Source organism: Cryptomeria japonica, chromosome 1 (assembly GCF_030272615.1).
Source record: "Cryptomeria japonica chromosome 1, Sugi_1.0, whole genome shotgun sequence".
Taxonomy (NCBI): domain Eukaryota; kingdom Viridiplantae; phylum Streptophyta; class Pinopsida; order Cupressales; family Cupressaceae; genus Cryptomeria; species Cryptomeria japonica.
This window is the reverse complement of record NC_081405.1, coordinates 34,649,368-34,793,546: the sequence shown is the minus strand read 5'-3', so window position 1 is coordinate 34,793,546 and position 144,179 is coordinate 34,649,368. Positions and strand designations below refer to the sequence as shown.

The 144,179-nt window shown below is 37.0% G+C and overlaps 1 protein-coding gene across 3 annotated transcripts; it reads right to left on the bottom strand.

Annotated features, from left to right (window-relative positions):
* Positions 1-72,294: 72,294 nt before the first annotated feature.
* LOC131048650 (uncharacterized) lies at positions 72,295-138,652 on the bottom strand. Of its 3 annotated transcripts, XM_057982687.2 has the most exons (8): positions 137,560-138,649; positions 125,148-125,224; positions 121,510-121,678; positions 121,134-121,222; positions 102,045-102,209; positions 76,209-76,286; positions 73,548-73,651; positions 72,295-73,364 (listed from the first exon to the last, which is right to left on the bottom strand). In XM_057982687.2, the coding sequence occupies exons 1-8, from the start codon at positions 138,098-138,100 to the stop codon at positions 73,259-73,261; spliced, it is 1,329 nt and encodes a 442-aa protein (XP_057838670.1). In that variant the 5' UTR covers positions 138,101-138,649; the 3' UTR covers positions 72,295-73,258. The 3 variants fall into 3 exon arrangements, with proteins under 3 accessions (XP_057838670.1, XP_057838671.1, XP_057838672.1); XM_057982688.2 differs by lacking the exon at positions 76,209-76,286 and having other exon boundaries at positions 137,560-138,652; XM_057982689.2 differs by lacking the exon at positions 102,045-102,209 and having other exon boundaries at positions 137,560-138,652.
* Between the last annotated feature and the right edge of the window lie 5,527 nt (positions 138,653-144,179).

Sequence of the window (144,179 nt, the reverse complement as noted above, 5' to 3'; positions counted from 1 at the left end):
ATTGTCATGTCTAATTAAATAAATATTTTACTTATTTAATTATCTAAGCCTAATTCTTCTATTAATTAAATAAATAAAAATTTATTTAATTAATTCATTTATCCTCTTCTAGCCTTATTTCTCATTTAAATAAATACATTTATTTATTTAAATTATCCCTTTCCTAAATTAAATAAATATTTTATTTATTTAATTATCCCACTTCTTCTATTAATTAAATAAATCTTTATTTATTTAATTAATTCATTATCCTTTTCCACACATGACACATGTCATTCATCTCTTAATTCCTACACTACCTACCTCTTTCATTATTTTGGTATTTCTTTTACCTACCCTCTAATCCTAGCCGACCTCTCTTTTTACACCTCTCAATCTTAACCCTCCATTTCTTATTGTGTCTTCTATTTAAGGAGATGCTTTCTTCATTGTCAAACCCTAATGACAAACCCTAATGACTGATTTTGGAATACTTGGCTACACTACGATCCTACTTACAACCACATTCCGTTCTTTGTTGAGCTCTTGTGCATACAAAAATCTGAGAGCAAGTATATCAAGCAAGATCAATGGAGATAGGAAGAATGGAGATCAAAACCCTATTGGACATGTGATGGTATAATCTTTGTGATTTTTGAGTTATTTGCATTGTCTTAGGTTATCTTCATATGTTATGGTGGATCTTTCTTCATTGTTAGGCTAGGGTTTAGTGGTTGAATTCATTTAGCCTTTCAATTTTGTTATTATTGTTATCCATTTTCACCATATACATTTTGGCACGCCCGGTGGGACATGGATTTTTCTTAGATCTATGTTTTTTTCAGATTTTTCTAACCCTATATTGCTGTTTTGTAAAACAATTTGGAGAATAATCTTGTGCAGCTAGGGTTTTGGACACAAAATCAAGATCTTGGAGAGATTCGATCATATCTCATAAACGGCTTGGAAATTTTGCACCAAATTGTTTTTGCAGGTTGAAGAAAGTATCAAAAGCTTTCAATCCAAAATTCAGAATTTTTGGAGCAAATTTTCAATTTTTAGGAATTTTTTATTATTTTTCATAAAAAATTTATTTTGAGAGAAAATGAGAGAATTTTTCGGATTTTCTTACATTTTTGGAAATCTCTCATAATTATACATAGGATCTGTTCTTTGTGAATTTAATTTTGATGCAAAATATTTCCCTAAAAATCAGATCTTTAAAAATTAGGTTTTTTATTTATTTTGATCAGATCTCACAAACGGCTTTGAATTTTTCCATAAAATTTTTTTTGCAAGTCGTAAATAGTATCAGAAAGATTCAGTAAAAATTTTAGATTTTTTGGATCGATTTTGCATTTTATATGAATTTTTTATGATTTTTCATAAAAAATAAATTTTGAGAGAAAATTAGCAAATTTTTTGGATTTTCTTACATTTTTGGAAATCTCTCAAAATTATACACAGGATCTGTTCTTTTTTATTTTAAATTTGATGCAAAATCATTCTTAAAAAATCAGATCTTTGAAAATTAGGGTTTTGCATTATTTTACTCATATCTCACAAACTGCTTGGATTTGTTGCAGGAAATTTTTTGTGCAGGTTTGGAAGACCATAAAGACTCTCTAGTAAAAATTTTAGATTTTTTGGATCGATTTTGCATTTTATATGAATTTTTTATGATTTTTCATAAAAAATTAATTTTTGGAGCAAATTAACAAATTTTTTGGATTTTCTTACATTTATGGAAATATCTTGAAATTTTACAGGTGGTCTTTTTTTATGATGAATCAGGTCTTTGAATTGGTCAACAAAACGCATTGTTGGAGGCCCCTATTTCCCAAAGTCTTTTGGATCTAAAATTTACCTAACTTGTGTGCTTGCAGGAAGGGGTGATTATTTCAAACAATCCAAACTACTAATAAATCTTTGTTGCAAGTCCTTGGCAATTTTTTTTGGATTTTTATTGTGTGCCTTGTTTTCATAGACTAGCAAACACTTCAATTGGTGCACTAAAATTGAATCATTGTCTTTTGTGTCTTGAGCAATAGGCTCTTTTTGTTTAATCTTTAGAGGGCCTGTCTTCCCGTGTGGTCATTAGGACTACTAGTGAGAAGAGAACGACCCAAGTGGTAGTGAGGAAAACCCACCTCATCCAAACCACTATAATCAAATGTATTCATGGTGAAAACTATGGATAACGTGTGCTGATTAGTTCATACCGACACTATGTCTCCCCATAAACCCGTTTGATCAAATTTATTTGATCATTTGTAGGGCGTAACCCCTACCGGCTGGGAGCCTTCTGTATTTATAGAGCTGAAAGTGCCGCATGTATGGCCACACGAGCGGATGCCCTTACTAGCACCTTTTTGTTTTAGAAGCCCAAATCCTTCTAGTTGTTGGGGCAGGAGGTCGGACCTCTGGTAGCGGCCCACACACATACAGTTCTTAGTAGAGATACAAAGTTTGCCATGGGGAGTTTTCATGGGGACTGATGCTTGGCTGACCCGAGAAGTGAGTGCCGAGGGTGGAGCCAGTGAGGTCAAGCATCTAAGTATCCGCTCTGAATAGCGTAGCCTCGGGGGTAAAACCTCATGTGGGATCAACAACTATTGTCTTGGCCAGCCATAAAAATTGTGCTTGACTTATGTTAAACATTCAAACAATCAAGACCAAACAGCAAAACATTATGTCTTTTGTGTCTTCAAGTGTATGCAAAACAATTTTACATCAAACAACACACTTTTCTTGGAGTCATTTTGGAGTCTAAACACTTGCAAACACTGAGTCCTCATCAACATTGTGTCCTCTTGTCACGAAAAATAGTCAAACATTCAGATTTGGTCACCACCAAAAACTTCACAAATTGGAAAAATTTCACAGTCCAACAAACAAAAGAAATCAGTTTCGGCATACTTGAGCTTCCTAGGTTGTCTCTTCAGATTTCATCTAGCATTCAGCCTGTTCTAAGGTCTCACATAGTCCATCATTGCTTCACATCTCATTTTACATTCATACTTGTCTAAACTTGAGTCAAAAGGTCACTTGCTTGTCCTCATCATACTTTGTCAACACACTACATACTTCTACACTTTGCTAAGTGGTCCCTCATCAAGGTTTCTTACCTTTGGGTCTCATTTGGTCTTACTTAGAGTCAAGGTCAGCTTACCTCATCAAGAGAAACTATCCTCTCTTTGGAAGTCACACCTACTCTACTACTTACATACTTGGTCTTACACTTTGGACATTGCAAGTACACCTCAAGATTCATTTACACTCCATACAACTCTTGGTCTTCCATACTCTTTTCATATTTTTCATCTAGTCTCTCACATATTGGTCAAACACCTAGTTCATGGTTGAAACCCGCCTTCAAAAATCTAGGAGAATAGCTAAAGAAGCTCAAGAATCCGCAAACATGAGTTCTTATGAGTATGACAATGAACTATTCTACAATCCTGAGCACACTACATTACCAGACATGAATGTTTATAGAAATAATCCAAATGTGGAAAGCACAAACACTATAAACAACAATGCTACACACAATGACAATGTTTACAACTCTTCAATACTATCAGCAGACATACAAGAATCCATAATGGATCCTCAATTCAATAGATTGGTTGAAGAGATAATGAGGAGAGATCGTCAATACTTTTTAAACATGATGGCACAAAGTGGAGCTAAAATACCACATGATTTTGACTTATCTCAACTTATGGAAAGTTGACCCTCACAACAAACTCAATCCAACATGGATCAAAGGAGACCAAATAGTGGAGGAAATAGAGGACTGAATATGATGCCTAAGTCACCATCAGTTTTGCTTCAAAAACCAGCAATCCCACATACACAAGCTCAAACATATGATACTTACATTCAAAGACCATCATGGAGGCCTTATGCTCAAACACATGCTCAAGGTATGGATCAATCAAGACAAGTGGATACTCAAGGACATCCTCAAAATTTTGACACAAGGAGACCTCATGTCAAAATTGGGGGCAACACAATGGAAAATGAAAGACCTGTTGAATATGGTTTATACACACAAAATAGATATGGGGTCCCTCAACATGAAGTTATGCCAAGTGCTCCATATATATCGCATCAATATAGACCTCCATATGGACATGTCTACGATCAGTATCATCCATACATGCAACAAGTTCCTCCTCAAATGGGTGTTTCAAACATGGGGTATGCTACAAGAAATCAATCTCCTCCCAAAAATAATTTGGAGCAACAAATTAGAGATCTACAAAAGAAAGTGGAGGACATGAGTACATCCAAACCTACATACACTATGAGAGATATATTCCCTTATCCCTTCAATAAGAGCATTCCAATGCCTCCATTTCCTCCACACTTTGTAACACCAAAGTTCGACAAATATAGAGGGAGAGGAGACCCCAAGGCACACATAAGACAATTCTTCACAGCTTGCATTGAGGTAGCGGCAGAAGAAACATACTTGATGAGGTTGTTCCCACAGAGCGTAGGTGACCAAGCTATGGAATGGTTTTCTCAATTACCTCCCGGTATTAAGTCATGGGGCGACTTAGCAGAGGCATTCATTCAGCATTTCTCTTACAACATTAAAACAGATGTCTCAGTTACTACCTTGTGCAATACGAAACAAAAGGAAGGAGAATCTTTCACAACATTTTTACAAAGATGGAGAAACTTAGCTAGCAGATGCTCTTGTGAAATCCCACAAAAACAAATGGTGGAAATGTTCACACAAAACGTTAACAAGGCTATTGGCTATGATCTCAGAAAAGCTTGTTTGTCTACATTCAAGGATGTCATTGAAAAGGGCCTAGCAACAGAAAGAGTCTTAATTGAACAAGGAGTTATCAAACTATTCAAAGAAAACAAAGAGGACTTCAAAGGAAAGGACAAACCAAAATTTTGGAACAAGAACAAGAATACAGTTAATGATGGTGTTGTTGATGCCAACACAGTGAGACCAAAGTTCGTCTTTTCTGGATCAAATTCTACCAACAATCAAGTGAACAATCAAACAACTTCAAAACCACGAAGGAAGTACACTCCATTGGGAGAACCACTTGAATCAGTATTCAAAAAGCTTGTAGCAAACAAAGTGATCATAGTCCCAGATTTTCCTCCATATGAACCAAAGGTAAAACCGAATTGGTGGAATGATGATGAGTTTTGTGAGTTTCATAAGAGCAAGGGTCACAAGACAGGTAATTGCCATCGATTGAAAAACATTGTGCAAGATCTCATTGACAGAGGAGATATAGAGATTGAGGGACATTCATCTAACCAAGAGCATGAGGTGTTTAAGGAACCATTCCCAAAACATGACAAAGGAAAAGGCAAAGTCACAGATGATCAAGCCAATTACACCAGAGCACCTTACAATTATGATTCTACCATCAATCACATCTCAATGGACAATCATATCTCTACCATTACTATCAAAAATAAAAATCCTGAGAATCCTCCTCAGCGACATAAAATTGTCCTAAAAGGTGTGGGATCTTCATCCGAAGCTACCTCCGAATGTCATGTTACAACCCGTCGAGGTAAGATTACATTGCCAGGTGCCTCCACTAAGAATACCAATCCTTTATCTACCAAGCCTGAGTACGATCTTGTAGAACAACTAGGGAAGACACCTGCACTCATCTCTATTCTTGAGCTCTTATGTATATCTCCTGCACATAAAGCTATCCTTGACAAAATCTTGAGAGACACTGTCGTCCCTACTGATCTGAACGTGGACCAGTTTCAAGCCATGGTGGGATACCTATCCATTCCACACTCCCTCACATTCACAGAAGCCGATGACGCCTCCATAAGTCAGCCTCATAATGCACCCCTACATGTTGAAGCCTTCATACATAAACACCGAATAAAACGAGTCCTAATAGATGGAGGAGCAGGTCTTAATATTTGTACATTGAGCACCATCAGACAATTGGGATATTCTAACAAGGCTGTGAATGCTACAAACCAAATCACTATTAAGGCTTATGATGATGAAGAGCGCTCGTCCAAGGGCATAGTCACCTTACCACTAAGAATAGGGCCAGTCACAAAGGATGTGGTTTGTCAAGTCCTGGATCTAGATCTCACGTATAACATATTGCTAGGACGTCCGTGGATTCATGAAATGAGGGCAGTCCCATCAACATACCATCAATGTATTAAGTTCCCTCACAATGGAGTCGAGGTAACGGTCAATGGTGATCCAAATCCATTCATATATTGCAATAACTTGAGATCACATACTGAGACTATCATTCCCAGCAATCGTGAGGCTACTCCTTCTTCAGCGTATGTTGATCCTGAGTCATTAAAGCCCTCGACATCCAAACAAGGTGAACTTAGAGCCAAGTTTCAAGAAAAAGGCATGGGAGAATACACTTTGAATCAAACAATGTTCTTACGACAAGTCATGACCTCTCCCAAGGAATATGGGAGGCCACATCCTAACAAGCAAATCTCCATCATGATACTCAAATGGGATCCTACCATCTTTCAAAAATGGGGTGAAGTGGAGGAAGAAAATTTATATAAAATGCTCTATAAGGACGTTGAAGAGGATACACATGACCAGATTATTATACCCTGTGAGAACTATGGCAAAGGTTTCAAAATTTTGCAAAGATTTGGGTATGATGGAAAAAGCCCTCTCGGACTACGCAAAGAAGGTGTCATGGAACCCTTATAACCTGAGCTAACTACAAGAAGAGAACGCTCAAAAGGGCTTGGTTTTATAAATCCCAGACTACAAAATAAAGGAACAAAAGAGGTATGGCAAATCAAAATGGCCGAAGTTCAACAAGAGGATGACTATTCTACAGATTCCAACGAATGGGAATGGGGTTCAGACAAATCCTCCAGCGATTATGAGCTCAACGAGACATTTAGAGAGCCAGAGGAACCTACAGAGGAGGAGGAGTTTTACAAAAAATTCAGAGTTGGCCAAGAACCAACCCATAAGGATCCCGCACAAGCTTCGTTTCAAGGCCCTAGGTCAAGATCACATAGGATGAGGACACCTGTCCCTGAGGGTGCTACTAGTGATGATAATTTGGACTCGCTCACGATCGAAACTGATGAGGAGAGTGCCATTGACGACCTCGATGACTATCTTGACATACCTGAATATAACCACATCTTCACTATTAGCCTTGCGAACTCTGAAAACACTAAAGACCTTCCCCTTGTCCACCCCCAACTCATTGACTGGGATCATGACGGACCAGCACAGTTTGATACATTTCAAAATGACGAAGCTATTGTTGATTATCTTGGCATTCGCAATGATCTTCCTCCCGGAGACCACAAAGCAGGATACGCCATAGAGCTTAATAACATGGCATACTTTGGTGAGGGTGTCGGGCCTTCTAGTCACAAAAATGTGAAAATAAAAACAAAACAAGGGACTTATGGTGAAAACCACACTGTGGCGCTATCTGACTCTACAAAAGTAAAAAGAAAGGACGTATCTGAGGATGAAAACCTCTCTGAGGTGCCCGAAGATGGAAGGCTCGACATTCTCCCAGCATCATACGAGGAAAAATCATCCATGTTGGTAGAGGAGACTATAAAGACAAACATTGGTACAGCAGAAGTTCCACACAACATATTTTTGGCTCAATCATTGACAGAGGCCGAGAGGACAAAGTTCATAAGCTTCTTTAAGGAACGACAAATCAACTTCGCATGGTCTTATGCTGATATGCCTGGACTAGACCCGGATTTAGTAATGCATCATTTAACAGTTAAACCGGGGGCAAAACCAGTAAAGCAGAAATTAAGGAAAATGCATCCACAAGTGGCATTGCTAGTCAAGGCAGAGCTGGAGAAATTATTGGATGTCGGATTCATACGCCCAATTGATTATCCCGAATGGATCTCCAATCTAGTACCTGTCAGCAAACCGGATCGCAGCATCCAAATATGCACAGACTTCAGAGATATCAACAAGGCTTGTCCAAAGGACGATTTCCCATTACCAAACATTGACTTGATCGTTGATCTCATGGCAGGTCATGAAATGCTATCTTTAATGGACGGATTTTCTGGATATAATCAAATCAAGATTGCACCTGAAGATCAACATAAAACATCATTTACTTGTCCATGGGGAACATTTTGTTGGAATGTCATGCCCTTTGGGCTGAAAAATGCAGGTGCCACGTATCAACGAGCCATGACTACTATCTTTCATGATCTCATGCACATAACAGTGGAAGATTATGTTGATGATCTTTTGGGAAAATCAATAGACAGAGACACACACTTGAACATACTTTCAGTTGTCTTTGATAGGCTGGAAAAATACAAGGTAAGGTTAAATCCTAAGAAATGTGTCTTTGGAGTAACCTCCGGGAAGCTCCTAGGATTCATTGTGTCTAAAAGAGGAATAGAAGCTGATCCAGCAAAAGTCAAGGCTATCTTGGACATGCCGCCACCCAAGAATATCAGTCAACTTCGATCTTTACAAGGGAGACTCCAGTCCATACGAAGATTCATAGCACAACTTGCAGATAAGTGTAACCCTTTCCAGCATCTGCTACACAAAAACATCAAGTTCAAATGGGATGAGAACTGTCAACAGGCTTTTCAGGCACTTAAAGACTATCTTTTGAACCCACCAGTTTTGATGCCACCAATTCCAGATCAACCATTGCTACTTTACATATCGGCTACTCCGATAGCACTGGGGGCACTCCTAGCACAGCAAATACCTGACGGCAAGGAAAAAGCAGTCTACTATATCAGTCGCACATTGGTGGGATATGAGCTAAACTACACTCCAATCAAACGTGCGTGTCTCGCTGTGGTCTTTGCTTCACAAAAATTATGACATTATATGCTCACTCACAAGACTAAGTTGATTGCCAGAATTGATCCACTAAAATATCTTCTCAACAAAGCTACACTTACTGGGCGGCTGGCCAAGTGGGTAATGATCTTGAGTGAATTCGATATTGAATACGTGGACAGAAAAGCTATAAAAGGACAAGCAATTGCAGACCAACTGGCAGATGCTCCCATGATAGATGATGTTCCTCTACAGTCAGAATTTCCAGATGAGTCCATTCTAACAATATCACCTGAAAGCCATGGCAATTATACTTTGACGGCTCATACACACAGCATGGGGCAGGAGCGGGTATACTCTTTATAACTCCTCAAGGCGATTCTATACCAAAGTCATACCGCTTATCATTTCCTTGCACCAACAATATAGCGGAGTACGAGGCATTAACAACTGGGTTAAGAATTGCAGTTCAATGGAAGATCCAAGAACTTCGTGTTTTTGGGGATTCTCAACTTGTCATCCGTCAAGCAATTGATGATTATCAAACAAAAGATGAAAAGCTAATGCCTTACAAACAACTGGTAGATGAGCTGAAACAGCACTTTGCAAAGATAGAGTTTGAGCAGATACCAAGAGAACAGAATCGCGCTGCTGATGCCATGGCTACGATTGCTTCGCTCATTGATCTACCACAAAATGAGACCTGCTATGAATTCCTAGTAGACAACCTGCTGATTCCGTCATATGAGATCACTCCTACAGAAATGATATGTGTTGTTGGTCCTGAATCCCAGTTATATGGTTCCATATTCACATACCTTCGCGACAATATCTTACCTCCCGATCTATCGAACAATCAACGCCGCACTTTCATTCGCCAATCCTCTCGATACGTTATCCTAGCTGATATCCTATACCGATGAGGTCTAGATGGCACCCTTCTGAGATGTTTAGAGAGTGACGAAGCTCAGATTGCATTACGAGAAGTGCACGAAGGGATATGTGGTCCGCATACTAGTGGTCCTACCTTGGCCAAGAAACTCATCAGGACTGGATACTACTGGCCTACTATGGAAAAAGATGCATATCAGTTTGTCAAGAAGTGTAAGCAGTGTCAAATTCATGGAGACCTCATACATGCACCAGCACAGGAACTACAACCACTTGCATCTCCTTGGCCCTTTTGTCAGTGGGGACTCGATCTCATAGGCAAGATTCACCCTCCTTCTTCCAATGGACATAAATTCATTATTACAGCCACAGAGTATTTCACAAAGTGGATTGAAGCCGTACCTCTCACACAAGTTACTGGAAAACAAATTGCTACTTTCATCCTGAACTACATCATTTGCCGATACGGGATTCCTACTTCCATTATTACTGATAACGGACGTCCTTTCAAGAATCAGGATGTTCGTGAACTCTGTGAGCACTTCCATATCTCCCATCATTTCTCCACACCATATTACCCTCAAGGTAATGGCCAAGCTGAGGCGTCTAACAAAACAATTCTCAAAATCCTTAAAAAGACAGTCGACGACGCTGGCCGTAACTGGCATATCCAACTCAATCCTGCACTCTGGGCCTATCGTACAAGTGTCCGCACACCTACAGGAGCTACACCTTACTCACTTGTCTACGGCTCTGAAGCCATCTTGCCTATTGAGGTCGAGTTACCTTCTTTACGGGTCTCTTTAAGAAACATAATCAACGATGAAGACTACAGGGTCTCTCGCTTACAAGAACTAGAACTGCTGGAGGAACGAAGACACACTGCTTTTAATCATCTCAAGGCTTACCAACAAAGAATGAGTCGCAGTTACAATCACAAGGTCAAGCCTCGCACATTTGAGTTAGGTGACTTAGTCCTCAGAGAGAACCCCAAGAATCAACAAGACAGAGATAAGAAGGGCAAATTTGAACCCAACTGGCTTGGTCCTTACATCATCACAGCAGCATATGGATCTGGGGCATATCAGCTCTCAACTACAGAAGGTGAACCCTTAGAGGATCCTATCAACAGCATGCACCTTCGTAGGTTCTACACATAATTTTCAGAATATCCTAATTCAAAAATACAAAAAAAATCAAAAATACAAAAAAATACAAAAAAAATTATAAAACAAAAAAATCGTTACTTGGTGAAAACTTGGCAAACAGGCGCCTTGTGACAACAAAAAAATTGAAAAATTGAGAAAAGTAAAGAGAAATAATTTCGTCCAATGGTGAAAACCACTTCGGTGGTGCCCTGGGCAAGTACCATGGTGAAAACTGGGTCACCAGCGCCATGCGTAGAGACATTGCTCCTCTCTCCTTCAGGATTCTCTTTCATCCTTTCACTTTGCACACACTCATAACCTATTCACTCACAATAAACTTACCCATTCCCATCATGGCTTGTTATTGATCTACCTAAGATTGGTTAGCTATCCATAACCCTCCCTTTTCACTCCCTTTCCATCCATAATAAATCAGATCCTATCTGTGGCTAAGGCAAATCCTACGTCTAGTAATGGGTGTGGAACTGAGAACATCACATGTTTCGAGGAGTACAGTTTCTTCCAGCTTCCTTCAAGTCTATCCGCGCACAATCCGCAATAAAGCAACATCTGCATTGCCAGTCCACAATAAAGTTCCATCTTCTCCACAATAAAGTATCAGTTTCATGGATTCAATCAGTTTCAAATGAGACACAGCAGCAACAATGAGCTTCAACAAAATCAAATCTTTCAACAGACTCAGACAACATATGGTTCAGTGCTATCTATCCTTTTTGTGAAAGTGAACATTGTGACCACAATCGAATAAGACTTAAACAAGTGACAAGAGACACTAAACTTGAGGACTACAGTGGATGTTGGTGTCGAGTCTTGGTTTTCTTTTGATTTTATCTTTTTGGTGACATGTCTTTTAGCTTTTCCAGGATGTCTTTGACTAGAGATTCTATCTCCAGGACGTCTTTGACTAGAAAGGCGAGGATGGGGTATCGTCACCTATTTGCATTTGTTGTCTGTGGATTGTCTTTTAGTAATGCTATGACTTGTCCAAGGATATGAGGACACTGTGAGTCTAGTATGAACTGGGGCATTCCTTGTTTGTGACTGTCTTATCTCCATGCAAACAGGTACAATGACTTTCTGAGCCGAACAAATGCCTCGATTGTCATAACCTATTCTGCCATAATAAAGCTCAATGATGATAACGCACAAGAAGCTCTTTCACGTTCATATCTTCTATCTTCCATCCCCCTTTCTTGATTGACTTCCATTGTCCTTCTCGAGTCCGCGTAGCCCGCTATCACATGACTGAGTATAATGACACACCAAAAACATTTGCATTTCATATAGTTACACCTACATCACCACATATAAGCATTTCATACATACATATAGATATCACAATTGCATCACATCCTGCATACAACACATGTTAGCACATCTCACATTTTCATTATGTAAATAATCATTTGCATTATCATATTCATTTGCATTACATACATTCACATTTGCATCATGCATCACATATACAACATAAAAGAACAAAAATATATTGCATTGCATCATATAAGCATCCATATCATAAAACATGTATCACATAAGAACATTTCATCACATAGGTATGCATGCATATAGCTGCCGCAAAAATGGATCATCTCTCATATATAATCAAAAGTGTCATGATACAATGATGTCAAAAATCATATGGCTACAAAATCACCCGCAGGTGTCTACAATACAAAAATGGTACAATACTGATACATAGGGAGCCCTCTAAGGCTATGATGAACTCCCTCCCTCGAAGCCGCCTGGCCTCGACGGAGTTTGAGCCCTAGAAGGACCCACCCCAAGATCAACTCTCCTGGCCCCTGTGTCCCCTGCAGCCACCCCTCGTGTCGTCCTATCTAGACAGAGGAACCCACTGATAACTCCTGTCAACACTATTGGTAGTGCTAATCCTGTCCATGTCATGGTATCCCATGCCACATATCCCACCCTCATCCCTAGTCCTGGATCCTAGAACACTCATCTCAGTGCATCCCTATCTCCGTCTTGATCATAGGGTACTAACTCCCCATCGATCGGTATCCGTAGAATCCTATATACATCCTCCAAGGTGACTGTCATCTCACCCATTGGCAAATGCAAACTACAAGTCTCTGAGTGCCATCTCTCAGCCAGTGCAGTCAACAAACCCATGTTTGCCCGAAACTCAGGCACAAATAGCACATGTGTGAGACCCATCTCCTCAATGGAAATCCTATCCTGGATCGACAACTCTGGTCGCAACCTCTGAGTCGATGGGAATCTCTCCCGTGACTCCAACATCGGCAAGTACTCTTGCAGTCAACCAATCAATCATGTCAGTTATCGTGGCATTCACTGTTTATCACAAAATGCTACTTGCTCTCTAAATGCATACGCTTATCTATCCTAGTGACACTCACTGTTCATCACAAAGTGTTGCTATCTATCCTAGTAGTACTCCCTGTTCATCACAAAGTACTATGTGTGTGACATTCCCTGTTCATCACAAAGTGTTACTCACATTCGCACTCCCTGTTCATCACAAAGTGCTACCTATCTTGGTGCTCCCTGTTCATCACAAAGTGCCTTGATCTATCCTAGTCTTCCTAGAGGACCTGCTTGAGTGTATCCTCTCAGCAGCTTATCCAATCGACAGCGTATGTTCATCACAGAACTGCCGATTTGACCTAAAAGACTTAAACCATGCATTTTGACACACAAACGCGCTTTAATCTCCTAAACGCGCTTATAGACTGCACAAACGCGCTTCTGAACACAAACGTGCCCATGCCATGCACAAACATGACTAGGGAACACAGACGTCCCTACATGACATAAACACCCCTACAGGGCACAGACGCTTCTATAATTCGCAAACGCGCCCGCAATCAACGCAAATGCGGTCCTAGGCACAGACGCGCCTGGATCCGACACAAACGCGCCTGTCCGACACAGACGTGCCTGGCACTGACACAGACGCGGTTGCGCGTTTTTGCATTTTTCAACTACCCTATTCCTAGCGCATTTATTGCTACTAAACATGCATTTATGACAAAACTTGAAATGCGTGAAACTACGAGGAGGTTTTCGGGTACTTACCGGCTCTCCTGCATGTGCTGGTCGCTGGAATCGGCGAACACGGTCAAATCTATGAACCAAAGCCATCGCTGCTGACTGTTGCTGCTCTTTTCTCGCTCTGCACTGTGATCTCGTAAGGGTGTGGATGACAATGAGGATGTCTTTTGCCCGTGGTCTATCTTATAGCCTAGCCTAGCCCTCGTCTTCATTTCCCGAGTTAGTCTTTCTCGTCCCGTGACTTTGTCACTTTATCCAATCAATCCATTCTATCCCATCTTTCTTATCGAGAGATTGTCTGCAATCTTTTCAGACATTTTCATCCAATCTCTCGAGGGGGCATATCATTCCCATCCTGGGGCAACTTTGTATCAGTTCATCTTATCTTCTTTGAAACAACGCGACAAGCCGCATTGTCTCAAAGAGGGGCAAAATGTAGACACTCAAAATTGTCATGTCTAATTAAATAAATATTTTATTTATTTAATTATCTAAGCCTAATTCTTCTATTAATTAAATAAATAAAAATTTATTTAATTAATTCATTTATCCTCTTCTAGCCTTATTTCTCATTTAAATAAATACATTTATTTATTTAAATTATCCCTTTCCTAAATTAAATAAATATTTTATTTATTTAATTATCCCACTTCTTCTATTAATTAAATAAATCTTTATTTATTTAATTAATTCATTATCCTTTTCCACACATGACACATGTCATTCATCTCTTAATTCCTACACTACCTACCTCTTTCATTATTTTGGTATTTCTTTTACCTACCCTCTAATCCTAGCCGACCTCTCTTTTTACACCTCTCAATCTTAACCCTCCATTTCTTATTGTGTCTTCTATTTAAGGAGATGCTTTCTTCATTGTCAAACCCTAATGACTGATTTTGGAATACTTGGCTACACTACGATCCTACTTACAACCACATTCCGTTCTTTGTTGAGCTCTTGTGCATACAAAAATCTGAGAGCAAGTATATCAAGCAAGATCAATGGAGATAGGAAGAATGGAGATCAAAACCCTATTGGACATGTGATGGTATAATCTTTGTGATTTTTGAGTTATTTGCACTTTCTTAGGTTATCTTCATATGTTATGGTGAATCTTTCTTCATTGTTAGGCTAGGGTTTAGTGGTTGAATTCATTTAGCCTTTCAATTTTGTTATTATTGTTATCCATTTTCACCATATACACTATCAATCCCACTACATCCAGAACATGTTTGCCATATTTGGCAAACATGGCACCTCTTTCGGTCTGCACTTGTCAAACATCTATAAAGCGATCACGTAGATAGCTTCACCTATCCTAATCAACATGTGGACACTCGGCCTCAATCATGAAGCCACTCAATCAGATCTTTGTCCTCTAATCAGTCTCTAGCCACACCCTTCTGCACTCGACCCATGAAACACGCTATCGACCAGTCACCACCTACCTCACCAACAAAACATCACCGACCATAGCATGCATGACACCTGTCTCCTACTTATCAAATTTGTTTGCATCCATCCCTGCTAAGTCTTTTGTGTCAGTCCAGACAAGATCACCGACCAACCACACAATCGGGTTTATCTACCAATTCACAAACCCTGCTGGTTATACCCTAATCGATCTGCCTTCAAACTTTTACTTTGTTTCTCTTCCGGTGGGACACCCTTACCAGTCGCCATAATTGTCAAGCTACCTCATGCACATCTTCAAAAGATGGGAGCCTTTCAATTCTGCACCTTGTCATCTTTACCAGTGGACATACTTATCAGTAACCACCTTGATGACACCATGTCATCAACCTTCAACAATCTCCATCTATCTTCATCTGTGGCAACACCTTTCTCCATCTTCAATCCGGTTGCACTCTCTATCTACAACTGCTTCAACTTTTCCTTCTTCATCAATAGATTGGCTCTCCTATCAAATGGTTTGTCAAAGTGACAAGCCTATCCTTCTTTGTACCAACAACTCATCATGTCTACCCGGCTGATCTAGTGCATATCTCTGATCTCATGCACTTGAGGCATATTTGTGTTTCACCTTTTCATCTGGTGTGAGTCTTCAATCACCTGCCTTCTACTCTTTTGTCTTATCTCAGAGGACTATTATACATTCCTTGCATAATAGGAGATAAGCTCCACTTACTAGTGAGGGTGGATCCTTGTCATTTGCATCCGGCATTGCACCGATATGGCTTCCCTATCTGAGTAGGCATATCTTCAAATGGGCACACTCTCTATGAGTCTTCTCATCATCTAGTGACTGCATCTTTATCTGGTGGGAGTCTTGTTGTTTCACATCCAAACATCTACCAGCATACCAATTGGCACTTCTGCATTAGCTCACTTGTCGGTTGGCAACAATGAACTTCCAACATATCACTTACCAATTGTTATCCAACATCGATGTATAGTCCTTAATTATGTCATCAACACAAGTCAATAATAACCTATGTACCAGTGACTCCAATGATCATTATGTTGGATGACATTCTCTTCCTTATCGATGACCTGCTATGCTAGTTGACATCAATGACTCCATTACTGGTATGCATCAATGACAACACTTCCCATACATCTTCTATATTGGGTTACATCCTATACCGGTTGACATCAATGACAACACTATACCAACAATCTCCCCCTTTGGCATTGATGTCAACACATGTAGTATGTGGAATACTACAGATTTTTTTTCCCCCTTTCTATGTGCTATGGGTTCTTACACATGTAGCATCCGACATACTACAGATTCTCTCTCCCCCTTTGAAAACAATGGTAAAGGGAACTGATAGGGTTTCTCTCCTCCTTGTCTCTATCGTGTACTGACAAATTGTTTATCTCTCCCCTTTTCTCTACCGGATGTTTTTCCTCCTTTGACCATCATACATTGCATCCTCTTAATCCACAGCATTTGAGATGGAGGGCTTGACCACCAACTGACACCAATTGCTCAACAACCAAGTGTATATACAAATTGGATGCCAATTGCATATACAAGACTAAAACCAACTGAAGGAACATGTGTCAGTGAATAAAACTTACCTATCAGTGAGACTGCATCATCTCCCCTTGATATGCAGAAGTTATTCTGATCCCAATTTGTTGATACCAAGTGTTGAAGCTAACACTGATACCAATTGTATCTTTTTCGTTACCAACTATATGTTCTCCTCCTGTGCAAGTAACTCTCCCTCTCTACAGGCAACTCTCCTGGTGGTTCGATTGTGATTTCAATTAAGACACTGACATTGAAATACCTCACAAACACAGACCCATGAGCACATCCCAAAGTCTCAAACATACTAGTACAGCCATAAACACTTTCTCTCCCCCTATGTCTAGCAAGTCTAATACAAACCAGAACATATGGTTATGAACTCCCCCTAAGTCATAGATCTTAGGTCCTCATTGCCTGTCAAGTTCTTAACCGGAGCCAAACTACCCCTTATACCAGTTGAGTTTTAAATGTGTGATCAACTGATGATCTTTCAGCTCCATTATATCCACCATAGCTTATGACATGATCTTAGATGTACACAATTCCATACCACATCTCTATCATGCCAAAAATCAGACCTGTTAGCCCATAAAGATGCATGCATATAAGATCTACTACTGGGCCAACATATGTCTTTCAGGTCTTTTCCAATACCACCTGCGACATAATCACTTCAATCTATGCAACCAAAGTTATTGCAATGATCCCGGACCTCATTGACTTACATAACCTGCAATACCGGTTAGTATCCATATCGGTAACATACTGCACATGTTGGTTTCCTATCCCAGTCCATCATCTCTACCGAAGCATCTTTCTCTAACTCTTGTCTTCTTGTGTCAATTGCTTATGATCCCAATTGTAAATTAGCCATCCATTGACACATGCAGTAGTGATCCATCTCTCATCTGTAGGTGTGTAGCCAAGGTAGCAACTACACACACTTGTCATCTCATTTCCTTCCTTCTTACCGGCAACAGCTTGTCCTTCAACTTGTCCTCTTCCACTAAGGGGGTGAATGATATGGTCAATGTACTACTTTCCTTAAGGTCCTGCATTTCCTTTTAAGCCTTAGGAGATATCACTTGTGCATTGAATGCATAGTGCCAGTCCATGGTCCTACTCTCTTCCTTCTTCCTCCAAACCTGCTTGGTCTCATTCTTCTTCCCATTTGCAGTCTTGGGAGCAAGTCTTACCATCTTCTGTCGATTGGTCCTTGCTCTACCAGATTCTGCATCATGACCAGAAGCCTTGCTGTAGAAACAAACTGTGTTCATGCCAATCGCATGATTTGAGGACCTTTTGTTCAACTGGTTCTGCAGTGCTAGGCTCATTTCCATAGAGCTTCTTTAATCTATCCCATAAGCTTTTTGTCGATTCGCATTTGTCCACCTATAAGAAAACATCATCTGATAAACCACAAAGTATAGCATTCATTGCTACATCATTAAACCGATGTCTTCTTTCTGCATCTAAATTGGTGGGAGGATTGAATTTACTAGGATGGCCATTTACTACTGACATCCATACATCAAACCCAAGGGAGGACAGGTAGACTTCCATCCTACAACTCCAAATAGAATAGTTTGAACCATCAAATACAGGAGTAGGGATTGACACTAAATAGACCATTAAGTTCAAATACCATAATCTACCCAAGCTAGAGAAATCTTATCAATGGGGAACCTATGCTCATACCAATTGTTGAACACAAGATGCCACTAAAAGGGGGGGTGAATTAGTGATTTCCAATCTTTTCCCTAATCTATCCTATGTGTGTACACTGGTTAGGATATCTAACATAAAGCTAACATATCGGTTAGATAGGAGGATGATACAAATTCAACAACACACAAAAAGGACATCACATAATACTGAATGTACAAGGAAAACCCAACATGGGAAAAACCTTGATGAGAAATATTGTTGGAGTCTACTGCTCCAATCCAACCTCACAATTAAACATTCGGTTACAAAATTTAGGGCACCAACCCAAGGAGCACCAACCCCTGCACTGAGCTCCAACTCAATGATTACAAGATCATATAATAAATACAAAAGTAATCTCTCGGTTACAAATGAGTTTTGTAACATCTGCGACCTTTCTTCTTTGATGCAACCTTATCTGTTCAGCCTCTACCTCTTCTCTACCGATACTCTTCTCTATGTCAATTCTATGCTCTCTCTAACACACTACTGCTAGCCACTACCTGTCTTCTTCACTTTGCCAGTTCTCTGCTATCTAATCACTGTAGGTTCTCAGCTTACCGAATCTTCACAGATTTTCACTTTGCTCTTCTCTTCTCTGCAATCTTCTCTATTGGTTCAATCACCACTGATGCACTTCACTGTCAGACTCAATGATAGTCTACTGGTTACCTTACCCTCGTCGATTAGACTCTTCTAACTGGTTCTCTCTCATACACTCAGTCTCCTCTATGATTATTGATGAGCACTTGATTGGTTATATATCTGGTCTCACTCCCTTTACTGACCTCAGTCTCACTTGTGTAGCAGCAACAGATCTAGTCTTCGATCTGCATATTTATACTATGAATTCCTACCAAAACAACATTCAAACTTCTAGCGTGCTAGGTTTCCTTCATCGACCCTGAGGAAAATCAAATCCAATCAGACCTCCTTCCAGAGATCAACCGCCTACAATGAATCAATCAAATTTTGCCAATCCCACTACATCAAGAACATGTTTGCCATATTTGGAAAACACGACACCTCTTTCGGTCTGCACTTGTCAAGCATCTATGAAGCAATCATGTAGATAGCTTCACCTACCCTAATTAGCACTTGGACACTCAACCTTGATCATGAAGCCACTGAATTATATCTCTATCCTCTGATCAATCTCGATCTACACTCGACCCATGAAACCTGCTATCAACTTTAATGCTGACCAATCACCACCTACCTCACCGACAACACATCACTGACCACAACATGCATGACACATGTCTCTTGCATGTCAACTTTATCGGCATCCACCTCTGCTAAGTCTTCTATGTTGGTCCAAACAAGATCACCGACCAACCACACAACCGGGTTTATCTACCGATTATACCCTAACCAGTCTGCCTTCAAACTTGTACTTTGTTTCTCTTCCGGTAGGACACCCTTATCGGTCACCATACTTTCCAAGCTACCTCATGCACATCTTCAACAGATGGAAGCCTTTCACTTTTGCACCTTGTCAGCTTTACCAGTGGACATACTTACTGGTAACCACCTTGATGACACCATGTCATCAACCTTCAACAATCTCCATCTGTCTCCATCTGTGGCAACACCTTTCTCAGTCTTCAATCTGGTTGCACTCTCTATCTGCAACAACTTCAACGTTTCCTTCTTCATCAATAGACCGGTTCTCCTATCAACTGGTTTGTCAAAGTGACAAACCTATCCTTCCTTCTCTGTACCGGCAACTCATCATGCCTACCCGGTTGATCCAATGCATATATTTGATCTCATGGACGTGAGGCATCTTTGTGTTTCACCTTTTCATATGGTGTGAGTCTTAAATCACCTGCCTTCTACTCTTTTATCTTATCTTGGAGGACTATGATGCATTCCATGCATAATAGGAGATAAGCTCCACTAACCAGTGGGGGTGGATCCTTGTCATCTGCATCTGGCATTGCACCAATATGGCTTCCCTGTTTGAGTAGCCATATCTTCAAATAGGCACATATGATCCAGTTGGGCACACTCTTTCTGATTCTTATCATCATTTGGTGACTGCATCTTTATCTGGTGGGAGTCTTATCGTTTCACATCCAAACATCTAACAGAATACTGGTTGGCACTTCTGCATTGGCTCACTTTCCAGTTGGCAACAATGCACTGCCAACATATCACTTACCAATTGTTATCCAACATCAGTGTCCATTCCTTATATCTTCAACACAATTCAACACTAACCTATGTACCGGTGACTCCAATGATCATTTTTCTAGATGACATTCTCTTCCTTACCGGTGACTTGCTATGCTAGTTGACATCAATGACACCATTACTGGTATGCATCAATGACAATATTTCCCATACATCTTCCATATCGGTTGCCATCCTATACCGGTTGACATCAATGACAACACAATGCCAACACACTTAATTTTTGATCTATTAAAATTTAAACCTCAATTATCTTATCATTTCAATTATGAAACATGAAATCATAGAACACAACAAACAAATGAACACCAAATTTACATGGAAAGTCATCAACAAGGAAAAACCATGGTGAAGAATATACTCGCAATATAAATAAATGATTATGATGTTTAGGCACAAGGCCAAGGAGCTGATTGCTCCTGAAAGGACATGCAATACTAAGGTGCACAACCTTAGGTCAAGATACAAAGGGTTACACAAACTACCAAAAGGACCACACCTTCGAATAGGTGCAGGGGATCAATAAACTGAAATGAATAGGATCTCTTGATCATGAAACTATCCTTGACCCACTATATTAAGCAACCAATAACATGGCAAAGAAATCTAATCACAAACACTATCTCAACTCTCTTCTCAAGTGTATTTCACACTTCTATAATATCAAATTGTAGATTAGTCATATATAGTTCACATCAATTCACATCCATACCATACTCAAATCATACATCCACACTCCTATATATGCATCATAGTTCACTAAAACCCTAAACAAGGTCGACCATAGACAGAATATACATATTACATAAATTAGGCCACACGAACCTATAACATGGAGAGAAGTCCACTCTAGGAGATAGAGAGGACACAAAAATATCCCAACATGACCTTTCCAATTTATTCCAATGAACCACACATGCTAACATATCCTCCAAGGTTGGTACCAAATAAAATGTGTAGATAAATAATGTGGCATGCCAACTAGTCTGCCCAAACCCATTCTCCAATGCACAAATAATAATGTGGATCTACACACACCATGGTGACACCCATATCATCATTAAAACACAACCACTGAAATATTTCCACACCAAAAAGGCTTGGTCCAGATAGAACACATCACCTCACTTAGTTGGAACCCACTAAACTTAAAACATCATAACCTTACTTTTGGGATGAAACATCACTGGAAAATAGAACTAGAACACTGCACAAGTCAAATAAACATGTCCTCCAAGCTATAACACAAAAAACCACATTTTAGATAACCACCAAGCATTCTCTGGACTAGTTCTAATAGACATTCTACTGTCAAAAATAACAAATAACTCAACCATTTGAGCAACAAAGGACCTATAAACTTGATAGTATTGTTGGCTTGATGATGGTGATGATAGAGTTATAATAGGTTGATTGATGACTTGAATTGTGTTGTCATTGATGGAAACCATGTTTTGTCAGTCATCTAAGTCATTTAGTCCAACATTTAGGGGAAGCAGTTAAACAGTGAATCGGTAAATAGGACAGAAAATCGGTAAACAGGGACAGTGCTATGATCAAGCGACGAGTACGGAAGATCGGTGAAGAGTTAAGTGTTGCAGTTTGGAATTCATGTTCATGACATTGCTAGGATTTTATGACTGGAACCACATTAGCATATTCAAATTTTGGAGCAATTTATGATGTACTGAGCAGTCAGTCAGGAAGAACAGTTAACCGATAGAGAAGAGTTACTTAGATCGGTAAACTAATAGACTTAATATTTTATTTTAGAGCTATAATGTACGTGGCCAACATGAGTAAAGTGTAATGTGCAAGATTGTCCAGATACATTGCACCTAGGAAATTGTTCCAAGGGTATTAGCCGACTTAACAGAGTTGTTTATAAAAAGGTCAATATTGTATGATAATGTATGATATGAAGGATCTACAATGAGAATTTGATTGTGTGGTGTAAGGTGAAGCTTTGCATGAATGTTTAGTCGGTTCTAGAAGGGCTAGAAGCAGAACTGAAGTGGATCTATCAGGCACAGAGGTGCTATATGCATATCACTTGTTGTTTCCTAACAGTTGTAGCAATATTAAAATCGTTTAACCGGGTAGGTCCTAACAGGCCTAATCTTGTAAACCCCTTCATTGGGTGACTCATTAATTTGGGTTTAAATCCTTTAGCAAGGTTACTCCTAATAGGGTATAGCTCCTAACAGGGTTTAGGTTGAAATCCCTTCACCGGGTGACTCCTAACAAGCTTTTCTCTTAACCGGGCATTATTGTAAAGCTCCTAACTGGGCTAGGCCTTTAACAAAATGCATTCTGAAGGAGTGAAAATTTTGTGGGTACTGATTCCCATCATTTTTTTTTCCATTTGGGTTTCCACGTGAAAAAATATTGTGTTATGTGTTGCATGCTTTATTGGATATTTTCATATGTGGTGATATTTCTTGCATGCTTATTGTTTTTGAAGTTGATTAAAGTGGTGATCAGATTTATATTGTTTTTGCTTGCACTAATTCACCCCCCACCCCCCTCTTAGTGCCTTATAGGTTTATAAAGTACAACGTACACAAATGATAAACATTATATCCATAGCCACAATCCATAATCTTCACATACCGGGGGAATGAAAAAATTCTTTCATTACGACATTAAAAATTATTTCCTACATAAATATTGTTTCCTACATATTGAGTCTTCCACTACACCAAACTTTCGGAAACACCTCATACTTACTCAACATCGTTACCAAACCACTCAACAACATCAAACCATACTTCTTTAGACCATCTACAACACATAGTGACACTAATGACAACACAAAATAGGTTGACATCAATGATAATATTGTTGGCAAGAGACATTGCATACATATTGAAATGGTGTTATTGATGGCGACTCAGCTCAGAGATTTCATCCAGACTATAGGGATTCATCCTATCAGAAGTCTGAAGTCCAATTTTTCTTGTCTGGAAAGTGGAACACAATGCTTGACAGAGTGAACAGTTTGGTGGTCAGCGGATTATTTTGGTTGAGTATTATGCTTTGCAGATTTTGGTGAAAGTTTGTAGATATGTAATATGTCTTATTCTAGGATTGTAGCCTCTGGTGATGAGTTTTGTGCAAGTTATGAGATCTGATAATCATGTTTTTTGCAAGAATAGTGCATATCTATGGTAGCGTGTGATAACTCATTTTGTGGATCTTGCAGATTGATTTTGGTGATTGATTGTGTTAGAGGTTGATAAGATATCATGTGGGAAGCATGTGGACATTTTTTTTGGTTCGCATATGCATTAGAGATGGAATTGAGCTGACTTGTGAGCACGTTTCATATTTTGTGTCGTGTTCTTGAAGCCGATATAGTGATGATCTAAATCGGTGATGTAGATATATAAGACAGGTTTATACGATCATTTTTTAGATCAACATATGTGTGTATGAGCAATTTTGTGCATATTCTCATGCGAATAATGAATATTAGAGCTCCCATAAAATGAAGATTATCATAGAGTTGCAGAACAGTGTAAGAATATGTGTTTTGTTCTTAACCGGAACTATACTCAAGCATTTGTTGATGTTATTTTGAATAGTTCAAAGTACATTGCAATCTCTTACAAACATTTTGTAAGGAAGTGAGCCTTCTGAGGTTGTAGCCCTTATTTGTAAACTAAGCAGTGAGCTCTAGGTAGTGTGCTTGAATGCATGTGCATTCCTCTTATGTAATATTTCTATACTTTTAACAAAGTATATTAATAATGTGGGTTTGAATCCCACCATGGTTTTTCCCTTAACCGAGTTTCCACATAAAAATATTGGTTTTATGGTGTTACTGGTCTTTGTTTTGTATTTCTACACTTCACTTCTTTTCATATGCATTAAGTGGTTTAAAGATCAGATTGTCAAAATCAGAAATTGCAAAACACTGATTCACCTCCCCTCTCAGTTTTCATTGATTTAAAAAATTGGTATACAAGCCTAGTTCCTCAGAAAAATCCTAACAACTTAAGGTTGATCCGAGAAGGTGAATCAATGGACTCTAGTAATCTTAGACAACAGCTAATTATTGCTCTTGAGGATCTTGATCATGAACAGGATGAAAACCTGCAAGCAAAAGAAAACCTTAAAGATGTTGAAGAATACATTGAAACATTGAAAGATTAGTTGAACAAGTCAAGAGAAAAGAGAAAAGAACTTGTTGATAAGATGAAAGAGAAAGAAAGTCAAAGCATTGATGAAGAAGCCTTGAAACAAAAGACAAAAGAATGTGAGAGACTTGCCAGAACTAATATACTCCAGAAAAATGAGATAGAAGCTATTCTGATGAAATTGACAAAGGAGATTGAAGAAAGGAAGAAAAATGAAGAAAAGCTTGCTCTGTCCCTAAAAGACAAATCTGAAGAATATTGCAGACTTGAAGATGAAATTGGACAGTTGAAGAATGATCTACAAGATGCTAGAGAACATGAGGAAGATCTTGGTAAGAAGGTCCTACTTCTGAAATTTGATCTTGATGTTGCAAATTAAAACAAGGAGAAGTTCCAGATCAATTCATCTAGACTGGATGAAATTCTTGCAATTCAGAAGAATCCAAATGACACACAAGGTCTAGATTTTGAGAAAGGAGAAAGCTCCAAATTAGCTCACTAGAAGAACAATTCAAGAAGGCCTCCAATAAGGCAACCTAATGCTCACAAATTCAATGGTAACTGCTTTATTTACAATAAATTTGGTCATATGGCTAGTCATGCACAAATAGGATGATCAATAATTCTTCATATTTTACTGGTCAATGTTTCAAATGTAATAAATATGATCATAAGGAAAATGTATGCATAACTATGATGAATAACTTTCAGAACAAGGTAAATGACAGATGTTATGCATGTGGAATGTTTGGACATGTTTTTAGCCAATGTAGAATGAGAATAAATCAGATGAACTTCAGGTCTATGCAAGGAAACATTGTTTTCTATACATGCAATAAATCCAGTCACATTGCTAAGTATTGCAGAAGCAAAAATATGAATACGGGAGGTCCGAAAGATAAGAACAAGAATGTGAAGCCAGCTGAGAAGGTAAAAGAAAAAGTTGAAGAGATCAGAGATCAAATGAAGAAGACATGGGTTAAGAAGACTGATTTAGAAGTGAGAAGTGGGTCTGCACCTGATTATTGTGCTGGAACTACATCTGGTAATTGAACCTAGGCATCTGGTCTTGGGAGAGTAACAATACAAATCTTTTAAACCACTTGTTTAAGATATGTGCCTATTTCTAGTAGGTTGCAGAAGTGCATATGATGGTTTTGATGATCTTCGAAATATTTGAGCCGATTTGAAGATCCGAAGAAGAATTCCTATCAATTAGAGAATATCCAGAAGAGTTAGGGCAAAGCGCATTTATTGCAGTGGAAAATTAGGTTTAAAAAAAATAAAAGGTGACTCTTTCACTTCATTTCTCACTTTGTGAATTGAAGAGAAGAATCTTAGAGAGTTCTACAAAGAAGGCGATCAAGCAAAACCCAGTGCTACCAATTTCTGAAGAGATTTAGCGAGTAAGCCTAATCCGGCATCAAACAAATTTATCAGTAAAAACATCTTCTTTAGTTGAAATTTGGAATTTAAATCTGCAAATGGTTGCATCTAGTACTACAACCCCTCTGGTTGTCAATATCATCAAGTGTGCTCGTCCCAACTTCAAAGATCACCCATTCATTTCAATGGAGGACGATCCGAAGATTGCTTTTTCATCTGTACCCCACAGAGTGTTACACAATGAAGACATAAGGATCTACACTCATTGCCCAATTTAAGAACTGGGAAGCTCCCAAATGCTGAATATTTACAACAACCGGTTATCTGATCAAAGTTCCATGCTAAAGCCTAAATTCAAGGATCCTCACAACAAGGGTGTTGCTCAATTTGTGAAATTTTGAATGGCGTATGAATAGGAATGGATTTGATACATCCTAAGTCATATTCACGATGAATTCATATGGTTCAACAAGTTGCATAAGATTACTAAGGGTATGATTCAGGTCATCACAGGGTTATGTGCATCCGGTCAGCTACTCTCTCTGAAAAATTACTAAAAATGATGTTGTAACAAATGCAATCGGGTCAAAATTTGATAGGAGAGCGATGACTATCAATAACATCTTGGAGAATGACATTTGTTTTTCTTCTATGGTGATTGGTTACAAAATCTACTATTCCAGTAGAATCAACTTTGTTTCCGGTACTGCTATTTATGTCGCATATGAGATGCTGAGAGAAGACAAAAGGTATGATCTGTGTGAATTTCATTGGAGTGAACTCATCAAGAACTTGAAGAAGATCGAATAAAACAAGAAGGATTCCTTCAAGTATGGGTCTCTACTCCTATACATTTTCTTTTACTTCAAGAATGAGATTCTAGGAGTTGGTCTGGTACAATGGGCGTTTGATAGGTCAATTGGAGTATAGATTCAGGAGTATCTTTATAGCTTCAATGATTCCAAATCCCATAACGAAAACCTATGGGGATATTTCCAGAATTTTCAGAAGGATATGCATGACAAAGAAAGAATCCCTAAATCTATTGTTGAGAAATATGCAGACACAATTTGTTTCATGTTTGGCACTGACCAATGTTTAATGGAAGCAGTAGAACCATGAACTTTATAGATTCTACCGATGGATTATGAGGTTGATGGGAAGGTTTTAGAAATATATGCTCAACATTTGTTGTCAACTAGTGGATCCCAATGAAGAAAGGTTTGAAACCTATAAGGAGAAGAGCCTTGCATTACATTAGTAGTTTAAGAGACTGATCATTCAGAAGAAGGTCCAAAAAGAAGTTGAAGCTCTCGTTGAGGGCATGGGGATATCAAAATAGGTTGTCCAGAGAGCTAGAGAGAAAAGGATTACCTCTAAAGAGAAATCAATAAGAGTGAAGAAGGAATCGGCAGCAGTCCCTAAGCCTAAAGCTAGAACCAGAAGTATTGCTCCCAATTTTGAACCTATGAAGCCCAAATCATCAGCTAAGCCATATGGTGATGTCCAGAACCAGAAATCAATCTGATTTGTAGTTTTTGATGACATTCCATTATATCCTTCCAATAAGAGTAACTTGTGTCATTAAACCTTGGTGCTTTGAAATAAACTTCTTATGTCATTCCATATCTTCCTCAAGTGGTTAAGATTATCCAAGAGGAACCAAGCTCTGATACCAATTGTTGAACACACCATAGGATTGGGAGTGGGGGGTGAATCAAACCGGATCTCAAAACATTTCACTTCTAATTTATTAAACTTTAAACCTCAATTAGCCTATCACTACAATTATGAAACATGAAAGTACAGAACACAACAAACACATGAACATGAGATCTACATGGAAAACCCTAAACAAGTAAAAACCATGGTAAGGATTACACTCACAACATGAATAAATGATTATATTTTTTAGGAACAAGACCAAGGAGCTCACTACTCCTGAAAGGAATTGCAAGACTAAGGTGCACAACCTTAGGGAAAGATACAAAGGGTTGCACAAACTGCCAAAAGGAACACAACTTCTATCGGCATGTGCAGAGGATCAATGAATTGAAATTAATAAGATCTCCTCATCATGAAATTGTCCTCGAACCACTATGTGAGGCAATCAATATCATGGCAAACACATCTAATCACAAACACTATCTCAACTCTCTTTTCAATAGTCTTTTGCACTTCTGCAATATCAAATCTACTTGTACATCATTCATATACACTTCACATCTATTCATATACATACCATACTCAACGCATACATCTGAACTCCTATATATACAAGATAGTTCACCAAAACCCTAAACTAGATCGTCCATAGATAGAATATACACTATTACAAAAATTGGGCCACCCTAACCTATAACATCAAGTGAAGTCTACTCTAGGAGATAGAGAGGACCCGAACATATCACAACACAAACTTTCCAATTGATCCCAATGAACCTCACATGCTAACATATCCTCCAAGATTGACACCAAATGAAATATGTAGATAAGCAATGTAGCACACCAACCAGTCAGCCCAAAACCATTCTCCAATGCACAAAACATAATGTGGATCTACACATGTCATGGTGAGACCCATATCATATTAAAACTCAACCAAAAAAATATGTACAAACCAAAAAGGCATGATCCAGATAGAACACATCACTTCAGTTAGTCTAAACCTAGATCAATTGACAGCACTAAACTTAGAACATCATAACTTTACTTTCGGGTTGAAACATCACTAAAAAATAGAACTAAAACATTGCACAAATCAAATAAACATGTCCTCCAAGATGCAACACTAAAAACCATACCTTTCAAGCATTCTTCGGACTAGTTCTTGTTGGAATCCAATAATACTGAGAGGGGGGTGAATCAGTGTTATACCGGAATGATCAATTTTAGCCTTATTAAAACATGCATACACCAACCGGTATACCGGTACATACAGAATTGAAAGAAACAAAGCAATCAATAAGCCAATCACATAAATGAGAATCATAACACATAGAATTATACGTGGAAAACCTCAAAGAGAAAAAACCACAGTGGGATTTGTGACCCACAATATCAATCCACTAGCCATATGAAGAGATATTAAAAAATATAAGGATCCTGCACTTGCAAGAAGGCTTACAGCCTAGAGCACACTACTCAATCATAAATGGAGCCTCACTAACTACATATAAATTTAGACTACAATACGGAGAAGTGTTGAACTTATAAGATAGCATCTTCTATGCCAGAATACAATTCTGGTTTAAGCTCTGTCTGTTCCGGTCTCAAACCCTAAACCCTTTACCGAAATAACCCTTACATAAATATCCTCACATACATAATCTCTCTTATATATTTCTCATTATATCACATTCACATATCCATCACCATGTCGATTACCATGTCTATTGTCTATTATAAAAATGATTTAATCCAACTGACCTATATACCCTATACAACTTATCATGCCTTATATCATCTTACAAAGATAATTACAATATCAAATTACATGTCGGCTAGATAACATGAATGCATAAATATTAAAAACAATTGTCAATGTCGGATCCAAGAGATGTCAACCTCCAATACTGATAACCTTATTCTAAACCATGTCAGCCTGCATTGTCGGTAACCAAAGAAATCCTTTTGTCCTGTCAGTGCCAGTGTAGTGTTTGTGAAGTGCTTGTTAGTACACAACTGAACCAAAACATGAAGCCGGAACAAAATATTGTGTTGCCATCAATGACAACATAGTGAAACCAACCAATTGAGTGTCAATTTCCAACAATCTCCCCCTTTGGCATTGATGGCAACACTCATGTGAAAAATGGTCAAGGTTTCATCTGTCTGTTCCATCCTGCCTGCTCCCCCTGAGTTGAATATTCATTAATGCAAAATAATCCATACTCCCATATCTCCATATCTCCCCCTAATACAACTCCTTCTATTCTTTTTCACATCTATATCACTCCCCCCTTGACATCAATGCCATCAAAAATTCTAAAAAGAATGTCACAGATCCAAAAACCTGTACAACGAATATCACAAAAATATCTTACTAAAGCTTAAAAAATTTTAAAATTTCCGGATAAGCCTTCTCCAATAGCTCAAGATAAGTATCCCAACTAGTTTTGAAAGTGTCAGAAATGGACACAAGTCCACTTAATATATGTGCAAATGACTCTTTCTCATTTACCTCTGCTGGTGTGGGCTTTCCCATCATATCCATACATTCTTTTTTATGTACACTGAGTGAATCCAATCGGGGACTCACCAAGCCTCTCAGACTTTTGGCTCTTCTTATAATTTTGTCTCTTTCCTTCTTAAGAATAGAAATTTGGGCTTCCAAAATTAAAATTTGACCATCAATGGATTTAGTCAATGAAGTCAATCCATCAAAAGAATTAGCTATATTTGCAATTTTCTCCTGAAATTATTTTATATTCTTATCCACATTAACTGTAAATATATCAGTGTTACAACATACCCTATAAATATTTGTACATTGCTTCAAAGAATTATCTATCAGTTTTAGCTTTTCATCAATCTTCTTCTTCTCAGATTCAATCACCTGATCAAATGCAGGTCTCTTAGCCTGAGTGAACCACTCCAATGCTTGACGGTTTGAAATTTGTTGTAAGGATTGAACATCCTTTGAAATATGCTCGGTAATTGTCTTAAGCTTGCCAGATGGGCTCGTTTTATTGTCAATCTTGCACTTTGGGACTAGTCTGTGTAAAACAGTGATTGACTGATCAATAGTCCCTTTATCTGTAGATCCCTACTTCATTAGTTTTTGTGTTGCCATCATCATGAGTTCAGTAGGACTCATCTTTGTCATGTTTTTCTTTACAACCTGCGAGGTGTAAATTGAAAACAGTGATGGGCCAACTATCGGTTCTCTATCAGTTTCCCCTTTCTTCTCCTTTGATGATTTGTCTTGTATGGCTTCCTCACTTGCACCAGTAGCTTCGCCACTTGGTGTAGTCTCTATAATTATCAGTTTCTCTATAGGAATTGCAACCTCAACTTGTATATTTATATCTGGAGGATTGTTATCCTCAATATTAGCAACCTGTACATCATCAGCCTTTTCACTCTTTGTTTTAGTCAATATCACAACATCTGTCTTTACATTTGTATCTACCGGGGGCTTGATTTCCCCTATCTTAATATTTTTCAAAATTGAGGGTGAAGTACCCATAATCCTCTTTCCTTTTCCTTCAACTGGGGTGTCTATAGTGTCTGTCTTTGATTCTGGTGAAGTAAAGAATCCTATGTTCTCTTCAAAGAACTTAACCCATGTCTTTTGAGTCTCCTTTATTATCTCATTTACCCTTCCTAGCATCAGGCTGGTTATTCTATGTTTGTTATTAAAGACCTTTCTATCTGCCACCTCAAGTTTCCTTTCCATTTCCTCTAGAGCAATAGTAACACAAACAAGTAATAACTATTGAATTTTAATATGCTTGTCTTCTTGCATAGCTGACAGTCTTCTAGCATCTAACATATTATACAATTCTGTCGGTATTTGGTTTTCAATTTCTATTAAGGCTTTCTTATAAATATCCAAGTATAATAATATTGCTTCCTCTACCTCTCTTTGTTCATCATCCTCTAAGTGTTCATAATAAAATTGTACATTCTTTAACATGCCATCCTAAGTGATTTCATCTACTAACTTTGCACAAATTTTAGGTGGAATGATAGTCACGTTACCAGATTGAATTGCTAGGTCGATGTCACTCTTTTTCTTCCTCTTTGCAGTACCGGATGCAGCTGAAGGTGTTGCCTTTGGTGCTTGCTTTTGTATCGATATTTTGAATGTAACCTTCCTAACCAGTTGCTTTTTAGCTTGTACCTTTGTTTCCTCTATTTTATTCCTTACAACCCTCTTTAATGCAAAGGGTGCCTTATCCTCAGGTTCAGAATCTGTTGTAACAGGCTCAATGTGTACTTATGGATTCTTCCTCTTCTTTCCTTTCTCTGGCACAGCATAAATTAATTCTTTGATGTCCTGTGAGACCTTCTCAACAAATTTGCTTTCTTTTCCTTTGTGCTTCTCTCTCTTCTTCCAGTTGAACTCTATTTCAACCTCTTGTGATTTTTGTTTGGTAGTACCACTGGGCTTCTCTACCTCATTAATAGGTGCATCAATCAACATTTTTGCATAAGCCTCAAGAATTTGTGCATCCACTTCATAGCCCATTTCCTCAATCCAAATCTTCTGGGGCTTAACCGCTTCCATAAGTGTTTCATCCTTCTTCACCATGAAGCATATGTTAGTTAGATATTTTTATACAATATGCTTAGGAACCCTTTCCCTAGACTTCATAGATTTATGAAACCCCTTAAATATCCCCATACTTTATCATCTCTCTGACTACCTAAGCTAGCAATTGACTATTTCAGTTGTCTCCCTACCAGGATATCAAATGTCCATTGCCTCTTCCCAAAATCGGGTTTGTCATTCATGAAAAATAACATTAGGTAGACAATTAAGTTGCCATGTTGGAAGGTTCATTTCTTTTCACCCTTAATCTTTCCTAGGTTTATTAATAACTCATCTAACATCCAACCGCATAGATCCAATTTCACTTTCTCTCTCATCATTTTGTATGCAGCGAAAAATGCAGGAACTGGAAATAGAATTCGGTCGATTTGACTGAGTTACCTTATACTCGATGATCATGCTATCAAATATGATGTTCATGTCGGTAATAGTGCTTATTCTCATAGATCTCCTGTCAGATGTCACGTCAGTGATTTTGTTGACATAATCATTCAAAACCTTCTTGTCTGGATGTTTCTGTGAGGCCCTACCCCGACTCAGTTTGACATTTTCAGTTATTTGCATATTGAGACTATTATAGATGCTTTATTTTATGCTTTATGGATTTAGAACTTATATGATTCCATGATTTGGATCACATTGACATATGTTGATGCTTTATTTTATGCATGATGATTATGAAACTATAGATATGTTGCTAGAATAGAATTACATTGTTATGGTGAATGTCATTATTGGAATTGCAGGACTTCATTTTTGATGATAGAAAGATAATGCTTATTTTATGAATGGTTCAATTTTGAGAATTATGTTAATTGCTTATGTGGAATCGAATTTAATTGAATGAGATATTGAATTATTGTTGCCAATGTATGAAGTGTTTGATGTGCAATGAAATCCATGTATTTGATTATGTATAATTGTGATTATTTGGAATTACTAATGTGTTAATTGAGATGCGCAAGAAAATTATCCATGTGACCATGGAATTTATATGGAGAACCAAACCTAGACCAATGTACGTTTGTTAAGCCGGGAGTTGTCTATTTGGAGAGACAACACCCCATTTGTAACGTATTTTATTTGTGAAGTGTATGATGCTTGAGTGTTAAAATTAATTTTTATGTATATGTGTAATCCTACAAGAGACAAATTCCATGTGTGATTTTTATATTGTATTTTTATTGTGTCACTTGACACATGTGCTGATTAGTGTCATTGATTTTGACTTGTCTCTTGGAGGGAGTTTTGTTTCTACCAAAGCCATTCAAAAACATGAGTGGTCCCAAATTTGCCTTGGGTAGGGAGTCTTGGGAGTGGTCAACTCAGGTTTGACCCGTAGGTAAACTTCAGTTGGGTTTCTAAAGGGTTAAATGGACTCCTAGGGTCAGTTTTAAGGCTTTTCCAAAGGTCCAAAGGGTATACCTATGGGTTAGGGGTATTTTGAAGCATGTGACTTCTCCCATGTGACTGTTTAGTCACCTCAAAAAGTGGTGTTTCCAAGGTGAACGAAAATTCAACTTAGAAAGTTCCTCCTAGGATAGACAACCTTCCCTTTTGATGTCAAACTCTCTTCCCCATCTCCTCTCACCTTTTCCCTTTCTAGTTTTAGTAATGTGTAAGAGTTTGGGAAGAGCAACCAATGTGAAATCTCACTTCACCCAAGGGGTTGGGAAGTGTGAGAGAGGCCTTCTTAGGCAAGAATTGGAGACTTAGTGAGTAATCACCCACTCTCCATTTTTGGAGATTATGCTTTTGCTTTGAAAATTAGTAGTAGAATAGAAATTTTGGAAAAAGTTTGGAGGAAAGTTTGTGTGGAATTGGGCAGCTCATCCCCAACTAAATCTAGCATACCTATTGGCAGAATAAGGTTGGTTTTTATCTTCTCTTATTTATGTTGTTTATGTAGTGCATGTTGTTTTGTTGAAAGAAAGAAAATCTTGTAAAGAAAGTGTTTATGTAAATTGTTGTTGGAAAAAAAAAATGTGTAGTTTCATTTCTATGTGTTTTGTTTGTGTTCTTGTTGTTTTTGGGAGTATCCAAGATCTCCTACTCTTGGGAGAGTAGGATGGTCTTGGGGTGGAAGGAGTATGACAGCCTTGGGTGAGAGGCTCTCCTTATGGAGAGTGATCTCAAGGGTGTCCTTTGTGACCCTTGTTGCATAGCCTTGTGTATGCATTTGGGGGTCATAAGGGGAGTAAATATGGCCTTAAGCCTTTTGGGGGGCATAAGGTATGTGGATGTATTTTTGTTGCATTTGTATTGCCATGAGGTGGCTTGAGTTGTATTTGGCTTGCAATCTCCCCATTGGTACTTGGTCCACTTCCACCCGTGGAATGAACATCACAAAGTGTGGTGAAGTGTAGCTTGGGATGGGAAGATGTTTGTTGAGTGTATGTCATATATGTTGTGTTGTTTGTTTGCTTGCTTGTAACCCGTCTAGTGCTTGGTTCTCCAAGCTCAGGGGTGGCTTCTAGTAAGCCTAGGCTGGGAGGTGAGCTCTCCATGGTCAAAGTTGTATTTTATTGCAGGTTGCTCAGGTTGGGAAAAGGAAGAAGAAAAAGCTTGCTGCTGTTTTATGTTGCAGAAAAAAGTTTAAAAGACAAATGTATTCACTATTGAAGTTTGTAAAGAAAAATGTGAGCTAGGTTGTGTTTATTTACAAGGAAAGAAGAATATGTATTAAATATTAGCTTGTAAAAGAAAGAGAGAGTCATTGTTGTATTTATTTTTCAAGAGAAAAGCAATGTATTCCTATTACCATGGAAAGGAAAATGTTGTTGTTTTATTTTCAAAACCTTTGTATTCATATTTACTTGTATCTAAATTGCTAAAGAAATACGTATATTTTTCTCACTTTAGTTGGTGTTGCAAAAGAAAGAAGGAATGTACTAGATTGTATATAAATCTTCATGATTTACAAAAGAAAAAGTAAATGCAATTTTTATGATTTCTGCAAATAGATGTAACTTATTACCACATGTTCTTTATGATATTATACTGCTGCAAATAATAAATCAGTCATGTAGTGCAGAAAATAAATCCTATTATAGTAATCTATTCTTTTCAAAAAAAAAAACATTTAGCATTTAGTTTTAGTATTTGTGTTATAAAGAACAAAGAAAAAGGATATATATTAGGAAATCCTTTAAATGCATTTTGATGTTATACAAAATAATATTAAACTCACCAAAAAGTCTATATGGGTTATAGGTTTAAAAAAGAAAAAAAAAGAAAAAAAAAAACAAATAGCAAATATATATATATATATATATATATATATATATATATATATATATATATATATATATATATATATATATATATATATATATTTAAACATTTTATTTCTCTAACTATTATTCTGATATTCTGTTATAAAACAAATAAAGAAACAGGGATGTATTTTACTAAATCTATTTACACATATATTTATATATATATAAAAAAGAAAAAAAAAAAAGAAAAAAAAAAAACAAATAGCAAATATATATATATATATATATATATATATATATATGTAAATACTTATTTAAACATTTTATTTCTCTAACTATTATTCTGATATTCTGTTATAAAACAAATAAAGAAACAGGGATGTATTTTACTAAATCTATTTACACACACACACACACACACACACACACACACATATATATAAAGCTGGATCGTGCCTTATAGAAAATCATTGCATGTTAATCCTTAAAAAAAAAATATGGATTTATTAATATATATATATATATATTTTTTTTTTATTTTTTTTTATGTTGAATGATTTATTTTTTTTAGTATTTGTAAACACCATTTTAAAAAAAAATAATAAATAAAATAAATAAAAAAACAGTTTACATTGCAAAGAGCTAAACCCCCGTGGAACAGGGGACGGCACGGTCGAAACCCCACTGTGATTACTCACAGTGGACGGCTCGGCGCCGCCACTGTGGGTAACCAGAGTGGATCGGCCTGGGATCCCCACTGTGGGTAACCACAGTGGTGGGGGGGCTCCCGGTCTGCCACTGTGACTACCCGTAGTGGACGGTGCTCGGCCGCACTGCGGGTAACCACAGTGGCGCCCGGGGGAAACCCCCGCCCACTGTTACTCGCCGCCCACTCAAACCTCTGCTCCGCCTTCTCCCCTCCTCCGCTCGGCCCTCCTTCGTCCCTCCGCCCATTAACAAAGTTAAAACATACAAAAAAAAGAAGTTCGGTTTCGGGTTCGGCCCTGCGCGCGCCGCCTCCCATGGCCGCCGCCCAAACCCCACCTGCACACACACACTCACAAAATTTAGGAGATACACACACAACACACACACACAAAAAGATAAGTATGTTGTTACACACATGCCCTAACCCTATTTTCGGGTTAGGGCAAACACATTTAGGTTTTAAACTAAGATGTGTGTGTGGGAGGTATAAAAGGGGATTGTTAATAAAATAAAATATAAACCCCTCCCTCCATTTAAATATATTCATAAACATATAGTATATATATATATATATATATATATATATATATATATATATATATACACAAGTGATTTCATTCCTTTATTTATTTGGAACACAAGTAGTTAAATGTTAAAATAAGGAATATTCTTATAAAGAAATATATATAAGTAATTTAAATTTGTCATAGTTGTTTGAAAACTCAATTGGTTAGTTGAAACATTATCTAATACTCTTTTAAATTAGAAATTAAATGTAGGAGCATTGTAAGGGGAAAATTTTAAATTCTTGGGTAGAGCATGCCCTTTTTAAAAAAAAAGGGGGAAAAATAATAATAATAATATCACAACGATAATTGTAGGGTCAGGAGGCTCATTTAAGTCTAAAATTATAAAGTATTTTAATTCATGGGGATTTTATCTTAATAAGGTGGTTTAATAACTAGAACAATTAAATTTAGAACCTAGGAGGTTAAGAATGATAAGATAAATTTTGGATCATTTAAATTTGACATTTATCATTATGCTTGAGATTTTAATAATTTAATAATGGGGATTAGTGATAACCTTTTTGGAGAAATATTAGCTCGTTGAGGACTTAGCTAGCTTCATCACCCAATTAGATTAATTATCTGATTTACACAAAATATAGTTAGACCAACTAAGTTGCATTATTTTATTTAAGTTAATCGTACTTAGTAGAGTATTTTAAGAAAAAAAATTATTCCGTTTGTGCCCAAAAGTTTGGGCATGACAGTTTCCCAACCGATGGTAAACCAGTGATTTCCTTGATGACTTCCTTGGTGATCTTGTAAGGTCTATCTAACCAGATAAACTCCCCATGTACTTTTCTCAAAACATACCTAATTATCTCATCTATGAATTCTGAGATGTCCAAAATTTCGGTAAACCCTAAGTCTTCAATGTGCTTGTATGTCAGTTTGATCTTTCCAGATTCCCCCATCAACTCGCTCATGTACATGCCCTTTATTTTAGATGTTCCCAAGTCCTCAATGTGACAGTGTATGTATGCCCTAACATCTTCAACATAGACGACTCCCTCCGGAACATGGGAAAATGCTCCAACCGAATCTTCCAAGGTAGCCACATGTGGATGCCGCTTGAAAATTGGCCTAGGGTGGTCCTTGACCTCTACTAGAGTTGGATTTGCAACAAATATAGGAATAGATTATGATCTTGCTTCCATGTTTAAAGATAAATACTTGTTGATCGCTTTCGGTGAAAACCCAACAAATTCTTCTAGTCATTGGTGAAATCACTCAAGAATAAATCTAATTGCTCAGAAATGCCTTTGATCGCTCTTAGTCACTCTTAATCACTTTGAAATCACTCTGAATGCAAGGTGATCAATAATGAAGTGAATTTGACATTTTATCCTCCAAGAAAAACCCTAATCTTCCATTGACATAAATGATGGCCAGTGAAAGATACCGGATAAACATCTACAATGTCTGCAACATCTTCCAGAACCTCTTCCCGAGGCATATGTAGCATCTTCATGAATTTAGCCTACCCCTAAGGCATCTGCCTCAGTTACCGAATGAGCTACTTGTTGGTGCAAGATCAACCTCCTCTACCGAATAGGTAACCGGTGCATTTTCATCTAATGATTGTTCTTCAATCTTCCTGTAAAGCGGAAAAATCGAACCCTAGTCGTTCTCCCCTCCCCAACTCCAAGGAGAGAGAAGGGAGAGTCACTAGGGTTGATGGTTTTCACTTAGGAGAGACTTTACATTCAAAAGAGGGGTTGAAACCCACAAGATCCAATCCCACGTAGTGCAAGATTGGATTCTAAATGAGTTTCAAGGGTTAAGACATCAAGGATACCCTCTTTTGTAAAGAAATGTAGATAGAATGATTGAACTAGGAATGCATGTGAAGTAGGAAAGATTCGCTTATAGACAGAGATAGGGATATGGGATGAAGCTGCGGACTTGGAATTAGTAGTAAAATGTCGAGACGGTGTTGTTCTGTAAATTTGAGCGAAAGTTGACGGGACGATGGCGCCCGACGTCCACACAGTCCTCCGAAAAATCCGTGAAACGAAGGGGATCTGTTCGTCTCTGCACAAGGATTCCTGATCTTCAATTACAGCCGCGTACCTGCAACCTACACACAGAAAAGAGAGGACGATTGGGGGGTTAGGGATGAGGGGTTTTCCTTTAGGTCAAACCCCGGTTTTGGAATTAACCAAGAAATGAGAATGCTGTAAATGTAAATGTTTGTAATGTAAACAAGTACTGATACCTTGTTGTAAGAATGTTTGTATTCTTACATGCGAAGGTGTAATGTATGTAGTATGTAATGTGTTGTAAGTGATCTCCTCTTCAATGGTTGAATCCTTGTCTTGAATGCAACACTTAGCCTTGAATGGAGACTTAGAATGATCAATTGCTTGAAGGAATGCTTGAATGCTTGAATGTTTGAATATCGTTTCTGCCTTTTTTTTTCATCTACCAAAATGGGAGAGGAAATGTAGTTTATATACTTGTCAATTAGGGCTGATATACTGATTTTCCCGACCTTAGGCCGACCAGGAAACATTATTTTCCAATTTGCAAACTTAAAGACCCGAAGCCCCAAAAGAGACCGGGCCCAAAATAGGGCCAGGGACCAGGGCGCTGGGCGCCATGGTCCCACCTCCAGGGGCAGCAGGGTGCAAGGAGGATCAGGCCAGGGTGCTGAGAAATGCAGTTTTTGGTGTTATGAACAAGTTTCGGGGTCTCCATTCAGGTTCCGTGTTGCATCACCATCGTGAAGACCCAAATGCAGTCAAAATTGCAAGTGTCACAATTTTAGGACGCTACATTTAGCCCCCACTTTAGCGGGAGTATAAGCGTACGCCAATACTTCCGGTAAAGTACAAGGAAACAACATTGAAAAACTTTCACCACGTCAAGGAGGCAAGATAAACCAAGCCCCCAGTGGACTAAGGATCTTACGACTTTGATTGACAAAGTAAAAGGGAAGATCACGAGGGAGAACCATGACTGTCAGTAGTAAGGTCCCTCACTATGAGTCATGCAAGAAAGATATCAAAAATTTTCAAGGCAAAGCTAAATTTGTCAAGAAATTTTCAAGAATCTTGAAAAGATATAGACGGGATGTATGCCCCCCTACGTTAAAGCAATCGCACACGCCTCACCGGGGGTGATTGCTTTAAGGTAGTGATACATATAGGAAATGAGAAGGGAAAGGAGCACGTTATCACAAGGATTTAGCCCCCAAGTGTGAGATAAGCCCAAGGATAATAGACACAAAACACAAAGCACAAGGTGACTTCGCTTTCCTCGGGGTCAGTATGCTGTATGATAATTCATGTATATCATATGTATGTATGCATAATTGTTCTTCATTCCCCAATCAAGGAAGGTCACCTAGAAGAAGGGAACACATGTGTCTTTTGAGTCAACATGAGAGAGACCAAAAGAGATCTCAATGCTTTGCATCGTCCTCAAGTAGACAACACTAAGGACAACAAATAGAAGAATGAGAATAACACATAGAAGAAGTAACAAAAGATCAAGAGAGGAGGAGAGAATCTGCTATGCTAATGAACTAGTCTAGCACGTCATCTACCCCCCGATCTTGCTGATCAATATTTCGGGAAGGTAGGAAACACGCTAGAGGAGGAACATCCAACACAGCAGATGGAGCTATCACAAGATCCAAACAAGGGCTATGTTCATGTTCCGAGCCACGTTGTTCTTGTCTAGGAGCTAGGATAAGTGCTTTAGAAAATTCGTTAGATAAACTGTTATCAACATCAACATATTCATATTCACTATCAGAATGAACAGGAGTAACATTTTCATCTATATCATCATTAAGATTTATAAAAATAGGATCTTTAACTCGCACAGGATCAAGGCCATCATGCACCTTATGTTTAGGAGATTTCGGCTCAATCGTCGGCTGAGGAGAAAATGGAATAATACTGGCTGAAGGTGTTTTGGGGGATTGCAAAGTTTGAGAAGCAGCTGCCTGAGCTCTAAGACGACGCTTTCGTCGGTGTTCACGTGCAGAACGATTTCGTCTAGTCTTAGTAGGGAGTTGAGGAGAGTGAGGAGGAGGAATGTTCTCATCCTTATCACTTGGGTGTTTAGGTTGTGGTCTCTTAGGTTGAATAATAGGAGAAGAGGAAGCTCTCTTCTCTCCATAAGAGGAAGGAGAAGGAACTGCTCCATATAAAGGAGGAATATTTGGTTTAGGAAGGAGACCAAGTCCATCATGACGAGGAGGTATAGGTCTACTTTTAGAAAGTTTATTAGATATAGGCATAGTCACATCCATAGGAATGGGTTGGGAATCTTCTTGAGGAAAGACATTAGTTTTATCTTTCAAAGGAAGAACTTCCTTCTCAAGAATGATAGGAATGTCAAGTTTGGGTGTTCTAGGTTCACTTAGAGATAGGATCATATCTTTTTTCCACTTTTGATAAGATTTGAAAAGATGATCACTTCGCAGAGGAAGAGATTGGAATTGTTTAGGCCAAAAGTAATCAATAGGAACACTAGAAGTTCTTTCAGTTGGTTTAAAGAGACTATGATTGACAGTAACAACTTCACCATTATGGGGAAATTTCAAGCACTTGTGAATAGGAGAAGCAATAGCTTTCATGGAAGATAGCCAAGGATAGCCTAGCTTCACACGAAATTGTTCGGATGATGGAATAATAGCAAAGTCCACATCAAGGGATTTGTTATGGACCTCAATAGGTAATGTAATAGAACCAATTGCAGGAGAAGAAAATGCATCAAATAGTTTCACAACCAGATTTGTTTTATCATAGATCACTTGATTCAATTGCAAAGTAAAAAGAAATTCTTCAGTAATGATATTAACCATACAAGAAGGATCAATAAGCACTCCACGGCAAGGTGTATTCTTGACTTTTGCAACTATATATAAAGGACCATCAAGTGCCCTGATAGTTTCACTGGAATCAAATGTGATGGAAGGTTCTTTAGGGATTTTTTGCTACTCTACAAAGTTAATCACATTAGGAGCCATAGACACAAGATCATCAGGTGAGATAGATGAATCAGTAGTATCAATCGCATTAGAGGTATGAGAAGGCAATGGATCAGTAAAAATCTGAAGATTTTGGTTAGGAGGAGCTACAGATGTGTTGCCTTTATCATTCACACCAGAAACAGAGATAGTATTATTATCAATCAAATCTTGAATTTTACCCTTCAAAGCAAAATATTTTTCAGTATCGTGCCCAGGATGACGATGAAATTGACAAAAAGATTTGTTATCAAAATAGGGCGAATTAATTTTTGTAGGATCTATTTGCCTTATAGGAGGAAGAGTAAGCACATTTTGTTCCAATAACTTATTCATAATACTATGCAATGATTCATTCAAAGGAGTAAACTTTCTTTCTTTCTTGAAAAACTTAGAAATAGGAAGCACACCTGATGCTGCATTCACATTGTTGTTGATAATGTTTTCATTGAATTTAATGGACTCTCTGTTCGGTTTAAACTTCCCAAATGGTTGTTGACTACTATCACCCTTATCACTCGGAGCCATAGGATTTACTTGTTCCATTTGACTCACAGTCAATTGATAATTGTGAGGAGTTGCGCACAACTGTTGGAAAGAAGTAAACTCAGAAAACAGGAGTTTTTCTCTAATATCTTTTTGTAAATTAGAAATAAAGATTCTTTGAATATCATTATCAGGCACTGGAAAGGAAATTTGAGCATACAAATGCTTATATCTACCAATGAAATCAGTCACTTTTTCTTTAACACCTTGTTTACAATGCATTAAATCAATCAAAGTAACTTTAGGACTTATATTGTTTTGAAATTGTTGAATAAAAGCATTTGCAAGTTGTTCGAAAGAAGTAATAGAATAAGAAGACAATGAGCAATACCATTGTAGGGCTTTATCTCTTAATGTTCTAGTAAACAGTTTTGCAAGCAACCTTTGGTCATAAGCAAAATCGGTACATATTGTTTGAAAGGTCTTAACATGTCTTAGAGGATCACCCTTACCATTATAAAGCTCCAAATGCGGAATTTCAACATGTTTAGGGGGGATAGCTCGAACAATGTCAAGAGAAAGTGGGCTCGCAACATCAAATGTGGACACACTAAACTTAGATTGATTCATAGAGGCAATTTGTTGCTGTAAAGAAGAGATAGTTTGTGCAAGATTGTTAATGGTCGCTTCAGTCGAAGAGTTCATATTGGACGTGTTAGATTGTGATGGAGGTATTATGTTATTGAAAGAAGGTAGAGAGTAAGGTGGTGGGACACTATGATAGTTAGTCATAGGAGATGATTGGAAAGGAGGAACACTACAAGGAGGAATGGAATGATTAAACAAATTGCCCCCTTGCGTCATGTTCATTTGTGGTGATATAATAGGAACACTTATTGAAGGAATGAATGAAGAAGTTGGATTGAATGAAGGAAGAGGGTTGATTGAAGAAGAGGGATTTCCCCCATGACTGGTGATCATAGGAGGAATGTCTTGTATTGAAGTAGTCATTATGTTTGATGTAAAAGTAGGTATACTAGCAATAGGAGTTGTCAAAGGAATAGAATGATTAACTTGAGTAGGAGGTTGTGTATAACCTAAAGTTTCGGCACAACTCTTCATAGGCATCACATTCGAATCCACAATGTGTGCAATACCACGCAAAATATCAATTCCATTCTTATCACTTTGAACCATACGTTTTAGACCCTCAATTAATGAAAGAGCTTCGCTATCAGGGTATTCTTGAGACATCCATTGTCGAAAATCATCAAATTGGTTATCCAATTTTGAAAGTTGTTCTACAGAAACCTCATGGAGAGCTTCTTCATCATTAAGAGGATTAGAGGAATTACCCATGTCCTCGTTAAAAAGGCCATTCAAATTAGGTTCCATCTCTTCGGTAATTACACCTTGGAAAGACTTAATTCTAAGGCTTTGTCTAACGGGAATAGTGTAAGTAGGACTTATTGTTGTAAAACTCATGCACTAAAGAAAGAGAGAAGATTTTGAATTTTAGAGGTAGCAAATGTCAATAAAACCAGCCAATCTCCTAGATTTAAGCTGTTAAATGCAATCAGGACAATCTCCCAAAATTTCGGAAAAAATGTCCAGGACCGTGGCGAACGGAGTGCACACGGTCCTCGCAACTTTTTTCAAAATTTTCAGGGATGAAAGTTATGATGATTTTAAAGCTAATCTGAAAAAATTGAGTGATTTTACGATCTGTAGATAGGCCAAATTAAAGTTGTAATCTCAAAATTGAACCCTACCAAGATTGTTGAAAAATGCAAATTTTGAATTTTGAAAAAGAGAGGGAAACTGAAATTTTGAATTTTATGATTTTAGAGGGAATACTAAAAGCAATGCAAGTTTTGAAATTTGAAAGTTGACTCGATTTCATGCAAAATTCAAATTTGAAAGTGGAAATCAAAGATGTTGCAATAAAACACTTAATTTCAAAAGTCACAAATTATAAAAATTTGAATAAAGCACTGAAATTTTGAATGAATGCCAACGCACTTTTCAGATTTAGGACTGTGAGAAACACAATTTTGATATGAATTTTAATTTCAATGATTTTTGAATGATTAGAAGCCTCAATCCAAGCAATCACTAGACCAACTTTGACTTTAATTTTGAAAGTGTTAAAATTGATAAAATCAGCCAAAATTCTGGATTTTAGCAGAAAAATACAGTAAGATCTAGCTCCCGAAATTTCAGAAAAAATGTCGGGGATGATGGCGCTCAGGGTGCACACGGTCCTCGCAACTTTTTTCCAAATTTTCAGGGATGAAAGATATTATGATTTTGTTGCGGAATCCAAAGTTACAGTTGATTTGGAGATGTTTTGATCAGTGAAATGGTCGGTCAAAGGTTGAATCAAGAGGGTTTTAAAAATTAGGGTTTTGACACTTAACCACTTAATTTTCAGAATTAAAGCACAAATATGAATTGATAATTTGCAATAGAAGGGTAGATCTGAAACAGGCATTAACAATTAAACATTTCACAAGTTTAATTACTAAAAAGAAAATTTTAGGGTTTTTATGCAATTAGCCTCTAAAATTTGCAAAAGATCAAACATGGAAATGTAATTAAGGAAACAAAAATTTTCAGATCTAACCATGAATAATCAGAATGAGGATGTTCACGTCGGGTTCACCAAAATGTAAAGCAGAAAAATCGAACCCTAGTCGTTCTCCCCTCCCCAACTCGAAGGAGAGAGAAGGGAGAGTCACTAGGGTTGATGGTTTTCACTTAGGAGAGACTTTACATTCAAAAGAGGGGTTGAAACCCACAAGATCCAATCCCACGCAGTGCAAGATTGGATTCTAAATGAGTTTCAAGGGTTAAGACATCAAGGATACCCTCTTTTGTAAAGAAATGTAGATAGAATGATTGAACTAGGAATGCATGTGAAGTAGGAAAGATTCGCTTATAGACAGAGATAGGGATATGGGATGAAGCTGCGGACCTGGAATTAGTAGTAAAATGTCGAGACGGTGTTGTTCTGTAAATTTGAGTGAAAGTTGACGGGACGATGGCGCTCGGCGTGCACACGGTCCTCCAAAAAATCTGCGAAATGAAAGGGGATCTGTTCGTCTCTGCACAAGGATTCCAGATCTTCAATTATAGCTGCGTACCTGCAACCTACACACAGAAAAGAGAGGACGATTGGGGGGTTAGGGATGAGGGGTTTGCCTTTAGGTCAAACCCCGGTTTTGGAATTAACCAAGAAATGAGAATGTTGTAAATGTAAATGTTTGTAATGTAAACAAGTACTGATACCTTGTTGTAAGAATGTTTGTATTCTTACATGCGAAGGTGTAATGTATATAGTATGTAATGTGTTGTAAGTGATCTCCTCTTCAATGGTTGAATCCTTGTCTTGAATGCAACACTTAGCCTTGAATGGAGACTTAGAATGATCAATTGCTTGAAGGAATGCTTGAATGCTTAAATGCTTGAATGTTTGAATATCGTTTCTGCCTTCTTTTTTTCATCTACCAAAATGGGAGAGGAAATGTAGTTTATATACTTGTCAATTAGAGCTGACAGACTGATTTTCCCGACCTTAGGCCGACCAGGAAACATTATTTTCCAATTTGCAAACTTAAAGACCTGAAGCCCCAAAAGAGACTGGGCCCAAAATAGGGCCAGGGACCAGGGCGCTGGGCACCATGGTCCTGGGGGACCAGGGTGCTGGGCGCCATGGTCCTGGGGGACCAGGGCGCTGGGCGCCATGGTCCCACCTCTAGGGGCAGCATGGTGCAAGGAGGATCAGGCCAGGGTGCTGAGAAATGTAGTTTTTGGTGTTATGAACAAGTTTCGGGGTCTCCATTCAGGTTCCGTGTTGCATCACCATCGTGAAGACCCGAATGCAATCGAAATTGCATGTGTCACAATTTTAGGACGCTACACTTCCTAACCCATCTCTAAGTATGATCTTGTCGGATTTCACTAACCTTCTCTTTACCTTTCTCATTTGATCCTCCATTACCAACCGGTGGATTTCTGCTTCTACAGAATTTAGCAATATGTCCAACCTCATTACATGCATAACATGTAACATTGTTCCTTTGAATTGCTTTGCTAAAACTAGTGAAATTGCTTGACCTACACTAATTAGCCATATGTCCAAACTTTCCACATGCATAGCATTTAACATTCATTCTGCAATATTTTGTCTTATACCATACTTATTTCATTTAGAACATTTACCGGGAGCAGAATCAAAGTTTTGATTTGCTATATTTCTACATTGTCTAGCCATGTGACCAAATCTATTGCAAACAAAACATCTACCATTAAATTTATAAGCATTAAATTGCCTTATCGGTGCCTTATGGTTTTGATCTTCATTAGCAGTACTGGAACTTTGTCCTTGCTCAAATCCAAGTCCACTGGAATATCCAATTTGCCTTTGTCTCTTCAATAACTCATCTAGTTGTGTTGAGCTAATGTTGAATTTTTCTTTATACTCACTTGCAATAGTTATATCTTCTCTCAGAATTATCATTTGTTTCTCAAGCTCTTGTTCATTACTCTGGGATTGTATTAAATCTGTTCTCAACATATCATTCTCATGAATAAACCAACCACATTCTTCAAATTTGTTCTTCAGGGATACAACAAGATTTTCTTCCTTTTTCTTTCGGTCCTCAATCTCCTTATACATCCTCATAGTTATAAATTTCATTTCATTTTTCATAACCATGTTCTCCTGACTCAATTTCTGACGTTGTTCCTTAAGTGCATCTTTCTCTTCGTCATCCTGACTTTGCAAAAGTTCCTTCCTCCTAGCCTAAATAGATGATAACCTCTCTTGTAGGACAAGAATGAATTCCTTAGCAGAATTCAATTCATCTTGTAGCTTTAAGATCTTCAACCTTTCACCATCATAATCTTCAACTGCCATCTCAAGTTGCTTCTCCAAAGCCATGTCCATGGGTTCCGGATTCAGGATCTTCCTCAAGCTGTTAAACTTCCTCTGAGGCACAAGGCTCTAATACCAATTGTTGGAATCGAATAACACTAAGAGGGGGGGTGAATCAATGTTATATCGGAATGATCAATTTTAGCCTTATTAAAACATGCATACGTCAACCGGTATACCGGTACATATATAATTGAAAGAAGAAAAGCAACCAATAAGCCAATCACATAAATGAGAATCATAAAACATAGAATTATATGTGGAAAACCTCAAAGAGAAAAAACCACGGTGGGATTTGTGACCCACAATATCAATCCATTGGCCATATGAAGAGATATTACAAAATATAAGGGCCATGCACTTGCAGGAAGGCTTACAGCCTAGAGCACACTGCTCAATCATAAATGGAGCCTCACTGACTACATATAAATCCAGACTACAATCTAGAGAAGTGTTGAACTGCTAAGATAGCATCTTCTATGCCAGATTACAGTTCTGGTTTAAGCTCTGTCTATTCCAGTCTGAAACCCTAAACCCTTTACTGGAATAACCCTTACATAAATATCCTCACATACATAATCTCTATGATATATTTTGTATTATATCACACTCACATATCCATCACCATGTATATTACCATGTCTATTATCTATTATAAAAATGATTTAATCCAACTGACCTACATATCCTATACAACTTAGCATGCCTTATGTCATCTTACAAAGATAATTACAATATCAAATTACATGTCGGCTAGATAACATGAATGCATAAATATTAAAAATAATTGTCGATGCCGGATCCAAGAGATTTCGGCCTCCAATACTAATAACCTTATTCTAAACCATGTCGGCATGCATTGTCGGTAACCAAAGAAATCCTTTTGTCCTGTCGGTGTCAGTGTAGTGTCTGTGAAGTGCCTATCGGTACACAACTGAACCAAAACATGAAGTCAGAACAAAATACCATGTTGCCATCAATGACAACATAGTGAAACCAACCAATTGAGTGTCGATTGCCAATAGTTCTGACAAAAAATCCACTATCAGTAACAACAACAAGAACTAACTCAATCATATGAGTGGGAGAGGAATTGTAAACTTGATAGTACAACATACACAAATAATAAACATTATATCCATAATCTTCACGTATTGGAGGAATACAAAATATTTTTCCACAAAGACATTAAAAACACTTTCCTGCTTAAATATTGTTTCCTGCATATTGAGCCTTCTACTAAACTTATCGAAACACCTCATACTTAATGTCATTACTAGACCACTCAAAAACATCAAACCATACTTTTCTGGACCATCTGCAACACATACTGACATTAATGACAACACAAGACAGGTTGACATCAATGACAATATAACAAAATTCATTTGCAACACATGGTGATATCCAACATAACACAATAACTCATCTACAACACATGGTGACATTAATAACAACACATGATAGGTTGACATCAATGACAACATAACATGACAACTCAAGTTTCAAATAAATGATTGAGGTAGAATGAAGGACAACAATTTCAGTTTACTCAAAAGTTTTGTAAACGTCCCCTAAAAAATAGGATGTCAAATCCACATTCTTCATTGATTGGTTGGTTAGATATAGAATAACTAGTCTATAAATACATTGTAATCAATTGATCAAATGGGGTATTAGAAAGGCTTGTTTTAGCCTAAGAAAATAGGATAATTTTTTGTTTCATTTCTAGCAATGTATTTCTAGATTTCTAGAGTAAATTTAATTCAAGTAAGCATTTCATTTCTATCAAGTGTGAATTGGATTATCCTTTTTCAATTCCCACAAGTGTGAGATAGAATAGTCATTTCTTTTTATGCAAGTGTGCTCTAGAATATTTTTCATTTGTGCAAGTGTATTGTAGAAGAGAATGTCATTTAAGTTTTCTCATTCTCTTTTGCATACAACCATAGACACCACCCTAGATTGATAAATTAAAGGATGAGTATTACAATAACTATATTATTTACCAAGGATTTCCCCCAATAAATATCACCAAACTTCTTCCAACCTCAACTACAGTTTTCTCTTAATGAAAATTTAGAAGCACAGATCAGCCAAACACAATCTTATCAAACCCTTGGTTTTTTTTATCCAATGTATCTAATACATCCTAAGCTCTATTTTAAATTTTTGAATAAATTATAGCCTATGGATCTCTATCTACAAGCATATCCTCCAATTTGAGCTTCCACAACTCAAAATTGATGTCATTAAACTTCTTCATCTTGATTTTACCAAATGTGCTTGCCATATATATCCATTATAGAAAAAAAATTCTACAAAGCTCCCACTAAAAGTAAGACTAGTACAAAAAATCCTTCAACCCAACAATAAATACAAATTTGGACAGGATGTGATACCAACTAAAAGAAATCTAGGTAGTGGAAATAGCCTCCAAACAATAATCTAAGCAAGAGAGCGTTGTAAATCATTCTTACAATTTGTAAAAGGTTGGAATTAGGGTTCACTACATTATGCATTCAAACTATGGATCAAACCTATTTCACCATGATCACATTTGGAAGGAGAATGAACTCAATAGGCTAAACCTCAAACTTATTATGAAAGGGCTAAACACAAGGTGAATTCAATACTCCTTGGTTGAGTTGAGGGTGCTTATTGAAATGATATGAATTGAATGCAAGAATTAGGGTTGATAATATAAATCTGAAAATGCATAAACAGTTTGAGAAAAGATATGTAGACACAAAGTATAGATTTGGAAATGGGAAGAAGAGAGGAATCTGTATCTAAAATCTAGGCATAGAAATGCAAGTCAAGAATGCTAGGCGACCTTGACCTAAAAGTGTTGAATGTAGAAAACATAAATAGTTTCAGAATCAGGATGTTCCTCTGAACATCTCTCTGAAAATTCATCAAAAATTTGTCAGACACCGATGCTAGGCGACCTTGACCTAGTCTTTTAACTTATGTAAAATTTGGTTCTATGCGTCTATGTCTATTCTTTTCAGATCTATAATTTTTGTCCTCGGATCCTATCACCTACAAACACAAGAGAGAAAACAAATTATAGGGGCTTGTGTAAGTCAAACCCTGGATTTGGAATTAACCCTATGGTGAATTGAAATAAAATTGAAAGTGTGCCTTGAAAGAGAAAAGGCCATATCTAAAATTGAAATGTTATAACTTCATGAAATTGAAATGTTATACCTTCATGAAGTCTTCATACAAATTTTGATGTTGTCGTGTAGGAATTCATAAATGTCTTCATAAGAACTTGATCATGGATGCCATTTTGAATTCTTGAAACCTAAATACTTAACCTCTCCTTCACTGCTTTGATGATGCTTGGTTACTTACTTGAATTTGAAAAGGCGTAATTGGAATCTTGTGAAGAGATTTTTCAAATGAGGGGGTGAGAATTTCTTGTATAACTCACCCCATGAAAGATGTTTGAAATTATGAAGAAGGTCGACATGGGAAATATATTCCCACTCAAAATTTTCTAACTATTAGAGGGTTAGAAAATGGACCCTTTTGGTCTGCACAAGGCGCTAGGCATCCCTAACCAAGAGGTGCTAGGCACCCTTAACCAATCCATATGGGCAGACTCGAGGACTAGAGAGTGGAGCAGAAAATGAGCATTGAAGATATGATGTTGGTGAGCAAAATCAACCATAACCAAGGCATGAAAGACATAAATACCAAAGTGAGGCCCAAGTGAGTATGAAATTATATAAGGATATAATTTATGATGCTACACAAATATTTTAACTAATATAGTTTAGATGCACTTTCATTTAAAATAATAAAACAATGAACATTGGAACACACATATTTACATGGGAAAACCCTTTCAAAAGAAACCCACGCACTGAAGCATAGATCAATTATATTATCAACAAAATTATCAATTACAATACAATAAAAGTGTCCTTTTTTTTTTAGGTGTCTTCACAATGTAATATAAATATGAAGTAATTCCAACAGCATAGCATCATCTTCAAAAATGTCATACAAAAATCTATATAATAACATGTATTTATAAACCTCTAAGATAGGCGCCAAAGATTGTCATGTCTCATCTCCACAATCCCTACATGCATGCAAATTGAAACCGACAACATGCACAAGTCAAAATTGACCCATAAAGCAACTTGACAATCATGCAAGGCTCTAACTCTATACAAATAATAAGTCACCTTGACATCCATGGTGTCCCACTAGAGAAAATAATGCAAACTAACAATTAAGAACTCCCTTTGTCTCCTAGTCACTTTAAGTGGTTGTCGTAGTCTCGTTTTAGCAACATTCCTAAATATTTCCAAGTGATAACTCCAAAATCAATGTTCTGTGATACTATTGCACACCTTTGAGATGTTTTCACAAACTCGCCTCTCCAAATTAGTACCCAAGTGATATTGGCTCATTCTTGTTCTCTTCACCTCACATGTAGGAAGACAACTCACAATCGGGTCCCACAAAGTGTTAAAGCAAAGGGATTTAAATTAATTAAATAATCTTGGGACTCTTAAAGGTTGAGACATCTTAATCCCAACACTATCCACCAAACAGATTATGAAATTACCACATACTTCACTCATACACTCCTCCAAAGGTATCAATATATGCTTCTTCCTATTTGAGATCATAATATAGGTGCTATTTCTTCCATTATTTATTTCTTTCCTATCATGCTTTCATGGACTTCCCAATTGTTAGGATTAATGATAGACCCAAAGATACTGAGAGGGGGGGGGGGGGGGGGGGGGGTGAATCAGTATCTAACCAATTAGCAAAATTTTTAAACTTATTAAGAACTTTGCATCCCAAAACAGTGTGTCGGTAAATAAGAATTAATGCAGTAAACAGGAACAATAAAGATAGCACAGAAAATACACCATAACACAAGATGTTTAACGAGGAAACCCGATGTGGGAAAAACCTCTGTGGGATTTGTGACCCACAATATTCACTCATTGGCCAATGAATAAATATTACTTACAATGAGGGGCTTGCACATGCAGGAACGCCAACTGCCTAGAGCTCAGTGCTCAATAAGAGTCACACTGACTACAAAAGTGGATTATGAAATCCAATACAATGTACTACTTCAAATCAGCATCAACTATGCCAGGTTCAGTACCGGTTTAAGCTCAATCTATTACCAAAACCTTCTTTGTCACTTATATCTCCTTATACAAAAATATTATCCATATATTCTCTCTATGCATCCATGCTAAATGACCTATAAGATCTCATACATATATATGAGTCTTTTACAATATGCCATGTCGGCTTTACACAAGATAATTACATTTAAATACAATAAACAAAAGTTTATTCCCTGTCGGTTGGGGTGTCGGTATGCATTGTTGTTGTTGTCGGTGAAGTTCCTGCCGGTGTATGTAGATGTCTATGTCGATGTCGATAATTATCGGTGGCTTACCAGATGAGTGCCAGAAGGTTGCCAGATGGTTGCCATCAATGACAACACCAACTATTCTCATAAGAGTGTAGAATTCCAACAATCTCCCCCTTTGGCATTGATGGCAACACTCATGAGAAAAAACCAAAAACTGTTCCAAAACTGAAGTCCAAAAAGTTACCAAGAAGATGTGCTCCCCCTGAGCAGATGATCTCCTCTGAATAATCATTTTTCTCTCCACTAGTCCCCCTTTGACATCAATGACAAAGGTTGTCAAAATTTGTCAAATGAGTGCCAAAATTCACCTCAAAGTTTGTAACCAGTTGGTTACAATCTGAAATATATCTGCTAAAACCAAATTTAGACTTTGCATAAATTTGGTGTTGTCGTTCAAGGTTGCCTCAATCTGTTGGATCCTGTCGGTGAGATGATGCATGTTCTCTTATGCTAATCTTTCACTTTGAAATAATGCCTTAGAGATTTCATTTCTCAGAGAGATAAGATTGTCCAATTTAGGACCAAGTTTATACTTAAGTTTTCTGGCATTAGCCTTAATCCTTGCCTTTTCTTTCTCAAATTTCTCCAATTTCTCCTCAAAACCTGCTATTTCCTGCTCAGTAACTGATATAGGTTCGGATAAACCAATTATGTTATTAGCTATGTCATCTATTTCTTTATGTACTCTATTGATCTCCTTTTCTATGTCCTGTGTCAAAAGATGTGGTTTGCATGTTTCTCTGTACAGCTCTTTGTATTCCAAAATTGTAGTGTTCAGTGCCAGTAATAGTGTATTCATGTGTTCTATGCACTTCTTTATTGTGTCCTCAAAGAATTTATCCTTCTCATTTTCAACTTTCTCTTTGAAGGTGTCCTTGATGAATACTAAGAGGGAGGGTGAATTAGTATACCAAAAAACACTAAACTCAAACACTTAAACAGTTTAGCAGATAACCGGTATGACAAATTTACAAATAAATCGGTTAAGATAAATGAAAACCAAATAGCAAACAAAGCATTCACCCATAAAAGAACAATAACCATAACACAAGATATTTGACGTGGAAACCCAAATCGGAAAAACTATGGTGAGAAAAAACTCACAAATAACTATCTGCAGAACAGAAACCAGACCGATTAAGGTCATACAATATTCTTCACCAGAACAGATCCTGTTACGAATCTAGATCTTTGTTAGGAGATAAGTCCTCTTAAATACTACCTTGTGAGAGGATTTCAAATTCATAGTTGTGAACCACCTTGTTAGAGGATTTACAAAGGCTTTGCTAGGCCTACCCAGTTAAGGGTTTTAGACTTGTTGAAGATGTGAGTAATCAACAAGTGAGTGATCTAGATACTAGCACATTATGCTTGGTTAGATCCTTAATAGCTCACTATTAATGCATTTCAGCATTACTTCAGTCTTCAATATCTCCACATTCCTACTCTTCACACAAACCTAATCTTCTCTTCTATGACCGCACATACAAAAACCCTCATCTTCTAAAACCCTAGACATGATGTCCTTATAAAGGAGTCTAATTTCATGTCGGTCAAATAGGATTAAATTACAAGTTCCTAGGTTCAGTGCATCTAGACACATTTGGTAACACGGCACAAAATCACTGCCAAAGTGTCGGTGGATGATAACTCATCATAGAAATACTGGTTGGTAACTCATCACAGAGTATTACCGATTCATACAATTTACCGATTACCAGTTGTCAAAATTGAAGACGGGAAAAATGTTAACTACCATTTTGTTCCTTCGTACCGCTTGAGATCCTCAAACCACTTGAGGTCTTCATACCGCTTTGGGTCTTCAGTCAGTTTGTGACCAGTAAACATCTTCTGCAAAACACCGATAGTCTAAAGACTATAATACATAATACCGGTTGAGCATAACTCATACATCAAGAAAGTGTAAACAAAGCAAGTGTGTGTCCATCAATGACAATCACAACATCATCAAAATGCCAACAATCTCCCCCTTTGGCATTGATGGCAACACTTAGGAAAATTTTGACATCTAACTGTTTTTACAACAAAAATATGCCATATGCAAAATTATTCCCCCTAAGCATATACACTATCCCTTTTGCAGAAATTACAATGTATACTACTCCCTTAAAGTGGTAACAAGAAAGTATACATAACATTCACCAAAATTTTAAATACTACTCCCCCTTTGCCAACAATGACAAAGTACTGCAAAATAACCCTTTTTTCTCATTATCATTAGAATTGAGTAAATGTTTATGACAATAAAGAATGAAACTTGTCAAAAACCGATTTAAAATCCTGCCAAAAAGTCTTCATGTCTAATGACCATGACTCAAGTAATGAGGTAGCAACCTCACTTTCGGTCTACATCTGAGATACCTGTTCTTCAATGGCATCAATGGTACTCATCTCTTGAGTTACCATTAGGGCTTCCAGATTGAGAAAGCACTTCTGAAGAATTTGCAGTCTGAGAAATAAGACTAGTTGAAACTCCTACAAATCTCTTGATCTGTTGTTGATCTCTAACTCTATCCTAGCAGAATGAAGCTGAAAACAATGAGTTGTTTTCCCATATGTAGTGAAGGAATCATATGACGTCTTGAAGTTGCTTATGTATGCCTGCAAATCGGATTGGAGTTTATCTTTTTGTGTGAGCACATCATCGCAAAATAGATGGGCTTGGCTGATTTTGCTCAACAGGAGTTTGCCCTCATCCATAGCAACACTTATGTCCTTCTGTTGTTTCTAAAGTTGAGACCGGAGCTCATTCAGTTTCTTAACTAAGGTAGTGTTGAGTACCTTTTCATGCTTCTTCTTGGCATTTGCTTCAGCAACATCTTCCAGGCATTGGACCTGGTCCTCTACAATGGTACATAGAAGTTTCAGCTTTGACAGAGACGAATCGGTACTGGGAAGGTTAGTACCGGGAATCAAACTGGTGAGAGTGTCAACCGCAGTTTGAATAACATCTTGCTCCTTCTTCCTCCTCAATGCTTCCAGTCGTTCCTATGCAAGCTTTATGCTTTGGAGGAGCTTTGATTCATCTGCAGATTGGAGATCAAGACTGGAGATGTCAACCGGTTTGGTTTGACCATCGGTTGCCTTGGGAGTCTCTGCTTGTTTGGCTTGTTCTGCTTCCTTCTCCTCTGCTGCTCTTTTCTTCTCTTCTTCTTTCTTATTTTGTTCCTCTTCTTGTTTCTTCTTCAGTTCTTCCTTCTTCTTATCTTCTTCCTCCTTTTTCTCCTCTTCTTTTCTCTTCTCCTCTTCTTTTCTCTTCTCCTCTTCTTTCCTCTTCTCCTATTCTTGTTTCATCTTCTCTTCTTCTTGTTTCCTCTTGTATTTCGCTTTCTTTTTCTCCTCCTCTTTCTTTTTCTCTTCCTCTTTCTTTTTCTCTTCTTCTTTCTCCGCTTTCTTCTTATCAGCCTTTTCTTTGTCCAGTTTTTCCTTTTCTTCTTTTTCCTTGTCCTATTTCTCTTTCTCTACTTTTTCCTTATCAGCCTTTTCCTTCTTTGTGTCTAGAGTGACATCTTCAACATCCAATGCATCAACATCAATAGTGTCCACCTGTTCTGGAACTCTTTCTCCTTCACCATCAAATACCTCATCTAGTTTGGCTGAGGATAGGTCAAGTTCTTGTTCGGCCTTCTTGTTGGCCTCAGACACTTGATGTAACCGGATAGCAGCTTTGGCATGTAGATGAGTGTCCTTCTCCGCTTCAGAGGTTCTACCTTCTAGCAGCCTAAGTCTTCTTCTTCTCATGAAGAAGAGACCTTATTCTTGTCCATTATCTCAAACAATTCAAAATTGGAGGCATCGGGAAAGTACTGAGAAAAGACTTTCTCCCTTATTTCCTATTCTTTCTCAATGGCAATGCACCATCTATTGTCCAAAGAATTGTATAAAGAATCAAGTGTCATCGATCTAATTTCAAATGGCGACCAGTCATTAACACATAGATATTTTATCATTTCCTGCTCTACTTCTTCCTTCTTATTATCAGAAAAATCATCAAAATATTATTTTAAGTCATCAAGCACCTTTCTCTTAATATTCTTTAAAGTCCTTTGACAATGTGTCAGAGGCTTATAAGAAGACATGTCTATATTTACCAATGCTGATGATGCAGGTGCATTACTGGTAGATTTAGCCTTCTTGCTTGATTGTCTGGTTTTCTTAGGCTGCACTTCCGGTTCGGTATCCTCTGACTCCGGTGAGTTGTTTTGGTCTTCCGCTTCCTCTCAAATACTTTAGCGGGTGCAAATTCTAGTTTCTTCTTGGCAGGTGACTGCTTGGTCACTTTTGGGTTGGCTGAGGTAACTGGTGTTGATACCGATGGCACTACCATTCCCTTTTTCACTCTAAGATCTTCAACCAGTGTTACCCTTTCCAAGTAGATGTCGGTTCGCTTTTTATTTGCATCTAAAGGAGAGGCGATCAGGGTAGAGGCATACCCATCCAACATGTCATACATTACTTCATACCCCATAGGTTCTACTACTTCCTTTCTTGGCTCTACCGCTTCCATTATGCATTCATCTACCTTTATGACAAAGCAGATGTCATCTTCATATTTCTTTACAATATCTCCATAAATCCTCATCCTTTGGCTCATTTTCCACCTGAATTCATCAAAATATTTATTCAGAACCTCAGGATGTCTGGTTCCTACCTCTTGGAGACTTTCCCTAATTTGCTTAGTAACCGGTTGGTTAGCAGACCATTGAATATCACCTACTCCAAGAAAATAGCCTTGAAAGTAGAAAAATAGACCGACCAAAAGTTGTCCAAACCTAAACCTTAAAGCATTATCTTGTTTAATGGACTTCAGGTTTAATAGCAGTTGCTTCTACAAACAGGTACACAAATCAAATGAGGCGTCTTCCTGAATCATTCTATAGGTAGCATTCACTACAACAGTGGGGACAGAGTTTATTCTGCTGGCATAAAACACCCGATAGCCGATCACCATGCAAGCATACTTAACCAAGTCATCTTTGATGGGGTTGACAGTCATTCCCTATTGGTCACTCAGAGAACCGGTGAGCTTAGTCATTTCAGTCTTGATGACCTTTCTCAAAGCTGGCACCTCACAAATGTTATAGAAACCGGTGACGGAATGAATTGCTTCTGGTGTGATATCATGTGTCCACTCCAGGTACATTTTATCACCGTGTACTCTGCTCAGGATAATGTGGATGTGATCTTCCATGAACTCTTCAAGAAAATAAACTGCATTGTGTAGTTTCTTCCTCTCTAGGATGCTATATTACGGTTTGATTTTCTTGTCATCCCCACATAATAGACCTAGCTAGGAATGAATCACTAGGGATCCTAGGTCTTCCAATTTGCAATCAATATAAGCTGAAATGGTTTCCTCAACTATGACTCCAGTAGGTGTCTGGGATAGGGCATTGTATTTCATCTTCTTTTGAATAAAATTCGTTGAGTCTACAGGTGCACTAGGACTGGAGTGCAGTGCAGAAGCCATGATAAAATGATAGACAAAAATTTCAAGAAATACCTTCACAATTTGAAATTTAGGGTTTTTGCAATGTCGCTCACAACACACCACTTTGGTTGCTGGATTACCTCTTTGGTGTTCTTCACCTGATTGATTGAAAATGATCTCTGAATTCTTCTACAAGATTTTGAATTCACTTTGAATCGCTTGACGAATTGCTCTTTATCGCTCTACACTTGAAAATTCTTCGCTTGAAAATAGATAAGTGAAAATGGCGTCAAAAATCCCTTTTAAACAATCTTTCACCTACCATAATAAATGCTCCACCGCTAGGGTACAAACCCTAATTTTTCCTTTTACCACTTCAAAATCTTTTGTCGATTGACAAGTAACATATACCAGTTAAGATCTTTACCGATATAAATCGGGGGTTCAAATATTTCACCGATATGCTCCCCCTAAGCTTTTCTAAAGCTCAGTTTACCAGTTCAAAGACTTCCACACTAGCTACAGAAACCGGTTCATCTTGTGACACTTCTTTAGGTTTCTTTTTCCATGTTTTATTCATTCCTGCTTGAACAGTTTCAACATCAATCTTCCCTTCTAGAGTGATCGGTATATCATCTGATAGGTTCTTTCTCATTCTGCAGGTTCTAGCAGTGTGTCCCGGTTTGTTGCAATGATAGCATACCATTCCAAGTGTTCTCCATGATCCATTGTTAATACTACCATTCTTCCTTCTGTATGTTGCAGCAGTGTGACCACTACCATGACAGATCAAACAAGTTGCTCTCCAATCGGTTGCCGCTTGATAGCCACCACTACTTGACTGATGGTCATAGGCATTATACCGATTTGAATTCTGGTTCACTGTGGGTTTCAGGATAACTCCTTGAGTCCTTGGAGGGTATCTCCCAGTGTTTTGCATAACAGACCTGCATTCAAATGCTCTATGCCCAAACTTGTTGCATGCATAACAGTTTCCATTGAATCTATTGGATCTAGGCTTATTGTTTAGAAAATAGGGAAAATTATTGTAGGCCTTATTTCTACACACATTAGCAGTATGTCCTTCCTTGAGACAATTAAAGCAAACAGGTTTAAACTTTTTCTTACCTTTATCCTTTGATGTTGGTTGCTTCTTTTATGCTACATCTTTTGTTCCAAAGGTCTCACCTTCCTCATAACCGGAGAAACCAAGTCTAGTGGTATTCTTTATCGGTTTTGTTGATTCAAGATTTTTCTCTAGCTTAGTAGTACTCTGATTGAATTTGGCAAGTATCTCCTTTGTCTCAATAAGTTCTTTGGTAATAGAAGCATTGGATCCCTTCAAGGTTGCATTCTCAGAAATAGCCATGTTTAGTTCACCTTGCATTTCTTCTTTTTCCACTTTACTCTCTTGGAGATGAGCGGTAAGGGCACTGAATTCTTGCTTTAGCTTAGAGATCTCATGATCTTTGTCTTTTACCACATCTTCAGCTTTCCTACGGTTCTCAAGCTATTGACACATTTTGATAGTCAGTCCTTCCAATTCCCTTCTCAGGTTGGCATTGGATTCATTCAGTTTTTCAACTTCTTCAACTAGGGCATCCATGTCTGCTTCATCAGAAGAACTATTTTCAGTAAGCTCCATTAGTTTCTCAGCTTGCTCTCTTCTTTTTGCCAGAGAGGCTTTATACTTGACTTTGAGTTCATTATAGGCTTTCTCAGTCTTAGTGAGACGATGAGTAAGTTCCCTCACAGTGTATTCCCCAATATCTCCTTCCAAGTGGTTAGACTTATAGAAAGGTCGGCTCTGATACCAATTGATGAATACTAAGAGAGGGGGTGAATTAGTATACCAAAAAACATTAAACTCAAACACTTAAACAGTTTAGCAGATAATCGGTATGACAAATTTACAAATAAACTGGTTAAGATAAATGCAAACCAAATAGAAAACAAAGCATTCACCCACAAAAGCACAATAACCATAACACAATATATTTGACATGGAAACCCAAATGGGAAAAACCACGGTGAGCAGAAACTCACAAGTAACTATTTACAGAATAGAAACCAGACCGGTTAAGGTCATACAATGTTCTTCACCAGAACAGATCTTGTTAGGAATCTAGATCTCTGTTAGGAGATAAGTCCTGTTAAAGACTACCTTGTGAGAGGATTTCAAATTCACAGTTGTGAACCACCTTATTAGAGGATTTACAAAGGCTTTGCTAGGCCTACCTGGTTAAGGGTTTTAGACTTGTCAAAGATGTGAGTAATCAACAAGTGAGTGATCTAGATACTAGCACAGTATGCTTGGTTATATCCTTGATAGCTCACTGTTAATGCATTTCAGCATTACTTCAGTCTTCAGTATCTCCACATTCTTACACTTCACATAGACCTAATCTTCTCTTCTATGATCGCACATACAAAAACCTTCATCTTCTAAAACCCTAGACATGATATCCTTATAAAGGAGTCTAATTTCATGTTGGTCCAATAGAATTAAATTACAAGTTCCTAGGTTTAGTGCATCTAGACATGTTTAGTAACACGGCACAAAATCACCGCCAAAGTGTCGGTGGATGATAACTCATCACAGAAATACTAGTTGGTAACTCATCACAGAGTAATACAAGTTCATACAATTTACCGATTACCGATTGTCAAAAATGAAGACTGGAAAAATGTTAACTACCGCTTTGCTCCTTCGTACCGCTTGAGATCCTCGAACCGCTTGAGGTCTTCATACCGCTTTGGGTCTTCAGTCAGTTTGTGACCAATAAACATCTTCTGCAAAACACCGATAGTCTAAAGACTATAATACATAATACTGGTTGGAATAAATATCAGTTGAGCATAACTCATACATCAAGAAAGTATACACAAATCAAGTGTGTGTCCATCAATGACAATCACAACATCATCAAAATGCCAATAGTCCTCATTCACCTTATCAACCGTTATTACATTGTCAGCAATGAATTTGGACAGTGTCCAATTTACCTAAAGAATCCTTTACATGATCTATGTTACATTTCGGTGCAATCAATTTAAGAATTGGTATGGTGTCATCTATTTCCTTGTAGGCCAATGCATTACAGTCAGTTATCTTCTTGATTGAGTCCAGGAGTACCTTTGTTACATTAGTAGGTCTGAATTCACTTGATGAAGTGTCGGATGTCTGACCAACTACCTTAATTACCTTTGTGCTTCCAACATTTGTAACCATTTTGCTTGTGTTAACCTTTGGTGGATCAGTCTAAGTTTGCATTTCAACCAGTAAAGGTTTGTCTGATTGTTTAGGTGTCTCAGTGATTGTCGGTTTCTCTGCCTCAGTATGTACCTCTACCTCTGTAGGTTTCTTTTTATGCTCAATTGTTGGTATCTCATTCTTTGGTGGCCATGTGCTAGCATCTATACCTTCAATATTCTTCCCAATGTCCAATGATTGCTCTGTTTGTAATGATTGCTCTGTTGGGATCTCAACCTCAATAGTCTCTACCGGTTTGTCAGCAATGTTGCCACTGTCAACATTATCATCCTTAACCTTTGTATTGTCCTTGTCCACAACAATATTCACTTCCTGAGTGTCTACATTCATGGTGAATAGTAAGTATTTCAAATTCAAGATTAGTTTTATCATGTGTGACACCTTCAGTGTTAGTAACCAGTGGATCATCAATATGTATCGGTGTTGTATCCAAAGGTGGTGGCAAATTGTCAGTTATCTTGATGTTCGGTATTCCACCAACTTTACCTTTCCCTTTATCCTTATCCTTTTGATAAACTTTGAATGTTTTCTTTGGCCTGTTCATTTCTTCTTGTTTTTCTTTTTCCACAAAAAAGATATCCCATTTATCAGCAGTCTCCTCTACAATCTCATTTACTCTACCTATTCATCAAACTTACTTGTCGGTGACCACTAGCAAAAACGGATCTATTAGCCTCACAAATCAGGTCATCAATTTCCTCTTTTGAGTTAACCCGATGTACAGCTAGAAGTTTTTCAACTTTTAGTTTCTTATCCAATTCCATCACTACAATCCTCTTTGCATCTAATCTTCTATATAGTTCATTAGGCAAGTCATCCACAACCTCAATTAAGACTTTCTTGTATATATCCAGATGTAAAATTATACTATTTTCAATGCTTTCCTTGTCTAAATCTTTGAAAGAATTATACAATTTACTCACATTAGCCAAATTACCATCATCAGTTATTTCATTTAACAAATCATCCAATGAAGGTATAACCAGTTTCTGTTTCTTCTTGAGAGTTAGTTTCTTAGCCGGTTGCCTTACTGCCTGTTGTTTCTTCCTTAAAGTCCTTGTTCTTTTGGGTGGAGGAGAGGGTACCGGTGAAGGTTTTCTCTTCCTTTCAACTCTTTTGAATTCAGCTAGTATCTCACTGTCAGAAGATGTGCCAACCGGTGAAATGTGTGCCTCCGGTTGCAGTCCTTCCAGCTCACTAGCCGATATACTAGTAATGTTCATAACATTTTTTTTTATTTCCTTTACCTTCTTTGATGCATCCCTAATATATTTTTCTCTTCTCTTCATTTGCTTCATTGTTTTCACATCACTTTCAATTGTTTCAGCACTACCAAAAACTTTTTCCTGTTGGTTCTCTTGGTGCATCTAACAAAGATTTTGCATAAGTCTCAATTATGTTGAGATCTACCTCATAGCCCATTTTAGCTACCCATACAGTCCTAGGGAGTACAGCTTCCATCCATGTCTCATCCTTCTTGATGACAAAATAGATTTCTTTGTCATATTTGTCCACTACACTCTGCGGTAGTCTTTCTCTGGTTTTCATTTTAGCTTGAAAAGCTTTAAAGTATTCAGTTATATTGTTGTCCTTTGCAGTTCCCATGTCGGTAAAAGCTTCTTATAATTGTTTTCCTACCGGTATGTCATATCCAAAGTCTTTATGTCCTATACTGGGGATTTCCTTTGTGAAATACAACATTAAGCATACTAAAAGATTACCAAAGTGAAATGTCCCTTTCTTGTCTCCTTTAATCTTTTTCAAATTATCTATGAGTTCATCTTTCATCCATTCACACACATCAATCATTGCATTGTTGTTCACCATCTCATAAGCACTATTAATGCAAAGACTAGAAACTGAATTGAGTCTATTTGCATGTGTAGTCTTGTAACCAAGTATCATACTTATCAATCTCACATTGATGTCTTTGATATCATTCACTCTTAGTGATCTACTGTCTGATGTTGCTCCAGTTAGGGTCATTACTTTGTTGTAAGGAACTTTCTTTGTTTTGTCAAGTTTTTTGTCGGTTGAGGGTAAACCAGTTACTGCCCTAATTACTTGTTGGGTAAATTTGCAGACAGAATCCAACCATAGAAATTCCCCATGTGCCCCACTTAGGACAATTCTCACTACTTCTTCCAGCAATTCAGGGATATTCAATATCTCAACAAAACCTAAAGTCTCCACAATCTTGTGTTCAGGTTTAACAATGCCATTTTCATCACAAATTACCATTCTAAACATTTTTAATAATTCCTCAGAACCTAATTCTTCAATGTTTCAATGAATATAAATCCTAGGGTCTTCAACATAAGCTACACATTTAGGAATTTTTGAAAATGCCCGTATGGAATCTTCTTGCTTAGCTACTTCGGGAATTATTTTAAACACAGGCCTAGGGCGTTTTACGTTTTCCACGATAGTAGGGTTTGCAATAAATTTGGGAGCAGAAGAAGAAGCCATTGAAAAATACCTTTAGTTGCCTGACAATATCTGAATGCCTGAAAGAAATCGCTTCACACCTTCGCCTTGAATGCCTTTTCTCTTTTTCACGCTCTCTGCTAATTTGAATGCTTGGTGAATCAAAAATGAGGGAAATTCGATGATTTATAATGACTTTTCTTTCAACAACCGCATTAAATGCTCGCCAGTTAAGTGAAAACTTAACACATCTATCGATAAAGAAGAAATCTATCTTCTCACCATCGACCGAGGGCAATCTGCATGATATTCAATTTGTTGCAATACCCCCAAAGGATTACTTCTCAGTTGGATGAAGAATCTCTTGCCGGTGGAGGGTTACTCTATTCTACCAGTGAAGAAATAGTCTCATCAACATTCTGATCTGTCTTCCTAATCCATTGTTTTGAAAATTCTTGCTTTACCTCATCTACCTTTTCTTTGCCTTTAAAACTGGATCCTTTATTATTTGTCGGTGAAGTCTTGCTTCTACAAAATTTTGCAATATGTCCAATTTCGTTACAAGCATAACAAGTCACATTATTCCTCTGAATAGCTTTTCCATATCCTATGCCGGTTTGTGTTCTGCATTGATTAGATAAGTGTCCATATCTTCCACAAACATAACATTTCACATTCATTCTGCAGTTTTCTGAATTATGACCAACTTTGTTGCATTTGGAACATTGACCAGTGGGTACATTAATGTTCTGATTGTTTCTAGATCTGCACTGATTTGCTTTATGACCATATTTGTTACAGTTAAAGCATTTCCCATTAAATTTATAAGCACTAGGTTGTCTTACCGGTTTACTATGATCATGATTGTTTGCAGTACCAGAACTTTCTCCAACTTCAAATCCAAGTCCATTAGTATCTCCATTAGGTTTCTGACTTTTCAGCATATCATCAAGTTCCTCTAAACTTTTCTTGAATTTCTCTTTGTGTGGATTTGCAGTAGCCAATTCATTTTCCAGAATTCCTTTTTGTCTCATAAGCTCATTTTTATTATGTTGTATGTGAATCAAATCTGTCTTCAACATATCATTTTCATGACTGAGTCTTATATTTTCATTTCCAGCATCATTGAGTCTCCTAGTCAAGTCATCTTCATTCGTCTTCTTGTCTTCAATGTCTTTACAAAACATCATAGTCATATCTTGCATTTCATTCTTCATATTACTGTTTTCTTGTCTCAACTTGTTCACAAGTTCATTAAGAGTTTCATTTTCATCATTATTATTTTGCATCTTCTCATGAAGTTATTTTCTTTTATTTTGAGCTATAGTAAGATTCTCCTGAAGTCCTTGAAAGAATTCTTGTGCAGTCCTCAGATCATCTTCAAGTTTGATATTCTTCAACTTCTCTACATCATAGTCTACAAGAGCTCCTTCCAATTGTTTTCTTAAGTTCTCCATCTGTACTGGTGTCAGAATCTTCCTCAAGTTGTTAGGCTTTTGAAAATAGAGGACTAGGCTCTGATACCAATTGTTAGGATTAATGACAGTCCCAAAGATATTGAGAGGGGGGGGTGAATCAGTATCTAACCGATTAGCAGAATATTTAAACTTATTAAGAACTTTGCATCCCAAAATAGTGTACCGGTAAATAAGAATTAATGCAGTAAACAGGAACAATAAAGACAACATAGAAAATACACCATAACACAAGATGTTTAACGAAGAAACCCGGTGTGGGAAAAAACTAGATGGGATTTGTGACCCACAATATTCACTCACTGGCCAATGAATAAATATTACTTACAATGAGGGGCATGCACATGCAGGAAGGCCAACTTCCTAGAGCTCACTGCTCAATAAGAGTCACACTGACTACAAAAGTGGATTATGAAATCCAATACAATGTACTGCTTCAAATCAGCATCAATTATGCCAGGTTCAGTACCGGTCTAAGCTCAGTCTATTACCAAAACCTTCGCTGTCACTTATATCTCCTTATACAAAAATATTATCCATATATTCTCTCTATGCATCCATGCTAAATGACCTATAAGATCTCATACATATATATGAGTCTTTTACAATATGTCATGTCGGCTTTACAAAAGATAATTGAATTTAAATACAATAAACAAAAGTTTATTCCTTGTCGACTGGGGTGTCGGTATGCATTGTTGCCATTGTCAGTGAAGTGTCTGTCGGTGTATGTAGATGTTTATGTTTATGTTGGTGTTGGTAACTATCGAGGGCTTACCAGATGAGTGCCAGAAGGTTGCCAGATGGTTGCCATCGATGATAACACCAACTATTCTCATATGAGTGTATAATGCCAACACCAACAACATATGGCATGCAATTATTGGCATAATATCACACAACACTTCATGATTCTATAATTCTATATGAAATATCACCAAACATTGCTCACTTACTATTATCTTGTGATCATATTGAATCCATGTGCACATATATGGGTTGGGATGTTTAATCCTCTTTAAATTCAATTTATTTACCATCTCCTCAAAAAACAAATTTCATGTACTACCACGATTAATTATAACTTTACAACACTTACATATCATTATTAACAAACTTATTATTTGTGCCAGCTCTTTAATTGTCCAAGTTTACAATAGAGCTCTCCTCTTGACTAGTGTTTCAACCTTCTTAGGTTTTCCTACAAATATCGGAGATCCAACAAGATCCTTCTTCACATATGTTGCTCTTGCATTGTTCCCCCATTTGTTGGCACTCCCTTGGTGACATTTAAATGTTCAATGTCCTTCTCTAGGTTTGAAATAGGTTCCTTTGAATGGCTTCTTATTGAATCCCTATCATTCCTTTGATATTCATCATTGTGGTAGGTATTGTTTCTTCTTTTATTATTGCAATAGGAATTCCTCTCCCTCCTCCCTCAAAATTTATCATTGTTTTCATCATTGTGATATGGGATCCAACCCTTATTTTCCTCCACATGTTGTCTCCTTTCACTACATTGTGGTGTACCTCTCTAGTATCTAACTTTTTTTCCTTTTTTCAACATTTTCTAAGCATTTTAGTGTAAATTTATAAGCTTCTTCAATTGTTGTCATCCTTACCAAGAACAATTCTTCTTGTGTGTTCATTTGAGGCCATTGATGCATTGTGCAACTTTCTCCTTATTGGCTTCGCTATGTCTGGTTCTAATTATCATCTTATGGAATTCTTTAGTGTACTCCTTCACTATCTTCTCCTTTTGCCTTAGGTTTTGCAATCTCCTCAACAATTCTAGTTCATAATCAACAAGGATGAATTATCTCAACTTTATCACCATTCATCTTGTGATTCTATCTTTTTCTCTCCTATTTCTAACTAAAATTATTTCCACCAAATAGCAGCATGTCTCTTCAAATTTCCTTTTATAAATTTGACCCTTTCCAGTTCTTCAATTTCTTCATACTCAAAATATTCTTCCATATCAATTATTCCACGAGATTTAAATTATTAGTACAATTAGAGATTTTAATTATAGGTTTCTTACCAATATTGGAAATGGCTTTCAACATCTTGATTTTATCCCATTCTTATTCTTCTAGAGTTTCTTCATCTCTATCTGTTGTTTGAGTTATCAATTCATCATCATCACTTTCATCTTTATGTCTAGGGTATAGAACTCTTTTCCTATCTTCTTCTATAACATCTAATCAGATCTTCATTATTATAATCATGTCTAGCATTCTTCTTGGTGGCATCTTTCATCAAAAATAGTGCAACTACCTCAAGCTAGTGATCTAGCTACAAGGTTGCAACTACCTCACAATTGGTATGTTGTTAAAAACACTTACCAATTGCCTCAAGTTGGTGATGTATCCACCCTTGGATCTTTTGGAATGAATTTAATTTCAAAGGAATTGAGAACTTTCTTTGATACAAGTTGATCCATTCATAGATGGAGGGTCCAAAGAAAGGATTGTTCAACTGTGTAGTTGAAATTTAACACAACAGAAATATTATAAAACAAAAAAGAACTTCTCATTGATTCAATATCTCAAATTAATTACAAAATTCTTATTGATTTGCTACATGCAAATTAGAAATATAAATTGACCCACAAGCTACCATAGGCTTATTACAAACTTACATGTTAGATATGACAATGAAATTCAACTCCAGAATTCAAAACTCTTAAGAACTAAAAAAATCTAAAGACTCCACTGACTTTAAAAGCACTCTAATTTCCTTTCCATCAATGCTAGAGATGTTTATATATCAACTCCAAGCTTTAGGAATGATTTGTGTTAGCTGCAAGGTGTCCCAAAACTTGATGTCTTGTGAAATATGTAGGCCGACCTAAATTGATAATGAAGGTCCACGACTTAATAAAATTAGATTACATAGTTTCAACTAAAAGTTCCCCTAGTCACATACTACCTTGTGGTCTATCATGTTTGGTGCCTCCAGGTACAAAAATGTTTTGCAATTTCACCTAAGAACTAAGTGTTGACTATTCTGAACTGTGAACTTTTGGTGATGATAACTTCCTAGACTAATCCATAGTTGATAGAATATGGATATGTTATTGTAAAGTGTTATTGAACTCTAGTTCTTTGTTGTGAGACAAATTGAGGTTATTTGATGAAGTGTGGTAAAGTTCTCTGAGATGTTCCTCCATCAAATACACGTACTAAATATATATCTACAAAACATCATCCTCATGCCATTACACTTTTGTTTTACCTACACAATCTTTCACTAGAATATTATAAAAAATAATTGTTTCAAAGAGTATGGAAAGAATGAAAATAATTAAGGTACTATTTTGTGGTAAAATCAAAGAATTTATCATAATGAAGATAATTTTTTAACTATCCAACTTACCTCCAATACCTAGTGTAGATTGGGAAGCTATAAAAGAAGTTATGCAACCATACAATCAATTATACAATATAAATACTTAAAACAAAATGTAAAAACAATGTGTCTACCTTGTGACATTGTGTGAGAAGCAATTTTCCCTAAGAATCAATGAGAATAAAGTGATTAGAAATGAGGACATATGTGTCCACTTTGAAGAGAAGATTTCCATTGGAATCAAAGATAGTAAAAGCCAACTAGAATTTATAGATATTTTTCATAATCAAAATAAATTCAAGATGTCAACTACTATGAGGTGAAACATAAAATCACATTTTATTTTCTACAGATTAAAATCATACAAAGTGTCCTCAAAAACTATATAACTCCATTAATGGCATTTCTCAAAAATAAGAAAATATTTCAATAATTATTTTGAGTGCACCGAGTCTTTTAAAAATAAAATAATCAACAAAAGAAAATCCATATGTTTTCTCTTTGTGATTTCTCTAATTTATAATGATTGAATGAATTGCCTCTCTCTATTTATAATGGTTGAATGATTTATACCGATAGATAGAGAGGCTATTAATTCAATCGTTGTAGTGTAGAGAAATCATAAAAAGATAGCATATGGTTTTCCTTGTGTTAATTATTTCTCTTTTATAGGATTTGAAAATTACCATCATGAAAAGGGAAAGTGTCTTAGTGGTGGAAAATACCAATAGCCATGACTAGATACTAAGTTTGATTATCAACATATACAATATTCTCATTGATGTAACTATAATTCCTTATAAAAACAAATACAATTCTTATTGTGAAGTATCAAAAACATAATTAAAATTAAAATATGTGTAAGAATGTCTAAATGGCTCAAATAACTCTTGTATGTGACAATGCAACAAAACCTCTACATAGTCTACTATGTTTGTGTCATGATTGGCTCAATGACATAAAATGACTTAATGAAATTAAGTTTCCAAAATCCATAATGAATTGATGTAGATGCTTCTAGATTAGATTGTGTAGAGATTTTTTTGCATCAATGTTTCGGATCACACTCCATGATCCATCATTAGGATGAAAAAGAGAGCATTAGGAGAAAAATTTCATAAAATGACTTTTTGAAAATGATATAGTAATCATGATGTCATATATTGACAATAAAAATTAGAATAATTTCATTCATGCTTTTTAAAGAATATTGAAGTTGAGAATAGAATTAACACAACAATGAATATTAAAGTTGAGAATGAAATTAATATAACACTACTCAAAATTATTAATAAATATTTGCACAATCAAGGAATTGTTAGGCTAGGCACAAATAGAAAAATTAAAGTGTTTTGATCCTTTAATCTTACACAACAAAGGAGGCTAGTGCAATTATCTTGTCCTTTGTTTGATCCTCTCACACGAGGAAGGTCAATGTCAGTAAGGAGACTTGTTCAAGCAGAATAATCAATCCCATTATAGAACTCTAAGTGAAGCTAGGCTCAAACACAAACTTAAAACATATCTACCCACCATCCAACTTATCGCCAATATAGTCTTCTAATCTCCAATGTAGACTAGGAAGCTACAATAGAAGGTATGCAACCATACAATCAAATAAATAATAAAAATATATAAAACAAAATATAAAAATAACGTGTCTACCTTGCAACACAGTGTGAGAAACAATTTGTCCTAAACATCAATGAGAATAAAATGATTGAAAGCAACATTGTATGTGTCTTCTAAAGAGGAAATTTCCATTGGAATAAACAATGATGAAAGGCAATTTATAGATATATTTCATAATCAAAACAAATCAAAAATGCCAATTGCTACTAAGTCAAACATTAAATTACATTTTATTTTCTACAAACTAAAATCATACAAGATATCCTCAAAAAATTATAAGACTCCATTAATAGCTTCCATCAAACTTTTCTTAAGAAAATAAAACTATGCATAATATCCATTTTGAGCACACAAAACCCTTAGAAAATAAAATAATACAAAAAAAATCATCCTACCTCATGTGATTTGACTGAATGAATAGCCCCCACATTTTTCTTTATATAATTAATGAATGGATAACGTATTCCCCCTCTTTCTCTCTCATTTAGTAGAAAAATTGTATGTTATTTTCTTGTCATTTTCACATTATTAACGATCACATGAGTAAGTTATATAATTAAAAGGATTTAATCACCCACTTATACTTCAAAAGAAATGATAGTTGTATGATGCTTCCATTATATACTCCTATACATGCTTAACATGATGAAATTATTATATTACATGTTTATAACTAGCGATATGTTTTCTTGAGACAACATAAGCTTAAAACATTATTAATTTGTCTTTTCATCCAAACACATTTAATAAATTGCACAAGAAATCAACATAATATTGAATCCACAAACATAAATAAAATATAAATATAAGAAATACGAAAATTACATAAAAAGCATATACATTTAAATGGTTTTATCTCATTCATTATACAATTTTTCTAATATGATAACCATTAATAAGTTTTAAAATTATCATAACATTCCATAAAGTACAAACACTAATATGTATTGACATTATCTCCTAACCCAAAAGTAACAATTACACTTAATTTACATATTTGCAAAAATAATAACAAAATGCAACAAATTTGCTAAATGAAAGGTGTTTATTTGAAGAAAAGAGATCGTCTCCATTTAGAAAATTTTAAATTAAATAAAAAACAAAGATACAATCAAGATCATGTTTCTCCATCATTTATGGCTATTTAAATAAAGACTATTTTACAAAATGTAATATATGGTCAAGATCTTCTCCATATATCAGAAATATAGATTTATTACAAATGATAAGGTTCCATATCACATTCATGTATTTATTGCAAATTGTAATGTACGGCCGAGATCTTCTCCATATATCAGAAATATAGATTTATTACAACATGATAAGGTTCCATATCACATTCATGTATTTACTGCAAATTGTAATGTACGGTCGAAATCTTCTCCATATATCACAAACATAGATTTATTGTGGCATGAACTTTTCTTCATATATCAGAAATATAGATTTATTACAACATGATAAGGTTCCATATCACATTCATGTATTTATTGCAAATTGTAATGTACGGTCGAAATCTTCTCCATATATCACAAACATAGATTTATTGCAACATGATAAAGTTCCATGTCACGTTCATGTATTTATTGCAAATTGTATGGTCAAGATTTTTTGTGTTGATAATCCTTTTCATCTCTACAATAGATGTATGAATTTCATCTAGTGTTCCTCACTTAGGCAACACTTATCGGCATAAATATACCACATATAAAGAGACAACTGTGAAATTTATGCTCTTAACAAATAAAAGCAGATTAATATCATTACTTTGCACAGAAACATTCTGAAAGAACAATGGATTTTGTAAAACAATTGTCATCAAACATAACATATTGTGGCTTCACCCGGAGGCCTTGGAAAAAATGCGACCTCGAAATTCAACAATCAAAAAGCACTATTATAATAAGCCCTTGAGCCTTCACGAGTGATTAAAGTAGAGTATTGGCTCGAGTAAAACCACAGTTTAAATCGTCCATGGTGCGTTGTGGAGTTTGGACTGAGGACAAAAAAGTTGGCAACCATACAGCACCCAAGGCCCATGTTGCCAATGACAATTCCATATACAGCCAGACACATGTAGAACTTTTCCAAGTAAAAAATAATACAAATAACCCATATGTTGGGCGTCTCTATGCCAAGCACATAGATGCATTAACAAATTACAATCAGCCAATTTTACAGCTTCGAGTCTTGTCCACAGTACCGTCCACAACTTAGCATTTGCTCAAAGCATCTATAGGTTTGTATGAACATTCAGGCAATTTTGCATTGCCAAAATCAACGAGAAATTTTGAACATAGCAGTTGACTGCATCAAAACTAGACGAACTTATCAGCTGCTACCACCTTGAAGCATTCTTTCAAGTTCAACAACTATTTACATATTGGAGATCCTTCTGTAAATGACAGACTGTAATATGATGTGTACGCTAAGGTACTCTAAATTTATTTTATCTCCTACATGAGATATCATACAGTAAATGTATGTCTACTGAACCCGAAAAATTCAATGCTTTGCTGACCCTTGATGCCTTGCAAAATGCAGGTAAATTTTCAGGTGCAACTTAAGTATAATCTGGTGTATTGAATTTATAGTTCTAGTTGTTGAAGCCCTAACAAAAACTGTTGGTCCTGACATTTCAGATCATGTGTACATTTTCTTTGGTGAGCAGCTTGTCAACTTCTATTTCATTAGTAAGTTAAAACAGCTGGAAAAGCAGAGAGGTAGAGCCATCACCGAAGGATCTCAACTCAGCTGGCTTCACAATGGCTCTACACAGTGGACAAGTTCTCTCCCTCTCAAACCTGTCCAGAAAAGTTATCAGAGAGTTCAGAAAAAACAGAAAACAAAATGATTGGCTTGATTGCACAAATGTCTATGATATGTATGCACTTTTACAATTATATATATCAAGAGTAACCCAATGTTTAATGAAATAAAAACTGACCCAAAGATTTCAAACAAATTATAAAAGTAAAGAAAGTTACCATTCAGATACACAGTCATCACAAAACATATGCTTACAACGTAGCAAGATCGGCGCATGCATTTTCTCCTGACAAATGGCACAAAGATCTCCAGCTGCAACAACCTGACACAAGTAATCCTGTTAACGACACGCAAGCTGTCGCAAGCAGACCAGCAAAATAACTCAAGGACAGCAAAATAACTCAAGGATTACATTAAAAATTTGATAACATTACGACAGAGACTTTTTTCCATTTGCTATACTCAAACATTAAGAATTTCCAGTACACGTCATCCTTTTCAAATTGAGGGTAATTTAAATTTAAGTATCTGAAATATAACATATCCTTCAAATAACATATCAAACAAAATCTATGCTGTTAAAACTTATCCGAAGTAATATTTTAGTTTCTGAAACACTTAAAAAATAGCATGTGCGATTGGAGCTAAATACATAGATTAAAATTATGACGTTTATTCGTCTAGCTCCCAAATCTCTATTACTAAATCCTCATTCTCCATTAGAAATACAACATAATATGACTTTTAGAACCTGAGGTTTCAAGAATTTGTGTTTCCTTAAATGCCATCTCAATTCTCAAATGAAGTTACGATTTATGAAGGTTATAACTGCAAACAGTCCAAATAGGGATTAAATCGTTCAAGGGCTTGAAAACAGTCTAGCCATAGAAAAGGATTTGTATATATGAATATATCTCATTAGAAATTCCTGCATATATCTGTTTAAAATATGCATACTGAATTGATTACTGGTCCCAATTGTTGCTCCATTTTAGTTAGGAAAACAGATGTTACCACTTACATTCCATTCTCCCCAGATTCAAATAAGCTCGTAGTCTTAAACAACCGAATTAGATATTTATGTTGCAAACCAAAGTACCAGAAAGCAATAGTCTTGCAACGGGAAAACGCAAGATATATAGACTGACGAGGTTAGATATATTTCTATTTTAAAATGGAAGAAGCCAAAACAATTGTTCAGATTGTATATACTACAATTTTAAAATGAAAATATGTGACTAGATTACAGGATTTGTATGCAAATAAAAGCATTGTAGTATCTTATAAATTTCAGAGCTAATTCTATGTCTTCTGTGTTTCAATTAGCTTTAAATTCATCTGCTTTCTTTCTAAGTTTTTGTGTACTGCACCAACCGTAATACAGAAGATAAATACAAACATATCAGATGAAGTTGTTTATTTATTTTTTTCTGATATTCAATCCTGCCTGGTAATCTCATGAAGCTGTAGAAAAACTCATTTGTGTGAGGAAAAAAAAATCAATAAATAAATAAAAGAAACCACCACTTTTTAAGCTCATGTTTAATTAGTTAGGACGATCAAACAATTTTACAAAAACTTGCATCTTTGGTGAAAATAGAACTTTCAATATAAATGACTGAGTTGAGAATAAAAATGAAAAGGCCAACTCAAGAATCGTACAACTCAGAATAAAACAGTTGCAGCTGTCCCAATGACATAAAATAGATCTTCAGTGTTGGGTTGATATGTATCTGTTGTAATCTGTAACTTGTTCCACAGATTATTTCGTTACTGACATCAATGTGTCCTAATAGCCTTTGGATTACAGACAAAAACAGCAGAAAAGGCATGCTTTCTCTATGTTCGGTGAAATCTAGGAATGATAAATTGCTTGACTTAGTCTCAATTTTTTCTTTATTCTCTCAAATGTCAGCAATTGACACTGATAGCTTAATAGTTGCCATCTTGCCATCTCCCTCTATAATTTTCTGATTTTCATTCTTACTTCTGGATCTAGAGAGCATTCAAACTTTGATCATCTTTTAATTTCTTTTTGTATCCTTTAATGTTCTTTTTGTATTCTTTTTGTAGCAGCGGGAGTCTCCTTAGCCGACTATGATCAAATATGCAATTAGCCTCTCGGCTTTGCATATTTATATTTGCCAATTTAAATAAACCGTTGGTTAATAAAATATAACTATTCGTTACAGTCCACCACCCTTGGTGAAAGTCGTGTTGATTGTAATAAAACCGATCCTTGGTGAAAGACGTGTTGGATGGTATTGAGCCGACCCTTGGTGAAGAGTCACCCACGTATGGGGTATATACATAGATCGGTTCAACCTCTCCATCATCATCAAATATCTACAGCAGTCAATATATACCTTCAGCAGATTGAATAAATATCTACAGCAGTTTGAAGAGCATATACAGCACATTGAATAGACACAAATTGGATCGCTCTCCTCCTCTCTGCATTCAGACTTAGGCAAGTTCAATACCTTCATCAACGCAGTCAATACATAGTATAAATCAGCACTATTCCTATAGTTGCAGATCGGCCTTGTTAGTGGCCTTATAACTGGCTGTGTGTTGGCCATATTGTATTCAATCACTTCAACATATATAAGAGATCTTATAGCTGGGTTTTTCTCCCTCATGTTGGAGGTTTTCTCAGGGTATATGCTGTGCAAATTTGATTGAATTATCTTCTATCTGCTTTCTCCTAATCTGATCATAAAAATAACACCCTTGCCTTCACTAAGCTTCATCAACTAACTACAATCCCATTTACCATTCACTGGTTATTAGTGATGTTATTGTATATTTCATTTCTCTTAGTTAATTTTGGGCAAACTTTAAAAACAAATTTCAAAATTGTACATGAATCACCATACCTCTTCTGCAGTTGCATATGATCCATACTGCACTTCTTTATGCGATAAGGCTTTCAGTGCTGCAAAAGATGCCTGCACCTAAATCAATGGTTGATGCAAATTTATTAAAAATTATGTTTCAAGCAATTTAATGGAACAATATACAACAATAGTAATAACAAAATGTAGAAAGGAAAGCAAGATTAAAAAAACATGGCATGGGTTGTACTTAAATTAAATCCACATTGTCTAGAATCATTATTGGAAAACTCACCAAGACTTGAGCAGAAGGACGCAGACTCGTGACAAACAATCCCTGCACACAACTCATGGATGGCTCATGTGCTGTGTCAGACCCTGAAACTCGGGAGTCTTGTGCAATTTCCACCAGGAAACTCAGCAAGCCTTGGGCTTGGATTCACAAGTCCCAAGTAGAGACTCGGGTGAGTGGAAAAAAGACAACTATGAGCTTTCAAATATCATATTTTTTCATTTTTTTCACTCCAGTTTGTTTTCCATCATTTTTGTCTTCAGCATGTACTTTCTCTGTGGATTAAATTGGTTGTTGGATGATTGGGAATTTGAAAGGATCCAATTATTGATAGTTGATTAAATGCTATAAAATCATAAAATAACAAAAACAGCATATTTTCCCTATTTGTTCTTTTGGTTTGCCATTCAATCTCAATCTCAATCCCAAGTAATGCTACTATGATCATCAACAGACTAAGTGTTTAAAACTGTAAAACAAGGGTGAGGCATAAGGCATCACATGCTCTGAAAGCTTTGCCAATGGGAAGAGAAGCTAGAAGCAGAACAGCAAAAAGGGACAATTACATTTACCATTTGTCCCCATCTTAACAAATGCTTAAAGGTTTTTATGCTCTAAGTGAGTCTTCATGCCTTGTAATTATTACCAATATACAAGAAATAAAACCTACGTTTCCCATAGGCACATCCCCTGGATTTTTCCAGGTGCACCCATCCTGAGGATGGCTAGGGGATATCCCCTAGTTATCCACATTTTTTTTTTAAATGATCTAAATATCCTTGGGTTGTGGGATGGACAGGTGACTGGTAGGGTACAAATTACTGTCCCCTTCACTGTAGACACATTTTTAATTAAAGAGGGCCAAAATTTTAAAAATATTGATATATTAAAAATTTTAAAAATATTGATATATTAATATTTTTGTGGGCCCCCACATCCCTCTCAGCCCTAAAATTATAAAAAAAGACCTCACTAGCTCATTTTTACTCATTTCTACATACCAAAAAACTTTGCAGCCAAGTTAGAGCCAAAAAAATATATTTTGAGCAGGGTTCGAAAGTGTAGTTGGAAAAACCAGCATTGATGAGCAATGAGGAGTGACGTATTAGGAAAAATGAAGAAGATAAGTGAATCTTCCATTTGTTTTTTTTTTCAATTTGTTTTCTAAGTTCAAAGGAATAAATGTATAATTTTTTTTTTCTATTTTCAGTTTCCGCTTGCATATTGTTTCACAAAACAAAACAACATCAAGCAGCAGCAATGAAAGTAGCGAACATGATGAGATGGAAGAAAGAAATTAAAATTAAAATGTGAGAGTTTCAAGCTCACTTGGGGGTTCATCAAGGTTTGGGAGTGCTATGAATGAAATGGGGCAGCCACAAAATCCATTTGAGTGTCCTTATAAAGTTTCAAAACCTTATACAAAGGGCCCCTTTAATCCCAAAAAACCTCTTATCCAATTTATGACAGCCCTAGACAAAGATCAAAAAAGAATTGAGGGGGTATGGAGTGTGGTTGGCACATTTGTAAAGCAGATTTAGAGGGAGCTATACAACAATATATTGTCATCTATTGGACTTTACAAGAGAAGGGGTGAAGGTTTGTCAAAAGATGAATGAAGATGAAAACGTAGAAATTCATAGATTACAATGGAGGCGCAATTAATGAACTTCTACAAGAGGAAAGAGGAAGACTATTGCGCAGTGCAGACTAGTTCAATGTGCAATCACAAGATGTGGTAGAGTCTTCCACAACCAAACTTTTCTCTGCCCATGCCCTCCCATTCCATTTAGCACATTCTCCTTATTTCAAACAAATGTTCAAAAATGTAACTTTTATTGGTTTGTATTTTCTTGGTCCTTGACAGAGAATATTCCAAGGTGAGTTTGGTGATGGAAAACAAGAGATAGAGATGAATTAGGATGGGCTGCTCTATTATCATAGGTAGGCGAACCAATATTAGACTTCAGCCACTCATGTAATGTCCCCTTCTTGCACCTAGTCAGTTTGGCTTTCCATTAGCCTATTCTCAGTTTCCTGTAGGCTAAGTGGAGTTAGTTAGGGACTCAGTGTTCTGTAAAGAGCTCAAGCATGTGATTGCAGTGTGTTCCAGCAGAGTTTCTACTTTTAGTGAGTGTCATTTTGGGCACTTGGTCTCAACCTCTATTTCTTCTCAACTTCAAAGTGAAGTGTTTTTGATTTCAGTGCCTTGGTGAGTATTCTAAAGTTGGATGAATAATATTTTATGATTTCATTTAAGTGTTTTAAAAAGTAACTTTATAACTTAAGTGACATAAAGTGTTCCCAAATGCTACACCTAGGGAAGGGGGACAAAACTGTTATTTTTTTATGGTATACACATTGTTATATGTATTCTGTATATTTGTTTTTTCTATCATCTATTGTCTTAGAGAGGAAGATTTATTCTTCCTTTATACCTATTGGTGGTGCACCTTTACCAAGGGTCACCACTCTTCCAAGTTGACCCTCAACAATTATATTATTAATAATAATATAATTATTATATTATAATATAATTTATATTATCACAATAATATAATTATCAATATAATTAAATTATTACAACCTTTATGTCAGTCTGAAGGAATCCGACCATAGCTACAATAACATTAACACTCCCTCTTAGCTAGGGAGGAATCCTTCTCAATCTCTACAAGTCACGTCACCTCATCGTGATGACTAACACAATGACTACACTCATGTGTATGAAAGAAGCTTATCACCTCATCGTGATGTTTGACCACAATGGTTACTCCCATATGTGGAAATGCAAATGAACATAACTACCACAGTTACTCCCATGGATGGTGAATGAATAGGTATCACCTCACCGTGATAATAAACATCATGGCTTATCCATAGACATCACCTCATGTGATATCCACCATTATGGCTTATCCACAGATATCACCTCACGTGACATCCACCATAGATATTTCCTCAAGTAATATCCACCATTATGGCTTATCCATAGATATCACTTCACATGATATCCACCATTATGGTATATCTAAAGATATTACTACATGGCATGTCCACGGATTTCACGTCACATGAAATCCGCCATGAATATCTCTTTGCGTAATATCCACCATTATGGCTTATCCATGGATATCATGTCTCATGATATCCACCATTATGGCATATCCATGGATATTACTACTAGAGATATAAACCATTATGACATATCCATAGATATCACGTCCCATGATATCCATCATAATGGTATGATCAATCAATATATCGTAAGATCGTCACCTTACAATAATGATCGGATGTACAAGTGTTCACTATTGAGAGATCATCACCTCACAATAATGTTCACAGGGGCTCATCAAGCACTGAACCAAAATTGTCATGGAGTCACACACATGACATCCACCATGAACCATATCAAAGGGTGTAGATAAGGGCTTTCTCCTCAAGTCTCTCTCAAAGAGAAATGCAATCACAAGAGTTTACACTTTAAAAACATCTTCTTCTTTTTTTTTAATACATTAGTGAATAGCATACCTTTCCACCATGTCTCTAACATAGTGATACTTGATCTCCACATGCTTTGACCTTTCATTAAATACAAGGTTGGAATCTGCATCACTCTTGGTGTATTCCAAGCTCGCCAAGTATTCATCTATCCAAGAATATCAAGACCTAGAAGTCAGCATAAAGGCCTTCCAGTCTACATAAATGGGACTCCATCTCATGAATCATAGTCCTTCGACTGATCACTAGAGAAACCATCTTGGCATGGTCCACTCCCTCTGAACCAAGATCCTTGGAAATCAAATAAAGCAGATCCTTTAGCTGCTCCCTTTGAAGCTGAAATGTCGGGCTCCCTCTGAATGTTAATTCTTTCTCTTCGAGGGATGCCTCCAGTTATGTATCACCAATCTCAGCAAGTTGTGTCTCTAATCTCTAGTCTGCGATGATGCCTCAAGCTCTTCTTTTCTTGAATTCTTCAAATTCATCATTCATTTGTTTCTCGATCCAACACATAATATCAATCCTTAATATTCTAGTGAGAAAGCTCCCCTATAACAAGCATCTTATGTCAATAAAGGCATTCAGCACCTCATGTACACTCACCACAAACATAGAACTACAAACATGACCTCTGTTTCTTTTGTAATATGGTGTTGTTCTTTGAGGCTTCAATATGTATCATTTGGACAGGCCTTTCCATATGATGACTCATAATCTATGCCTGCTCTAGCCTTTAGATTAGAATCATAATATATTTTCAACAACACATGCTGTAATTCTCCCTTTTCAACTTGAGCTGCAGATTGGCTATGAGTCTGCCACATCTCTATGGAATGACGGTCTTTATATCACTTTCTAAAACTTCCATAAATCAAGACACTAGTTGATGCAAGCGATCACAACCTCTTCCTTATAATCTGTTTATCACATTCATATATACTTCTGAAATAATATTTTAATTAGTTCCCAATCTACTTTCCTTAATCCGCTTTTCATATCTGCACATGATCTCAGCCAGTGTTCTTGGAACACTTCTGAAACTTATTATCGCACTTCATTAGATAGTCGCCGTATTTAATTATTAGTGTATTTGAATCGAGTAGCTGGAAAGTTTACGGCAGCTTCTGCATTTAATAATTTTATTTCTGTTCACTATCGCTATTGGCAAGTTGTGGTTGCAGCGCCCAATCATTTGGATGTCACAAATGCCTCGTGATCACAACCTCCCATTCATTGTTGCTATACAGAAGTTTGAGATGAAATCTGAGTTCTTCCATATACCTATACTTCACGCTAATGAGTTTTCCCTTGTCTGTGATATTCTCGTGATTCTTCTTTTATCCATGAACAGAACACTTGTTTCAAGAGAACAAATTGCATATGAATTAAGTGCTATCTTTAATCTTCATCGTCGTTGCCAAATCATTGTTGCTGTAACTGGTGCATCGTATTTCCTTTTGCTAGCATCTGTTCTACTTCAAATTACGTACATTGCCAAATATATATATTGCAGATTATGAAGTCGCTGTTTGAAGACTCCCGTACTTCTTCATGAAATCACCGATATTCTCCATCAATTAATATCATTCATCCATATAATAGAAACTGCACCAATTGCTATGAGAATATGTCTTCAGAGAATATTGGAGAAGAGTACGAACTACAAGTAGAGTTCCACGCTGGTCATCTGAAAGGCTTGATTCTGTGTACAAGAATCGCTGCATTCATTGTATAATCACTGCTCTTTTTATTATCTACAACATAATTAATTTATATGCTGCTTTAAACATAGTTGGCCTGTATTTTTTCTTTTATCATTTCTGTAGCATAATCTTTGCTGTCATTGGAAGTGTCACTATAATGTGTAATCCGACTGAGATAGACTGAGACAATGTATGATCATTATCAACCAGCATAATAATTCAAACTTGTGCAAGTTCAACAATCATCCAAGCATCATCCATATTCTTGCTCGCCATCAGAGTCTGATGTTTCTTCATTCTCTGAGGTATGAATACCAACATTCTCTTGACAGCAGCATCTCGAGCTGATTGAGAATCGGAAATTTGACCAGATAGGACACGAGCACTCCACAACTGTGATGGAGGAGGACCGAAGCCTCGGCTTCTACTTCGGCCATTGTAAACTGGATCCATATTATGAGTAGGATATTGTGCTTGTGTCAGATGTTTAATCTTCACACCCAGCAAAAAAGTTAACTTCCTCCAAATTCAAACTCCGGATCTCAGTCAAATTCAAACAGACGCTTCAGCATACTCTATCGTATAGTTATCTGCCATAGTGCTCTTTAGGATCTTCCTTTAAGCTGTAAGGCTATCTCCAAAGGAACCCGCTCTGATACCATGTTATTTTTTGATGGTATACACATTGTTATATGTATTCTGTATATTTTCTTTTTCTATCATGTATTGTCTTAGAGAGGGAAATTTATTCTTCCTTTATACCTATCGGTGGTGCCCCTTTACCAAGGGTCACCACTCTTCCAAGTTGGCCCTCATTAATTATATTATTAATAATAATATAATTATTATATTATAATATAATTTATATTATCACAATAATATAATTATCTAAATATAATTATATTATTACAACCTTTATGTCAGCCTGAAGGAATCCAACCATAGCTACAATAACATTAACAAAACTTGAGTGTTAAAAGCTTATTTTATAATCCAAAAAAGGGGATGCCAATGTGTGAGGAATATTATAATGTTTTAAAAGATAAAAGTGAGGGAAAATAATTCAAATTTCATTGTGTGTCACCCTGATTCTTCCCTCCACATTATAAATATGAGTTGTGGCTCTTATTTGGAGTATCCTGAATTGACGACTCAAGAAGATGCTGCTGGAATGAACTCAAAGAGTTCTCTTGTTGCCGGTTAAAGATGAAAACCCTCTTTAGTGGTGCCCGTTTCGGTGGTGAAATATAAACCCTAGCTGGTTGGAGTATTCAGATTTAGTTTTCAATGATTTTGGCTTGCACTTGATGATATGGGTTTGAAAATGATGAAGGTTTTTGGAGTATTTTCATGTGGGTTTCCAGTTTTTGGTGTGCTGAGTTCTTTTTGAGAGTATTGTTCGAGTTTTGGTGTGTGCGGATGCTTGTTCTCGGTGCTGGTCTTCATTTTCAGAGTTTCAGAGAAACCATATTTTGCTCATAACTCTTGAAAGAGAATTATTTGGTTCTGGGTATTTTACCAAAGCATTGGTCTCACCTAGGTGACCCATTTTGATATGTTATTTGCAGCATTTGGTGAGGATTTGAATTTTAAAGTCAAGTCGCAGCCTTGCAGCCTTTGGGCACATTGTTGTACTACTATTTTTTAATTTTATATGATATGCACATTGACAATGAAATATGTAAGCAATTAAATTTTAAGTTTTGACATTTAATATTTACAAATATTAATTTGTTTGAATCTCCTGTGAACCATATTGTCGTGTATTAAGGATTTTTTTATGAATATGTCAATATGATGAATGCCTTATCAATGTTATAATATAAAAATTTGAAATTTCAATATATTTTTAAAAAATTCTCTATTTTTTATATAGCCGTCCTTTGGCATCCCCAAAAATGGCCTCAAAAAAATCCATTTTAGATAACACATCCCCTGCCATCCTGTTGACGTGTATTTTGTACACAATCATACACAGAATAAAATACCGACAGGCATCTTATCCTCTCTTGAGAAAATAGTCTCTAACTGCTGAAGATCTGCAAAAAGGATCAGTTAGATGGACTCCAAGGTTCTTTTAGTGGGGTCTCCACGTGTGGACAAGCTTTTAGTGGTATGATGTGATTTGCTGTTTCCTTCAAGGCTTCTTACGGATTCAATAGTTCGAAGGTTTCACTAATCTAAAAAAGAACTTTCAAAAAATGGAAAAAGATAGGGTTTAAGAGGTCTAATCTAGCCTAACCCTATGAACGACTTAGCATGAATGAGATTTGGCAAGACTCAACCAACTTCAATTTTGCCATAAGATAACAACTTAATTGAAATTAGTGCGATCTTCTAAGGTAATAATGGTATTCAATGCATCAAAGACCAAGGACACTACTACGAAGGTACATATCCTAGATGCGAAAATGCTTGAAGGTTAAGGACTCAAAATGTTTTCCAGTCGACCACGCAAGGCGTTCCTACAATCAGCAAGAAGCTAGTGGTTTGGATTGCGAATCCTACCAAATATCAAATCTCACACTTAGCCTTTCAAATTAACAAACTACTTTGATTGAGCGAGATTCAAGTACATCCAACAACCATGAAGATAACTTAAGAAATTTGCAACAAAACACCATAACTTCAATATTTTATTGATTTCCAAGTCATCATATACAACAATTGCTTGAACTTCTCTCTTCAAGACTCAATCTTGCTACAAAATAAAAATTGCTTACAACTCTAATTTCTCAACTCTATTCTCTATTCTCTATTAACTGACTCTTACAAATGAAATGAAAATGGGGGTATAAATAGCATCCCCAATTACAATGAAAGGTCCAGATTGAAAGTAAATCAACGGACAAGATCATGACACCTAAACCCTAATTAGGGTTTGTTACAAATGACCTCCTTTTTACTGAACAATATTAAATACATAGCCAAATATTAAATTTGGCACAAAAATCTAGGAGGTATCAACCAATGAGAAATAAGATGTCATGTCATATGTAACAACCTTTCATCTAGAATCTTATTCCCTTTCCAATTTTCTTTCTTAGCATATGCAATGAATTTTGTCACAATTCCTTCGATTTCTGTGATTGGAATCTCGGGAAGATTCTTGATACTCTCTTCTAAGTGGATAACCTGATCAAATGCATCTAGAAGAGCTGTGTCCCAAGTAGGTTCAAGTTCCTTTGTTCTATCAATCAGGAGCATGGTGGCATACATTTGATCATACTGCTCATCTGTAACATCTGCGTCCTTGCGAAAGATGATAGTGATTCTATCCTCAAACTCTTGTAAATCCACATCTGTCTCGACCTCGATCCTCCTGCCAAGAATGGTACGAAGTACCTCAAATACTCTGTCCTGGATCGGATTGATCACCTCCTCAACTTGACCACATCTAACACTGATGTCCTCAAAGAGAACACTCTTTATATGGAGTAAGGTTGACCACTGAAACAAACTGTGAGAATCACCTTCTAAGATCCTCTCTTGTGCTAAAATTCTTCTAGATGTATGTCTTATAACTTTCAAGACAGGGATGACAACGTCCTTGGTATGGGCAAATGCAGCTACTGTTGCCATCAATCTGTGGATTATCTCAAGAACTTGGATAGCCTGATGGGTGATCTTCGACATCCTTGTAATAAACTCAATGGCCACCGTGTGAGATCTATCCATCCAATTACATGTACGCTGAACCATATTCCTGAATCTTTCTGCTTCATTGATTGATTGAAGGGGCAATGCCTGCAATGGTGATCTAACTGGATCCTGACGTCCCAAAGGTTCATTGATGTGACTGAAATATGTCCTCCATGCACCGACCTCTCTCTCAAGCTTTCTAGTCTTTTCTACTTCTTCTCTAAATTTATCCTTCAATGCCTCAAATGTGTCGGTGGCATCATCTAAAGTCTGCTCTGCTGTGGATGGTCCTAACTCAATAGTCTGTATATGATAGTCTTCTGCTAGGACCTCACCCTCATATTTGTCTGCTGCCGGTGTAGCTATCTGCAGTTTTCTAGATCCAGTCTCATCTCGAATCATCTTGGACATCTTTGTAGCCTTCTTCTTCTCTGTTGTCATATGTGAGCGTCCAACAAGGCTCTCTAGATCGATTGCACTGTCCTCGTCCTCAATTACGATCACCTTAGTCAATCTTTCCTTCAACCAATCTGGGATATTTGATCTTGTCTCTTGAACTTGAATTTCTTTGTGTACTACTTCTTCTTGTCTGGGAGGAGATGTTACTTCATTGTCATTATCTAAATCATAGTCTTGGAGAGATCCATCGGATGAAACATGCTGTGCCTGTTCTTCCTCCTGTCTGTCATTCTGTACCATCGATTCCATGGATTCTTCCACTCGAACTGTTCTATCTTCTGGCCTGGAAGAAGTACCTGGTGTTTGGTCTTTGTTAGCACCTTGCTTTTTCTTGGAAGGCTCTTTCTTTTCTGATCTTTCCTTTCTCTTTGAACCTCTCGGATGGAGATTGCCCTCACTGGCACATCGAAGGTTACCTTCACCTGAATTCCTAGGATTAGGATTGCCTTCACTAACACTGGCTCCACCTTCGGCTGGCTTTTCTTCCAAAGTAAAAGACATGGCTATGCCTTGTTCTCTCAACTTCTGATGTTGAATGTCTACCCATCTGCGAGTACAAGACAAGACTGGTGCCATCAAATCATCTAAATCCACGGCTTCGGGCTCATTCCAATTCAAACTTATTGCTTTGCTCTCTCTATCATATGAAGATTGGATGTGCCTGCCGTTGTCCTGAGCTTGGTCGGCTACTCTGTAAATCTTACATTTCCTGATGAAATCCAAAGGCAATCTAGAATGTATCTTGCGTTTTACTTCAAGATCATCTAGGAGATTCATCATAAAATCTTCAATTTGGTACTCATGTCTAAATCTTCTACCGACTGTCTCCTCTAAATGTCCATGAGGATCAAAACTATTCCTCCAAGCAAAAGATGAAAAAGGATACAAGGCTAACTCCCTCTCTGCGTCATCCATGGCTGAGACATTGGGACATACCTCAACTGAATTACCCAAAATAATAGGTACCTGAACTCCATTCTGATGTCTGTGTCTGAATGCCTTCACATATGCTGCCAACTGCCTTGTTACTTCAAGTAACACAATTCTATCTGTCGGGTACCTCGGCAACATGTATGGAGGTAAAGGACATCCATACACTCTAATGTAAGTGAACTTGGGAAACTGAATGAACCAAGCACCGTACCTCTTGATTAACTCCTGGGCATCCTGAGATAATCTGTTGTGAATCCCTCCTTGCAACGTCCTGGTGATGTTCATCGTGAAAGTATCATTGATTAACTTGTAGTTCTTCCCTGGTGGATGATGCAAGTAGGTATAGGATTCACAAACTCTGACCTCGCCGGGTCCTCTTCCAATCACTCCTCTGTGAGGTAGTCCTGCGTACTCGACGCTCCTGATTAAGGCATAGATGACGTATGAACTCATGTGGAAGGACTTAGTAGCCCTGAGTCTTCTCAACTGTACGTCTAAGCAATGGCTAATTATCCTAGCCCAATGTATTGTACCCTTTCCTTGAACAATCACCTGGATGAAATAAAACATCCACTTCTCAAAATAGAAGGCATGAGGTGCTCCTGTAACTCTGTTGAGCATAGTAATCAAATCTCTGTACTCCTCTTGGAAATCGATCCGGTGTGGTGTGTTCGGTACTTTGCTCAGACGGGGACGACTCTTGAGTAGCCAGTTCTTGTTGATTATGCTTAGGCAAGCATCTGGATCATCATCGTACACCGATCTGGCTCCTTCAATGCTCTTGTATATCATGTCCCTGTGCTCTGGAAGATGGAAGGCTTCACTTATGGCTTCCTCTGAAAGGTACGCCAAAGTGTTTCCCTCATTGGACACAATTGTCCTAGACTGTGGATTGTAATGACGGGCACACTCGATCATCAACTCGTGACACTGAATAGCTGGAGGAAAACCGGCCGCCTTGATGATGCCACTCTCTATTATTCTCCGGGCGACAGGTGATGGCTTGCCGATGTAAGGGACCTCTCGGAACTTCTTCGTGCTAAAGTTCCCCAAGTTTGTATCTCCAACGTTGCTCCACTTGGACACGATCTTGGTCTCCACCTCTTCAGTCTTCTGATCTTCTTTCATGAGAGCCGAGCGACTGGTGGATGCTCCCGCCTTTGGGGTCGCCATACCTACACAACATTTCATTATAAGAAATAGATTTTGCAATAAATAACGTGGATAAGAGAGATAGATTTTAGGAAACCTCATGATAAGTCCTAAAGTTATCATTTCCTAAAATACAACGATTGAGCTAAGAGATTTAAAATTCAAAATTTGAAATATGACGATGAATGAATAAAACAATAATAATTAAATCGCCATACCTCGATAGAGAGCTAACTCTAGAATGCAAAAACAAAATTTGCCTAAGCAAAATTGAGGTATAAAGATAATCTTCAATATGATCCCCTCAAATTTGATTTCGCCACCTCTGGAGAGAATGTGATCTTCAATTTCGCACAAATAAATCACCAAGTCCTTAGCAAATTCGCCTTAGGCGTGGTCTTGGATGGATCTTCAAATTCGCTCTACCTTTGATCTTCAATGCAATTCGCACCTCTTCAAACACACCTCGGACGCCTCACACCACCTTGGGAATGTCTAAGCGCCACCTTAGTTTGAAGTCGCACCACCTTTGGAATGTCTAAGCGCGCCACCCTTGGTCTTCAATTGAAATCGCACCACCTTTGGAATGTCTTCGCCACCTTGGATAAATGAAACTTGCACTATATTCGCCTCTCGTCAACTCGCATGAAGGAAGGTAAAATAATGATGTAGAAAATGACAATTCTACCCCCCTTATATAGCGCTTGCATCCTTTACCCCTTAGGCCGACTTAATAAAAATAAAACCATTTTTTAAATGATTTGCAATGAAATAACAAGGCCGACCTCCATATATGAGCGCTTAAAATCGATTTTTTATTAATTAAATAATTAATTACTAATGCCTTGCGTTTTTTAATTGCAAATTTCGATTTTTAAATAAGGCAAAAATAATTAATAAATGTTAACGCCACATTAAATGCCAATAAAAATGGATTTTTTAAATTTTAAATTGATTTAGCATTTAAAGTAAATTCGAATTGTTTAATTTGGCGCCAAAAAATATGTAAATAGAGGGACGTACCTCATCGCTCTGGTCCCTTGATGAGGGACAGGAGCGATTCACCATCTTTGGCATGATTCTTGCGTTTTCGACGTTTAATTCCTTCATTTCCACGTCCCAAATCGATCATCTGGTGGTCTTTCGAACTTGAATTTCTTCCTTGTGCGAGCAAGTGCATCCTATGACCATTATCGCCCTGGTCCCTTGGAGAGGGACAGGAGCGATCTCCATGTTTTTATGTTCATCTTGTATCTTTGACCTTCGAAAAATCATTGCTTGTGTCCTTTGCGCTTATTCCCATTCGCTTCATTATGTGTTTAGACGTATTTAAAGGGACCATCGCCCTTGTCCCTTGGAGAGGGACAGGAGCGATCCATGTTTTCTCCTTGACCTTGGCAACTTTACACTTCGATCTCCTTTGCAATGTCCTCCAAATGTCGTCCTTCGCATTTCCTATCCTCATGTCGCCTTGATCTTTGAAGGAACGTGAGTGTTTTTAATGATATCGCCCTAGTCCTTGTCCAAAGGACAGGAGCGATGGGAGACTTTTACCTCGATTAGCAATGTTTGGACGTTAAAAACTCTTGCAAATTGTCTTCAAACGATGCCTTGGACCATATGCTATCTTAAGACGTCTTGACTTAGCTTGATCTTGAAGCAAAACAAGGAATCCAAAGCAAATCGCTCTGGTCCCTTGGAGAGGGACAGGAGCGATCTAGTCTCCATGCTCAAAATGATGATCATTTTACGTTCAAAACTCTTGTTTATCATCTTTTTACCATACCATGGACCTTCCAAAACATTGCAATGTCTTGTCCTTACGTAAATTTTGCATGGATTAATCTAATATATCAATATCGCTCTAGTCCCTTCCTGAGGGACAGGAGCGAAGTTCATCATAACATGCTTGTTCTTGTTTGTACCAACTTGCAATTATCTTCATTGCGTGGAATGATGTCCTTTCGACCCTCTTGGTAACTTGAAACTTGTTTGGCTTTTGAAATTTACGCCATTATGTAGATATCGCTCTGGTCCCTTGGAGAGGGACAGGAGCGATCTAGGTCTTTAGAGTGCGAATCCTTCCATGTGATGACCTTTGCAACGTTTCGCTTGATGGAAATGCCCTGAAATGTCCTCGCCACCCTTCGTCCTGGCTTGGATCGGCCTTGAACCTTGGAGGGACGACCTTGAACCCTGGAGGGACGCATCATCACCATTGTATCGCCCTGGTCCCTTGGAGAGGGACAGGAGCGATCCTTCCTTCGTGGCCTTCATCTTACTTTGCCAGGTTCCAAGTTTATATTCAACGGAGTCGTCCTTCTTCACTCTATCCGCCCATGCCTTGACATTGTTTGTAATTTTGCAACAAAGGCAATTATATCAAAAATCGCTCTGGTCCCTGGGAGAGGGACAGGAGCGAACTAGGCATTTAGCACTGGTATGGACGTCCAAAAAATCTTCAAATTATATTCAATGTGCTCATCTCATGTTCTCCTTTGTTTTTGAACGTAAACTTGCCTCGACCCTTGTCTGGATTTTGCAAAATGAAGGAAATCGCTCTGGTCCCTGGGAGAGGGACGAGAGCTACAAGGTACCTCGCCCTGGTCCCTTGGAGAGGGACAGGAGCGATTTAGTCAATATAGGTCATTTTCCTTCGTTTTTTGCATCTCAAATTATATTCATTTGGCAAAGTATCTTCCTTCGGACGTCCTCAAATCATTAAGTTTTCAAAATCTTGCAAGGACAAGGCGAAATTTGAATCGTAGCTCCGGTCCTTCACTGAGGGACAGGAGCGATTTTCCTCCTGGAGGCCTTTCCGCGCTCATGAAAATCTTCAATTTATATTCAAATGAAAGATCTTGTCGTTCTCTATCATTTCAAACGTAAAATTTGTCTGGACTCTGTAGGGACGATGAGATATTTGAAATTGAGCTCCCGTCCTTCACTGAGGGACAGGAGCGATTTTGCTCCTACAGGCCAAAATAACAAGATTTTTCACATTTTAACACTTCACGAGGCAAAAACAAATCAATTCCGATGCCCAGGATCAAACTTCAAAAAAGTCAAAATTTGGTCAAAATATTCAGTCAGACAAAAATTCATATTGACGGTCAACACTTAGACAAGTTTAAGCTCTGCATGAATATTCCAATTGAAAAATTAGACCATTTTGGCGAAATCATTGCATTCAAAATTTGCATTCTAGAAAAGAAAGCTCAAAAGCTCTCAAAAATGACTGGATTTTGGCTTGAAAAGGCAAGATTTAAAACCCTAAGGCTTAGCCCTAAATCCAGACAACTAACTGACTAACAAAACCCTAAAAACGAAAGCGAAAACAAGCGAAAAACAAGCAAAAAAGAGGGGGTCCCCATTTGCGATGGGGCGATGTGTGAAATGGTCACAACACATCCCCATCCTGAAAACTTGATAGAATAAAACATCATTAGTGTAAGTGACTGCTTATAGAAGTCATCTTGAAAGAACTTAAAATATAACTGAGTCGAATTCTATAAAAATTAAATTCTTTTAACTGTTCCCTGATCTCAATCTTTACAGATTTTTAAATCATGGTAGCAAAAATTGTTTGGGGAAACAATCAGCAAACCAAAAGTATAAGATTTTTTGAAAAAATCGGAAAAAAATTGGATTTAAAAAAAACATTAAAAATTGTAGAAAAAGAGAAACTATTTTTTTTAAAAGCTTAAGGGCATTTCCATAGCATAGAGATATAAAGAGCAAATAAATTAGAGTTTAACCCATGAATTGTAGAAAATAATTTTTTGTTGTTTATGTTCATATTGCTGATTACATAAGCAAATATTCAGTTAACTTTTTAAGAGGGCATCACCAAATACACCAAATCGTTGTCTAAGTCTGAGATCAAATATTAGCCAAGTCTATGAAGTAACTGAGATCTAAAGTTAACAGACAAATAGTAAAAGTGGAAGCCATTTTGAAGTGATCCAAGAATTTCATTGTGATTGAGGCAAGGAGTTTTGTAGGGTTAATTCAATATTTTAGAAAGCTTATCAAATCATATTCCATAATTGCAATGCTTTATATCATAGCAACAAAAATCGTTCGGGGAAAAAATCGGCAAACCAAAAGTACAAGATTTTTTGAAAAAGTGGGTAAAAATTGGATTTTAAAATATCGTAAAAAATTGTAGAAAAATAGACACAAAATACTTTTTCTAAAAAGGGCATTTCCATAGCATAGAGATATATAGAGTAAATAAAATAGAGTTTAACCCATGATTATAGAAAATAGATTTTTGTTGTTTAAATTCATATTGCTGATTACATAGGCAAATATTCATTTAACTTTTTAAGAGGGCAGTCACCAAATAGTTGTCTAAATCTGAGATCAAAGATTAGCTAAGTCTATGAAGTAGCTGAGATCAAAATTTATCAGACAGAGATCCAGCTATTGTTAGGAATTTAATAAAAGTGGAAGCCATTTTGAAGTGATCCAAGACTTTCATTATGATTGAGGCAAGGAGTTTTCTAGGGGTAGTTCAAAATTTAAGAAAGCTTATCAAATCATATTTGACAGTTGCAATGCTTTATATTCCCTGATGGCAATTGGTAAGTCTTTTATATGGGATAGAAATCAACAAAAGACATTTGTTTAGCTACAGTAAAAGATTAGCAGTCCACTAGTTTTGGCAATACCTAGCTATTACGAACAAGTAATTGGTTAAAACTTAATGAATTATTTACAAAGATCGAAAAGATCTTATAGAATTACAACGACAATGTTTCTAAATAAGAAACAATCATAAATAGAAAGAATCTAAGTATTTACAATATAATACATGATTGACCATTAATTAATAATAACCAGTATTATTCTAATACCCTCCCTTAATGGTCAATCTGTCAACAACACCAAGCTTACCCCTGAATTTAGCAAACTTATCTAGGCTGAGAGACTTCGTGAGAATGTCTGCAGTTTGATCCGCAGTTTGAACATACTACAACTGAACTGAGTCGTCTTCAACAAGCTTCGGAATAAAATGGCAATGAGTTTCCACATGCTTGGTTCTTTCATGGAAGACGGGATTCTTGGCAAGTTTGAGAACTCCCTGATTATCACAGAACAAGGGAGTCGGTCCTGCTTGAGATATTTGCATATCCGCAAGCATCCGGCGAAGCCAGCCTGCCTCACAAGCTGCCTTAACTGCTCCTCAATACTTTGCTTATGTCGAGGAGAGAGCCACTGCCTGCTGCTTTTTACTAGTCCATGTGACTACACCAGATCCCAAATTGAACACATACCCAGATGTTGATTTCCTGTCATCAACCGAACCTGCCCAATCTGAATCTGTGTAACCACTGAGCCTAGGATCGTGACTCCTTCTGTAAAGAAGTCCATAATCAAAAGTGCCTTTCACATAACGTAGCACACGCTTCACTGCTACCCAATGATCAACCTTGGGGGCTGTCATGAAGCGTGAAATGTAGCTCATTGCAAAACTGAGATCAAGTCTAGTGGTAGTGAGATAGATGAGACTGCCCACTAGTTGCCTGAATGTTGTTTCATCTACAGGAGGAGAATCAGACTTGGTCGACAACTTCAATCCTGTCTCCATAGGCGTGAAAGCAGGTTTACAATCCTGCATTCGAAACCTGTCAAACAAGTTGTTGGCATACTTATACTAAGAAATAAAAATGCTACCATTAGTCTACCAAACCTCAACACCTAAACAATAATGGAGAAGCCCCAAATTTGTCATGTCAAAAGCCTTGCACGGGTCTTGTTTGATTTCTGCAAACAAATGTGTTGAACTGCTAGTAACGATCAAGTCATCCACATAGACAACAAGAAAGAGAACATCATCACCAGAGTGTTTGATATACAGATTTGGGTTAGAAGGGCTACGCTAAAAACCATGAGCAACCAAGCACTGATCAATCTTGATCTACCACACTCGAGGAGCCTGTTTAAGTCCATAGAGTGCTCTCATGAGTCTACATACTTGATGTTCTTTGTCGGCAACCTTGAAACTAGGAGGCTACGTCATGTAGACTTCTTCCTGCAACTCACCGTTGAGGAAGGCACTCTTAACATCCATCTGATGGACTTTCCATCTAACTGAGCCGCAATAGCGAGAAGAAGACGAATTGTACTCATCTTGGCAGTAGAAGCAAAAGTCTCCTCATAATCAATGCCCTCCCGCTGTGTGAATCCCTGAGCAACCAATCTGGCCTTGTATTTATCCAAGGTACCATCTGCATGATACTTGACCTTATACACCCATTTGCAACTAATGGGCTTCTTCTCTAGAGGAAGTTCAGAGAGAACCCAAGTCTTGTTCTTCAGAAGGCTTTGGTATTCTGCATCCATTGCCTGTTTCCACTCTAGAATCCCTTTTGCCTCTGCATAAATCTAAGGCTCATAAATACTATGAATGTTGGCCATGAGAGCAAAATTGACAGTAGACTGTTGTTTGCTCTTGTTTCTGGACGATCTACCCTCAATGAGCTCATCAGGACGAAGATCACTGATGGTCCTAGCCCACCATTTAGGCCGAAGAGTAGAAGAACCAACATCAGAAGCAGGAGGAATAACTGGAACTGGAGGTGAAATAGGATCTAGAACAAGTGGAAGATTAGCATCATCCGGAGGAAATTCAGGTAGTCCATCATCAAATTCAGAATCTCCATCATCCCTCCCATGAGGTGAACCAAATGGAAGACGGACACCCAAATCAAAAGCCTTCAAAGGCTGATCCTCGAAATGCTACTCAGACAAGGAAAGCTAAAAAGGTCCTCATTCTTCATTAAAGACAACATCACGACTGAAGATAAGACGATCAATGTCTACATCAATCAGCCAATAAGCCTTGTGGTTGTCACTGTACCTTGTAAACATAAGTTTCTGACTCTTGGAATCCAACTTGGAGCGCTTGGCATCTGGAACCCATACATATGCTAAAGAGCCAATAACTTTCAAATGACTGATCCTGGGTTTGCGACCAGTCCAGGCTTGCTCGGGAGTCTTCCCTTTAACAGCATGTGTGGGAGACCGATTAAGGAGATAGATTGCAGTGTATACTGCTTCTACCCAATACTTCTTAGGAACATTCTTGTGTACCTAGCCATTTCTGTAATGGTGCGGTTGCGACGTTCTACAACGCCGTTTTGTTGAGGGGTGTATGGTGTGGTTAACTGACGTTTTATGCCATGTGTATCACAGAAAGTGGAGAAAGCAGTAGAACAAAACTCTCCCCCCCCCATTATCAGACCTAAGAGTAATAATAGAACAACCAAACTCTTTTTCTACTAAGGCCTTAAATTTTTGAAATACAGGAAACACATCTAATTTTTTGTCTAAGAAAGTACACCCACATTTTACAACTGAAATCATCAACAAAAAGCAAGAAATACGTGCACCCAGTAACAGAAGGTGTATTCATTGGACCACATACATCAGCGTGGACCATAGTTTTAAAACTCGTGGACTCGCCACGGACTCGCGAGGCGAGTCCTGGCGAGTCCATCTAAAAGACTCGCGAGTTTTTTGCAAGGACTCGCGCGAGTCTTTTGCTTGGACTCGCGAGTCTTTCAAATGGACTCGCGCAACCCAAAAAAAAAGTCATGAAAGCTTTAAAATTGAGTTTTTTTAAATTTTTTTTGCCTTCATTTGGCATAACTGAGGGAGTGAAAAATAAAATAAAAATAACACCCGACACCTTTATAAAATAATAAAAGTATTTTTGGCCTCGCGAGGTGCTGCCCCTCGACCCCTCCCTGTATCACGACAGGGAGCGTGTAAGGGGCGCTGCCCCTTGACCCAAACTTGGGGGCGCTGCCCCCAAACCCCCGTCAAAAAATATAGGGGGAAACTGCGCCGATGGAAGTAGGGAAAATTTAACCTCTGAGTCTGATTAGGCTCCATATAACAGCATAATTAGCATTGAAGAAATCTTGGTATTTTACATTTTAGAGTTGCAAGTTTGAAACTATGAGTATGTGACATGTGTAATGTTTCAATTATGGCTCTTATGCTCTCTAAATGCATTAATTTCTTTGCTTTTTTGTAAAACTATGGTTTTTCTTTTTGCCGAGTCCTTGCCGAGTCTTTCACAAGTCTTTCACGAGTCCGAGTCCGAGTCCAAATTTTTGGTTTGCCGAGTCCAAGGCGAGTCCGAGATTTTCAACTATGGCGTGGACCAACTGTAGTACCTTAGAGGCTCACCATGAGTCACCATCCTTGAACGGTGTCCTGTGCTGCTTCTCAGCCTGACAAGCTTCACAAACTCGCCGATTCTGAGTTTGAATTCTAGGTAGGCCATGTACTAAATCTTCCCGAACAAGCTGAGCAAGGTAGTGAATGTTCAGGTGACCATATCGCTAATGCCAGAGACTAGTGATAGAGGAGGATTTAGCTGCAAAGCATGCTCAAGAGAATCACCTGTATCCACAAGTCTGTATAGACCATGATCCTCGATGCCAACAGCTACAGTAGTGCGAGATGCACGATCAACAATCGAACACTTGTGTGAACTAAAGATCATATCAAGCTGAGGAGAATGCCGCATAATCTGACTTACTCAGAGTAGGTTTAGTTCCATGCCAGGAATGTAGTATACATTGAGGAATAAAAGATTCCTTCCACCAGACTGTATCTGATGGTTGCCCTTGCCGACAACAGTATACTCTTCACCTCCTCCAAATATGACTGAATTAGTATAGGGAGAGAATTTTGAAAACCAATCACGCTTGTGAATGAAATGCCGAGAAGTACCAAAATCTATAACTGTTGGCTTGATGATGATTGTAATGTATTCATCACTTGTTGTCATTGATGAAACACTCTCACACACACATGATTACATTGACTACCGGTGTAACTTCATTGGTTTACACTGTTAACCGGTATATTTAAGGTCTATCTCTAACCGGTACTCTGTGTCAACCCGTATGTGCTTAAGAGATAACATGTGGTTAAATTAAGTTGGCATCAAAATGAAGATGAAAATGAAGATGGAGATCAAACGGAAGATTCCAGGACAACGGTTCACATGTTTTGTTCCAACCGGTATTGACTGTTCTAACCGGTATCTGATTTTGTGATGAGTTACCAGCACCGTTTTCTTGACAATCATTTTTGTGATGAGTTATGTTTACTTGTCTAGATACACTGCACCTAGGAAATTGTGTTCCTATGGCCGACATAAGATTTGTATGTCTATTTAAAGACATCTTAGTAAGAGAGAGAACACATATAGTAGAGGTCTTTATGCGAATACTGATATGCATAAAGTGTGAAAGCTTTTGTTGAAGAGCGATAAGTGTTAAGATGAAGAGCAGTGTTGAATGTACTTAGAATGATCTGATCAAGCAAGTCTTGTGCTACTCAGAACAGATCAAACCTTTCTTGTTGTTTTCTAATCATTACAACAAAATCAAATCCCCTAACCGGGTAAGCTCTAACAAGCTTCATTGTACAAAATCCTCTAACAAGGTGATCCATTAGTTTGGATTCCCAAATCCTCCAACGAGGTTACTCCTAACAGGGTAGTACTCTTAACAGGGTATAAGCTTCTAATCAAGCTTGGGATCTCTAACAAGATTCGCTCCTAGCAGAGCACTTTGTAAGACCATAACCGGTCAATTATCTATTACTGCAGATAGTTAACTTGTGAGTTCCATCTCACCGTGGTTTTTACCTATTTGGGTTTTCCACGTATAAACACTTGTGTTATGGTGGATGTTCTACTTTATGTGGATGTTGTTATTTCATTTTGGTTAGCATGTATTTTGTTTAAATGCTTGGTTAAGTTCGTCTACCGGTTAGTGTTTGAAGTTGTGTTATTTTTGGTATCACTAATTCACACCCCCCCCCCTCTCAGTGCTTTTCAAGTCCATCAATAACCAAGCAGAAGATTTCACATGGTCTGCAAATGTTTTAGCCACGAAGGCGTAAAAGGCAAACTCTTTCTGCTCTGTGTGCTCAGCGACATTGGCTTTAGGCTGAGACCCTCCCTCAAAGAAACGAGACTCGGACTCGACTCAAACTCAACTCAGACTCAGCGAGGCTGACTCGACTCAGGACTAGGACTTAGGAGTCAAAACTCGGCTCAGACTCAGCTGACTTGGCAAAGTGAAAAACTGAAGAAATTTAGAGTTTTTTAAAGATTTAAAACTTGTTTCATGCACCTTTTATTAAATACACCTTAAAGACACAATAACATCATCAAATAGAAGCTAATTTGATTACATACACAAGTATACATCAATCACATAAGCATAAACACAAATTGTAGCTGAAGGAAATAACAAACATAGATATATAAATATTGTCAAATGTATACAATATTACAAAACTCATGGAATAAAAAATCCATGTCATCATATGATCAAATGAGATGCAAACTCTTCCTTTCCAACTCTTGATGCACCAAATGAAAGTATATGTTGTTATATGGAATTGGAGCCTAATCAGACTCGGAGGTTAAAATTCCCCTACTTTTATAGACGCAATTTCCCCCCTAATTTTACGACAAGGGTTTGGGGGCAACGCCCCAAGTTGGGGTCAAGGGGCAACGCCCCCGACACACTCCTTGTCACGATACAAGGCGGGGTTGACAGGCAACACCCCGCGAGACCAAAACACTTTTATTATTTTATACAGGTGTCGGGTGTTAATTTTCTATTGTTTCTCCTCATAACTCACCTTTCTCCTCCTATTTTGCCAAATGAATGAAATGAAGTTCACTTTTAGGCTCAAAGCATAATATAAACCAAAAAAATCAATTCAAAACATATTAGAAGTTGTGTTTTTTTTTTAACTTAAAGTTACATGCCGTCACCCGAGTTTGGGAGTCGGGACTCGCCAAACTTGGCGATTTTGGTTAATTCCTGTTTCTCTACCCTCCCTGCTTTCGTTGTTCGGAAGCTATCCGATTGCGACAATCCTTGATCATGTGGCCATATTTGTGGCAATAGTTGCATTGAACCTTCTTCTTCGAACCATCCTGAGACTGACTGGAGCCCTTCTGCTAAGATAATTGAGATGATTGAAATTTGCCTTTATCCTTGTGAAAGGATTTGGCTGCAAAGGCTTGCTCTGAGGAGGACGAAGTGGAATTGCTACCAAATTGTTATTTCCAATGATCCTATTGCAGAAGTTTGGTGCACAACTCTGGAAATTTCAGATCAACATTCGTTGAGGTAATGTTGAGAGTTTCGATGAAGTGCTCATAGGATTTTGGTAGACTCTTCAAGGTGATGACTACCATATCCTCTTCCTCCATTTTCTGACCAATAGCTTCGAGCTGATCTCGAATATCCTTAATCTTCGTGACATGTTCGTGTAAGGAAATACGTTCATCCATCATAATGGAGAACAACTAGTTCTTCAAAAAGAACGCTCGGCTTTTGTCGGATGTCTCATGCAATTCCTTAAGATGCTTCCAAATTTCTGATGTTGGCTTGCCAGAGGGAATCTGAGGCAACTGGTCATCTGTGACAGAAAGCTTAAGGAGCATGACGGCTTCTCGATTTCGATCATCAAACTTGTCCTAATCTAATCCAGCTGTGGTGCGACGAGACTCTTTTCCCAAAACAAGATAATCAATGCAATGATATTCAAAGATTGTCAGCATGTGCTGCTTCCAGGTGTTATAATTCTTCTTGTTGAATCTCTGACTGCCTTCCAACATTAAGTTTGTTAATGATGCCATCTTGCACGCTTCCCAATGCACAGAAAATGAGAAATCTGAAAAGGCATGAAACTGAAACAAAGGCAGAATTAGGTACAGACTTCGAAAAAATGAAGTATGGTTGGCACGGAACCCAAGGTAAAATTTCTAGCAGACCCAAAAAACTTCTTGAAAAACCCACAAAGAATATGTAGGTTAAATCTGGATCCGACCAAACAATCAGAGGATTTCGAAGAAACCCTAGTTGGCAAAAAGAAAACCTAGATCATGGAAAATTCTGCAGACCCAAAAAAAAATGAATACTAGCCACCGAAAATACGGAGAGTCTGAAAAATCCCTAGAGCATGGAAGCAAAAGAAATCGCCCAAAAAAGAAGCCGCCGTCGGAAGACAATACCAGAAGTCGCATGGAAATTCGCATGCAAAAAATGACATTGCGCGGGACAAAACCGACTTCGCATGCATGCATAAAACAAATCGCGGTCAAAGAATTGCGATACTTGCAAGAGACAGACGCAGAATACGAAGAACCGACGGACTCAGGTGTCGAATTGAAAGAAGGATCACAGGCCGCCAAAAAAATCTCAGAAATCCCGTCGCGAAAACAAGGCGTCGCGGGTTTATAAGTTTGCAAATGGCGGATCGCGCAGATAAAATCGTAGAAGACAACCTCCGTGAACAGAAAGAGAACAAGACATGATTTTTAAAATCGCGAGTAGAAAGACACAACCCAGCAAAAATTCAACTCGGCAAAAAACGATTTTCAAAAAATATCCACCTAGAAGCAAGACGGGAAAAAATTTCAGAGAAAAAATTGTTTTCAAATTTCTTTAAAAAATTTCATTCGAAAAACAATTTTTCGTATCTATCCCGCTCTGATACCATATTACGAACAAGTAATTGTTAAAAAACTTAATGAATTATTTACAAAGATAGAAAAGATCTTATAGAATTACAAAGACGATGTTTCTAAATAAGAAACAATCGTAAATAGAAAGAATCTAATTATTTACAATATGATACATAATTGACCATTAATTAATAATAAACAATATTATTCTAATACTAGCTTGTAACAACTATTTTAGGTAGAGACAAATTTTAATGATTGTGTGTTGGAGGCTCTTTTATTACAACTATGTAAGCTTGTTTGGTGTGATTCAGATTTATTTCGTGGAGCACTTTGGATATATTGCTCACATAATGAATTGTATGTCTTTGTTTGAGAAAAAATTAACTACATCAATTATAAATTAAATATCATATATATATAATGTCTTCAAATATTAGTGTTGTGGTAGAAACACTCCACTGGTGAGGCAGCCACCAAGGTTCAAACCCCTGCTGGGCCATTGAGCTTGCAGGCTTTTTGCCTTTGTTGGGTCGTTGAGCTCTTGGGTTTGGACAAGTGAAGTGAGGGGAATGATGAACCCCCCAAAAATGGACAAAATAACAAACTTTTTCAACATTGATTCCACATTGACTTTGACTCCATCTCGGATCAACCCTATTTCTAAGCAATTCAATAATTTCACATTGACTTTGATTCCATCTCGGATCAACCCTATTTCTAAGCAATTCAATAATTTCACAAGTTTTTCTACAGTTTTGCAAGTTTTTACAATATTTTTTTCACTTTTTTGTCATTTTTGAGGGTTTTTAACATGATTTAAATGCAAAAAACCATTGAAATTTGGGTCAACGATTTTTTCGTGAATCAGGATTTTTTCAGGGAAATTGGCTGGCTCCAAGATTCAAGATTCAAGATTAATCGGGTAAAATCATGATTTTTTGCAGACTATTGCTCTATGTTTTAATTAATTTTTATATTTATTCTTTTGTATTTTTAATTTTAAATGAGTAAAATAACCAGCAAGGAAAAAGTTCTCTAATCACCCTATCCAGGATCTAGAAAAAGCGATCCAAGTTCATAGTCATATACCTTCTTTTGCAGAAGATGACATGGATAGTAATGGTCAATGGAGTGAACCTTTTTTTTTTATTATTGGTATAAGTTTGTTGAGTTAAAATCAACCTACCACAGTAGGACAGGACAAAGAATAGACTAGAAACATAGCCACAGTTATCTTGGTTCAAGGACAGAGCAGGTCATAATTCCAGAATCCAAACAAATGGAAGACCCTCAAGTGGAAGGATCGTGGAACAGAAGCCATAAGGTAAAGGTACAATTGATTGAGATGCAAGGGCAGAAAACCGCCAGATAGTAGAACAGAGAGCATCTATATAGCCCCAAAACTAGAAAAAGATTCATGACGCTATGCAGAAATCCAGTAAACAGATGGAGGAATGGATTAAAATGGGAGGAATGGCAGACAATCAAGTGGTTTTGACACAGCACCAATAAGCTATACTAACAACACTTGACCCAGATAGTTTTCTGGATTTGATTCCAACACAGAAATTGCTCACAAGGCATTTGACTTTTCAATCTGCATCTTTCATATTACCAATGTAACAGTTATTTTTACTTTATAATGTAATCTGTAATCATATAGTTACCTTTTCCACAATTGATGTCAGCTTGAAAGTAAGGTACAATCCTGTGGTCAGAGAAGAGAAAAGGCTTCCATATTCTTTATTCAGAAAGAAACGATACCAAACTGGAGTTGGAAGCAATGCACGGTAAAGAAGCAAGACATATTCCACAAGTGTCAAGACCTGCCCCTGCAAAATTTCCATAGCAAGAATATAAAGAGCTCAACTATGCAAATCATACAATCAAAATACCTATGAAGAATCCAGCAAAAAACGCAAATGCTTAAATCAGAATGTGAACAAAATCGTATTGCAATTACTTAGCTTCATGTATCCCTTTAGAAAGGAAGAAAATAATTTGACATGTTTTGTATTACATTGAAGTTTTCTCCAAAATTGTACTTTTAACAAAATATGCATCCTACAGAACTTACATGGCATAAGCTCAAGTGGTAAAAGCAAATGGGCCAAAGTGGTGCCAAAATTCTGAAAGTGGCTAACGCTCCTCTACAACAAGCAGCAAGTAGAATTTGCAACGTTTTTCGCGTTTGATTTTCAATTTGGTTGATCTTTCCATCCTCACATGTTTGGAAAGAGGCTCACTCTCACTGTAGAGTGGTTGTACTCCATCTTAATTACAGTTGCAAATTTGAATGCAAGCCTGAGTGAGGTGAGAATGTTGTATAGGTGTAAAGAGGCTCTAAACCTGTTTTGTGAGCTCATTAGCACCATTGTAAACATATGAACCATCTTTTCGATAGTAGAGTAGAGAGTAAATTGACCTCTAGAGATGGATTTTTTGCCCTAAGTTTTCTTTAGTGCAGTATATGTGTTCAATTTGCATGCATATTTACATTTGTTATTCCACATGTGTGTGAAGATCTGCACTTCCTTGATTTGAGCATGTCTATGTTCATTTGATACTATTGTAAGTGGTTTAGACTGTTTTAGAGTTCTTGCTAGGGTGTTACCGTTTGAAGAGTTCTTTAGCACAGTAAGGAATCTCCCCCATGTTTACGCATCAGCCTGTGCCTTTCAAGCTTATATGGTATCAAAGGCATTCATTTGCTTTTCCTGTGTGAGACAGAATCCACTTACCTTGCCGTTGTATACTGCCCCTTTGGTTCATGTAAGACTTTTGTAAGCCTTTTCTCAGGGTACTGTAAAGTGCAATAACAGAAAATTGGGGAGAGAAAATCTGTGGGGTTAATGAGATAGGCAACATTTTGTCAGGAGGCAGAAACTGTCCTCAAAAGATGAACAGTAGCAAAAGCAAACAGCAGGTAGAAACATAGCAGCAACGTGTGTGAAGATGCTGTCAGGAAGGTGTGAATGGCTCAATGCCCACTGATGAGACAGGTGTTTATGAAACGCATTGGCTTTGCACGGAGTGTGTATAATTTTGCAATGGTATCTCATAGTCAATTGTCTTATTTGCTTCTCCAGTGAGTCACATCTAAAGAATTCTCCACTTGCCCAGCACATCCTTTTTGTATGGTAAGTATAAATATAAGAAATCTAAAGTGTACTAGAATGCTTTTATCTTATGGAATATTTTTGTTTGATTTTTTAATCAAGGGAAGGGAAGATTAGTTTAAAATTCTAATTACGACTTTTATTTTGACAACAGATCAAAACACATTTTAAAGGGTCCACTAGGTAAGGTTTTATAATCTTCATTACGTACAAGTTCTCTAGTGTTTGAGATCATTGAAAAGGTGTAAACAAAAATCCCTCTCATCAGCAGCATTCATTGGGAGTTAAAACCATGGCTTGCTAATATACAATCCTTAGTTTTGCCCAGGTCTCAAAAAGTAACCAGAAAATTTTATAGCTTACTGAGTCATAAAACAACCTCAATCAGATTGTGTTAAATAAAGAAGAAAAACCCGTTCACAATCCTGAAATTTTGACAGGATACATAAGGAAGCTTTAATGCTTCTAAAATTGTCAGTTGCAGGTGAATTAGAACCTGATCATTATGAATGCAAATTCGGCACCATTATTGTGGGTAAACCTAAAGAACAAGAAACAGACATCAGAATTTTGGCAGAAATTGGGCAGGCATAGTATCAAGAATCTCTTGTTTTCTTCTAAGTTACAGGGAGTATCTAACTTTGAATATTTTTAGAAACTTTAAGCATCTTAGTTACCAACTGTATGCTAATAAATCAGAGTATGCTGAGGCTATAGTAGCTACAGTCTTATGAAGTTTTGCGAACATCCTACGCTTCTTTTGTTGAATCCCTACAATCTAATTGTGGAGACTTACACTTGGCTTCAAGAAGTTATCAACACTTCTTTTGCAAATGTAGTGGAGGAAGAACCAGAGGGAAGCATCAATCTCAAACAATACAAAGAATCCATTCAGAGCGCCGATCAAAGGAAAACACAAGCACAACACCAGCAATTCACAAAACAACTCCTTCAAAGGCAGAAATATATCAAAGAGATTAAATATAAATATATTTACTATCATGAGTCCAGACTAGTTAAGAGAAATTACCAGAAAAAAAAAATGAGTAATATGGCACACCAGAGGGGATCAAAGCATGCAAATGTTGCTAGGAGTGAAGAGCAAGACATAACAAAAGAGTTTTCGAGTTACGACGCAGGAGCAGTTAGCCAAGTCCACAATTTTGACTTGGGCATCTAGACATTACATACCAGAGCGTGCAGACTGTATGTAACTTCTGCTGAGGATAAGAGCAAAAGTGAATCTGTTACATTAGGTGGATGTATAGACTCACTATGCCACTAAACCCAAAGCTTTCTTTTTGCACTAAGCATTTCTCAGAAGTGGAAGATGGCATCTTATGTTGTCCTCACTAACTCCAACATCATTGGTCACTTGGCCTGAGGTTTCCTCTTGGCCAACCAAAGGTTCATTCCCACAAGCTACAAGCTGAGATGGATCACCATATTCTTCGCCAAGACCGGATCTTTTGTCTTTGCTCCCTCCAAGAGGTGGAGAATAAGGAGCATTTCTCTTGAGATGTCTCATTTACTATGAGATCTAACGGAGATATTGCTACCCCTACAAGGACTCAAGCAACACTCTTGCTACTTTCTTTAGATATCCTAACCAGCAATGCCATATATGGGAGGTTGTCACCCCTTGACATAGATCCTTGCAGGAGATCTCCAGGTATCCAAGAGATAATAAGTTGATCACCTCCTCCTTCTAGCCCATCTAGGAGACTTGTGTCTCTAAATAACTCTTAAAAATTGCTCCTTCACACAGACATAAATACACATGAGACAACATTTCTCACAAATTCTGCCCCAACACATTCCCCCTCAACAACATGATTCTACTTCTTCTCAATAGCATAGTTTAGCTCCTTCCAAATGACATAGATTTACTCCTCTTTGGTCTCCCCTCTAACCACAAGGACAAAGGCATATTACAAGCTTCTTCACTACTATATGAGTTACTTTTGCCTTTGGTGTTAAGTGTGATTCTAGGAGCGAGATGCTTCCTCTTAGAATCCCCATCACTATGATCGATGATCTCCCCAATGGGCACTATCAAATCTTGTATCGGTCCTTTCACTATGATCGATGATCTCCCCAATGGGCACTATCAAATCTTGTATCGGTCCTTTCACTATGATCGATGATGATGCCGAAGACTCCTACATTTCAACCTTGGACTATGATACTTCACGAGATTTTCCTATCTCTCCAATACTCCTCAACTTATGCTCTTTGGGGTTCTTGTTCTCCCTACTGGGTTTTACAAATTTGGTTATATTTTAAGGGAACCACACTTGATAGAAATGTTCAAAGGTTTATGCATGCAAAATCATTAAATGATCCCCACTCCTCGCCATTCTTGACCACAAAATCATTCAATGCTCCCCACTCCTCGCCATTTCAGCCATCTCAACTTTCTTTCTTTCCTGCTTGTTCTCGAGTGTTCGATGCTTGTAGACACAATAAGGTGTTCACCCTTATTTCAAATGCATTGTTTTACCTTCTTTTTACATAACTTATATAACCTTGACAGAGCTACCACCAAAGATGTTCTTTCTCTAAATGTTGTTGGCATTGTATGTATGCATTATGTTCAATTTGGCCAACACTCTTACTTTCTTACTATTTTGTTGTCTTGAGAAAATGTCCTTTCTATTGTTTCCTTGATGTTCATTTCCTTCTCAGTTTTCTAAACCCTTGCTGTAATTAAATATGTATGTATATGTGTATGCATGTATAAATATGTATTATGTATGTATGTAACTATATAAATTTATACTTACATACATACATGCATACATACATTTACATGTATTTGATTATTTTCTTGACTATGTGTTAGTATCACCAACAACATTGTATTTTTGTCTTTGGTTTTCCCTTTTATGGGCCTCTCTAGGGTTCTCTCCCTTGATTATCTGGTGTGAAGACTCTTGCTTTGGTGTGGAAAAATTACTGCTGCGATCCTCAGGTTTCATATTGCTCATTCTCTTAAGAAAATTTGGAGTTTGAATAAATATTAGTCTGGAAGAAACATTGGTGTGAGATAATTCAAAGGCGCAGACTCTTGGTATTGGCATGAGCTTCTGTTATTGGCATAACTTCATTTTCCTGATGCGTGGAGGCTATACTCTTGGCTCGGCGTGTCTCTGCTCCTTGTGAATCTTGGCATGAGATAAGAAACCTTGGAGTTATATTTGCTGCCTCGGCTTCCATTCCCATCATTATAAATAAATATTTGCAGAATTCTACATTGCTGTTATTGCTACAGTAAGTCGACTGTTATTAGTAGTTTGCTGATCTCTAAATCGGATCATTGGACTTTCAGTTGTTGGAAAACTGTGCATTACTCATTGATGGGCATAGGTGGAATCTCCTGTGACAATTTAAGAGACACAAATCAGACCTTGGCATGTGGAGTGACCTTCAGAGCTACAGTCAACTGCACTGTTAATGCCTATTCACAAGAGGGAGCGTTGATGTAATTTGCTGTTTCCAATCCTAGAATCATGAGACTAAGGTCAGAGATCTCTGTTTTCAGTTATTGTAACTCTGAGATAAGATCAGAAATTTCTGTGTCTATGGTTTGCAAATTTCTGCTTCAATAGTAGCAGTTGCTTGTAATTGATCTCTCTCTTTATCTTCTGCTCCATTGTTTAATTTATGAATGCAAAGCTGTTTGAAACCATTACATGTTCAAACATCATTAAACCTGCAAACTTGGAAACGGTCCATGCATGCAAGCAACCAATTAATTTTCATTGGCAAATCAGACGAAATGATCATTTGCTGAGTGTTGGAAAGGTGCAAAAAATTTAGTGCAGAACAGGGTAGGCCACTACAGATAACTCCTTCTCAATATCGAGATGGTAGTTGTTCTTCTGCTGATTTGTGACTGTAGGCATGATAAGAGATTCTGCTGCCCACTCCACCTGATCAGGTCTGATCAAATGCTCCATCCTCTTGAGGGATACAACTCTAGGACTCCCATCTGATAATCCTCTGAGCACTATCATCTTCCCATTGGATTCAAACTTCATTTCCATTTTCTACAAGTTGAAAGAGAACTCCACAAGATATAGCATCCAATGCATCCCTAAGAGGCTAAGACCACATCAATATCCCCAATATTGACCACATAGAAGTTAGAACTCATCCTTAAACTCATAATCTTCTAACTATATGCTCAAGTTGGAAATCTTACAAGTACATGATAGTTTGTACCCATCAACTACCATGACTTTAAATCCATCATGTTATTCTGTTTATAGTCCTCTTCTAGCCACAAAACCCTCATCAATGAAGTTATGAGCAGCACCTATATTAATAATTGTTATGATTCACTGCCCTTGCAATACTCCTCTAACCTAGAAAGACGCTTCTTTTTGTATACTCAAGAGTTGGGAATGGTAACATCACTCTTTTGTTACTCTCCCGATGAGATTTCCTCTTCATTGTTCTCCAAATCAAATTGCTGATCTGATTTTTCTGATGCATATTCTTCAACTGAAAAGTACTCTAATTGCTTAGCTTTTGCCTTAACACTGCATTTGTAAGATGGGTTCCAAGGCTCCCCACATTGAAAGCACAATTTCTTCTTGTGAGGAAATCACTTAGACTAAAAATTGCTTCTAGAAGTAGAAGCCTCCATGTCTCTAGCCTTCTTCATGGCTTCCTACAAGATAGGTGGATTGAGTGCGTTGATCCAACCTCTCAAAGGATCCGTCAAGCCATCCATGAAAAGAACCATAAGCCTCCTCTCTGAAATATATGTGACCAATATTGAAAGTCTCTGAAAATCAGCCACATATGTATCTATGGAACCCCACTGTTGTAGCTAAGTTAACTCTTGGAAATGCAATTCTGGATTCTTCTTGTCGAACCTCTCAATATGTCTCTCCATGAACTTAGCATAGAACGTGATCTAATCATGACCCATAGTGATCATACTATGGCGCCACCACTCATGTGCAATACCATCCAGATGTATTGTTGCATACTTGATTGCTTCTTCTTCTGGCATAGGATTTAGCAGAAAATAGGCACCCACTTTTTGTACCCAAGCTCTAGCTGAAGTCTTCCCTGAACCATCATAGTAGGGAAGAATCAATTTCCCAATCTTTTTTTGCAAATCATAGTCCTGTGTTCTACCTCCAGCATAGGGTCTATGCTTCATTATGTTGTCAAAATAGTCCCTAAGTGATATGAAAGCCTGAAACTCTAGACCACCATTAGTCCAATCTTGCATAAATTGATTCTGTAAATCAGTAACCTGGGGTTCATTATCAACCTATGGTTGAACCCTAGGTGGAAATATTGGCTTAAGAGGCCTAGAAGTCACTATTCTTGCCCGTTCATTTGCATTACCATTATGATCCGAATTTTATCCTTGACCATTGTTACCTCCTGGTCCATTGTTGCCTCCATTATTTGCACCAACATTGTTATTCTTGTTATTATTCATACCCAATTGACGAGCCATAAGTTCTACCAGCTATCCTAGACGCTGATTTGTACCTTGTGCTCTCTGCTTCGCACCCTATTGCCCTCTAAGAAGAGCATCCATCATGTTCTGAAAACGCTCTCCATCTAGATCTCTATCACCCATGCTTCCTATTCTATGTGCTTCTACTGCCCTCTATTCTTTTGCAGCCAAATTAGGATAAGACCTATTTCTACAAATGTTGTAATGATGTGTATATGGCTAATGCTCAAACTCTAACATATCAATGTTGTATCATTCTAAACCCTTCAGAATGGCAGGATACACAACTCTGATAACACTGTAACATATACCCCATTTTATTCTTTCTTTTTTTTTTATATTTGTGTGTTTAGATAAATAGACGGAAGATGCAACAAAAAGGGTTTTGTTTGCACAATCACACTTGCAGTAGTATTGATAAAGAAATAAAATAACAATATCCAGGAAAATCCAGAAATGAATATATCACAAATTTACTTTTAGAACTAAAAGTTACAATATATCATGAAAAGAAGAACCACCCAATTCATTAATTTGAATTACAAAACCATTTACAAACATACCTAAAGAATCTAATTGACTTTAATAACCAATTGTACTAGCAACCAGCTCCAGCAGACTCACCAAAATGGACATCACAACCAGGACAAGTCTCCTTTGTCAATAAAACCAATATCAAGTGCTGAAGAGACACTAGGCACCTCTCTTAGGCCAAATAATCACTGACAAACCTCAACTGGCAGCTCCGGAAACCTCATGCCACTCCCAAGGTGGTACGGCCAGCAATGGAAAACACCAAAAGAAAATAATCTTCTCAAACACTCTCTAATCGACCTCTCACAAGTCTGATATGATAATAAACTCTGTACAAACTGAAGTATAACTCCACAATGAAGCCCAGTCGTGATCTTTGTATTAAATCACCATATAATCTCCGAGATCGGGTCTTTCACTAACGTAGAAGATGCTCTTTGCAAGTGTTATCATCCTCGCAAAGCCACAGATGAACAAGTTCAACCAGCAGAGAGATTTCCAAATTATCAAATCCAAGCATGAACGAATGAGCTCCCAAACTTCACTCTAATAGCCTCCCAAAACCCACACCCCCAACCAAGGAGTCTTTTTTCAATTTAATTTTGAATCCTTATGTCTCCCCCATAAAGTGGCCCCCATTCCAATATGGCCCCATTTGCTAATTATTTGCACTTTACTTTATTATTTGGGCACCCATATAGTCCTCAAATAAATTAATTAAAATAATGTTGAAGTTAAATATTTAATAATTTTAATCTAACTTTATAACTTATCGTTATTTAAATTCAAAGCACTGAACTATTTCAAATATCAAGATAATTGCATCCACCGACAAATCTAAAAATAGTAACATTGACAACTGGCTTAGTCAATGCCTGGGCTAACTTACTAAAAATAGTATGGGAAAACAACCCAAAATCACTCCAGAAAAGGGTGTTGTGCAAGTCTCAACTACTTGACCACAACGAAACACTTGTCAGTTGTCACTACTAGATCAACTGTCATCATGAGTCCCCTAAACATAACTTATTAGCCTATGGGAACCTGCTAAATAGGCTAATAGTCCACCATGCTGATGTGTTGTCATGCCCCTATCAGACTAAAAGAAATTGCAGCCTTTGAATTATAATTGCTTTTACAATAGAAATCATAGACCTTATAAATAAGCCCAGGCAAGGACCGACCAGGATAAAATAGAACAATTATTAGTAAAGGACCGACCTTACAAATGAAATGATAATTGATTGTTGTTTTAACAAAGGAGAGGAATACTCCTTATATAAGCAATAACAAAAGATCTTTCCATTATAGAAACGATCAAGAACTAAAGACTGAATAGAAAGATTCTATATACTAACTAACTAACTGTTGGTAAACAGATTTGTCATTGCGGTTGTTTCTCTGAAACTGACCCGATTCGCCCAAAGAGCAGTGCCAAACATTTCCAACAGTTGGAGAGATTACGATGAAACCATAATCTTCCTCTGCATTTGAGAGGGGCAGCTCCCTTGTATGATGGGGGTTTTTTAGGATTTTTGTGTACTTTCAGGTTGAAAGTACAAAAAGTAGACAAGACAAAACTAAAGGAAGATTAATAACAGAAACCCTACTGGAAGACATACGAGGACCAAATAGGATTCCATAACTGATAAAATTTACAAAGGGGTTATAAGCACATATGTTTTAGATGCACAATGAAAATGAACAGAAGATGATGAATCTCGACATACGAAGAGATCACCTACTTCAACACACTAAAACTGAGATACCAAAGTTTGTTTGTGTATCATTACATCAATTGCACAAATTATCAATAGTTTGCACATATGCATAAAGAGATCACCAATTTGACATACGAGAAATTAGTGATGATGACAGATGAACAAATTTAGAACAAACGAACCAAAATGCATTCTTCATTATCTTCTTGAAATGCTACAATTCCAAAAACCCATCTATACATATTGTGAAACCCAAAAGTTATCATAAATTTCTCTGAAAAATCTCCAGAATTTCCCCCCTGTAAGAGTCCCCCCTCCTTTACAATAGAAATAGCCTTGTATATATAGGTTTCATTGGATAACCACCTTCTAACAACCCGATAACTGCTTTTTAACTACATTTTGAAATACAAAAATGATGAACCTTATTTTATTATGTTTTACATCATCACTTTAGAAATAAGGTTCTTTTTCTATCCTTTACATACATTAAGTGACGTAAGTCACTTTTATACAAAAAGGCAAATTAATGTCCATAACTTCAAAATAAAAGCAAGATATTGGTTTAGCCAAGGTAGATTTCCATCTTTGTGAAATTTTATGAGAATATTCTAAGTGACCCCAATATTCTTCTTTATGTCATGATCATTATGTCTCCAAGAAGAGGTTTGAAGGATCATTATAAAAACTGGAGTTGACATTATCAATGCTTTGCTAAGAAGTGTTTTGTCAAAGCTCCCATTCTTGTGTCATCTATCTTCTATGACGAGTCCTTAGTTGATATGCATGCCCCTTTTGTCATCTTCCAATCCATCAATCACATGTTCACAAACAATCAAGCTTTTGACATCCACATGAGTCATGGCAACCTTTATCTATTTCTCAATTGCGATTTGTTGCAATATAGTACCAAAATTACACATTAGAGAATATAGGATGACACTTTGGTCGCATGAATTGGCATAACTTAACCAAGAGATGGTAACTTGGGCTAGTTCCTTTCTCTACATAGTGAGTGTTGAACAGATATGAGAAGCATCATACCTGGTATAATCTGCTTGGATCTCCAAAGTATAACAATTGATCAATAAATCATTCCACTGTGGGAAGCAAAAACCATCCAAACACATGTATGCCCCATTTCTGGCACGAGTGTGAAATAGGCTACTTCCAATTATGTCAAAAGTACATTGCACTGACCAGAATAAGGATTCCATATTCATTGCTTTCTATAATAATTGCATTTTCGGTGCTTGAGTTTTCAATATCTATCACCTTCTTTGTGTTTATTCCACATTTTGTATACATGTTCACCATGGAATTTCCAGCTATAATAGTTGCACAAAAATATTTTTCATTGTATTGCTTTGTTGGATGTTCATTTCATTTTATACATCCCTCACTCTACATGGTAGTGAAAATGATGGCAAGGTTCAGAGAGTGCTTAATTATTTAAAACATTTTGTAACCCTTTTGCAAAATCCATTTTGTGCACATTCTGCAATCATTTTCGTTCCTGCAAATGACATCTCCTTGCAGCATTCTGTCAAACAATTCAGGAGCGTTGTTTTATGATTCCACCTTCAGGTAAGAACTTGTACTCCAATCTATTTTGATAGATGACCATACGGTGTTGCTAAGCTCTCAGAGAACTTGGAGAAATTGGTAGAAGTTGTGGCATTCGGGTTCACACCTGTCTATCGCATGTTCTCGCGCTATCCAAATGCTTCCATCTTGTATCTGTGCCTCTGTATTTTGTGCACATCTCTACCAGGCAATTCTGATTGTGTTTCGAGCATTTCAATCATGCTGAGACCACTTCTTTGAGACATTTGTCAAATGGTTCATGCCTTGTTCTTGCTCGTGCTTCCATATTTTACCTTCACTTGGATTTTCTAAAGCATTATCAACAATTCCACTCTCTATCTGTCCCATGACCTACGCATTGCATGAAATAAAATCTCATTGAGGCATTGTATCAAACAGTTGATACAGTTTTGTGAGCATCCTACAATCATTGTGAACCACAAGACAACATAACTTCGAGACATTCCGTAAAATATTTTATGTGCATCATTTATTCTCCCACAGGCCGTAATTTCAACATTTTGAGGGGTTCTTCAAATGGTCTATTTTTATCTGTTTGTATGCCTACCACAACATTCCAACCACACTATTAATAGGAAGCGGGCAAACAAAATTTATGGAATCTGGTTGTATGGCTTCTAATTAGTCAACTGTGTGCATATCACTGAATTCATTACATTTCATACAATGGCATTTCATTTCGATTCATTCTCAAGGAGTTCAGTGCTCATTGTCTATGCTTCCACATTTGTATTTCTTCGATCATGGAATGTCTTGACATCTCTTGAAGTTCTTTGTCAAATTATCTCACATGTCGTCCTGTACTTCCACATTTTGCATGCATGTATACCAGGATATTGGAGCTTCAACATCGGATAGGAATCCCCATCCTTTACACTTTGATGAACATCAACACCCTATTTCAAAACTCCCATTTTAGCTCGCGGGGTGCTAACATAGGTTTTGGAATTGTGGCTTTATTCTTGCCGATTGCACTTGCTTGAAAGTTTCTAATGTTTCTTCAACAAAGTCAGTTTTGTGCATATCATGCAATGACATTTCAATAAAGCACTCTGTCAAATACATCAGGTACATTGTCAATGGTTCTGCATTTCACATTCACAGGGCAGCTGCTGCTTCACGAGACCGATTTTCATTAAGGCATTTTGTCAAACACTTCTCCTGCCTTATATCGTGCTTTATATCTGCTTCAACATTTTGCATGAATGTCTACCAAATCTCACGCATATTTGTCAAAGCTCCCATCTCAATGCTTGGCAAGGAGAATGATGTGGCATGATTGTGTACTTTACGCTGCTATCATATCTCCATGAGATGATATACCCTAAAAGCATTCAGTCAAACAGTAAGTGCGATTTGTCTCTGCATCTTGAATGAGTGATTACCAGTGTAATAGCAGTTACAACTTCCAAAAATCTTCTATCCTTCCAGCTTTGATGATTGCTTATAGCCTGTTCAAATCCTTCCATTTTGTACACGAGTAGAGAAGAGGCAGGTTGAGGTTGCAGAAATGAGTTTTACAATGATCAAAATCTTTTCAAAATTTGATTTTTTTGAGTAGTTAATATAACTACTTTTGGTTATGTTTTGAAAACTCAAAACTCACAACTAGTTGTGAGTTATGAAAACCCATTTCACAACCTCATTTACATTTAAATTGTACAGTTCACAACTAATCCTGCATTCATTTTTCACCTTTCACAAACTCTCGTTTTCACTTTTCGAAACTCACAACTAGTTGAGAGTTGTGGTTTTCAATTTCACAATGCATAACCACTTTGCATTTACAATTTGCAATTCACAACCTCTTAACATTTGACTTTTCAAAATCACTAGTAGTTGTGATTTGTGATTATGAATTTCACAACTAGTTGTGAGTTGTGATTTTGGATTTCACTACGCATTACCACTTCATAATTTGCAGTCCACAACCTCTTGTGTTTGACTTTTCAAAATCATAACTAGTTGCCAGTTATGAATTTGGATTGCACAGCATTTTTTTATTTTTTATTTTAATTTTAAAGAAGTGAATTTATTTAATTTTAGCTTTAATTTTATTCACTTCTTTTTGCCCTCTTTCTAAAACTTGTCATAACTTTTGACTTAAGAGGAGTTTGGGCTTGAAATTTTCACCAAACACTAAGACGGATGAGTTGACCATAACCCAAAGGAATTTATTCATGACGACACATTAAGACTGAGATTTTTACATTTTTCAAAAAAATAGGCTCATAAAAATGCAAATATTAAAATCTCCTCAATGGTGAACTAGGTCCTCATGAAAATTGGTCACATAACTCAAAATGGTACTAAAAACATGTCCATGTGATGATTTTCCTTGAAGCCACATGATTTTCAAAATTTTAATGTTTTTGGGTTTTGAGTTTTGACCAATACATGACAAGTTTGTACAAAACAAGACTCGAGGATGATGACTTTGAACTGAAACCACAAAATTACACAACCTGAAAACTTTTGATACAAGCAAATCAGTACTCATAAAAAAGAGATCAGTTTGCGAAACAGCAGCTATCAAGCATATAGATTGATCAGTTCAGAAACTATATATTGCAGACTATAGCGATCCTATTTATTTGTGGTATGCAAGATAATGATAAAAAGATAATCTATTAATAATTTTTTATTGCATATATGATCTATAAATTACCTTTATTATAGAAATTAATCATTCATTTATTGAAATCTCTTATGAACGACCATGTAAGGATTAGGGAGGACCTCAATAAAGTCAGCAGGTGTGTCTTCCTCTTCTAAGTAGCCTACCTCATGTTGAATGGGCAAGAGTTCCTGCCACTTGGGGCCAAGAGGTCGATATGGATACTCCGCGCTCTTGGGCTTAGATGTGGTGAAGTTAGGGCACCATAACATGCTTCCTCTCCAACCCCTATTGTGGTGGATAATGGGAATGAAAATAGTGATTCTTGTCTTCTTAAATGATTCATTTAAATAGATTGAAATAAGTAATAATATATATGCATTTATATGTTACCCTAACCCATATTGAAATATTAGAATAATTATAAGTTATCTAACATGATTGCAAGACCTATTCCATTTAGTGGTAAAGTTAAAATTCTAACTCTATTACACCTCTTGTTTAATTGAACTTCTGATTCTAGGGCAAAATCTAGGGTAATCTCAAAAAGGGGACATTACAAGTTTCAAAGTAAAACCCACATCAAATTTTTACATTTCATCACAAGCCAAGTCTCCCAAAATGCCATTAATGACCAAATTTTCCCACCCAAAAAACCATTGTGTATCCCAAAGGCACATATCTACATGCAATTTCAATGGTGGATGATAAAGATGTCCAATTTGCCATGAATGCAATGATTGAGTTCTAACTACTAATGATCCTTACGCAAGCTCACAATCACCCATTCCATAAATTCCATGGGATTTCACTTCTCTTGCACGCCACATTAATGACCTCCTATTGTTTGTTGACTTCTCGCAAGCAATGGGATGACCAAACAAAATGCTATATACACAAAGTTTGTTTTCCACATTACAGATCAATCATTTTTGCTTCCACAAGACTGCAAGCATTAAAGGATGTCTAGGATTTCAACTTCTACAAGTCCAATTGTTCAAAGAATGGCATATTTTGTATATCACAAGGAGGTCGTTGTATTATAGAAGATGTCAAGTGGCATGTTTTGTATATCACAAGGAGGTCGTTGTATTATAGAAGATGTCAGGTGGCATGTTTTGTATATCACGAGGTCGTTGTATTGTAGAAGATGTCAATTAGTGAATGTCTCCATGTAATGTCCCCAGTTTGAAATATAATTTAATAATAAATAGTAATAATAATTATTAAAAAAAAATTTTAAATATTTGGGATGTCCCCGCAGCGCAATGGTTGTTGCGAGCCCTATTGAGAGGGAGGTCGTGGGTTCAAAACCCCACAGGATGGACAGTCAAAGGAGGCTTTGTGTGCGCTCAAGAGAGATGTTCACGCTGCTTGCTAGAGGAGGTGTATGTCGGCCTTGTCAAGGTTGACTGGCAAGCTATGCGCGCATAATGAAGAGATAAGGTGGTGAAGCGCACAACGAAGAGATAAGGAGGTAAAGCATGCGAGGAAGAGATAAGGTGGCAAGGCTAGAGCACAACGAAGAGACAATGAAGCGACACATGCATCAGAGAGATGAGGTGGCGACGCTAGCGCACGACGGAGAGATAAGGAGACAATGCCATAAGGAAATGTCAGCGCAAGATGGTCCCCGCTTGGCTCACACGCCATTCATGCAGTGTTGTGGACTATCCCTACGTGCAGCAACAAAGAGATAAGGAGCCGCCTACGCGTAGCAAGCATGGAGTATTAGGTTGGCAAAGAAGATATAAGGATGTTATTGCCAAACATCTCTGAGGATGAGGTTCCTCAAAAATGTGGCCTCACTGGTTCATAGCTCCAGTCAAAAGCGTTATTCAACACCTTAGAAGGTGCCCCTTACCGATCAAAAAATAAATAAATAAATAAAATATTAAAGAATTAAAATTAAAATTAAATTAAAATATAAAGGAATATAATTAAATATAATTAAAATTTGATTGAAGTTAATGAAAAATTTGATTAAATTTAATGAATGGTCAAAAGGCATGAAATGATAAGTTGTGACTCTCCCAAATATGAGGTATAAAAGGGAGAAGAGAACTCATTTGAAGGGGGATAATTTCGGAATCAAAATTGCAGATCTGATTTAAATAAGGTGTGCAGATCCGGTTGTGAAAGGTTGTGTCCCTTTCAAAGGGCAGAAATAATGAAGAATTGCACTCTTTCAAAGTGTGCTAATGGTGAAAGGGTGTGTCTCTTGCCAAAGGGCATACATGATGAAGAGGTGTGACCTCTCCCTCACATTAGAGATATAAAGGAAAGGAATCAAAAGCATCCAGTGACATCAGCATTGATCAGATCAGATCAGAACTCTCATTAAGTTACAGGCAGTAACATACTTGTTCTTGGTGGTATGCATGGAGATGTGTTTAATATGTATGCTTAATATATGAAGCCTGATAATGTTCTTACACAGAATTTAATAGTAATATTAATATAGACAGCAATATGTATGACAGTCATACTTAATTTCAATTGTTTACATATTTAATCATAATACATTAGAAGTTAGTGTACTCATAGCCCAATTACTTACTATTGCTCCCCCCCATAGGAGAGGCGTGGTGTTGTTAGGGAGAGGCGGAGTAAATCCATCCCAAATTAGGTGAGCCCCAAGGGTGGTCTGGACGGATGTTCCTGAAACCTGGGCCTAATTATGGAGTTGATGTCATCGCATCCTAGACAAGTGAATCCCCATTCAATAAGAATTGGGGTTCGAATATAGCCAATATAAATTGTACTATGAATAAATATGGTGATCTAGTTTAATAAATTAATTTAAGGCATGATAATATTAAGTAATGTATGTTGATTATTGGGAAACTGGCAGCCTCCTTCCTAGAAGAGGACATTACACTCCATGGCCATTTATAGACCTTCGGAGGAACTTCTATGCAATGACTTTGCCTAAGTTAGAGAGAAACTTGGGATTGTATCTGGTTTGGTCGTAAGGGTGGATATAAGATATCATGATATCATAGAGCAGTTAAGCAAGCTAATAGGTTTTTCAAATTGCTAAATTAATTGGTTTGTTGCATCTACCAAAAGCTTGTAGTCATTTGTATTTTTGTGCATTTGTTGTATGGTCACTGTATTTGTTGTGAACTTGCCAGTTTATATATAATGGCATAATGTAATGTCAAATTACTGCCTGTGCATTCAAGTTTACAAAGTTAATTACAATGTATTCAACATACATTTTCAGCTTATATTTCTAGAGAAAGAAAAGGCCCTCAGACTATAGAAAATTTGAGCAAGTATTGAACCATGAAAATTAATTCCTCAAATAATCGGATAACTTTATAATTTATTCAGTCAGAGAGCTGTTTAAATAGGCGATTACACACGGTGAAGTTTCTAAAAAAGAAACAACCACTTCTAAAAATAGAAGCCAAAAATAGAAAACTAAATAAAGTAAAAAGTTACTATAATGACCATTAAAATACTAATTAAATATTCTAATACCCTCCCTTAATGTCATTGTATCAACTAACTACCGTACAAAAGACATTGCAGGTCTTTTGATCACAAACGCAAAGAACACTCTACTGCAGCAAAGATCCTCCTTGGATCTGCAAAGTGTTAATGACCAAGATTACCAAAATTCATCCAACCTGATGTTGGGTAACCAAACTAAAACCTGAAACCACGATTTTGAGGAAAAAAAATCGGTAAACCCTCCGAAACTGAAGCTTACAAATCATCATTTTTTGTGGAAAAAAAATGGTAAAAACCCTAAACAAGAACCAACCCCTGAAACAATTTTTGAGGAAAAAATCAAACAAAACCTTGAAACATCACCCAATAAAACACCAGACATCACGTGGCAAAACACCAAACATCACGCGGCAAAAAACCACTCCCTGATTTTTGAGGAAAAATCAAACAAAACCCTCCCATGATTTTTTGTGGAGAAAAATCAGAAAACCCATCCGATGACAAAACCTGCTTATCAAAAAGCATAGAAGGCTGACTCCTCTTCAAAACGCTCTGCAACATGAGCCTGCTCCTGCTCTTGAGACCCTCCCTGGTTGGACTTCTAATCATCCAACCTCTTTCTACAAAACTTCTGGATATGCCCAAGTCCACCACAATAGTGACATGTGAATTTCTTCGTGAACCCTTCCTCAAAGGTGCGTTGTCCTTTCTGCTAAGTGAACTCACCTTTGCCTTTGTCCTTGGCAATAAAAGCTTGTTCCACACTGACACTATTACTACCAAACTGTTGCTTCCATCTATCTTGTTGCAGAGATCGGGGAACTTCAGATCAACACTAGTAGAAGAGATATTGAGCATGTCAATGAAATGCTCATAAGATCGGGGTAGGCTTTTCAATGTGATCACTACCATATCCTCTTCCTCCATGGTTTGACCAATAGCTTCCAACTGGTCAGGAATCTCCTTGATCTTTGTAAGATGTCCCTGGATAGATGTCTTCTCATTCATCATGATAAGAAACAGCATATTCTTCAGAAAGAAAGCTCAGCTCTTGTCAGATGTTTCATGTAGACCCTTCAAGAGATCCAAGATCTCTTTAGCTATTTTCCCTGAACGCACCTGAGGGAGTTGATCATCTATGACAGATAGCTTGATGAGCATAACAGTCCCGATTTCGCACATCATGTTTCAACTGGTATTAACCTGTCGCTGTAGGACGAGAAGGCGTGCCTAGAACAATTTGATCAAGGCAACAATACTCAAAAATCGAAAGCATCCTCTACTTCCAAGTATTGTAGTTCTGGTCTTTGAACTTTTGATTGTGCTCCAACATTATGTTGCTCAAAGACACCATGACAAAAACTGAGGTCAACATTGGGCAACTGGTGAAGGCACAAAAATTGAGACAAAAGCTGTTGATCCCAAGGCAAAAAAACGTGCTCAAAAACCCTAAAACGGATATTGAGGCACAAACCCTGAGATTAACGTCTGCAGAAAACCTAGGCACCTTTAGAAAACCCTAATAGCTGGAAAACTCAGGAATTTCGATTTTGAGAAAAGCCCTTACTGCTACCCAAAAAATTTCCGGTGAAAACCCACGATTAATTTTTGGTGGAAGGTCTTTGAGCTATAAGACTCCTGCCACAAAAAATACCCAGAAACTATCGCCGTAAAAAATCCACAAAAAAATAATCCACGATTGTCACAAAAAAAATCCCTTTGAAAAAAAAAACACCCACGAACTGCAGACAAAAAAAGGGGTGAAAAACCCTCAAAAAACACTCTGCGAAAACTGCCCACAAATTTGATAAAATTCGCCAAAAAAAATTCCAATGATTTTTTTATAAAAAAAAAATCGGAAAAAAATTTCTAGAAAAACATTCTAGGTAGAAGGCCTTTAATTTTTATTTAAAAAAACGCCAAAATCCCATCAACCCACTCTGATACCATGAAAAATTAATTGCTCAAATAATCAAATAACTTTATTCAATTAGAGAGTTGTTTAAATAGGCAATTACACATGGTGAAGTTTCTAAAAAAGAAACAACCAATTCTAAAAATAGAAAACTAGATAAAGCAAAAAGTTACTATAATGACCATTACAATACTAATTAAATAATAATTAATTATTCTAATAAACCATATGGGAATTAATATTTAAGTAGAAAAGCATGATGAAATAGATTTGAGTGAAGGAAAAAGAATACCTGCTTCCTGTAATTACAACCCCTATTGCTTTTGTAGTAGATAAGGAGACCACATTTTAAGATCATGGCAGCTTGCCTCACCATCGTATCTACACCAAACAGTCAAAGATTTGATCAAGCTATAGCACGCATATCACATATCTTATACCAATATACCAAACATGGAACAAACAGAAATAAAAAACACAAGGAAAGAAAAATGAGAGTAACAGATCACAAAGTAACTACTCAAATGTGCCATTAAAATTTAAATTGAATGATTCTAGCAACATAATTTAACATAACATTTTGCAGACAACTCATATAGCTTACTGCATAAAGAAAATAGACGCATCCAGTAATAATAACCTTCTAGACAAGAGAATAAAATACTTACCATTGACGATGATAACAAATATAGCATGCCAAAATGGTGGTATGATCTTTGGGGGAAGCATAAGAAGTGGGTACCAAAGGTCATCATTCTTATACCACCAATAAAGTCCAGCAACATGCAACACAAGGACTGACATAATACCAATCAAAACCAATATTTTTCTTTCACCCTGAATGAGCCAAGAACATGTGTTAGCCTGTATAACCTAAAGAAACTAACAAAATTCAGGTCAATGCAAATAAACTCAAACTAAATTACAAATACACTCTTACTAATACATTAAGAGATTAAGTTGCAGGAAATACTGCCCCACCCCCATTTCCATTTCAGAAACTGCTGGAGAAACTAAAACTTCCCAAGAATGTGTGAGAAAAGAACAAAAACTTGTATAGCAACCTTTCCAAAAAATGAAATGCTGTGGAAAACAGCTCATGCCATGTCCAACACAGCTCGTCTGGCAATGCATTTAACATCCAGAAAGGGTAATTTTGTGCAAGAAAACCTTTTCAAATGCGTTTGAATATTAAGTTATCATTTAAGGAAATATGAGTGTTTTGAGAGTGAAACACTAGTCAGACAACCTATATTGTGATACCAGATATTTTTGCCCTCATTTTTCTTGTCCAACAGTACATTTTAACAACTAGAGAAGGCAATTTGTGTAAGACAAACCTTAAAAAAGCATTTGATTTTTTACTTATCATTTTAAATGCTACAAAATAGTTTCACCCATTAGATTTACAAAGCACAATTTGCACCATATTCCACTACTTTCTTGATAATGTCATGATAAGAGTGTTTTGGGAGTTAAGCACAAGTTTGACAGCTTTTAATGTGGTGCTACAAACTTTGGTCTATTACTCTGAAAAAAATAAAATTAAATAATGGTAGCGAATACAGTTGTCCTCATTCATACAAATAGGTAATTACGCGGAGTAATTCAATTGTTCTTATGTCATAGGTCAATTGATGTTTATATTTTGGTCTTACTTTGATGGCATGTATTATTATTTGTTTCAAAAATAAGCATGTGCCTTTTGATCTCCTTTTTTCATTTTCAAATGTATTCACTTAATATTCCACTTCATCATTTCTAGAGGGTTTGAGACATCACATTTCAGGCGTTTCCCTTTTGAAAAGTGTATTCAAGTGTCCTGATCTATCAAAGATGTATGTTACTAAGGTATATCCTTCTAACCACATCCAATTATTTATGGATGCCAACTTCTCTCTTTCCCTTGTCTCATTCCTTCACCATCAAAGTGCATACAGAAATACTATAATCTATGGAAAAGAAAGTTAGGAAAATGACAACTGAGACTATCCCCTCAAAGATACGTAAGAAAAAAAGAGAGTCCCAGGCTCTTGCAAACAAAGACAAATATACTTAAAATGTCCAGTAATGCAACATATCAAAACAATACAGTCAAGACAGTCGATATAATGCCTTAAGCAGAGGTCTCTTCTGACTCTTATAAGCAGCAGTCCTATTGAACCTAAACAATGAATGCATTAAACACATTACTCAAAGACTAGGACGTTAAAGACACAAAAATCCACAATTTTTCAAGCAGAAATATCCTATACAATCACACTTTAAATGAATGGTAGACATTCTGGTACACAATGCATACTGCAAATATTCAGGCATAGCATAAGTTGCAGTAAAGAGCACACTACAAAAAATAAGGAACGGAACACTAAATAATAGTTTCCTAATTCAATAACGCATTCCACATTGACCAAGGAATCTGTGTTCCTTATTCAGACTTTGACCAAGGAATGTGTTGTTTACTCACGCAATTTGATGATACAAAGGCTTGGCAGAGAGATTGAGTGGATGAAAGAACTCTACGCTGAGGCTGATGAGCTGCAGATGTTTGTGACAAATAATCGTATGTCACAAGCCATCTCAAAGTTGGAGATGTTGATGTTATCTTTCTAAAATTTCAATATTTTAATTTATTTCAGTTTTAAAATGTTAATTCTGCATTTTTTAATTCAGATCATCTACCTTTTTTTTAATTTTAAAAATTAATAACAAAGAAGAAGATGTTGTAACTTGGATAAAAATTTACTTTTTAAAACATGTAATTAGGTTATTAACACTTGATTTGCCTTGCACCAAATTGTCTTGGGACCACTTGCGAAGGCATGAGAGGCATTTAGCACCATTGTAATCAACAACCTTTGAAGCGTATGTCTAGGCAGTCTCGTACAAAGAGAGCCCAAAAGTTCAAAGCACTAGTCCTAAATGTTGATTAGTGAGTTCATGTGAGTATTTGTTGTACTTCACTAACACAAATTAGCCATGTGTGGGCAAGATATATAACAGCATTGAGTCCATAATAAAAAATCTTAAGGAGAATAACAGCAACTAGAGCAAGAGCCCTCATAAACATTTTGCAACCAAGTGCAAAGAATTATTATCAATCAACGGAACAAGTTAACCACCCAAATGTATCTCCTAGCAATTGCTCTGACCACAAGTATTATAGCACGTAGATATTTTTTCTGCCTAGGAGGATGCAGCCATAGAGAGATGTTGAAGTTAGTAACGGATACAATGTAGCATTCGCTAGACTCTTCCCTGGTCCAAATGTAGAGGACATAGTTGTGGGCTTGCTTGGGAAGTTTACAGCTTTAGCAGGTCACAACCTTAGCATACTTTGAGAATAGTGCAAGGATGCTAATACATGGTGTTTCCTCCATAGAGAATGGTCTATTTGCCTACAAACCCTTGATATAATTGTTCTATAACAGGTATGTATTTTCAAATTTTCTAACTTTCTTACTTTTCTATGGTAGCTGTCATTTTAATTTTTGTATCGATTTTGTCTCAAATCTCAATAGGTTGTGATTTACTCTTCAACTAAGTGGATTTGAAGTACATACTCCTTTATCCACTCAATTAAGTGCAACTAGTAAGAAGCCAAAAACACAAAAACTGGTCTACATACATTGCAACCTGCACCTCTTCTCACACAAGCAAGTAGAATAAAAGGAGGGGAAAATGAGGCATCAGAATAAAGCACCACAGCATCTCAACTTGGATACTTTTGTTGCACGACTTTCCTACATCTTAACTGGCAATGAGGAGCATGAGGCTACTGCAAAGGACATATGCATAGCGAGCTTGTGAGAATGGTACTGCCACTGTTTGTGGTTTTAACTTTTATCATACCAACTTTTAATGTTGATACCCACCATGAAGAGCAATAGTATTGAATTTACAAGTCCAATTGCACCAATATAAACTATTTTCATTTATCCTTAACTTTTGGCATTCATTTACCAATTATCAGCCATTTATTAATTTGTGTATATTTTGTGCAATTATGACTCTTTTTTATATTTTAATATTATATAAATGTAAATTCATGGCTGTACACAGCCATAACAAACCTGAGTAAAAATATTTTAGCAAATTGCCAAATCCAATCTGGCAACTTCATTCAATTCCATAAGTTGCAATAAAATTCTTCAATAACCTCTAAGCAAGAGAACCAACACAATTTTCAAAACCATGGAAAGACATTAGGATGCTGCTCAAGAATATTCTTGCACGAGAACATGACATTACATACACTTATTAAACAGTGCTGACATTCATAACGGAATAGAACATGGAGAATCACCTTAAGTGCTGTTTGCTTCCGTAAAAGATCATTTAATTTGATCAAAACTGCAGTTATCCAGAATGAAATCAAGAAACCTGAATGCAAATGAATGTTCAAGTATTAGGATCCTAAATTGGTAGCACTTATTCCCAAAGTATATACCTACCAGACAGAATAAGGAATTTAACAGAATTCTCAATAATGTTTATTAATTAATGAATGCTGCAAGCAACATTATCCTAACATGATAAACTGAAGCACCAGAAAGAATGCAGCAATAATCTTTCATAACTGACAGTTGCAAAAAAATACAACCATAGTTAATTATGTTTAAAACAAAATGCATAAGGAGCTTTTGATGTGGTCTTCTGTGTTTACAAATTATTGAATGTATCGGAGTCAACATTAGTTCATTAGTTTAATGCCTTGAAGTTTATAGTGTTAGTCAAACCGGTTTAGGACCCTAATACTCAAAATATATCCAGCAGCATGCATTAAAAGGGGCCATCAAGTCAATCAGAAAGAAATCAAGTTATGGGAAGCAGCATAGAAACAAAGACATTGGTATAATAGTTCAAATTTTCTCTTCTCTATGTACAAATTATAAATGTTATGTATAACAGTTTCATGATTAACTGAATCTTGACATTGTACAAAGAAAATTCAAATCTTGCCTTGAAATACTGGGTGGGACAACTCAAGTTGATACAGGGGATTTGTTATTGTACTTGTGATTAGATAGTCAGAGACGCCAATAAGAATATGTCCAATAAACTTGCCATGGAGGAGAGAGAAAAGGTAGAAACAAAGACATTAATAAAAAGTACCCAAACTTGGTGAGCCCATATACTTTCATAGAGAGTTTCAAATAAGTAAAACCCTCGCTATTGAAAAGAACTTGCTACGTGTTTTCCATGGGCCAAATCTCCCTTTCATAGGTCCCTTGGATGCTGTCACAAGGTTTGCAGAGGATTTCATTAACATGTTTAGAAAAGGAAGAAGGTGCACAGACTTACTACCATTGCAACAAGATATTTCCTCAAGAAAGTGGATCCAACAAGTAACAAGATATTTCCTCAAGAAAGTGGATCCAACAAGTCAGAGTACATATGGCTAATGAAAATGACGGAATATCTCAAAAATTTAGAGACTGCAAGGATAGATTCCTGAAATTGATGGAAGATGTTACAAGTGGAGAAGTTCTTGAAGAAAATCATTAGCATAAATGACTTGTGATCAGATGCAACATGTAAGGTACTTCACCAATTTGTAATCCAGGGCAGGTAACTTCCAAGTCTGTGTAGAGAAGGATGTGTACCAAATTGCATTAAAGACAAGGCACAGACCATACAAATGCAGAGTACTTCATTGTAAGTTATGTAACGCAGCTGCTACAATCATGAGGTTGATGAATTATGTGTTGGGCCCATTCCAAAATGCTTGTAATATTGTTTACAGCCTGAGTGAGCGCAATGGTAAAGATGCGTATGCTCCGCGATGGAGATTATAAGATTGAATTTAAATCATGTAGGGTTGTACATCCCTTCGAACAATTTCTAAGGTTAATGGTAAAACAATCCTCTTGTGAGCTTCCACAATGTTTCACTTGGCAGTGACCAAAAAAGCTACCTTTTAATTTATCCTACTTGGATGATATTTTGGTCTTCAGCAAAATCTATGAAAGACATATGTAGTGCATTTGACTCAAGTGTTGCAACTTGCAAATGTTGACCAAGAAAAGAGTTGCAACATAAATCAGAAGATATGTGGATTTGAAAATTACCATACATCTTCCCATGCAACATGTCTCTTTTAGGTTCTTTGGTGGAGTAAAGCAGATTATTCAAGACAACTTGCATAAGTAAAATTTAAGGTTAAAAAGAAAAGGAATGCTAAAAGGTGAGATATTCAAAAAGCAATGAATTTAAGATGGGTTTGGTCCAATCGAAATCATTGGAATTTCCCAGACATAACAAGCCAATCAAAAATCTAAGCTACCCATGTGCCGTTTCAACTTTTGTCTGTAAGCAATTTTAAACGGATCTGGTCCAACTGAAATGATTATAAATTTCCAAACTTAATAGACCAATTGAAAATGTAAGCTCCCATCTTCCCTTTCAACATTGACATGTAAGCACTTATAGTTGTTAATAAATTTCTACTATAAACATGATTTATTCAATCTTCAAACTTTAGGATCCTAAAGAAACAAACCATTTTTTAAATGGTCAGTGCAACCTGTATGAGGACAAATAAAGAAACTGGATCCTAGCCATATTTAAACCTTTCAGTAATACAAGATAATAGCTACATGTTTGCCCTAAAATACAAGGACATTGTCTCTTCTATTCATGAATGGACCATAAACCTAGCAATAACTTGTGTACACAGCCTCCTACATTTATATTTCTTGAATTTGAAAGAACCTTCTTTTAAATTTTATGGTCATCTAATTTCAATCCAAACTCCATCAAGATGACTTCACTGATGGTGCTACACCCTATTACGGATTTTCAAAGTTGTGAGACTCCTTATGTCAAATTATCGGAATACAGTTTCTAGGGTTAAAGAAGATTCTCCTCATGAAATAGAGGAATACAAAATCGTGCAATTAATTTTGCAATACAAGATTTCTAGCAGAAATGAAGGTTAAAAGAAAAATGCTACAAAATATACAAAGTTAAAAACTTTACCTAATGTTCACTTCAATTAAATGAAAATCGTAGGAATGTCATCTTGATGAGGTGACAAAATGTAATGTCCCCTTGTTGAAATAGGATTTATTAATAAATAATATTAATAAATTAAAATATAAAAGAATAAATATTAAAATTAATATAATTAAAATTTAGTTTAAGTTTAATGAATGGTCAAAAGGCATGAAATGAAAAGTAGTGACTCCCTCAAACATGAGATATAAAAGGGAGAGAAGAGAACTTCATTTGAGAAAAAAAGGGAAGCATTAATGGGAAGAAGACAAGGAACTGACTCTTTCAAAGGGGCAGCAATGATGAAAGGTTGTGACCCTTTCGAAGGGTGGTAATTCTGAAAGGTTGTGACCATTAAGAAGAGATGTGACTCTCCCTTACATTGGAGGATATAAAGTGGAGAAGTTTTCATTTGATAAGGTAGGATCCAGGGAGTAGAACAAAATATCTGAAGCGTTAAAAGCAGATTTAGGAGCAGGACCTAAATCAGAATTATAAGAAAATCTGGAAGAACGATATGAACATTTATCAAAGAGATCAGAACACAAATACAAATCTGCAAACAATAATAAAGCAGGCATCGAAGGAAAAGAAGAGGAAACATTAGATCAATAATCAGAGAATCAAACCTGATGGAATAGAAAGGATTCTCATACACACATATATATATCTGAGTATATGTAGCAGATCAGATTGATATAAACAGCAGACCTGTGCATTTAAAGAGGGAAACAACATCGAATTGAATATATCCAAATTACTACAGCAGACTGAATATACATAACTTGCAATAACTCTACAAGTATATTAGGCGAGATTTAGTGTCCTCCCAAAAGGGGACGTTACAAGTGGTATTAGAGCATGTTCCTGCCAGCCTGAGGGAAATTAGTTAATGCAATTAAGTCAATGAGCTTTAGGGGCTATCGAAAGAGGAAGGAAGAAAGCCAATTACATAATATAGAGGCAATGTCCGACGGTAAAACAAAAGGAAATCCAAGTAAGAAAACAAGGCACGATGAGGAAGATCTTAAAAGCATCCAAGCAAGAGAAGAAGGGACAATAAATAAATGGAGCTTTGTGGAGGAGCCAATCTAGTAATTATGGAGCCCTTACATCCTCAAGATGTATGGTACATATTAAGCATATCTTTGAAACGTATTGGAGAAAGTTTATGACACATCAATGAGCATACGAGAGCAGAAAGATTGGGGTTAGGCCCACTTTCTGACTTGAAATGGATTAGGAGCAGAAGGATTGGGGTTAGGCCCACTTTCTGACTCGAAATGGATTAGGAGTAGAAGGATTGGGGTTAGGCCCACTTTCTAGATCAAGAGGAAAGATGGGGTTAGGCTCACTTTCTAGCTCAAGAGGAAAGATGGAGTTAGGCCCACTTTCTGGCTCAAGAAAAAAAGGAAGGATCTAACAACATGTGTATTTGCTTGTATAGTCTGTGATTGCATATATTCATGTGCATGCTCCGTGTTTGCATATATTCATGTGTATACTTCGTGTTTTTATGTGTATGCTCTGTGTTTGATTCATACTTGATATGTATTAGTGTTGATGTCTATTTTGTACACGACCAAACACTGAATAAAATACCTAAAGGTACCTTATCCTCTCTTGAGCAAAGTTTCCAGATTGCAGAAGATCTCGTCGAAGGATCAGTCGAGGCAACTCCATGGTTCTTGTATGTAGGTTCTCTACTCGTGGATAAGCTCTCTGTGGTATGATGTGATTTTTGCTGGAATCACAAGGGGACTTACACTTGATGACTGAACGTCTGATTCGCTTTGAATATTACTGGAACACAGGATTTCACTAGTCTGGATCTTGAAAAAAAAAGGAAAAGGATGAGGGCAAGGAAAGGATCTAATTCTGACACTAAGAATGTAGGAGCAATGAATAACCTTTGGTGAAATTCTAACTAAATCTTGTTTTGACATCTCAGGACCATCTCCACAAGGTTAGTGCGATCTTCGGAGAAAAGCTTTATGATGTTCGGATCATCGCTACAGGCATAGACACCATCAGGCTGATGCATGTCAGTGAAGAAGTGACAATTAGCTTAAGCTGAATGATTTCAGTTGACTACACAAGGCAAGTCTGCAATTAACAAACTGCTAGTAGTATGGATATACAAATTTCACCATCAATCAAACACATTTCTTCCACTCATCTAATAACATGAAATCAAATCTGAGAAGTATCGAGACCATGCAAATTGTTGAATCAACCCATAGATTTCACCATTTCTTCAATGAAGTTTTACAAGTCTTTTACAACAACATCTTGGCAACAATCTTTGCCTTCTCTCTCTATTCTACTCTAAGTGCTATTCTATTTGTTATAAATCATTAGCTATTATAACCTCTATCAACTAATTATTCACCTTCTAACTACTGACTAACCATTAGCCTTTACAAATGAGGAGCCAGGGCTTATATAGCGCCCTCAATACAATTCGATGGCTCAGATCAACTTGAGATCAATGGCCGAGATTTTACAATGAAAAACCTAGTTAGGGTTTATTACAACAAACTCAATTCTAGCCAATTAAATAACTGCATTATTTGGACACATGTCTTCTCTGGAATATTCGACCAATGGATAACCGGGGTAGGTACATCGAAGTTTGTGCCATTTTTGAGGAGTCAAGTACATTGAATCTGGACACGCTGAGGTGGACCAATCCGACTAGAGGAGTGATGACTGGGATGCCACCTTGTCTGACACTTGCAACTTGGTAGATATTCAATTTGATGATGCTGAGAGGCTAACTTTAGTTAACTCTTCTGGAACTGTCTACTTCTCCAACAGATCCTTGCTCTGACCTCCTTTGTCTTTGATGTGCAGGATGGATGGTGTACCTTTCCTTGGAATGCTGGACTAGAAGATGTCGTCCCTGATGATGCTAGACAAGAGAAGGTCGTCCTTGTTGATGTTGGACTGGAGAAGGTCGTCCTTGTCTTGGTCTGGTCTTGTGGAGGTCGTCCTTGATCTGGCCTGGTCTTCTTTCATCTGCAAGACAAACCACAAGATGATTAAGGACACATAATATATTTATTCTAACATAGCATTTTATACCTTAAATCACCAACAAGAAGACATCAAAATGAAGTTTGTTCAAGATTCTTTCCAGGGACAGGGCCTATAAGAATTTCGCCCTGGACCCTCTGAAAGGGTCAGGAGCGAAATTTGCATTCCTGGCTCAAATTGTTCTCATTTTGCAACCGTACTTGCTTAGATACATGCCCAAGGACGCCCTCATTCTCAACCAACAACAATCTTGATGCAAATTTGGGGCAAAAGAGAGGTTTTTAAGAATTTCGCTCTGGACCCTTTGGAAGGGTCAGAAGCGAAATTCACTTTTTGCTTGCCTATTCACACTAAATTTCACTTTCTTCACTTCACTCCATCTGGACTCCCTCATATTGAATCCACTTCTCAACTTGGCAACATTGGTTTGATCTTCACAAGGTCCAAAAAAGAGAATTCGCTCAAAAAACTAGCTAGGGACAGGACCTATCCAGAATTTCGCTCTGGACCCTTTGGAAGGGTCAGGAGCGAAATTCTCATTCTAGCTCAAAATTCACACTTTTGATGGTCAAACATCTTTCCAAGGCATTCCAAATAGCTTCTCTCACCCTAGTCTAGGCCTGACTTAGCACAAAACTTGGAGAAAAGGATAGTTTTAGTGTTTTTCGCTCTGGACCCTTTGGAAGGGTCAGGAGCGATTTTCAAGTTTTGAGCATGTTCCTCCATCCTTTCAACTTCAATTCACCTCCAAGACTAAGGACACATTGCCTCACTCCTATCTAGGCCATAAAAAATCAAAATTTTAACTTGTCTTGCAAAGAAAGTAGGTGATCCTAGGATTTTCGCTCTGGACCCTTTGGAAGGGTCAGGAGCGAAATTCTCATTCTAGCTCAAAATTCACACTTTTGATGGTCAAACATCTTTCCAAGGCATTCCAAATAGCTTCTCTCACCCTAGTCTAGGCCTGACTTAGCACAAGATTTGGAGAAAAGGATAGTTTTAGTGTTTTTCGCTCTGGACCCTTTGGAAGGGTCAGGAGCGATTTTCAAGTTTTGAGCATGTTCCTCCATCCTTTCAACTTCAATTCACCTCCAAGACTAAGGACACATTGCCTCACTCCTATCTAGGCCATAAAAAATCAAAATTTTAACTTGTCTTGCAAAGAAAGTAGGTGATCCTAGGATTTTCGCTCTGGACCCTTTGGAAGGGTCAGGAGCGAAATCCTTGGTTTGGGCTAATTTCCATCATTTTTCAACACCAATTAACTTCAAAAGGCAAGAACATGACTCCTCGCACCCATCCAAGCCATGAAAACCTAACGTTTGACTAGACTTGCAAGGAAAATAGGTGGTTTTAAGATTTTCGCTCTGGACCCTTTGGAAGGGTCAGGAGCGAAAATCACTTTTTGGCTCAATTCCTTCAAGCTTGATAATTATTGCTAAGTCAAAGTCATTCCCGAGGACCTCTCCCATCAAAACTCGCCCTAGTCAGCACTTGGCTTGGCACAAAATTGGGAAAAAAGGTGATTTTAGAGAAAATTCGCTCTGGACCCTTTGGAAGGGTTAGGAGCGAAAATCACTTTTTGGCTCAATTCCTTCAAACTTGATAATTATTGACCATTCAAGGACATGCCTATAGACACCTCTAATCTTGACCCATACTAGACTTGGCATAAATTTGAGGGAAAAGATAGGTTTTGAGAAAATTCGCTCTGGACCCTTTGAAAGGGTCAAGAGCGAAAATCTCACTCTTGACCAAAAATCATCATTCTTTCAACTTGAAATCTCATCTCTCTTCGCCCTAGGAACAAGGTTTTAAGCTCAAGCAAGGTAAAAAAATATAGGCTTGTAAGGAATTTTGCCCTGGACCCTTTGGAAGGGTCAGGAGCGAAATTTTCTTCCTTGGCTAAAACACTCATTCCTCAACTTTTTTAAACGTCCTTAAGGATTTCAATATGCCCATTCGCCCTTTCAACATGCCTTGGACATCAAAATTTGGCCAAATAAGGAAAGAAATGAGGTCTAGGAGGATTTTCGCTCTAGACCCTTTGGAAGGGTCAGGTGCGAAAATCTCATTCTTGGCTTGATTCTCCATTTCTTCAACTCCAATCCACTCTAGAAAACAACTAGACATCATTCTTCACCCAAGGGATAAGGTCTTAAGCCAAAACAAGGTCAAAAGAATAAGCTTGCAAGGAATTTCGCTCTGGACCCTTTGGAGGGGTCAAGAGCGAAATTCACCTTCTTGGCTAGAATCCTTCATTTTTTCAAAGCTCTCACACATTTCCAAAGTCCAAACACGTCCATCCTTCCTTTCAAGATGCTCTGCAAATCAAAATTTGGTCAAACTAGGGAGGAAATGAGCTTTAGGAAGATTTTCGCTCTGGACCCTTTGAAAGGGTCAGGAGCGAAAATCTCATTCTAGGCTTGATCACTCACTTTTCCAACTTCAAACCATCTCAAGAAGCAAACTTAGATCATTTTCCACCTAAGGGACAAGGTTTCAAGCTCAAACAAGGTAGCAAATGAAGTTTATGATGAATTTCGCTCTGGACCCTTTGGAAGGGTCAGGAGCGAAATTCTCTTTTAGGCTAAAATCTTGCTCTTCAAAATCATCCAACTCCATCTCAAGGCAAGAACATACCAATTCATTCCCCAACATGCCCTAGAAACCAACACTTAGTCAAAATTTGAAAGGAAATGAGAGCTACAAAGATTTTCGCTCTGGACCCTTTGGAAGGGTCAGGAGCGAAAATCATGTTTTGGTTTGGATCCTTGACTTTTCCTATTTTCATCCTCTTTGGGAGGCAAACATAGATCCTTCTTCATGCATCTCCACCTTATTCTTGACTCTTGCTAAAGGAAAAATGAGTGTTTTCAAGAATTTCGCTCTGGACCCTCTGGAAGGGTCAGGAGCGAAATTCATCTTCTTGACTAAAATCCTTCATCTTTCAATCTTGACAAGGCTAGAACATTCAAAAATACCTTCAAACATGCCTTAGGAACTAGAAATTTGGCCTTGGTAAGTGAGAATTTGAGGTCTTCAAGGATTTTCGCTCTGGACCCTTTGGAAGGGTCAGGAGAGAAATCCCTATTCTTGGCCAAGATCCTGACTTCATTTTCACATTTCTTCATTCAAACAAGCGTTTTTACCTTCATTCAAGCCTGGGAATGCGTTAGTTCTAGGTTTTGGTCAAAGTAGAATGTCTTATGGAGAATTTCGCTCTGGACCCTTTGGAAGGGTCAGGAGCGAAATTTGACATTTTGGTCTCTCCATCAGGATCATTTTATGGAATATAACATTTAAGTATAAGGAAATGTCACTTATACTTTAAGTTATATTCCATATATACTGTCAGGATGTTTGAGAGTGGTTTCGGACCTCCAAGAGTTATATTGCAAAATCTAGTTTTTGGAGGATTCTTCAGTTTTCCAGACTTAGTCAAATTTCAGGATCAGGCCATTCCAGACTTAGCCAAATTTCAGGATCAAGACATTCCAGACTTAGCCAAATTTCAGGGCATTTGAAGATCAAGATGACATTCCAAACTTCATCACTCACCAACTTGACCTAGCTTGGACCTTCAAGAATGATACTCACTCACCAAGCAAGACACAATTAGCAACAAAGGCAAAACCAGGCCCTAAGGAAGACTCTCAAAGAAACCCTAATTCTCGGGCCCCAAAGACTCACCTCGGCTCAAGCAGAGCCTACCATCCTAGTGATCCCCCTGGCGACACTCGAAAAGCAAAGGCTAAAAGACAAAACCCTAAAAGACCTAGAAAACACACCCCAGAAGGCAAAAAGCAAGGGTCCCCATTTGCAATGGGGCGATGTGTGAATACGTCACAACAATTAGATATGTGAATAACTAGAAAGACATAAGTTGCAATTGAGGTCATAGATGTGTGCCATGCTTCTAATCCTCGTCTTAATATATGTTAAGATCACCCATGCTTTAACACAGAGATATCCATAGTATGGTGCAAGCGTTGGGTCAACCAATATAAAAGAAGAAATACCGATCTCCAAGGGTTGATTTATTCAGTTCTTATAAACCTACATTGCTTGAGGACAAGCAATTTTGGGAAGGGTGGACTGTAATGTCCCCTTGTTGAAATAGGATTTATTAATAAATAATATTAATAAATTAAAATATAAAAGAATAAAAATTAAAATTAATATAATTAAAATTTAGTTAAGTTTAATGAATGGTCAAAAGGCATGAAATGAAAAGTTGTGACTCCCTCAAACATGAGATATAAAAGGAAGAGAAGAGAACTTCATTTAAAAAAAAAAGGAAGCATTAATGGGAAGAAGACAAGGAACTGACTCTTTCAAAGGGGCAGCAATGATGAAAGGTTGTGAAAGGTTGTGACCCTTTCGAAGGGTGGTAATTGTGAAGGTTGTGACCATTAAGAAGAGGTGTGACTCTCCCTTGCATTGGAGGATATAAAGTGGAGAAGTTTTCATTTGACAAGGTAGGATCCAGGGAGTAGAACAAAATATCTAAAGCGTTAAAAGCAGATTTAGGAGCAGACCTAAATCAGAATTATAAGAAGATCTGGAAGAATCAAAGAGATCAGAACACAAATACAAATCTGCAAACAATAATAAAGCAGGCCTGAATCAGACCTGATGGAATAGAAAGGATTCTCATACACACATATATATATCTGAGTATAGGTAGCAGATCAGATTGATATAAACCGCAGACCTGTGCATTTAAAGAGGGAAACAACATCGAATTGAATCTGTCCAAATTACTACAGCAGACTGAATATACATAACTTGCAATAACTCTACAAGTATATTAGGCAAGATTTTCTGTCCTCCCAAAAGGGGGCATTACACAAAACCCACGTACAACCATACCTGGGTTAATAATTAGGATCTCATCTTTGTAAGGTGGAAATACCCCTTTGTAACCATACCTGGGTTAATATTTAGGATCTCGTCTTTGTAAGGTGGAAATACCCATTTGTAACCATCTTAGTCAGGTGGCAAAAATATATGTTCAACCAGACCTCAGTATAAATTAATTAATTTATGACTTTTGGCTTGGCTATGTTAGTCTACCGAAAGGGGTACAAGCAGAAAAGATTTCCAAGAATAAGAAAGTAGTGAATTCTTTGAAAATAAAGAAAAATATTTGAGACTGTGTTTGCCTATTCTACCAAGTGCTGTAAGTGTCAAAATATAAACCTGAAAATAAGGTTAAAACAAAAATTTGCAGCAGATATTAAAGTGAGAAAAATGAGTTACATTTGACTCAAGTGTTGCAACTTACAAATGCTGACCAAGAAAGAAGTTGCAATCTAAATCAGAAAATATGTGGATTTACAAATCATCATACATCCTCTCATGCAACACGTCTCTTTTAGGTTTTTTGGTGGAGTAAAGCAGATTATTCAAGGCAACTTGCATAAGTAGAATTTAAGTTATAAACGAAAAGGAATACTATAAGGTGCGATATTCAAAACGCATTGAATTTAAGATGGGTTTGGTCCAATTTAAATCATTGGACTTTCCCGAACATAACGGGCCAATTGAAAATCTAAGCTACCCATTCGCCCTTTCAACTTTTCTGTGTCAGCACTTTAAAAAGGATCTGGTTTGACTGATATGATTAAAAATTCCCAAACTTAATAGACGAATTGAAAATTTAAGCTACCATCTTCCCTTTCAACATTGAGAAGTGAGCACTTATAGTTGTTAATAAAATTCTACTATAACCTTGATTTATTCAATCTTTAAACTTTAGGATTCTAAAGAACCAAATCATTTTTAAATGTTTAGTGCAGCCTACATGAGGACAAATAAAGTCACTGGATTCAAGCCATATTTAAACCTTTCAGTAATACAAGATAATAACTACATGTTTGCCCTGAAATACAAGGACATTGTCTCTGCTATTCATGAATGGACCATAATCCTGGCAATAACTTGTGTACACAACCTCCTACGTTTATATTTCTTGAATTTGAAAGAACCTTCTTTCAAATTCTATAGTCATCTAATTTCAAGCCAAATTCTATAGTCATCTAATTTCAAGCCAAACTCCATCAAGATGACTTCACTGATGGTGCTATACCGGATACCCTATTATGCATTTTCAAAGATGTGAGACTCCTTATGTCAACTTATCGGAATGCATTTTCGAGGGTTAAAGGAGATTGTCCTCATGAAATATAGGAATACAAAATCGTGTAATTGAGGTTTCAATACAAGATTTCTAGCAGAAATGAAGGTTAAAAGAAAAATGCTATAAAATATACAGTGTTAGAAAATTTACAGAATGTTCACTTCAATTAAATGAAAACCGTGGGAATGTCATCTTAATGAGGTGACAAAACACACGTACAACCATACCTGGATTACAATTTAGTAAGTATCTTAGTCAGGTGGCAAAAAAATATGTTCAACCAGACCTCGATATATGTTAATTTATTACTTTTTGCTTCACTATATTAGTGTACCGAAAAGGGTACAAGCAGAAAAGATTTCCAAGAATAAGAGGAAGTAGTAGTGAATTCTTTAAAAATAAAGATAAATATTTGTAACTGCGTTTACCTAATCTACCAAGTAATGTGAATGATCAAAATATAATCCTGAAAATGAGGTTAAAACAAGAATTTGCAGCAGAAATGAAAGTGGAAAAAAATAAGTTAAATTAAACAAACCTTGCAGATGTTGGCGAACGAAGATGATGAAGAGTAAAAGCGAGAAGGGCAAGACCTGCTCAATCCATCTGGCCAGCTGCTGAATCTCATATCTCTGAGAACCAGTGTTGTTATTATTATTACTACTAGTATTATTAGCACCATTAATATCACCATCACTCCTATCCCTTCTGGCGGCCACATCGGCAGCAGTAGATAAAGATGGCATCGAGGTTAGCGCAGTCTCAATTCCATTGGTCTGCAAAGAAGAGGTCGCGGGTTCGAACCCTTGCTCTCCGCGGGAATCATAATCATTTCCGCTCCCATGCTCCTCCGCCTCACCTGAACTGAAAATCCTAATGGAGACCTCCGCAGCCCCTACCTCATCAGCAGCCCTCCCCGCCACGTCATCTCCCCTGCTGAAACCCCTGAAAAGGAGTCCGCCGTTGGCCGAGTTCGAGCCTGTCTCCGAACGCCGGGAGAAGTCCAATAAAGATGAGATTGGTGACTGTATCGCACCTGCCAGAGAGAAGGGCAAGCCATATCTTCTAAAGCTTTCCATGACCCCTACTAAACCTCACAATAATTGCACACTGCCTAATTTTCAATTTTTTCCCTCTCAGTGAAAAGCCTTAACCATGTACCTTTCCTGCAATCTGCTGCTATGGCGATTCTGTAATGGTGGGTTATTTGCGGCTTTCAAGATTTATATATTTGTTTTTCAATGGCTCTGCTCGTTCGGCTCCCACCAACCAAAGATCAAATGGTGGGAAATACGTGCTCCCCCTTCTTCTCCATATATTGTGAGGAGTAATTTGTCGTGTGGGCTCCTACTTCACCGTGCCCCTTTAAATCTTTCCGCCTGAATGTGAGTGATGAGGTCTGGTTTTTCCTTTTGTCTGTCAGCAGTCAAGTTTAAAGTCTGTTTCCGCATTCCGAGCACCTGCAAATGTTAAACGAGGATCGAGGTCATTGTTTCAGAAAAGACACCTGCTTATATTTAATTCTCTGTCTAGAGTTATTGACGGAGTCGACCCAATCGAGGAAAGTGCTTAGTTTGAAGTTAACAAAAATAATAAAGGAGATCTCTCCAAAGTTGAGCAGGTCCAATTCTTGTTTGGAGCATTAAAATAAATTATTATTGTTTTTTGTATTGATTTAAATTAAATTGGATGAATTTGTAGTTTGTTTTTATTAAGAAAGCAGCAAGAATTAAGGTGCTGATCTTAAATACAACAGCCATCAGCAGTAAAAGAACAACAAATTAGGGGAGCAAAAGAATAAAGTCACACGATTGATAAGATGGATTTGTAGTTTTTTAATCAAGTATGGTTTTGTATTTTTTTAATTTAAGATTAACTGGTATTTTATATTTTAAATAATTTATGTAAAATACATAAAGAGATATCAAATTTGGAAGTATATAATGTTCATAAATAATAATTATTTGTGCTTTTTTGTTTTTGTTTTTTTACAGGCATGCAGGCCTAGTGGATGAGGGTTGTAAATACTTCAATTGCATGAGTGGTTCTCATGAAATTATGCCTACAATGGTCATTACATGTGAATTGTTGAATTTCTTGGTTGTGTTGGCTATCTTGAGGAAACCCTAAACTTTCTAATCAAGATACTGATAAAACCTGGCATGCTTGTTTGGATGTGTTTGATTGCTGCTTGTAAATCACATAAGAATATAGAGTTAGGAGAGCTTATGGCAATGCTTCTATTTGAGTTGGATTCAAAAAATTATGCATCTCATGTTCTTCTGTCAAATACTTACGCAGAAGCAGGTAGATGGGTTGAGCTTCAAAATGTAAGAAAAATGACGAAAGACAAAGAGATTAAAAAGACACCTGGATGTAGTTGGATTGAGGTTCATAAGATGGTACATGTTCTTTTTGTAGGAGATAGATCACACCCACAAACACCAGAAATGTATGCAAAGTTGGAGAAATTGTCCTATGAGATAAAAGCAGTAGGGTATATTCTCGATTCAAGACTTGTGTTAAATGATATAGAGGAGGAGGAGATGGAAATATTTTGTAACTTATTTAAGAGATAAGGTAGCCACAAGTCGACTACTTGTAAAAAAATACACGCTATAAGGAAGGGCCATAACAGGTGAATATGTACAAAATGGGTTTGTTGAGAAAGGCATGGAAATTTTCAAGCAAATTCAGTTGGCAAGTGTGAAGATGAATGCATCAAGCTTTTCCAGCATGTGCCAAAATGGAAGCATTGCAATAGAGTATGAAGTTACATACTTGAAAATAATCAAAGGTGGATTTTTATCATATGTAGTAGTTGTGATTGTGCTAATAGATATGTTTGCAAAGTGTGGGAGGGTTCAATATGCGCCTAAATTGTTTAACAAAATGTGTCAAGGAAACGTGATCTCATTGAATTCGGTGATAACGAGATATACACAAAATAAGCTTGCTAGAAAATCAATGGAGCTATTTAACCAAATGCAACTGGAAGATGTAAATCCAAACTCAACAACCTTTGCCAAAATCCTTTCAGCCTATCCCAAAGTTGGAGCTCTAGAATAGGATAGGGATATCCACACAAAAATAATCGAGTCTAGAATTCTCTCTGATGTTGTAATCATGACTGCGGTGATAAACACTTCTGAAAAATGTGGAAGCATGCATGAGGTACATGAATTATTTGACAAATGCCTCAACAAAATGTACAATCATTGTTGGATATGCACAAAACGGTCTCCTTGGACAAGCTTTAGATATTTTTAAGCAAATGCAATTGGTAGGGGTAAATCCTGACTCATCAACTTTAGCTAGCATCCTTCTAACTTGTGCCAAACTTGGAGCTTTGGAACGGAGTATAGAGATCCATCAAAAAATAATCAAAAGTGTTTTTCTGCTAGATGTTGTGGTTGTGAATACCTTCATTGACATGTATGCAATGTGTGGAAGCATGTGGAAAGCACACAAGTTGTTTAACAAAATGCATAACACAAACTTGGTCTCATGATTTGCTATGATTGCAGGATATGCAATGCATAGCTATGCAAAGATGTCATCAAACTTTTTGAACTCATGAAGCATTATGGAACCAACCTTGACCATGTAAGCTTTGTTTGTGGTTTTTTTGCACACGGCCATGCAATTCTAGTGGATTAGGGCTATAAATACTCAATTGCATGAGTGGTTCTCATTAGATTATGCCTACAATGAATCATTACATATGCATTGTTGACTTTCTTGGTCGTTTTGGCTATCTTGAGGAAACCCTAACTTTATAATTAAGATGCTAATAAAACTTGACGTGCTTGGTTGGATGTGTTTGCTTGGCACTTGTAAATCACATAAGAACGTAGAGTTTAGAGAATTTATATGGCAATGGTTTTGTTTGAGCTAGATCCAAAAAATATCATGTTCTTCTATCAAACACTTGTGCAGAAGTAGGCATATGGGTTGAACTTCAAAATATAAGAAAAATGATGAAAGATGGAGATTAAAAAGACACTTGGATGTACTTGGATTGAGGTTCATAAAATCGTACATTTTTTTATTTTTTTGTAGGAGATAGATCACACCCACAAACACAAGAAATCTATGCAAAGTTGGAAAAAATGTCCTATGAGATAAAGGCAAGAAGGTATATTCCTAATTCAAGACCTATTTTACATGATATTGAGGAGGAGATGGAAATATTTCTTGGCCACCATAGTGAGAAGTTGGAAATTGCATTTAGGTTATTAAACATGTCCCCTAGAATGACTATTAGGATTGTCAAAATGGTTTTAAAATGGTATTCATTAGATTTTGTTTTTTTACCATGTTACGTGTCTTCTAACTATTAGTAGTTTCTACTTCGTCGGCTATATAATTATTACATTTAACATTTTTTTGTTAACACGCTCATGCCATACACCCCATCCCACTATAGTTACAAAGTAGTTAGTTCAAAGATAATAACATGTTATTTCAATGATATTTTGAGCTATTGACTATTATAAAGGAATAAAATCTCCTTTTTATAAATCTAGACTAATTAAATAAATGTTTATACAATCACACACAAAATAATTTAGATTTAATTAATGGAGAGGGCTCTGTAGTGGAGTACTCTATCTTGTGGGGTTCACGTGGAGCATCACGTGAGATGAAGATTGCTTTTGTGTTTCTTGTCGTGTGTGTAGTGAAGTGGCAAGGTGTAAAATGTTCTTTTCGGGGATGAATAAACTATGTTGGTTGATAGATTGGTCTCTCTTTTTTTTCTCTATTTTCCCCTTTTTTCTACAAAGACAATCTCCATCAATAGTTGGGTAAGTTGTATGGTCACTAACTTCCCTATAAATTTTAGAGGTATAGCTCCCTTGTATGATCAAATTTAATTTTTTTAGATAACAAACTCATTGTATGGTTTTAATTGAAGAGTAGGAAAGGCATTCAAACATTTATTTAAAATGAAAAGATAAATAATAATCAAGAATTGTATGCTTGAAAGTATGGATATCTCAAATGATATTTTAGAGCATAAGTCGAAGCATCAACTGAGAAATGCAAATACTCTAATTCAAAGAGCTTGCCACATAAAGAATAAATTAGACGTTTAGAAATAGCTACCACACCCACATGGAAGAATGATAACACATTAATTTTTTGTTGCACACAAACCACGATAAATCTCAAAAATCTAAACATTCAAAATTTGAGAGCACACAAACACACAAACTTTCTTCAAAACTGGTAAAACTTTATTACTATCTTTTTCTTAGTCATGTATTTTAAAACAATAATGATGAACCCCTATAGAAAAAATTATTACATATTTAAAACTTCAAAAGTAACCATGAAATTGAAACTTTGAACGAGTATTTTAAAACATTAAACAAACAACATTATAAAACTTTTTAAATATGTCATCATTAAAATAAGATTATTACTAAGTTGGCACACTTGTTGAACTCATGTTGACACCTTCTCCTTCCATCGACTAGGCTTCACATTGTACCTTTATGATGCAGGAGAATCCCCGGTTCATAGCAAGCTTGCATCAACCAAAAATATTTCCTTTATGTTTTTGCTTTTTGTTTGTAGTTTCAAGATTTCTTTCTGTGTCCTGGATTTGGCTCACCGGAACCTATGGAGTTGGATTTTACTTGAAGACTTGATCATCTTCCTTATTCCCAAACCGTGGAGCATTTGGATCGTTTTCCGGCAAGTTATCGCTACCGGTTTCCAAGACAATTTTCTGTTACCGATTGCCTGGACCTATTTGCATTAGTGATCTACCGGATCCCCTTCCGTAGCTTGTGAAGCCTTGAGCATTGATTTTGATGTTCATTAGCATGTGACCGACCTTTCCCCATGATCTACACTTCATCCTTTGAATTTTCCAAAATAATTTATTTAGCGGAGGCCGACCTTGTTGGTTTTACACGTTAGGTCTTATTCTTCGGGTTTTGATCCCTTTTTGGGCCGACCGGATCCTCTTGGATCGTATAAATCATTGTAATAGAGCATTAGAATGTGATCAAGTATTTATAATGATCATAGAAGATAGATCTTAAGATTTGAGGTCCCGGTTGTGACATGTTCTATATTTTGAGCATGTTTTAGCAGGGTTGTGAGCCTGTTTCTGTAACCCAGTTGTTACCGGTTGGTTGTAGACAGTCCAATTTTGGAGCACCCTTCTAAGGTCTTCCTCCATGTAACTTTTGTTGGAATTTTGCTTCTTTAAGAAGCCATGTAAATGTAATAAGAGCCAAGAGCTCATTGGTCTTCTTTAGGTCCTAGTTTAGGTCTTAGGTTCACAATTCTAGGTTGATTTTTCTTGTGGAGTAGAGGGTATGAGTGCCTTTGATGATTTTGGGGTCCTTTTGGCATGGTTGTGTCCATAGGATAGCCCAAGGTAGGCCTAAAAGTCAAGAAAAGCAACATTGTGAAAGTTGCTCAAAAGTTGTAAAAAGTTGCATGACAACTTTTCAAAGTTGTCATGCAACTTTTCCACCAAATAGGTCATAACCTTAGCTTGGCGTTGGGAACCCTAACCATGGCACACAAACTGAGGCAGAGACACTATAAATTGTTGCAAACCCTAAAATGAGGGGTTGGATGTCAGATTGTACGGCCCAAGAGAAAAGACCTTGACCGTGACTGTGTTTTTGTTACCAGTCGGCACAAGTGGAGCATGAACAGGTTGATAATGGATTGTTTTGCAAACTAAACGGTGTTGAGAGTCTTGCATTGTGTTTATACTTTCATTTTAAGCACTTAGGTTAGGTTCTTGTGCAGGTTTTGTGTGTTTTGTAATTATTTTGTGAAGTTGCTCTTTCACTGTCTAGTTTTGGACTGTTTTGTGTAATGGATTGACAACTCCTATCCCCATTGTGGAAACACCATGAAACCATGGGGAATAGGAGTGAAGACCTTGTACAGTATCCCAGAGCAAGCAGGGCCCCTAAAGATGCAGGAAATATTTTCAAAGACCCACTCCTAGGCGAGACTGGACTGTGCCCGGCTAGGAAGGGTTGAGGTTGTAGAGGTCCATGAGAGCAAGATAGGACAAGGAAGGAGGTACCCTTTGGTGGAGTTGTAGAGGGGTGTGTGGAGCACCATTTGTGAGAAGGAGGAGCTTCCACCAATCCAGATAAGGTGGTAAAGACAACAAAC

What these genes read in the sequence shown, in the direction of transcription:
- LOC131048650 (XM_057982687.2), bottom strand. Translation starts at nt 138,100, where the DNA reads ATGGAAAGCTTTAGAAGATATGGCTTGCCCTTCTCTCTGGCAGGTGCG. An exon ending in GTTGTAATTACAGGAAGCAG is followed by an intron (nt 102,210 to 121,133) that starts GTATTCTTTTTC and finishes GAAATTTTGCAG; the next exon opens with GGGCAGGTCTTGACACTTGT. An exon ending in GATGACTGTGTATCTGAATG is followed by an intron (nt 73,365 to 73,547) that starts GTAACTTTCTTT and finishes TTTTCTGGACAG; the next exon opens with GTTTGAGAGGGAGAGAACTT.